The sequence below is a fragment of the Dufourea novaeangliae genome, unplaced genomic scaffold (genome assembly GCF_001272555.1).
Source record: "Dufourea novaeangliae isolate 0120121106 unplaced genomic scaffold, ASM127255v1 scaffold49, whole genome shotgun sequence".
Taxonomy (NCBI): domain Eukaryota; kingdom Metazoa; phylum Arthropoda; class Insecta; order Hymenoptera; family Halictidae; genus Dufourea; species Dufourea novaeangliae.
This window is the reverse complement of record NW_015373928.1, coordinates 1,104,610-1,248,788: the sequence shown is the minus strand read 5'-3', so window position 1 is coordinate 1,248,788 and position 144,179 is coordinate 1,104,610. Positions and strand designations below refer to the sequence as shown.

At 43.4% G+C, this 144,179-nt stretch overlaps 3 protein-coding genes across 3 annotated transcripts; 2 read left to right on the top strand and 1 right to left on the bottom strand.

Moving 5' to 3' along the window:
• Positions 1-31,874: 31,874 nt before the first annotated feature.
• On the top strand, positions 31,875-79,852 carry LOC107195107 (titin homolog). Its single transcript, XM_015584886.1, has 7 exons — positions 31,875-31,998; positions 35,986-35,996; positions 58,919-59,083; positions 63,224-63,434; positions 77,386-77,513; positions 78,616-78,784; positions 79,614-79,852. Exons 1-7 carry the CDS (start codon positions 31,875-31,877, stop codon positions 79,706-79,708), a joined length of 903 nt encoding a protein of 300 aa, XP_015440372.1. The 3' UTR covers positions 79,709-79,852.
• Positions 79,853-119,153: 39,301 nt separating this feature from the next.
• Positions 119,154-129,015, top strand: LOC107195091 (A disintegrin and metalloproteinase with thrombospondin motifs 7-like). The gene is made up of 15 exons (XM_015584867.1): positions 119,154-119,321; positions 119,430-119,519; positions 119,633-119,757; positions 119,812-119,958; positions 120,043-120,201; positions 120,438-120,582; positions 122,519-122,611; positions 124,512-124,721; positions 124,935-125,049; positions 125,147-125,407; positions 126,018-126,135; positions 126,454-126,568; positions 127,590-127,840; positions 128,146-128,360; positions 128,729-129,015. Exons 1-15 carry the CDS (start codon positions 119,154-119,156, stop codon positions 129,013-129,015), a joined length of 2,499 nt encoding a protein of 832 aa, XP_015440353.1.
• A 794-nt stretch (positions 129,016-129,809) lies between these two features.
• LOC107195090 (A disintegrin and metalloproteinase with thrombospondin motifs 7-like) lies at positions 129,810-142,322 on the bottom strand. Its single transcript, XM_015584866.1, is given in 18 exon segments — positions 129,810-130,426; positions 130,636-130,778; positions 130,780-130,898; positions 131,228-131,371; positions 131,792-131,912; positions 131,998-132,124; positions 132,301-132,424; positions 132,532-132,768; positions 133,017-133,226; positions 133,897-133,992; positions 134,073-134,214; positions 134,305-134,454; positions 134,740-134,886; positions 134,958-135,082; positions 135,264-135,565; positions 136,335-136,500; positions 137,978-138,371; positions 142,237-142,322. Coding segments are annotated over 18 exon segments (3,450 nt in total).
• Positions 142,323-144,179: the final 1,857 nt, after the last annotated feature.

The window sequence follows — 144,179 nt, the reverse complement described above, 5'->3', positions numbered from 1 at the left end:
CGGCTTTGGTTAAACTTACGGGGTAACGGTAGGTGTGCTGCACAGATTTCGGATAATCTTGGGTTTAACAACGATGATCGCGCGCACCGAAGCACGCCGGCAACGTTTGCTGCATAATTATTACAATTAAATAAACTTTGATTCCCCGGTATAATTAACGGATCCGCTAGAAATATTTTCGGTGCTGCATAGCTGGTGGAACCATCTTTCGACTGCAAACACCGTCGAAACTCTGGCACGTATTACGAGATACATCTTTACCCAGCGTTTGTTCGCGAGACACGGCGTGATTCTTGGTTGAAAAATTATGTATTTTACATGCTATGCCGTTTAATAACTGGAAAAAGAAGACTCCAACAATTTTTCGTCATTTTCAAAGTTCAGCGTTATTTGGACACGTAGAGTGAACCGTTAACGTTTCCGACACCAGTAACCGAACACCCTATACATGTATAAATAGCTAAGGGAGAGGAGTATCTGTCTTTGGAAGTTACGAAGAATAGTCACGATTCAATTGTAGGCGCAAAGTCGATCGGTTTAATGGCGAAGAACATCCGGGATGGATAATTAAAAACAATGGAACGTGTTCGGTCGATCGTTTTAATTACTCCCTCCGGCGATAGACTAATCGACTTTCAATGAAACGCCCTGCCGATGGTATATACCGCAATTGTCCGACAGCTCCTTCTACTTCGAGCTGTCTGGAACCGTGAGCGTCTCGTTACCGTTTAGCGATCGCAAAACTCCGCGTAACTCGTGCCTGTAAAACAATGATGGGCAGCTCAATGCCCGCGAAACTCACTGGCGGGCAACGGCGTGCAGCGTGCGGGCATATGGCAGTGGTGGGTTAAATGTGCAGGTTTTTCCGCCATCTTTGATTCAGAAAAGTGTCGGAAAAATTTGGGAATTTATGTGACATTTAGAATGAACAGAACTTCTTCTAAAACTTCAAAGTTTTAGAATTAATTATTTTGTCATTATTTATTATTTCTTATTACTTTTTTGGGTAATTGATATTAGGAATAGGAGTGGAGATAGTGCGGGATTAAAGGCAACATTTTCGCGTGGCCGACACACGATCAGGTTGCTTTTATATTTTTTTTTAATAAAAAGAAACATGAATGATTATTAATCTATACGAGTGATACTCTAGTTTAGAATAAAATGTGCGGGAAGGGTCAAGGAATCCCAATGCACAAATATGTCGTGACGTTTCCTGCCTCGCACCGCCTCCGCAGGAGCCCTCGGCTGCCACGCCCACTTGCCCGTGCGGGCAACGGGCTCGGTTGCCGCTTTACTGCTGTAAAACGAGCGGGAATACAATTTTTCCCTATCATTCGCACAATAATCTGAATATTATTGCGCGACCGAGTGGACAAAGACGGAAAACGGGGTGAAATCGTATTTGCACCGAAGCGAAACGTTTGGAATTTTTCACAGAAATTCATTTATTTGCGTCTTCTTAGCGGGATGAGAGAGGGAAACGTCGCGTCGTGCCGAATACAACCGCATTACGTAGCAAGTTTCTGTGCTCGCGGCGTACACTGGGAAACTTCGTACATGCGGCGGACATCGTGGAATCACGAGTTACACTCGGCAATTACGAGCACCGCGAGGCGAATAATTATTATTATTGTCTGCCGCATTATCCTTACGGGTCCTCGAGAAGCGGGATAACGTTGCTACGTATAGCGGTAAGCTGCTTTGGTAAACGAGACGCCGCGCCGTCTTCTGGTTCACGCGAAACGTATTTAAACGCCTCTTCTCTTCTTACAATTAAATATTGCATTCCATTGCTGCTCTGGCCAGAAAAATAACGACTGTAACGCGGCTACATATCCGTTTTCGCGTAAAATGCGCCGATCGGGTTTCTTAATGCGTTTCACTCTGCTTCGACGCTACGTGAACATAAAAATACATGTATGCGGTTCTATAAATTTTCATCCATCGATCGGTTACGAAGGTGTTTTGTCGGGAACATTTCTCTGCGAGTCCGGATGTATCGAACGATTAACGAGCGATAACCGAGCAGCATAGAAAATAACGATGACGAAAAGACGAAGCCACGCGTGTTCGAGCTAACGGTTATATAGGTGGCTGAAAGCATTCGAAAGAAATTTCTTTTTTTTACTCCCAGACAACTTGCTCCGTCGTGTTCTGTGCTCGAGAATCCATAGATGCGCCATGGGCATCGAAGCGGCAACGGAATACGAACGCGCAAAGTTTCAGACGTCAATGCGTCCTTTATACCGACCGCTTTTCATTTCTTTTCCATTTCGCGGTGAAAGGTGTAAAACGTTGCTAGCCGTGTATATGCGGATCTTCACGCGCGCTTCAAAACGAGGGAATACATTTCCGGAATCGAGATGCAACGTGCAACAAACGGTACCCGCGCAACCACAGGACGCGGTTTCCACCCCCTAGGACCGGTTTAGCGCGCCGATACGTTCTTGATAACAATGGAACAAACTATTCGATCGAATTCCGTGTCGATTGAAAAGAAGAACGCGTCGACGCGACGCTCGAACTCGGAAGACGCGTCTATTGATTCAACCGAACGAAGGAAACTAAGACGTGAGCGAAGGCGAGAACGGGCTCCAATTTCTGTATGTGTTTGCTCCAGCGTAACTCCGTCGAGCGTTTCGTTACGTAAAACGACGCTGCTCTTGGGTTCGCGCTTTTCGCGTGCGCTTATGTACACACTTACAGGTTAGTGTTTATGTATCATTTATGCGCCGCTTCGGCCGTAGAAAAGCCGTCTTTTCGCGTAGACCGAGAGCACGGCCTGGGCCGACGCCACGAGCGTGCGTGTCCCCTTCAGATAACGTTTGAATTATCAACTAACCCTTCTCCGTCACAACCGTCTCGGGAGCCATCCCTGATATACCTACTATACACTATATGTATACTATACATACTATCGACTACGACCCTCTGTTCCCGTTCGGATACGGAGTTAGTTTCCTTCCTCCTTCCACCGCCTATATTCCACGAACAGCTGTTTCTCAATGTCCCGTGTATTCGCGATAAAACCGTATCAATTTCAAATCCACTGGTCTGTCGACACGGTCGTTTAAATACTCGTCGCCTACGAGGAGGCAACAACTTTGAAGATCATTTCAACCCGTTGTTACATACACACGTCAAGATACATAGATGATTGGCGCAGCGAATCCTAGTCGTTGGTACTGCGAACCTTTTACGACAAGCACTGCTGTAAGTTAATTACAAGAAAACGAGCTGGAAACAGAAGCATCGACCATCCCATTGCGCACGAAGCTTGTTGAAACGTTCAACGTTAGACATGGGAGAATACAAAGCACATTTGAGGATTAGGTTTCCGGGTTCTACGATAAGCAGTTCACAGCTGGTTACAAGATAATTCACGGCAATCGTATGCTCGTTACGAGGCAAACGTCGTCCGTGGGACAGCGATTTTCCAGCAAATACAACGTTAACCCCTTCTAACGAATTGTTTGCCGTAGTCGACGGGTCTCGGTACTCTCGCGCCCGCACAGCGTCCTTTCTGTTTGCTCCTCGGTCGTCTACATGTCGCCCAACCTTTCATTATTCAAAGTTCTGTTTGCCACGGTCTATCAAACTGTTTTTTCTTGTATTATATCTAACAGCCTAGAAATATCCATGTTCTATGTTTAATTTACTTTATCCATGACTAAGCAATATACCGATTAAATAACCAACAGTAAATGGTAGCGAATACTTGTACTTTGCTGAGGAAGTATTTTACGTTCGAGAACAGTCATATTTGGTTTCCGCGAGATCTTCAAAAATACATTCGTGCATTTATTATTTCGATGTGAATTATTTTCCAGAGGTATCCCGTCCTGTACGCGTCGCACATGAAATGAGATTCGCGCTGAATCTTGCATTATGCAACGAAACTTTCCAGACTCCAGGTGAATAGTTACAGTTGTCGTGTTATCTTTATGATTCATCTTGTGAGATATATTTCCTACAGGATGTCTTTGTACCTTAGGAATTGTTACTTTCTCCTTAAATCGACCGTAAAATTTCGCGTGTTCGCAGTTAGTTCCCTGTTACTATTCTTAATTGTAGCCCTCAGTGGCTAATTCTTGGTCGTATCGTTCTGCTCGTCGTTTCCTTCGCTTATTTATCACTCGTGTCTAACAGTCTCTCCTCCAAGATATTATATTGTTGTACTCGTTTCATATACGTATCCATTCGAGCCACGGCACCTAACGTTGAAAAACATATCATTTATTGGTGGTACCCGCTCTGATTAATCGTTTAATGGAATCAATTTCACTATATATCACTCGGCACATTTGCTTGGAATTTAATCAATTATCGAAAGTCTAGAAAACATGCGTATCGTCCTAGCTTTCAATAATTGCCACTGCTCCAATTTCCCTAGCTAAAAGTGCGATGTTCCGCTTGCTTCACATTGCCATAACAATTCCATCAAGCCTATTCGACGACCATCAAGTACCATATCTGTCGAGAAATACTTTTTATGTGTTTAATCGAACATAGACAACGCTCACCACTCCTGCAATCTACCACCGAAATCGAACATTGCAGTTACTCGTATCATGAGTTTAGCATTCTCTATCGCATTTATGGAAAAATGCTGATGTTTGCAATTTCGCGGGGCTGGTATTACGAACGATAAAAAATTTAATAATAAAGATAAACATCGGAATTTCTGTATTTGTCTCGTGTTTAACGAAGCTTTTATTACTGAACGATTAATGAGTCATCTTGTCGTGTTCCAGCAAACATTCCATTACATTTTCGCAGAATCAATATATTCCACCGTAATTAGATTTTTATTACCTATCATTTACTGATTACAAACATTCAAAGAAATATCGATACACAACGAAATTCCAATACCAATTATGTATTATCGAATTTGTTTAATTAACGTCGACCAGATCGTTGATTTCTTGACGCTTTGAAACCCACGGACACCAAGACTTTACAATTGAGCTCGTTTAAACCGCGAAGTTCTTCTTTAACGCGAAATCAGTTAGGTTCGGGACGTTGCTGGTCTAGATTTATTCCGGAAAGTTATTAGCATTTACGCAGCTGCTTCGTTCGGTTTTCATTAGTCGACTACACTATCCAATTCGGTGTTAACTAGTCTGAGGTGCGACAGTACGACACGGCAAAACAGAGGAAGGTAGATATACGTGACCGTCGACCGATGCCGTTTGGTCGGGAAATGCAAAGCCAAATAGGAGAAGAGTACGACGTCCTTCGTTACCGTTAATCTGTCGCGGAGGAACGTAAAACGGAACGTGGCATTCTCGTTAAAATGCGCTCAATCCGTAGTCCAGGCTGGCAGGTACCGAGATGGGCGAAATTAATTTCCGCTCGGAGATGAAACAGGTGCCGTCGTTTAATTTGTGCCTTAGTATCAATGCTGCTGTTAACGCTTCATCGGGTAGAACATTTTATCCGTGTCCGTTCCTGTCCACCGTGCTACATCAAGAAGCTTGCCGTTTGGCTACTAAATAGTTTAAATCGAATCCCTTTTATTTCGCGATGGGTTCGCAGGCATTACCGCGCGGCAAAATGGTTACGAGAATCCATCGTAATGATTAACCACGAAAAGATACGGTTCGTTCGAAATTTTACTCATTTATGCAGACGATATATTTCATTTGGGTCGATTAACCGGGATATTAACGTTTTACCGATTATGATATTTTCGTTGCTCTCTGATCCCTGACCATTTTTTTTTACCAGCCGTCACGCTATGGTCACACTAGGGAGATCCCTTAATAAATTAGCCAAACTGAGAAAGAACTCTTAGCAGTTCGTCCCATTTCCTGAAATATAAGTCAGTATTTAAAGAGTTAGAAAAGTGACTGCAATTGAGGAAATATTCTACTAATAAGATCATCAAACTTTCGGCATTGTGTCAAGAATAAACTCCAGAGTCTTCCAGCTTCCAATCATTCATTTTTAGCGCAGTAGGCTTCGAATTAAATTACCTATGCATGAACTACACTTACTAACACCAGATTGACTATTTCGGAAGGATTGACCATTTGAACTTCGGTATGTAAATTTTATGGTATTTCATGGTTAGAAATAAGGATGGTACTAGGATATTCCAGGTAAACGAGTCACCCAGTGTAAATGCAACAACAGCCCGTGTGGCTACAACCAACCCCAGCACGCGAAAATAACCATTGCTTCTTTTAAACCTACGTATATTTATTTTCTATGCGCAGAAAAATGTTGCGGCTACGACCAAGTTTCGGTGGAGTTTAACGGAACCGGCGTACCCTGGAATTTATGTCCAGTAAATTAGCGTTAACGAAGGCCGGCGTGTTTCAGTTTGGGTTCCGCGTCAGCGGCGGCCAACCATCCGCTGAGTTAACGATTACCGGCGAAACACATGCTCTTCGGTATTTAAATGAGAACTGCACGTGCGTGACCACGCGTCTCGTCGTCGTTGAAAACGAGACTAATTTCCCGCGGATTTCGCAAAAATACCCAAGCTGCGAGCTACGGTGGTAAACAGAACCGAAAATATCGCCCCGTGTCGCGTCGTTTCGAGTTACGTATTCGATTTAACCCGATCGTTTTTGTTCCTTAATAGTTGAAAATTTGTAAGTCAACGAAAGTAATCTATATTATCGTTACTCGTTACTTTAAAGTATAAAGGATAAAACAGCGAGATAAAAAAAAATGGCCGAATCGTTTGGAAAAGTGTAGCAAAGTTACATCTTCTGCTGTCGCCGACTCGCGAGAAATCTGTTCATCGTTAAAATTAACAGGGGTCTCGTCTTTCACTGTTCGTTTGCTTTTCAAAGTAGCGTTTAGAAGAAGTTACTTCAGCAGCTCCGGAATTCGTTTCCCTCCCTAACCTGACTCCTGAGAAGTTGCTTCATTTATAACTGGCGCAAGTTAAACAGCCTGTGTAATACGGTTCACGCTGTAATCCATTAGCCGTAACATTTTCTTCTCGTATATTCCTGGATATACATGTATATATACCACTTTCCTGACAAATATTTCTATTATCCTTTCATTAATTCTCTTCTCATCGTCCCTACGAGAACATTTTACTCTCATGAAAAGCTGATTGTTTCTCGATAAGTTTAAAAATGGAAGTATGTGTTTCGGTCGGTAGCCATTCTGTTTAAACTGTGAACAGAAATTCAGATATTGCAATGTGATACGTATTATAACGGTAACTACTAAATAATTCCAAACAATAATCAGATGCAAAAGTTCTAAACTCGATGAATTTTAATATAGCAATCAAAACTTCCACTTCCGGTGTAGTTGCTTCCCACGTCCAGAAATTTCTTGTATATAGGAGATATTGAAATTTCGCTATTTCCATCGCGTATAAATATTGTTAATTACGCTCTCTTGAACGTGACACGAATTGCAAATAACAGAGTACAGAGGTTATGAAAAAGCCACGTGTATCATATTGCACCGTATATTGTCACTAATTGAATCTAAAATTATTATAGCTTTAACAATTAGGTTTCATTGTTTGAAGCGAAGCGAGAATTATATCGAAATCGGTAATTGAATGGACCGACTCTTTTGCTGGGAAATATATTGAACTGTTCGAAAGTGATACTGCAATAGCCGCGCGAAAAAGGAAGGAAGGAAGGAAGAAAGGTATCGATCTTCGCTCGGAATAAATCATCCGTCGTGAAGATAAGCAAACATTCTATCTTTCGTGCGTTGTGAATTTTGTGCATCAGAAGCAACAACGTAAGCGCATTATTTCAACGAATGCGGCTTGATTCAAACCGAAGCATCTCCATGGAAGTTCGCATAGAGAGCACGGTGATTCCATGAGTACGGTCTTTGCCTTGCGATATTCTCTAGCTTCGCGTAAACAAGATGGCTCGGTATTTACATAGGAAAGACGAGCTCACAGCGGTGGTCCAGCGAGCGCATAAATCTGTGGCCATCCGGAACCTCCTCTCGCAACGAGAATGTACACCCGCGAAGAACTGTGTCAAGACCCGAGTAAACGTAGACCGTTTCTTTGCTCCACGGACCTTCGAAGCTTCGTCTTTAAAAATTTCATTATAAATAATTCCGAATTCTATTCTAACACAATCGTTACGAGAGTGAAATGTATAGTGGACACGTATTACCTTTGTAAGATTGCAATTTCTACCGAGAGTTAACAAGTGATCGCTTCTCCCCGTGTCTTCGGGATCGTTTCCAATTAATTTTAAAGCGACGAACAGTGTATTCCGTTTGCTACGAAGTTACACAGAGGGAGCGAGAAATTGACTCCGCATCGAGCGATCCGTCGAGTCACCGGGACGAGTTGAAACGATGTGGCTGAGCTGACTCATGCTCGGTGCGACGACGACGGTACTCGCCGTTTTAAGTACGAAACGCTCCAGCAAATCGTGTATCGTTACAGTTAAGTGAAACTGCGAGAGTTCCGGCGTGCAAACTACACACGAAAAGGAGAGTCTTGAACGAGTGGATCTCCGGAGACGGTGGGGATCGTTAAAGATTTACACGTATTTTCGTGTTCGTAAGGACAAACAGAGTATGTACATATACGTGCTTAATTTTACGAGTGAACGCGGATATGCAATCATATAGTGACATCGATCTATTGTGTTTCTTAGCTAGGTTAGGGTCTTCTTGTCCGACATGCTTATTATTAGTATAGTAATACAATTCAGAAATATTTTGTATTGAAAGTATATTTATAAACGTATATTAATTTCTTTGATATTTTGGGGCCAGAAGTCCATCGTTTAAACAACTGATGTTTATTATTATTCGAGAACATAGTAAGTACATACTTGATGGTAATCAGTAGAATAATTTCAATGCAATGGTTTCGATATTGTCATTCGGATACGGTCACCTCGAATTTTTTATGAACATGAGCAGTAAGATTTTGTAAAATAATACTTTGAATAATAGTAGTATTACTTTAATATCACTACTTCTTGCTTTACTATCACTAGCTGTTACTTGCGTATCACTAGTCTTACTTTAGTATCACTAGTTGTTACTTGAGTATCACTGGTTATCACTACGAGTAACTACCACTAATCACCACAAATCACAAACCTCCGCCAACCTCCACCAACGACTCTCGACTCTGTATGTAATATCTAGCCATGGCGTGGGCCTTATAGGTACGGTATGGCCTCGGTTTCACCTGTTTCGATTTCTGTTCTCGCGAACGATGCCGCGTCGCGTCGCTTCCCGTCCCGTCGTGTCGCGTTCAAATATTTACCGTGCCCACCTTGGATACCGAAGCCAAAATTACGGCATTCGGCCGGCTACAAGGTTATTAATGGCCTCCCCGGCAAGTGCCTGTAAATTACTGGGAAATTTCACGGAGCCACCATTATAGGAGCCGTGACTTTGTTTGTTCCAGGTCTGTTGCATGCGCAAGTTAACGTCGGAGCCCGGTGTTACAGCCGCGAAGAACCGATTAATGGCCGAACTGTCGACTGTCGTGACTCTCGAACCCCATGGAAGAAAAACGCTTTAACGCGTCGTTCTCAACGAAAAGGACGTTCCCTAAACTACCGTTTTAAAAGAAGTTTAAATTGTTCCCGTTCACTCTGTCTCGAGACTGCGGTCTAGTTACCACTGAACAAAATTTTATGTAAATTATTTCTTTGAAGCTTGAAAATTTAACGAGCTGCTTTACCAAATGTCCACACACTTTGACGTTCAGACGAATTATACAAGCTATTGCAAATAAAGTTAAATAAATCAAACTTGAAACCGGAGTGTCAACACGAACGTGAATGCTACCTTTGCGAGAACATCCGCGAGGGAAACGTTTACATTTCAAAGTTTCGAAAATAGTTGGCGGCGGAATTTTTACGTAAACAGAGACGACGTTCTTTCTCGAACGACGATATCCAAAAGTTACGCAATCGAAGTTTACCCTCTTAGCCCGGTGGCTGACGCCGAAATCCATTAAGAGTTTACCCTTCTGTGCGCTCGATCCTCGCTGACAAAGAAACTGCTGTTTCCTTGGTTTCATTTGTGCTGCTTTCCTTCGATTAAATTTCCTATTCGACCTTTTCGACGATTCCCGGTGGAAAAAGCTTCCGAATAAAGGAATTTCCTGAAGTACATATTAATACAGATCGGGCTATTCAACGAGCTTCTCGTTATTCAGTTTGTTATGTAGGTCGTTGCGCGGTAATATTTCATAACGTCTCGAACGTAGTTTGTAATCTATCTTGCCAGAGATTAAGTATTTTTCGCAGATTGGTAAAAAGGTTCATGTGTTCTATGTTTGGATTCGTCCTCGTTTCGATAGATGCGCGAAGAAAGCGGGAGGGAAGGGAGAGGTTGAAAAGATAACGAAATGGAGCGAATGGGGCATGAATTTACGGAAGCGTCTATCCGAGTAGAAACGCGAAGAAGATGAAATCGGATGCATCCAGCCGCGCATCCACTAGATGCGCTATATGTATAACATCCACCATACATGCATCCTTTGCAGGTGCACACAATACAGCCGTATCTGCATCGTTGACTGGAAGCTTGGCGTCGTCACCTCCAGATAGACTGTCGGTAATTTAAATGAAAACGTAATTAAGTAGCACAACACCATCCCTTCTTGTTTTACAAAGTACAGTTTTCCCCGCGTCTTCGCGTTACGTGGATTTCAGTGAATAAAGCTTTGAAAGATTCGTGTGCGTTACGTGTTATTGATCCCGTAAAATTTTGTATTATCGAATCAATTTGATGTGGGTTATTCCGATCCACGGATATTCATCTTGCAGATGAAACGATGTTCTGATTTCGCGTTAATTATATATGCCTTTCCAACTCTTCAAGACTAAAACACATACATGGAAAAGTATAGCAGAGGGAATGGCAATTCGTGAAAGCTTTTTCTCCGTATCTCCGAGAAAGAAATAGACTCGACGATTAGAATTTCGACGCACCGTTTTGATAAAAACTGCCAACGCCTCGATTGCATCGTTTCTTCGAGGGAAGCTTCTTTCGGGATAAATCACAAAGCTGGCTGTACTTGTTTCGTGGAAAACCAAACGAATCGTCAAAGCAGAAACGGTTTTTCTCAACGAGATTCGCGGTGATGCACACGCGCGAACATACACATGCGACCACGAAACCTACACCGATCCCACGATCCCATCTAATTCCATGAAACAGTGATGCCGAGAGATCGAACAGACTTGATGTATTATTCTTCCCGTGAAGGAAGCTCGGTCTCGGGGCCAAAATTGTCTGGCCGATATTTTGCTTCGATTTCGTTCACCAAGCCGATACCGCAATATCCCCGTTACTGCGCAAAACTTTGGTGCTATTTATTGCCATTTCCCGACTCGCCTCGTGAAATCTGCGCATTCGAATCCGTTATAAGCGTTTTATAATGTTAAGAGACTTTTCGGTGAAAGTTCGGAAATTCGAAAGAGACGATTAACGTGTTGTAATCAGTGTGTTTGTTTGAAGTTCAAAGTCTATCTTCAGATTTTCCGTTCGATAAAATGTTAGCAACAAGACAGGGACAGTAGACACACGGAACTTTTCTGATGAAATGCAATGGTGCTTCTCCTCCGCTGTCTTTAGCAGCAGTTTAATTAAAAAATTTTCCCTAGCTACCCGACGTTTGTTCGTTTCATTTGGTAGAATATTTATTTCTTTCTCTACCGAAACAACTGTACATTTCACCACATTCGAAACGGATGTTGCATAAATATATTATCCCCGTTCCGTGTCTAATGAAATGGGAATTAAACTACATATTAAGTGTTTAAATTTTCTCTTCTCTTTCGTTTCGCTTTTAAGGAATTAAAATAAGCTACTATTCGAGGTATGATATACATGCAAGAAGTGTTTATTTCGAACAATCGATACCTGAAATGGATGAAACATTAAAACGGAAGGTATGGAAGTAAATACTTTCACTAGAGGTGTCACTAATTCGGCCTCTTAAACGGTTCTTGCCGTCACGAATTCCAAGTTGGTTCTTGCAAAATTTTCCTCCGCAAAATGGGTGAAACTAGTTCCGCGCTTGTTCGTTGGATTGTTCCACTGATTCTGTTTTGAACTTCGCGTTGACTTTCTAACACTCGAAACTCGGGGTATCGCGTATGCTTTCTCCTCGTACATATGTATATTAAACGTTCCCTTTCTTGTAAATCGGTCCACCAGAAATCGACCGGATTCGTGAAATTTAGGAGAGAAATGACGAAATAGTGTTCAATCGCCTGTATAGCGTTTAAAAGTTTAATCGCTTGCGATTTTAGATAATACAAGAGAATAGTTCACAGGCTATCGGATTTTTAGCGGTAAAAATACGACGAAGACGGTTCTTTCTCGGCTACAGACATTAGAGCGGAAGTTTGTAAAGGGGACCGAACAGACCGTCGTGTTCTTTCAGTCGTACCCTCGATTCTCGAGTCGAACGAGTCGAATGTCAGCCATTCTTGGCTGGTACTTCGTGGAAATGGTTAATTTAGCACCCATACGAGCTCGTACGTTCGACCGGAATCGAGATTTCGGTGATAAATCATCAGCTTGCGATTTGTCTCGCGTTCAAAAAGCAGAAGCGTGAACTCAGGCGGAAAGCAGATAAAAAGCTAACGAAGACAAGGATTTCTTCAGATAGTTCGGAAGCAAAGATTTACCTGAATCTTTTCTGCTGGTATTCAGTTCAACGTAGATGCACCATTACGACAAAAAACGTTATTCTGTACAGTATTATTTGGGCAATAGTTCTTATTCCTTTAAAGGTTTCATAGATTATTATACAGATGACAGGTGTTCTTACAATTAGTCATGCGTGTATTCGTGGACCAAAGACTCTCGTGTAAGATGAAAGAACGTTTGTCGACGAGATGAAGAGGTAAGACCCCGTCGCGATAATGTTTGGGTCGTTAAAATTCGCCATCGGGCCATAAAAACGATGGTACTGCAAATAATCTGAAGAAAAACGAGACGAAAGACAAAGGAGAACCCGAGCTTTGATCACCTCACAGACTGTGATTTAAAGTTGGAGCGATCCATGGAATGTTCGAAATGTTAAACTGATTCTTACCAGGAGCTATCTCGCATGGCAACAACGATAATTAAGATACTTGATCATCACTGGTAAGTAATAATTTCATCGATGAACAATGTTCTCGTAGAATATGTCGCTACGTCTGACTTGTTACAGATACAAACTACTCAATCATTTATGTCTTGATTAAATTCTGTCGGTTTCAGGTCACCAGTCTTGTTCCATTTCTAATCTTTTCCTTTTTTTCTCACATTTGACAGATTATTCACGAACATAATTTTTCCGTAAAGAAAAGGCAGGTTTGGTAACTCGAAGTTAGGATCGAGAAAAAAACACGCCTTGCAGGAAAAGATTCAGATCCGATGGGGTTAATAAAAGTCGTTAGAAAATCTCGTTACCGTTACGGTGCTTCGCTGCTATGTAAATACGGCATAACTTCGGACCTTCGAAGCATATAGTATACAAGAAGTTGCAACAATCTGAGTCTCTCCGGGTGTATGCTAATTTATCCTGTTCTCGTTTAAGTACTTCAAAACTTTAAGTGATTTTCAATCAACCTTTGCCCAAGCATGATCGTAATTGTTAATAATGGTAAGCTGGGGTAAACTGTCGTTAGTTGCATACCGTTCGTCGACAAGGTATGTATAATCGAAAAGTTATCTTCGTAAATAACAATGTTATTGCAGAACCTGAAACAGTGGAACGTCAGCTTTAACTTAACAGAATAAGTTTTTGCTTCCTAATTCAGTTAATTGACCAACCGTACAGTCAATCTTCGATTAATTCAACAGTTTTTGAACCATTTTGTGATAACTTTTCATACATCAACACGAAACTCCAAACGAAATAGGGTACGACTTTAAAATCTGTACAGGCCAGGATAATGTTTGTTGCACTAGTAGCAAAAGAATTTTGCTTGCACGCAATGATTGCACGCAATTTACGTTGATTTGGACTGTTCCTCTCGCAATCAGTTCTTTGTTTAAGAAGAACACGACAGGAAGGGAAACGCTGCGTCGCGTCGTTGCCACCGGAAACAGACGCAATTTCCAGCAGCATAGAAAAAAGACGCAGCGACAGAAGTAGTTGCAGCCCATTCTACCGGAGCTTCCGTCCGCTACCGTTACACATAAAGGTAGCAATTGGTAAATTGTTGTTTCGATTGGCCTGCGAACATCTTCCGCTGTACTATTCTTTACGCTCGCATTGCTTGCGGCCTTTCAATAGCTTCATTTTGAATTTCTCTATTCGGGTCGTCTCGACGGTTTCCTTTTACTCTTGCATAAAGAAAGAATCGCCACCTTAGCTTTTCTCCAAGAAAACCGTCGTGGAAAATCAACGTACTTTCGCGTTTCGACCAATTGACGTACTCCGACAAGAAAGACGACGAAAGTTCAAGAAAGTCGGAACGGTGTTATTGTGTAATGGGTAACGATCGAACAGTGAATCCTTTGTTCAATGAAAAATCAACATCGGCGATCATCCGTTAACTTCTTTCCGTGCTAGGCGTGAAGGGGCGAGCCTTCGTATTAGAACGAACATAAAATCGATGCTCGGTCGTTAGCGAGATTTATAAGAATCGTGAAAATTTTTCTCATCCATGGCTCTTTCTTCTTCTCCCCGGGCCACCGCGCGACTCTCAGGAGTCGTATACCGCGTTATTCAGAGCAACCTCGTTCTTTTCCGCGCCGGTGAAAAATTAAAGGTCCTGGCTTCGTTTTTTTCCTCGGAGCATTTATCAAGCCCACGGAACCGGAGAAACTGCGCGGCCTGCAAAACGTAATCTTGAGCAATTCAAAGGCTACCGACGACTCCCACGGCTCGTTTCTACAGTTTTACAGTTTCGTAGACGCCCTTACATCTTCCATCACCTGCCCTAATCTATCCATTATCATTTCTTTGAACGTTCTACTTTTCAACGAACCAAACGAGAACTAATTACCAGGGTTCAATACTATCTCTTAGCGTTTAGTTTTACGTCTTCCATATTACTATCGGAAGTTCGAGTCGTCGTTCCTTCGAACTATTGTCGCATTTAAATTTATTGGAGTGATTCTGTTGTCGTCGACGTTCAAAAAGAAATTTGTTTCTTTCCGCGATGGATTCCGGTGTTAATCGAGGAAGATGATTCTACCGACAGAAATTAATCTACTCAACGCTAAAATCGACGCGGTTTTAATTAAGCAGGTTTATTTGAGACACGGCATAAAATGCGGCAGGCGGAAGCGAGGCAACGCGCGAGAAAATTTAGTAGGTTCTGAAAACATCGCCAGCCTTCCTTAACATAATTCAACGCGTAGAAGTTATAGTATTAAAGCTTTTCGCCCTCCACCCCCTCGCGGCTACACTCTAATAAGCATTGTTTCGAGTTACTTCCCCAAGTATACTTCCGATATTTTTCACGCTTATGAAAACCAGATATTCAGAAATAAAAGTAGGAGAAACACGGGCCGTTCGTTTAAAGGAAAAACGTATCCTGTTCATCAAATGTGCAGAATAAACTGAATTCGTTTCTCGGGCACCGTAATTAAACGGAACTTCTTTGAGCCCTTTGATACTATCTTTATTGCGTCAACCGACAGGAAAGTTTCGAATAATTAAAACGGCAACTGCGCGAGAAACGAAACATTTGTCAAGCGACTTTTTAATACCCCGGATCGGTCCAACGCTGTTCCGACTTTAATTATTTCGCTTATCCTTCTAGGTCGCGAGGAATAGTCTCGTTCAAAAGGGACAAAAAACTTGGATGTTCGTACAGAACGTTCGTTACGAGTGACACTGGCTCGAAGCTCCCTTCATATTGAATATCTTAATTGCACGACAAGTTCTGTAGCTGTCATTTCTGTTTGCTGTTCTCATTTGCGCCCGGTTACTTTCAACGATCATTACTGGTTGACCCAATCTCGCGATATCTTGCGAATACACTGGTTCAAACAATTAAGGGCGAGTGGTTAATAATACGTTATAATCGAGACAAATGAGTAGATTTAAACGAAATACCTATATATTTATCGGTTAGGGTTAGATCGTCATTCTCACATGCACACATCTATTCGAGTTCAGTGGATCAATCATAAATCAAACGATTCTATACAGGGTTCGGCCGAGTTATACGTAAAAGCACGCATCAAGTAAAAATACGAAAAAATATAGATTGGGTTAGTCCGCGAGAAAAATTTAATTTGAAAATTAATTTGAAACGCGTGTACTTATTCTTGATGGTAGTATATAGAAACGAAATGTAATGACCAGACGCACTATTATCCAGCCTATATTCAATTTCGACAAGACTAACGACACGTGCATGGTTCAAGTATAGATCGGAAATTTCGAACGAGAAAATTTTACTCGACGCCTTCAATTTCTCTATTATCAAGAGGATCATTTAGTTCTCGTTTGTTACGTTCGTTGTAAGACACCGTCGTGTGTATTTGTCTGTGAATGTCCGGGTAATTTATCACTGGCCGCAGCAGATGTCGTGCTTCTTCCAGTACCTGAACGTTAGAAGGTTCGCGTCGTAGAACAAGTCTGCGTTACATCCTGCTATTTCGGTGGCGGGTAGTCGTGGCTGATTCGAGTTACGTTGCCCCGTCGCGCCACGTAACGCGCTTTTCTCCGTGACAGCCGTTGATTATGTTTGCGGTGCCGGTGCACATAGAATCCCGAGGGTCTGGGTGGGTCTTCGTGGAGAAGCGCGGTCGATTATCGCGTGCAAAAATTTTCCGCGAACGATCGCGTGTCCGTCCTGAAGGCTTGCCGCTCCTGTCCAACTTTACAGCAACTCGTCTGTCCGCGGACACAGCGAAAACACTAAGCGTAATGACTGTGTAGTACGTGCAACGCGTACGTTGCACCCTGTTCCTCGGGATAGATTGATTTCACCGAACCCGAGGACGCGCCCTCTGCGATGTTCGAGATTTCTGCGAAAAGTAACTCTTTTGTTCGTCATTCTGCTTTCAACGTAGGTATGTAAATCGGATTATAAAATCGAAATGTCAGTTCACTGTTACACCGTCATTCCTACACTTATCTAGGGGAAATTTCGTAAGTGACAAAAAATCAGTCACTCTTCTAGCACAAACGATTGATCGATTGAATAAACTTAATGCAGGTATATACATAATTGTGAACGAGATGAAATTTGTTCGTAACGTGTTTAACGGAACGACTCGGAGGTCCGACGAACGCGACTTATGTCAGAAATTCGTAATACCCTCGGCGGAAATTGGGAAGATCGTTGATTAACGGGCGGGAATAGGAACGTGTACGAGTGGTTGCGGCAGATTCCCGGCATACTGACTGTAGTCGGACGCAGGTGTACGACAAACAGCTCCGGATCGAGCGTCATTAGTGAAATTATTGGTTCATTAGAGGTTCGATGATTCAAACTCGCCGCTCTCTGCTGAGACCGTGGCGGTCTCTAAGTTGAAACGATTTCAAGATAGAACACTCTCCGTGTGTCGAATTTCTCTGCTGGACGGAAGCCATTCGGTCGCTTTCGCCTCCATCTCTCAGATTTACGACGTTATTACGAGCAATAACCATTGACCCGTATTCGGATGTGTTCAATCTCGCATTATGTTTGCCGCTGTATCAATAACTTCGCGCGATATTCGGCCAACACGCTCGTTAGAAAGCAACCTCTGTCGCGCAACGCGACGCCTCCGTTCGATCGAATATGACGCTGCTCGTCTTCCTATCGAAACGGCCCACTAATTAATTATGTACACCCTGCAATTAGTCTCGAAGGACTGCCTGAAGCGTCCCTCTCGGCAATCGAGTTTGCCTTTCGTAATTTCGGCTCACGCGGTTACCGAACAGATTTGTCGCCTGTCTATGCAACGATATATCGCGTTTCATTGACGAATGATTGCAATCGATAATATCGTACCGTACTGGATTGGTATACGCAACGAATACAAGGTTTAGTTGTTTTCGGGAAGACGCGTCAGCATCGAATTTTCTAGGCACGGGAATCCTTCGAACAGACGGAAAGTGAAACTTCAGAAAGTTTCGTCGGAAACGTCGACTCGGGAAAGCTTTGGATACGCTCCGGAGTTCTGGTAAGAATAATGCAACGGTGGGAAGCTTCCGAAGGAGTCGACGTATCGTCGCGCGCGCATCATATATCCATTTGTTGGTACCCATCGACGAAACGTCTGAAATCGCATCTTTTATTAAAGCACGAGGAGCAGCAGCGAGGGCGAAGATACCCCTTCGACCGGCGTCGACAAGCACGAGAAATGGACGCAAACATTTTGCATAACCCGAAGATATGTTTCCCGGTCGTGTTTGGTCCATAATTCATACGACGAAGAATCGAGACGCTCATCGCTCGGCACGAAGTTTCCACGAATTCTTAGGCTCTCCACCGTCGAACGTGCGATTTGTGACCGGCTCCGTTATCTATTCCGGTTTGACAGTTGCCTCTGACGCCTCCGTACGCGTTACTGTTGTAACTGCGATCGTTCGACGGGTTGTTGGCCTGGACGTCAAGCCCGATCGTTCTACGAACACATTTCAATGTTACTAAGCGCATCAGAGTTACGGTCACGTTAAGAACTATGAAATATAAATGATCGTAAGAAAGAAAAGCCTTTAAACCGATAAACAAGCTCAACGTCAACTCGAACTGGAAGCACGCGACTTATCCATTGTGCATAAAACATCGAAGCTCATAATTTCGGAGTTGCTGTTCGATGAAACGTTTCAACGTGTCCATCGGTTTGCTGCGGCAGAAACCGGTGTTCGGAAGGTTTCGGCGAGAATAATTCATCCATCGTGTTGGTCATCGAAAAACAGTTTACGGGAACTATCGGGAGACAAGGAGGAAATAAGCGAGTTTACCGGCGGAAGCTCCGACGAGAAAACCGAGGGGTGTATTTGCGCGAACGTTGCCGGGCGTAATTCAGCGTTTTTACGCGAACCGATAGCGATCGGCCCCTAGTTTCTTTGCGACTTTTTTCAGGGCCGTAATCGCGGCTGCGATAACTGGTTTTATATTAACCGAGGGGAGACCGGACGACAGGTTGCCGGGTTATGAAAATTGAACTGGCCGATTACCGTGTAAACGCGTAACGACCACTCGATAATCTTCACCACGACTCGGCTAATCGTACGTCCACCACCTTACTTTCCCGTTACAGCATCGGTATCGACCATTGTGCCCCTCGATTACATCACTTACGACGACTTATTCAAGTGGCGAAATTGTATACTGTTAGGGGAAAACTGCAGCGACAATTCTCTATTCTAAAAAAATAGTCTTTCTCAGCCGGTGAAAACAGAGTCGTGACGATAATATTTTTTCTCAGGCGTGCGAGCGAACTGCGAGAAAGCAAACGCGAGGTGAACAACTTTCCGCGAAACAATCGAACGGTGGAAAGAAGACAGAAAGAAAGTGTGGACCGAGTAAGTAAAGTGGTAAAGGGAACAAAGTTTGGCGACAACCTTTGCTAGGTTGTTAGACAATTTGCTTTCGGCCGCTTTCGGCCAATAGAGTGTTCACGTTTGTTCGTAAGACGAGTCGAGTCGACTCGAGTCTAGTCGAGTTGCCTGGCGTGGTGAAACGACAGAAAAGCAAGCGGAGTTGTGTTTGGCCGTGCGAGCCTTCAAGATAGAAAGAGCTTTTCCGGCAGCAGGAGGACTGAGACGAGAGAAAACCATCTCTCTTGGTGGCTCCGACCACGGACAATTCGCTTCGTTTAACCGGACTGGCTGCTGGACGATGGCCAAGCGGTATCACCCAGACGTTTGCTGCTCTTTTGAACGTCAGTTATGAGTCTTTCAAATTGCATCAAAGCTCTACAATAGCCCCTTCTCCCCGTTTCTCTATTCTTCTCCCTCTTTCGCTCGAACTTATTTCGTTCCTCCTTGATTTCTACTCTTCGGCTGAGAAACGAAGACCCACGTCACGGAAAGCTTTCCTCTCAACTACTTCTCGTGCCACTTCTGTTCCTTCCTTTTCATCTTCTCCTCTTACTCCTCTTCCTCCTTCTCCTTGCTCCTCTTCGATATCGATACTTTTTTCCGCTACTTTGGTCGCTCGAAGGCTACCATAAGAGATCAGTTATGACTCTGATCCGCCATTTGCCAGGTTTCATCACCCTTCTATGATTTCGGAACGAAAACGATAGCCCTGAGTAAACTCTGGCCTTTGTTCGGTCGAGCGGAAGTAACGTGCGGATAATTGTGCCAAGACGAGATCCGGGAACATGAGATTTCAAAAGAGAAAGGCGTTACGCTTTTCACCGTGTTGGTCGAAAAGTTTTCGGAAAAAGGAATCCAGAACTCACTTGTTTCCGTACTTTGTTCCATTTTCGAAAGGAGCCAACAATATTTTTGCAATCGAAATAGCATTTTCAACTTTATCGTCCCCGTCGACGAATTCGTTTAAAAGGTACGTACGGCGGTGTACGGATTGTTGATTCCCTTTATTTTTAGTTTACCCCTAACAAATATCGGGATTACTTTTAATTCTTACGCGTCGTGTGACGGTAATTTTCATACAAAGCACTTTGCGCGAAGTTTTATACTACGGCTGTAATTACACGCGAATATTTAACCGAAACAGTGAACAAAGGGGTTTAGTCCATTATGCTCGTAGCATCTTTCGCGGATAATTCTCGCTCGTTATACAGTCAGGTCGTTTTTCTTCTTCTCGTTTCACGTCGGAGAATAAAGGACAGCCGGGTTTCCTAGATTCCCTAACACGACGCGATACAGTCGGAGCAGTAGGAAGTAGTTAGGGCGCTGCGTGATGGCGTATCAGAGCTTCCTTCGCGGAAGTAATTTTCTAAGCCCTCTTCGATTACTTCGACCCGATCAACGAAATTTACTTTCATCCGCAACGGGAAATTTGTACTGCGGAATAGGGATCTAATAGATCCGATATTTCATGCTCGCCAGCCTTCGAGCACACGAAACCTTCGGATCATTTATATAAGTTTCCTGTCCGCCACCGGGACCTATCTCTTGCGCAAAACAATCGAGAAAATTGGAATTGAAACTAAAACGTAGACGTAAAGACAATTTATCGATTCAATTACATCCTACGTGAAAAAGTTAAATGATCTTACGTCCACCAGGCGGAAGTTCTCGTTCTCCGATGGAAAGTAACGGAAGCTGTCGTCCCGTCACGAATTCAAGGAACTGGTGACAGGAAATAGGAAAATTTACTTTCTCCTACGGTAGCGTGGAAGGATCGTCGCGTGATGCCTGACCGATCAAAGAAAAATTTGATCGAACGTGACGCATGGAAAGAATGAAATTTTTCTTGACGCGAGAATCATATCAGCATTGCACGAGAGCAGGTTGGTTCGACGAGGGCAGATAACGCGGGTGCCAGGCGGTTTTGCGCTCTTCGATTTCGCGTAGATTTCGTTCGAGCGCAATATCCAGGAAAGAAGAGGAACGGAAATCAATCGAGCGATCTCGCGGCGAATATTTCAATGGAGAAGCAACGGAGAGGCATCGAGGAACATGGAAAACCGCGGTTTTGTCAGTCAAATACTGGCTTAAATTTCGTCTTGCTCTGCCTTTTTTCCCCGATATCGTTGATGTTTTTTTCTTAATGTTTACCGTCCCGGACAATTGTCGAAGGAACCTGGTTTTGCCTGTCCTCGTTCGTCTACACTGCGCAACCCAGCGGCAAGTAGATTTTTTGTTTCATCGGTTGCACGCGCGACGTGCGAGTCTCTATATCGAAGCATGTAAATGGGATTCTGCGGAAAAATATTGAAAAAGGAGAAGAGAACGCGAGACGCTAGCATCCATCCATAGTGCGTGGATGGTAGAGTAATATCACTTCGACACTTCCATCGTGCGATAGACCGTATTTCCATTCATTCCGAACATTTGAAACTTCTGCATATGATCCAATATATCTTACTGTACTCCGGTCGCGACATACAGCGAAAATTTTGATTATAGAGTACACATGTGTAAACTATCTTCCGCTATCCTGTGATTAATTGATTTTAAATCAAGCTTGTCAGAAGCTTTTGATCGGGACCAATTTCTGTTTATCAAATGCAAACATAGAAGACTTTCATCATCGATGCTATCACGAACCGGTGTACGTTACCTACAGTTTATGGAGCACGATAAATTCCGAACGAGGCGTTTTTTAAAAATCTGCGAACTATCGGGGCCCTTCCAATTTTTCTACCGGAGAACTGAAAATATTTGTGTTCTATCCGGGTGCAAAATTTAATTGGATTGATTTTGAAAAATGGATGCTTCCGGTACTTTGCTCGAACAATCGGCTTTTTAAATTTCGGGATAACAAGTTCCACGTTAAATGCGATTCCCAATCAGTGATTACTAAAATTTCGAGGTTTCCGCTAACCGAAGCACTTAAAAAAACAACGATTTAAACTCTTGTAATTCTCAAAACAGGCAGGTTTTCCGAAATTTACGTAGATATCGCTGGACCATTTCATTATCACTCGTTCACCAGTATACCTGATTTCCTGTACAAATGTAGGAATTCATAAATCACTCGAACAGATTGCGCAGCGAACGAATTCGTGATTGTTTATGATGAGCCATTTATTCGGCTAAACCGCTTATCCTGATGGAGGGATTCTATCGATTGGCCAACCATAAATTACGATCACGCAAATTCCCTTGTAAACCGGAAGCATTGGCTCGGCGTCGGTGCGAGACGAGCGATACGAGCGAGTAGAACGACGCGACGGGGACAAAGTTGAAGCCTCGTTAAGTGTTCGATTCCGATGGACCGATGATACCAGCGCGGCACGGCTTAATAAGCTTAACGTTGTTATGCAAATGTTACGCTACACGAGTTCCCAAACAATTTACTATATTACGTAACACGCGAATGACTCCCGTACCGACGTACTTAACCCTTGCGTCGCTACGGATCGTAATAAGGTTAACATACTTCCCGTACCCGACAGGACGCGACGTTCGGACAAATCGGAACTTCCGACCACTTCGGGCGTTGTCTAATTCCCTTTGGAATTCGCTTTCTCGTGACGTATCCCGATCGCATTCTGCTCTGTAGGTATCGATCGAGGTATTTCTGAGACTTAGAAAAAATTTTATTTATTAAATTCGTCGAATACGTTGGATATTCTCAGCTCATCTGACACAATTCAAAGTAGGTGATACTAATACATATGTATAGTGGAATTTACAGTAGCGCGTTTGCGATGTTCGAGGAACATCGACAACGAGAAAGGGATGAATTGTGATCATAATTGATATTTCAAAACGTTTCGCGATAATGGTATCCTTTACGCGTAGAATAATTGAACACATTTTAACCGGGCGTTTCGCTTGCTTCATTAAATAAATAGCGACGGCGTGTGTATGAGAAACAAACTTGTCGAGTTCAATCGAACCGGAAAAACGATTCAGCTTAATTTGATAAGCGTTTCCAGAATTGAAATTGAAAGTCTCACGGATAAATTATATATGCATAATATTTGGGTAATAAAAGCGGAACTCTGTCGTTTTCGGAACTAAATAATTCCGCGAGTTTCGAATAAGTTGCAGCTGGTCTGACTTGCGAAGCAAGAGAAGAAGTCTATGGTTGCCTTCTGGCCGTTTTCCTACCAGTTTCCGGTTTTCTTAACTTCTCGTTAATTTTCTTGTCGCAAGCGAGACCGACTGTCCTGTCACGGGTATCGTTTCAAACTTCACCCGCAAAGTTTCGTGACGGTCGACCAACGACGAAGTGCTGCTGTTCGTTACATTGTCGTAAGAATTCAAAAAGGAATAAAAAACACATATAAATCCGATTGAAGCGAAAGCTCACTATCGAGTACCCTAAATGGTTTCATTGTACTTGAATATGCACAATTTTGTCATCTATTAGAAAAAGAACAATTCATTCGCAAACTCGTAAGAAATTCACAGACACGATGTGAACACTCGGTTTGTCGCTAGTGAAAGTTTCGCCACGGAGATCGAATGCAGATAAATATCGAGCGTGGCGTACCGAGTCGCGAATACAGATACTTAAACAAACGATGAGAACTTACGTAGGAGAAGGAGTTCTCGACGACAATCCATTTTGAGGGAAAGCTGTAACTCCTCGTGCCTCGCGGAGCACGAAGCAAGCTTGGCGACAGATGGCGTTTACCAAGAATGCGCGGATTTCCACGAGCTGTGATATAATCGCTCGCCTCGACGAGGTCAGGCCGCAAATACAAAGCAGCTGCGTTTACACGCTCAACTGGCGACGAGACTCGACTAGATTCGGCTCGACGCATCGCAACCTAACGCGAGGAGGTAATGCGGACCTCCTTGCAGTAACCAATAGCATCGCGAAGTACTTTCGATGTTGCACGCGAACCCTCTAATATTCCTGTCTTTCAAGGTTTCCCGTTGAATCGAGTAACTAGATGGGGAAGATTCTACTTAGTATTAGCTTCTGAAATATCGGCAGCATGGAAACTGGATCGGTGTAACGGTATACTAATTTGTAAGTGTACCAATACAATGCAAAGAGGAACGTACTTATACATATACGACGAAGGATCTTCTTTAGATGGTATTAAATTTTTCACGGGTTACGGAGCTCGTATATTCAATACGGTTTCATGTTCCCTGTTCCTCGCGAAATTGGAGCAACTTCCTTAAAATCATTATCAAATTTCCAAACGTTACCATCGACACGATACGCTACGAATTATCTAATTAATCTGTAAATCCTAGGAACCTACCCGAATCTCTTCTTAAATAAGGGCAAAACCTGGGAATGGTGATTAATTACGAAGAACGCTCATCGTCTGGACCGCGTTCCTTGTGACCCTGCGATCGTTAAGAATAATCCAGGTACACGGTGAATAGGAAGTAAATATCGAGCGTTCGGGGTTTTCACGCGGTAGCGGTGTTGTTCGCATTTCTTATTTTCTCGTTACAGCCTTGCAACATGCCGCATAAAAATGAAAATGAAAATGAAAGATGAAAGGTAAAAGTCGGTTCTGGCGCACCGTGAGAAGAAAAACGGTGGCGTCCAGGCGAGTAGGAGGGAAGGGGGCAGAGGAGACAGGAAAGTACCTCGTTTTCTTTGTAAATGGATTAGGTCACTATTGTCCAGGTGCTCGAAGATAATCCTATGCATACCGTGTCGTGATCCAGCAGTCGCAGCCAGAGAATAAATCCCTCGCCACTCTAAATGCTAATGAGCCTCGCGTGAGCGATACTTTCGCATGATTTTCGGTTAAACCGATGAAACGGACGGTAACCGCAACCCATTACGTTCCTCTTTGCACGACTTCTTTCCGCTTGCTTGCCACAGTACGGCTTTTCAAATAGGTATCCGACGCCACGTAGAGAACAGAACCCGCGAACAATTATATTAGTAGCTACTGCCTCCTCCAAATATAAAGCGGCAAGTTTAAACGCGAAACGATCGGCCGAAAAGTGATTAGCGACGACTCAGGAGAGGGGGGATAAGATTGATTGCACGATAAGAAGGTAAAAAGAGAATCTATCGGAAGCCCGAGAAGCATAAAGGAAAATTGTCGGATGACGAATGGGGATTAGATTTTTCGTACGAATTCGCGTTTCAACGTCCGAACGTCTGCGAGATGCAAGTCCTTCGTGCATGCGCAACGAGTCGAGGGTCGAGGCCCACGTTTCTCAGCACCTCGGAAATTTTACGGCTCGTCGCCGCCGACTAAACTTTCGGATAGTCGAGTCACGGACACGAGCACGCCGTGTCCCTTTCTTAGATAAGAGCGTTAACAGGCTGCCGAGTTGTGATCCTCGATCTTGGCGAGTTGCTCGCCCCACGTAAGCCAACGGTAGTTAGTCCCGCGAAGACTGTCTGCTAATTCCTCGTCAGCGGCCGTGTCGGCTGCGAAACTTTCCACCTGCTTTTCACCACCTCCCGACCTGCTAATGCGCTTAATTGTTGTCGCATCGTGTTTCCAAACGACCTTAACCGAACGTCCGCCAGTTTGAAAATAAGGATAATATCGAGAAGAAGAGTGCTATTAACAAAAGACACATATTTTCGGGAATTTACGACTTGGAGAACGAAATAAAGAGTGCCTGACTACGTACGGTCTTTTTCACTGTGGCACGAAACGTGTTAAGCAGAGTCGATTTAGTGTTTAGATCGATGAATTACGAATCCGTGGAACAACCGTATTTCAAGGTAGCATATCATTTCTAATGCGCATCAATAACACAAACATGGTATCCTTCGCGCGTAGCATGAGTTTGCAATTATCCCGTGAGACGTTTCCAAATGAAAATCTACTCAACTTCTGCTGGCTCGGCGTCGTATATCACCCTTTGGGTGTCGACGTGAAAATTAAAGGAATGAAAAATACTGTTAACAACATTTTTCGAGGAGGTAAAATATTGTATAGAAAAGTTCAGAACGGAAATGCACGGTTGCCGGGTGCTACGTTTCCTGAAAATGTATGCGAACAAGAGGTAGAGGTGGAAGGGACCTATGAAATATCCTTTACGGTTAAACGAGGTCATCGCAAAGTATATGACATTCAACTACCACAGGAGTACGCTGTTATAAATACAAGAACATCGCGAGACACCCTAATAAAGTCATACTTTTCGTCAGCGCGCGATATTAACAGCAAAGAAATAACTTCAGCTTTATAAAGCCCTACGTTAATACAAGAGAAGCTTTTAACCAATTTATTTATACTCGAAGTTGCATGGTACAAAGTTCCGAGCCTATAACACGGCTAACGGCGAAGTCGGTAAATCGCGAGAGAGAAAGAATTTAATAGGGACAGGTAATAAAAGAACGCCGGATAAAACGAAGAACCCTGACCAGCGCGCTTGAGACTTAATATCGAATCTACAAGGTATTTCAATTTAGACGTCGGAACGTTTGCCAAGCCATCCGACACGACATTTCGGTGACTTCGCAACGAGCTTTCCCTCCCCCTGAAAATCGTACCGGATCATCCGTAACACCAAGAGAATTACAGCGTAGGATGTATGGCTGGCTGATCGATATACTCGGACAGCCTCCTGTATTATCGTGCTCTTTGTATTTATGAGTTCGCGACTCGCGCGGCACACTGTAAACGAAAATCAAGGCCAGTCGAGTAATCTCTGATTGCGACAATGATCGATAACCACGAGAAACGTGTGCTCTTTCACCACGATTCACGCCCTTTATCAAATATTCCATCGAATGCTGCCATTACAGAGTTTAACGCTTGCCGTGACCAAACTACTCCATTCCTAAAAAGCCAGCAGAATTATTCGGCCCATAATTCATGCTTTACCTGCTATTTGCAATGTTCATTGTCCTTTTATTTCATGCCCGTGTTATTCGGTGTTGTTCGAATGAAACGCTGGTGAGTATCTATATACGTCGAACCGCTTATAATATGAATTCGCTTCGCTGCTTAACTCGTAAGCAGACGCTATCATTCTTGGTATGCAAATTTCAGATTTTATATTCAATTGAACGAATTTTTTGCTTGGATTTGCACCTCTTACACCTTGCTACATTAGTACGTACACACAGCAATCTCCTTTGAAGGAAAATCTTATAAGGGCGTTGTAATAAGTTGAATATCAGGGATAATTATGTTGTTCTTTCAAAATTTTACACAGCAATCCCTTCTACAATGACGGAAGCTACAACCAATAAAGGCACCTGATTCCGGCGGGAACAATCCACTAATAAACTTTACGAGACCGTACCAGCAGTACGATACTAAAATCAGAATAGCAGTAGTGTGCATCGACGATGTTGTTAACACCACGAAAATGCGGCGAACTATAACAATGGGTGACGACAAGGCAGATCGAGCGACGGCATTACCGCGTGTAATACCGCGTGGCAACGAGCAGTGGGCTGTGCGATCTTCCTCAAAGTGGCTGCGATTGCGACAACGACATCAGGACCGTACGATTGTGAGTCGATAAGCGCCTCTGAAACGGCAGGGTGATACCAGAGGACATGGGCGGGTGCGTATTGAAAACGATAAAACGTGTCCGACTTTATCCCGCGGCACGTATGGTTTCGATAACGTTATTGAAACTTTCGTTTATTGGGCGACAGTTATGAAAATTTTTGGTACTTCAAATGGAAGAATTTGACCGTCTCTATCGTTCCTTTTCAAACATCGACGTTATTACTGTACGTGTTATTTAACGTGGAATATTCGCGGCAAAATTCTAAAACAACTTTTCAGGTTTACAGTGGGAAATACTTGAAGAGAAATAATAATGAAGTAAAATAATTGTGCGAAACGAAACGCGAAAGCTGCACCCTATGATCATACGTATGATCGCAACACGAGTACAGTAGAGACATGGGTGCAGTGTCCATCGCAAACATCGGATCGAAAGGTTATCACAGCAGTTTGCATGCAGAATCTTGAGCAATATAATCGTCGAGTATCGAATCCTGCCACGGGAACGCGTCATAGTAACGAGCAATCGCGCTATCGAATTTAACAGGCGACGGATACAATATCGTGCATAATGGTCGAGGCGTCGATCATGGCAATAATAATATAACCGCTATCGACTACCGTTAGCGGCACTGTTGGCACTGTTGGCACTGTTGGCAGAGCTGCTGGCGAGGGCGGTGGACCCCGGCGCGGCTGGGCGCCGTGGAGCGGCGTGGAGCGGCGTGGAGCGGCATGGAGCGAGTCGGGTGGCGGAGGTGGTAAGAGTTGACGGCGTCGGTGGTTGGGGGCTGATATCTGGCTAAGCGCGGGCGCAGTTGGATCGCGGTCTCCACCACGGTAGCATTTCTCTCACCGGTCTCTTCACGCGACTTTGTCTCTCTCGTTGGTTCTGTTATAAGTATCTTTTCTTTCCCGTTCACTTCGTGTTTTCTTTGGACACCCCCCTCGCCACAACAGTCTCCTTTCAGTCGTCTACTTATCTGCCTATCCATCTTTCCAACCCTCCTTTCCAGTCTTCCAACCCTCTCACCCTCTCTTTCTCTCTCCCTATTGGTCCAACTCCCCTCCAGCTGTCTCTGTCCTCCCTTAGGTCGGCGAGTTCAGTTCGCATCAGTCTCCCCTTCGGCGTGGCTCGTGGTATCGGTCATGCGTAGGTACAGGCGGCAGAGTGTGCGTGCCGAATGACGAATGAGTGGCACTTAAGAAAAACGGAAACAGCGACGTGCAGGTTGATCGCGAGCTGCGCGAGTCGCCGCGAGTCGGATGCATCCGTCGGTGAATTGGTGCGGTGGACGCACCGGCCTGTCACGTGGAAATTCGACACGTTCGGGATACAACTTCGTACCCCGCGTCCCGATCCCCGTTCTTTTCGCCCGCTGGACGAATCGACGAAGAGGTGATCTTGAGCAAACTCCTTGCTAACTGAGAATTCTGTACAAAGTGATTTACGAACGACACTCGTATTGCGAAAGTCCTTCCACATACCTATATACGCCAGTTTGTTCGAAGCATTTCGGCGCGGACTTTACCTTTTGTTCCGTTCGTATTTTTGTGACGGTGTGAGTTAATTGAACTTCAATCCCTTACACGCGACGCACAGTCAGCGATCAGTGATGTATGGCGTGGCCGCGTTGTGATTCGTTAAAAGTTTTTCCGCGAGAACTAATGGATTTGTTAAAAAATCGTTACGCGCATGTACGCGTTACGTAAATACACGTACACGTGCGTTTCCAACCAAATGTTTGCTCCAATTCTAATAGTAATATTTCTGCGAGCTTAGTCGACCGAGAATCGCACGTACAGTTCAAGCGTAGAGATTTATACATAGTTTTAATTTACATAACGTCGCGTTTGGTCCAATTAATCTTTCTGCGAACCGAAACGATTTTTTTTTCTCTGTACTCCATTTGTTTCGACTTCGAACAGCTTTGAAATAATGTCCCCGAATAACTTAACGTAACGTTCGTATCGTATTTACATTTTGTAACTGAGATAGAACAAATTATATTCTCTCGCTTCCGATTGGAGTCTCAGTTCATAAATACTGTTTCACGGTCACGTTTTCGTTGATCTCTTCCACTGAGCGTGTTACCTGCGGGCGCGTCGTTATGTTAAGTTTTGAACGAACATCGTGGCGTGCTCACTGAAAGAGTGAAAGGAGAAACAAGTTGGATAAACACAATGACAGCCGGTGTCTCGAAGTGGAGCACGATTACCCCGAAAGGGTGAACGTTTCGTCGAAGCGACGCGAGAATGCACGGTTTCGCGTGGACTTCCGTCAGTTGCGTGGAAATTCGAGAAAAATCGAGAGAAATGCACCGGAGAGGAAAAGAACACGTGGCCTCGACGCGGACGCAATAGAGGAATTTTATTGGTGACAGTGAGCAAACAACAACGCTCGACACGAGCCGCTCCCACGACAACAGTAGGTACGTTCTTCGCGATAGGAATGCGTACAATTAAAAAATACTGCCGTTAGTCTTCTCTATAGTTCGTCTGTGTTTCCATGACAATGATCTCGTACACTGACTGTATTTGTATTTGCATTTGAATAATTTCCAGTTAATTTTCGACAAGAATCTACCTACTCGTCCTTGTTTGCATGAAATATCGTTCGAGTTCTAATAAAAAGAAGAATTTCGTTCATTTTCGAACATTTCAGACAAATTTTTAACATGCTTTCGATGCATTAATTAATATTTTACCGATGAAACATACTATAGGTTGAAAATTTAATTTATTATTCATTCTTTACAAACTATATATATCTATATATGTATATGCAGATGTAAAGTCTTCAGAAAAAATTAAATATGCGCTTTTAAATTTTGATAAGCGAACGCAAAGAAAATGTAAAGGAAATTAACGACATGTACATATATATATATGCATTTATGGCGTCAATGCTTAATTGTTGAATACACCCTAACAAGAACCCAATATATATGTATAGCACTAATTATCTATTCAATGACCGAAATCATCGAAACCACCAAGCGTAAATTCGTAGTTACTTTCAAACACGCGATTGGGGAAATTTCCGAAAAGGCGTGCTTTTCGCTTTTGTCGATCCATCGCCAGCTTTTCCCTTGGGTCGAATAAATTTTCGATATCGGAGATCGTTGCAAACACGCGACACGCTAAAACGTAACAGAAACGAACCGAAACAGCTTTCGCGCGCGTTTAAAGCAGTCGCCTTTTAAGCGATTACCTGACCAACGATAGAGTTATATGCGGGATTGATTTCAATTTGCGAGCAGCCGAGTTTCACAACAGGCTGATTATTGCCGTGTGTTATAGCAAATAGACAATAAATCCGCCACTAGGTAATCGAAATTATAATCATGGGGCAATTGCAGCCGTGTCGTTCTCGTATCGCGTACTTGTCGTGACAAACTGTTTCGCAAATATTATTATTTTACACATTGCTGTAATCGACATCATTATCCATTAATATCGAACACATTTAATAAACTAACGGTTGTGTAAAATCAACGGGGAAATAACGCGTTGCAATTTGCAACTGGTACGAAGTTCTGAAATAATTGGTTGGAATTCTCACGAACGATATTCCCCGTTTGTTCGTCTCTATAAATGACATATTTCGGTTCCGTTTAAATCCATTTCGATTTAATCGCTTAATTTTAGTCACAACATTAGTATCGCAACGATCAACTGTAAAAATTAGAAGAAAAAATACCCGGATTCGTTTTCCTTTTCCGATCTAAAGGATCTATTCGTTTGTGAATCGAAGAAATTGGAATTGAAAAGAGTAAAAACAGCGAGTAATTAATGTTGCACGCTTTGATAACATCGGGATCTGGGACTGGTGACGTAACAGCGTGGAGTTATCCGAGCGAAACGGCACACGAAAGTGACGAGTGTCGAGATCGATTCAGTGTGCGAGGCGAACTTCTGTTTATTGTCGGCAGAAAAGACACATCGCTCCACTCGGGTTGGCACGACTTGGAAAGTGGTGACGCGAAATGTACCAGAAACGATGGACCGTGAAGGCACTGGGAATGGATTTCCGGTACGATGGCAATGGGAGCGGCTGGTACACGCCGGCCAAGATGATCTGCATTTTCTTCTTCGCGATACTGCTGCACGGTAGGTCGATGCACAATTTATTCCTACTCCGAAACGCTTACACGTGCCGCGATAAGAAAGCGTTTGCTGTTGCTGCTTCCGCGTTGAATTCACTGCTGAACAAATACCGGGTGTGCGAGGGGAAACAAAAAACGGAAATCCGGGGTACGATGGAATATATTATTATTGAAAATTTTGCTTCTTCTTGTTTTTTTACACTTCGAAAGAAACGGCACGTACTTGAACAGAAATATGTATTACGTTATCGATTTTCGACGTAGTCAGGGTCAAAGGAGCACCGTTTGATAAGACAACCGGCTTTCAATCTCTACTCGCAGATGCTGTAAGAACAAAACGATCAAATTTTTTGTGACGTTATCTGCCAAACGATAATTGTACATATGAAATTTCACTCGAACTATTTTGTCGCACATCTAAATTTCGGTACAGGCTTTGTTTCATCGAACAGGGCATGAATTCTTTTTTTAATGGAGAGTAACGCGACGATACTCATTGTACGGTATAAATAACGAGTACCTGCCGAGCGGCTTTGATAATAACGCGACGAAGAAGCAAAAAACACTTTATTCCGACATATCCAACGGATCGTTTAATTTACCACAGAATGCGAAAGATCAAATCTCCCGATCCACTACGTGCGAGCGTGGTTCAATTACTTTTTTGTCATCGATTCCTACCGGTACATAGGCTTGTTTATTGGAGCTGTTGGGGCGTACGATTTATTTGCGAGGGGGTTAGAGGGGCGAGACAGCCGAACGTTCGCTCCTCGTTAATTAGAATCCCTGTTGCGTGCGGTCAACTATCAACGCAACTATTGACTAGCTCCTCTCATTACGGGTAAGTCTTTATTATCGCGTTAATTCTTGCAAAAGTAATTGTTTCGATATCGCTTCGTTAATTGGATATCTCGTCGTCGGTTTCTCTCTGTTTAACAAAAATACAGCTCATAAAGTTTCCGTCGCAGCATAATTAATGGTACTTGTTAATAGGAACAGTACGCTAACTGTGTCGACTTCCGTGGAAATAAATTTGCTTCTTGATCCGACGAGTACACACCGTGGCGGTAATGATTATTTGCGAAAAGCTTTTACGTAACGCCTAGAAGTTCTATTCTTCGTGGTAGTTTGAGATCGTATTGATTCGGGCCGCGTCAATCCAAACTGGAAGAACTTCTCCGTTATCCGGAGCAGCTTCACGGATAACAAGTTCTGACCCTTCTCCGAGATGTTATGGTCGATGACTCTCCGCAAAAATCGTTGTCAGTTCGTTCATAATATTTTCACCGATATCATACCTGGTAAATCAGACAATTGCGATAGAATGATTTCACCAGTTCCTATCGTCTACTCGTCAACATGATTTTCTCACTGTATCGTGAATCCACTAGAATCTATGCACAATACTGTTCCGTTTCTATCTTGTTGTATTCAAAATTTGTATAAAAGGCCTTACTACGTTCCTTCCGAGCTTCCAAAAATGGATAATACAGTAGAGAAGAATGGAAAATTCGCAGAACATGTTTATAATTCGAAAACGAAGCTGTAATTCCAGCGGCGGCGGGAGTTTCTCGGAAAAAATGGTGTGGGCGGACGCAATTAAAAAATCTTGAAGCAGTTCTTTTTTCGAGTAGTCGGAGTGATTCCGTGCACGAAACACTTTGTCCGCGCACGAGTGACTCGCGCGTTGCGGAATTTTTCGCTAATGCCGGTTTGCCCGCTCGCTCCCAGAGGAAGTCGGGCAGCGTTAAAAACGCCCGGGCTCGAGCTAAAAAGTACCACGAGAAATCAGAATGTGGAAAGTAACGTTCCTGCACCACACAGAAAGGGATAAAAATGCATTGGTGGGAACAATGATCACTAGCTGCTTTTCAAATGTTGTTGCGGTCAGCCAACAGTGTGAACTTGTACTTGTACTACACGCGTGCGTTGTGGAAAAGTATCCGTGAGTACATTTTGCTCGACATCGGTATCGAACGATCTTTATTCCGTCTGTTCGGCTCACAATTTTTCTCTGATTCTAACAGGAGTTTCCGTTAACATGTTTTCAGTTTAATCGCTATCTAGTTGCAAGCAATTTCGTGCGATCGTAATCCGAGAATGGAAAACTATAAAATTGTAGATTAAAACAGAATCAGACGCAATGATTAGCTCACGCTGGAATTCGTGGTATAAAGAAAAAAGCAAATTACATTTCGAATATATTTCGAATTATATGGTACCCGATAGCGAGGCACCTTAATACCTATTGGTCACAATTGTTAAGCAACGAATGATACATTTCAAGAAAAACAAGTCAAGCAAAAGCTAGGTAAAGTAGTAACGAATGGTGGATGGAGAAAATAAAGCGTCAAAGGGGTTGGAATTAGCTTAGCAATTGACAGCTTTCAAAGCAAACTCGCCGCTCGGTTGTAAACGCGTTTGCCAAAAAGTTGTCGCATTGAACGCGCGTTCGAATATTGCTTATCGTATATCGCGTATCACGCATCGAGATCACAATATCGAACGGCTACTTATCTGTGGGTGTAGCGTCAGTGTTCGCCGAGTGAACAGATAGGACGTAATGATACGCCGCGCCGTGACGATGCGACGCGACGCGACGCATGTAACTGCGTTAACTCGAACTACGTTCGGTGCAAATGGCAGTGGAGCTTGCAGGCTAGAGGCTGTTTAATTTCGCCGGGTTCCGCAACGGAACTCGGAAAATGGCGAATTTACGCTTCGCGGAATTGCATCACTTATACGAGCCCCGTTAATAATTTACACTGTTTTCCTTTCATAACTTTGTCGCAGGGGAAGGGTGGAGGGGTCACAAGTTCTGGGAAAAGCGTTTTCCGGTTTCCTGCTGCTCGACGAAAAATCTTGTGGCGCGTGCACCATCGTTCGACAACTTTCTGTGTACACGGCCCAGAATGCATGCAAATGCTTATGAATAAACATTAAATGCAATTATAGGGGACCATATTCAAAATATATGTATGCCGAACCGCTCGTCAAACTTAAAACGGGACTGTTGCACGCTCAACCTTTTGTTTACTCGTCCTTTCTCGTCTGGCTTTACGACGAGCCCGACGAGCTTGTGGTAAAAATCTGTCGGAAAACGAACGTTATTTCTGACTCGGTGCCGTCGCAAAATTCATTCGGCGAAAGTTTCCTTTGCGCGGCGGAACTTTGATCCTATTTTCTAGTCCTTTTGCTACGCGTCCGCTGCACTCGCTTTGATCGATTCTAATCCTGTTTTTCACCTTTTACGACCTAACCAGTTCGCGTACGTACTTACAACGTAATTGAACTTCTGTCTCGTTGTACTTATTCGTTCGTATCCTTGGTCCTAATGTTTACATGTAAAGCAACGCGTGCAATGACAATAAGGTCTATCGAATCTCTTCGTTCGAACGCCGAACTACCTCGTACGAGATAGACTGCGTTGGTTAGCCTAAAGTCGAAATGCAAGATTTTATCGTTCGATGTCACCGAGCATCTATTTTCCTTCGCTTTTTCGAACAAATACTTTCGTTGCTATTCTAATGGGTTTACTCGCCTCCGCACTTCGGACTGAAAGGAAGAATCTGAGCACGGTTGAATTTCGACAGTGTTTGTTTGAAAGGAACAAAGCGTCCCGTTTAATGTTTCGCAGCAGTAGAGATACAACGATTTACTTTTCACAGTCGTGTGAAAGAGGGTAATCTACCGTAAGAGGAAAAACCGTTTGTGCGTTTCCTGTACTTTCCGACGTACGCGTACACTCGGCGCAAAAGTTGATTTGTCAGTTCAACCAGTAGGAAAAACAACGACACTGTGCACCTCTAAAAATCACAGTAACCTAGTAAGACGAGTATGCGAAATGTTCAAGAGTTGTAGTTTCCTCCAGATACCTCGGATATACATACGTACAATACTGTGTAATTGTTAGAATCGCGTCCTTTGACTTCGATCGATAAAAGCAAATGAAGCATACTCTTTACTTTTGTAAGTATTATGCCTATTCTAGTGTTCTCGCAAGTTGGATGGTATTTGGGAAACGAGATATTAATGAGAATTACTATACCTCCAGGAAGTGATAAAACTGGAATAGCGTGGAACAGTTGAGGAAAGCTACGAATAAACGGAGAATCGGAAATGTTAAGCAAGATTTTGTAGTGTTTGCTGTAGTCATTATAAAATGATAGCGTGTTTATTTCAGAAACGCGAGCGGTGCGAGCATTCCACCAAGGAATTTAACGTAATTTTCGTGAGCTTCCGCGAACCGAAGCCGATGCAAATATTCGCGAATTTTCGCAAACGTTCCCATAGCCGAGAAGATGGCACGAGTAGCCGGCAAAACGAGGAAATAACACGAATAATGAAAACGCGAGGAAGGAGAGTCAATAGGGGATCTCTCTGTGTTACGATCATTTCAAATTCAAAGGATTTACGTAGCAGCAAGCATCGAATCGTGGAAGCTCGCAGCAGGCACCTTCAATATTTGATGCGTAGAATTAGGTTTATTTAACAACGCGAAGGCAGTATTACAGCTCCGTTGATGAGTCATACAGGACTAATGTGGTTTACGCTCGGCGTTTCAATTTCTCTTTGACGAGTACTGCAACACCGCAAATATCCCTCGATCCCGGCACTGTAAATACCTACATAGACTTGCATCCACGATACACGTGACGTTTAAAAGACGATGGAACGGTAGAAAAATTTGTTTTCGATCGCTGCCGATTCCCATTTAACCGTTACAATCGTTACCAGATCATTCTAGACCTTTATGTCATTGTCCGCTGGATTAGAATATGGGTGATGCTAAACTAATTATAATTTAAAAAAATTCGTTGTCTTCACTTCTATCGGTTTATTGCATTCACTCAGAAAACATTCAATTATCTAATAATCTAATTCATCGTTACGCTGCTACTGACTGTTACGTATTAACACGGAAACCCTGAGTTTAATGTCACCGGTATTTTGACCACGCGAGAGAAAAGCGATTGTTACTTTAACGAATTATAGCTGGCCATTCGCTGCATTTAAAAAAAGACAATATCGCCGATTGGATCGTACATTTCGCTGAATTTTCATCGGGTCAGAAGTTCACTCCAAAATAACACCTTCGCAAGACGCTTAGTGTCAAGTGCTCCGAACGAAGAAGCAAGGCAAAGCTTCGGAACAGATCGATCCGCGAAAAGAAATGAAACTTTCTCGTCTGTACCTATGCGGTGTGGTGGTTGGTTAGTTCGCGTTATTCGAAGTCACGAACTTTTATTTGATCCGGCTAGTACAAAGCGGTCGACCGCCCGAACTTCGGTGATCCTGTCGAAATTTAACCACCTATCGGCTATTGTTCGCACGAACTTCAAATATTTTCCGACGGGCTAGATTCGGTCGCGCGTCGACAAATCGGATGAACCTTTGGTTACGCGTGTAACGTTATATAGGGTTGTTGTCACGTTTCAGTGACGTCGAGGATCTCTCTGTTCGATAACACTACGCGGTTTCGCTAAGTGCCGGGAATATTGATTTTTTTTTCATCGATTTTACAGAACGTGTTACGTGGTCCGTTATATTTTTTTCCTTTATGAAAATGCAGATTTCATAGGGCACTGACGAAAGCTCTGTTCCGAATTACAAGCACATCCGCTTGAATCGTAGTATTGTAGTCGGTGAATAAAATACGCGGCGGTTGATTGGTAAAATCGGAAAACGGATTATTGGGAAATTCAATTTTGTAAAAGGACTTGGACTTCACAGAGGTAACACGGTTGCGTGATGATGCTCGAAAGATTTGGGACCTGTGCCAAAAGTAGGGCTTTTGCGATACGAGTTCAATGGAAACCCGAGTGTTCACTATGAACGGTTACGGGAACTAATCAGAGGTTCTTCATTGGTCCGACGTAAATTTCGGAATTAACACTTTAGTAACGACTGCAAGTGAAGGTTGAAAAACATTGATTCCGATTGAAACGTCTTAGATTTTAAAAACTGTACGATGTTACTTTGTCGCCCAATTTAATATCTTCTAAGAACGAGAACGTGTCAAAGCAATAAATACCTCTTGGAAGAATTTTGACCTCGAGAGGATGATCGAACGAACTTACGTACTTATTCGTAATTTTCGATGCAATAAAATATTGAGAGAGACCGAGCGACAGAATTTCTTCGGCTGGTTCAACCCGTACGAAGACGGATGATCCTTTAAGGCGACTAATTAATTGGAGCCTCGCGCTAATTTAATATACCGAGTTAGTTGTAGGGCGCGCTCGTGCGACTCCCAGCAGGCAAATGACCCACTTGCGGACATTTCCCCGTAGATTCGCGACGAGAACTCTCGTCGTGGCGCGAGATCAATCATCCTAGGAGGTTCCTTTCTTCTCCACCTGCGAAATAATTAGATCGCGCGATTGAAATAGAACGGCGACGTCGGTAAACTCTAAACGATTCGAGCACTTCCGGGACTTTAGCTCGATTAAAGACCTCTCGCCGGCTCGATCCGATTTCAGCCGCTAAAGGACAGCTTTACTCGCGATAATGGAAAGACGAGCGCTCGCCAGCTTCTTCGCGCGTATTTTTCTGTACTCGATAGTTCGTTTCACTGAAACGAGAGACTATCCCTCGTGTCAGTTGTAACACTCGAGGTTATCTATAAATTTCCAGTTGATTGCTTCTCACCAGTCATCCGATAGCGCTTTCAACCTCCTCGTGCTCGAATTGACCGTCCGTGAGCCCAGTAGAATGTACGTTTAGAAATTGATCGGGAAGAGGAAGTTCATCGAACGATGATTAACGAATCGTGATCCTCTGGTACTTTAAGAGCGTCACAACAAAAAAATGTTTTCTGTTCTTTCACTTAAAGCTTGACTGTTGTCTGAAATTCAACCGGAAGTTTATATAACGTAAACGGATAATGGTTATACGACACCTCCCATTACGATATATGGATCACGAAGTAGACTCTACAAAGAACTCGGTGCTACAGATTATAGCGCGGAATACTAATGCATAGGACACAATTCAATTATGCGTAAATCTATGCGTAGATTATCAACCTACTTTTATCAAAGGGAACCAAAAAACGTGAAAGCGATGAAATAAAACTGTGGCGGGTTCAGCTAGTCCATATACCGTTCAAAATGAAAATAAACACGGCCGATTTCAGTAGGTATCGGCTTCGATCGAATATTCGCAAGGGTATAAATATCCGTCGACGGACAGGCTCGTGGCATTTTTTACGATGCCGAGAAAACACGCATAGATCAAGGCGACAAATAACACCGCGCCCCACAATATCCAAGCCTGGCGATATATCAATGCGCAATTTACGATGTTGTAACGTCACCGATGCGAGACAGCCTTTTTTTCCCTCCCTTCCCCGCCGACGCGACGGAGCAAACAGAGCAATCGGGCATCAAATCTGTAATTTATAACAGGATCAACCGCTTTAAGTCGATGACACTCCCCTCGGGATAATGTTGCCCCGGAACACAGGGAAGTGCCCTCGCCTTTGAATTCCGGCAAGAAGAACCGTCCCGGGTGCTTTCACACACGTCCTTTACGTTGTTTATTTCCGGACGTACACGGATTTCCTTTGAAACACAAATTTCTAGACGACAACACCTTTGTGTTTCAGGACAATGTCTTTTCGAGGGTGTCGTTATTGCTGTCCTTTACCGGAGGACTCGGAATCGTAGGAAAATCGTGTTTCTTGAAAAAATTTATTTGCCAAAAACATTCTCACGATGAAATTGGTGATTACAACTTTCGAGTACCGAACACTATTCTTTTCGATGCACGAGAACCTACTGGCGAGCCCGACTAACAAAATTTCAACGAAAGAATCCGAAAACCATGGTACATAGTTTCTTATGCAAAGATGCGTTCCGGTAACCCATTTTCCGAACGATTCGCGATTCCTCGACTTCTCTCGGCGGAAGAAAGAATGCGTATGGAAATGGTAGGAACTATTCCGTTTGAACTGGTCCGTGTGAGCTCGACACGCGACGACATCGCACCGCGTACGAGAACGCTTCATCGACGGGACCGGGAGTAGAATCGATCTGTCTCGGGAACATCGTGACGAGAGCGTGAAATATGACAGCGAGGCAACCGTTTCTGCAAACATTTGTTACAGGCTGGCAAATATTTCGCCTGTCCGTGGATCTCCCGCGCAGATGTTATTAATTTGTACTCCGGTTTGTTCGCGTTGTCGGCATGCTTGAATTTCGTGCAAACCGACAATAAAACGCGTTGTACTTCATGCTCGCCTGCTGATAAACGAATGCAACACCGTTTACACACTTTTAATCGACCGAAAATACTGAAAAATAACTTTGTTGTAATTATTATCGAAAAGCGTTACAAGTGTTCTAAAAACAATTGCATGCTATTTTTTTTTCAAATATCCTCGTTTGAACGCATCTATTAATTTTTATTTTTGATTTTCGAAGCTGACACAAGTAACACAGAGCGCCTAGTAAATGATGTTTTATCTTTAGACAGAAAATAATAGCGAAGATCGTGTAGTATACGTGTATAGATACATATAAATCGAGCGATTTAAACTCGAGTACGAAGAGCCGCGCGAACCCTTTGGGAAGCTGCCAACGTAAAGGATGATATGCAGATAGCCACGGTCGCACCTCGAGCCTTTCTATCCAAGTTCGATGATTTTCAATTTTCCGGTATCGATAGCCCGAGACTTTACGAAGCGACGAAACAGAAGCAAAAGCAAGGGGCCTGTTGGAAGATCGAGAAGCAAGCATCGGGCCGCGGTTTAGGGAACGTTCGGATCTTTAATATTCAGGCCGTATCGTCCGACGCGACGCCTCGCGACGCGTACAAGCGAGATTTTTAAGATATCCCTGAACTGCATATCGAGCGAACGTGAAATGAGAACGAACAAGGTGCAACGGAGACTCGTGAAGGTACATTGCGTAAAACAGACGATCCCAAAAGTTGCAGCACGATTCTAAAATTTCCATATTTATACGAGAGTACAACGAGCGTAGCAAGAGACCGATGCGGTTTACGACTACGTTTGAGGTTTCTTTTCAAAACAGTGAATCGCAAAATTCGCGTTGACGCATGAGAATTCTTGGCTTCGCGTTGTTTATTGAAAACTCATCGTTCAAACGCAACGTGAAACGCGGTTAAGCAGAGTTCTTTCACTGCCCGGCCGTTTTATCGTTCAAAAGTAGCTTTGTCAGAGAAAATCATTAACGAGCGACGACCAGAATCTCTCGAAAAAAGTGCTTTGATACGTAATAGAATATTCCATCTACGGTCCAATGGGAACACAATTCTAATTTGCATCGAAACGAGCCGCTAAATACAAACGCACTAATAAGCAATCGATGACCAGATTAAAAGTATACAACGGACGCAGACGATCCATCGAGCATGGTAATTTCGAAGCGAGTGTCGACCTTTACTCGATTTGGGTGCACCATAGATATCAATGGGGTCTAATCGCTCGTTCGTTGATTAATCTATCGGAAACAAGGGAATTCGGTTTATGATAATATTATGATCGATAACCTTTAAATAGAAACGTCGATTTCATGAAAAATATTACACGTTCTTTTGCTTTTCGTGTCGAACAAGTTATGTAAGTCTACAAAGTCAAAACTTGTGGATCGAATGTCTTACGTCTAGAAGCATTTGAACATTGTACGTACTATGCTAATTATTATTCCATTACACTTGAAATAACTACGCTATTTCCTGTCGCAGAATCCAAAGTCGCGAAGCGTGGAATAATGGCGTTACTGCCTTCTCCTAAGTGAATCGTGCAATTTCATTGTAATTTTATGGTTTGAGACCAGGATAACGGGTGCAAAAGTGAACGGAAATTCAAAGTACGCAACTCTAGAGAAGTCGCTTTAATTATTTACCGGCAGAACCGGGAAATTATAACATTATGAAAAGAGAAGACAGTTGAATGTTTCATCCAGAAGTCTCCAGTGAAATTCCAATAAGCCCACAACACCTACGTTGAGTTTTATTTCGAAAAAGAATACTCTTTCTTTCTGCTTTAGGAGGAGTTTTACCAACTGCAAGAAATAATAATCGCGTCCCGATAACTGGGAGCGTCCTGTACGTAAAACTAACCAGAAAAGAAGTTCTGCGCGTTTCTGTATCTTCATCTTAATTAAACGGCAAAGCTCTTAAGAAGCTTATGTGCTTAGATTGCTGGAGTCTTATCGTTAATACACGTCTGCAGTTGTCAGCAATTTTCTGCAAGAGCGTCTTCGTTCTCGGTGCCATCCTCTTCGTCCCCGATTATAAGAACTTCTTCGACTTTTTTAATGGCTCGTCGAACCGATGATTTATTCGCTCCGCGCGGAAATACCGGCGGACTTTCTTATTAAGGGACTCGAACGGCGAACCGCTGGAGGCCGTTAGACAAAGCTATTTCTTTTCGGATTTGCGGTCGCGCGAACGGGGAAATCTCTTTCCCAGGACGATTCAACGATGACAATACGTCGCTCCACCGGCGCCGGCGGCCGTATCTAAGTTCGGGCACGCGCTCCGTTAATATTCGTCCCGGCCAATTAAAATTCGCCGCTCCCCCCCCCCCCGCACCGCCGAGCGATTATTTGTGAATACCGTGTCATTTTCGCCGCGACTTAATATTAATATCGTTATTGTCTCTGGAGACAATGACGCTGAACAATCCCCGGGGTTTCTGCCTTCTAGGAAAACCACTTCTTTTGTGTTGCAAATATACCAGTCGGAACTGTTTGCCCGGGAAAGCTCTTAAAGAAATAATAGAAGGTCGAGGCAGTACATCGGACAATATGTAACGTGCTCTGACGGTTTCGGATTTTCGATGTCCAATTAAACGTAATTTTATGTTTACGAAACATTAAACGAGTACGTACTTCTGACGCGAAATATCATTAACGAATTCAAAGAATAATTATTAATTAGTAACTTGGAGAGGAAAGGAAGGCTGGAAATGGGTCATAGTGAATTCAAGGCGATTGTTCAGAGGATTTATCGGATTATCGGGAATCGACTTTCGGATAGTTGCGTCTCCATCAAAATTTGTTCGTGTTAAAGGAACAGAAGCGATGTAAATTATATTGCCGTGAAAAATGCGCGCGACGGATGCTCGCGAAGCTTTTAATTAATGCTTTGTAAAATACGTACATAAAGTAAAAACACTGCTGAGATTATATCCCCGCATAATGAAGAATTCGCCAAAGGAGTTATGTCTAACTATTCAGGCTAATAAACGTTTAATTAAAGTACCTTCCAAACATCCCTTTATGTTCTCTTTTGAAATATGCAGCTACACGGCAAGCGTCGATGATGAAAAAGAGGATTCCTCTCTTACGAATACTATTAGCCAACCTCCCCTGCTACTCGTTATTGCTTTTGACTCCACTTTGTTCCACCGTTTAGCACACACGATCGTGATTTTTCCATATTTATTTTGTCTATTCGACACGTATACATATACATACATCAAGTGCAAGGTAGTGTTACAGAGCGCCCAAACAAAAATAAAAACCGTAAGCAAATCATTTTTGTTACTCGCGCGTAATTCAAGAGAATACTGGAGGGTTATAATTATCGAAAGTTTTTCGCCTGAAAAAAGTGGAAAGCGCTGGCAGTTTGGACGGTTTGTTTATGCAGATTAAGGATTAGACTCCGCTGGACAGATAATTGGAAACGCATTACTTTTGCATCCCTTCTGCCGTACCGGTAATTAAGCTGTCGTTTGCACTCTCGCGCTTTTTTATCGGTCGTTTCTATATCCTGGAATACGTCAAAGAGTTCCAGACACCTTCGATTCACGAGCATCAGATGGTGCTACTTTTGCGGGAAATAAAGTGTTGCTTACATCCTTAAGGATTTCCGTCCTTTCGTCGGCGAACAAATGCAAAATGCCTCGATAACTTCCTTTCGACATTTGAACATTAACCGAACTGCTCTTTAGCTCTTTACGAAGCTACGGTCTATTCCACCAATGAAAATCTCGTCGACGCGAACGTGTTTGTCGTCGGTATATAAATAGAATGACCATCATACACTAACAGATGATTAACGGTGAATAATGAAACGCGAAAGATACGAACAATTGGCTCGTCGTATGAGACCATAATGATTCCAAGGAAACGCGTCCTCATGAATTCTAGGACTTGGCTTGTAAAAAATTTGTTGACCATTTCAGACCGTGCTCTCCCCGTTTAACCGCAACATGTATTTTTAATTTGCCCAGAATCGAGCACACGAATCGTGAGCAATTTCATTCCACGATCCACTCCGTCATGAGTACTCGACTTCTTTCGTAAGGAGAATATGAGATAAGGGGGTAACATTTTCGCATCGTTCCTAGCTAGAGACGAATCTCTCGCGGTTCTTGAAAAGCGCGGTTCTTTCATCTCGGAGAGGAAAATTTATCTTCCCCTCGCGCGTGACGCTCGCGCAAGACTATTTTGTCATAAGCAGTTTTTCAAAAATCGAAAGAGAGATCTATCGCGCGATTAAACGACAGCTGCGTCACTTGATAGGTCTTTCCCTGCCTTTCCCCCATCACGAGTCCTTTTACGTTCCGCTATCGGCACGCTGTGTTCTATGTTGTATAAAAAATATAAGCATGCGAGATTCTGTAAGAACGGTGGGTTTAGATCGGAAAGCAAAGTCGATAAGGAAAATAACAGAGTATGGGGAATAGTATAGCAGTATCGATTGAAGTTAAATCACGCAATATGTACAACACAAGGTATCAGAAGTAACCGATAGGACGAGTTAGACGATCCAACCGGTATATTTCGTTTTTCCTATTCGAATGCCGAATATCGAAATCAAAAGAGACGAAAAATTCCGTGGCGACCGTATTAACAAACACAATGGATCAAAAATGGACCGACCCGTGGAAACGTTATCCCCGTAGCAAAGTTACTGGGATTGCGATAAATCGCGAATCAAATTTATCCAGTGGAAAGTTGGTCGATAAAATGGATTTCGGTGTATGCAGGATTTTCGTTGTTTAGCCGTGTCTTTCATCAACGACGGTAACAACGAGTAGGATGCTTTTGGCACACGTGGTACCAGCGTATTGGTTCAATGAATTCAGTTAATGGAAGCATTTGAGCATACCTTTCGAGGCACGTTTACCAGAGGAACGCCGCTACTGTCGGTTTTACGCTGCCCGCAACAATGCGCAGCCACGCACCCACATATGTATACACGCACACACGCACGCACGACGAACAACTCATCGACGCCAGCCCTCTTTATACACGTAAGACCGGAATTACCGTTCGAGCGAACTCGTCTTCTCCTGCTGTCGTCGCGCGGAATTGTTTCTGTTTTCATTTCGGTGAATTCGCATTGTCCTCTGAGCGAAACCAAATCCACGGTAATTACGAAGAAAATACGATGTTACGTCACAAGTCTTCAGCGCGATTGTTTTAGAACTTCGTAAACTTACACGCCTACTTAATCTTGTGTCAGTAATATGACAATAGAACAAATACTTGGTGAACAACAATAACTACTAAGTAACAAAATAGATTTAACAACCGGGATTCACGGAAATAACGCGATCTATATGTATACAGAGACGTTCACTATGCGATGGTTGACTTTCGACTAACGATTCCGGCTGAGTGTCACGGTGAGAATAATTGGTCGATGAGGTTAAAGCTAATTGGTCGATGCGGCGTCGTAGGTGTGTCATAACCAAGGAACTGTTCTTCGTTGTCCTTGGGCATTGTATTTGACCTCCTGGAATCAGCCTTTGTCAGATATTAGTAAAAGGCTCCTATAATGACGTGTGCGCATACGGTTTACAGCTGTCCAGGGTTCAGGTTCATAGGATTTGACGACAAATAACAATTTACACAGTCGAGGTATTGTAGTCGTAACATCGCGATGCGACAAACGAACCATTTATCGCAGAAACTTACTTCCCTAATGTGAGGTGCATTATTCAATTAACGTTGTTTAATATTTAAGCTGAATGCAAGAGGTTCAGCATAACAGGGACATCGGGACCGACCAAAATGACGGACGTCGATGAAATTTGCAGAGAATCTAATGTACAACGTTTCCTATTATAACTTAATCGAAACTGGAAGAATAGCTGGATTACTTAATCGTTATTTTGCAAATTAAACGCGTTTTTGTTCGGGCGCTTCAAGTGACAACTGCACGACAGTAGGTAGAAAAGTGTATATTCGTATACGTCTCGAGTGATAAAAAAAGAGCACCTTTCCCAAAGGAGAGACACGTTTCGGCCGAGGAATATTTCCTTGTCGGCGAGACAGTCACTGCGCGCTATATTAACTTACCTTGCAGACAGTTTATGCAGATTTACCTGTATTCACACGTATGAAGGAAATGAAAAATATTTGCACTCCTTCTATACGGAGGAATTTCCGCGAAGCATGTTGCATCTTCGTTTCCGTGTCGATCGCTTTTTTTCCGAGACAACGGCTGTTTAGCGCGTAACGGAACAGAAACTCGTGGCGTGATCATTCCGTTTTCTCATTGCCGTCGAAACGAACTCGCTGGGAAACGTTGTAGGAGGAGAAGAGAAACGAGAAAAACATCTTTCCATTTCGTTCGAGACGTCGAGATTCTATTTTAATAAGGAACAAGGGAATAAAAGGTTTCCTTCCGCGGTCGGTATCTCTGGCGAAGCGCGAAACGAAGACACGAAGGCTTTTTCATGAGAACGGCTACTTTAACTAACCCGGCTCCTATTATGGCTACGATTTCACTATGGAGTCGCACAACTGTTGGAGTCTGACTGCTCCGCGCAAATATTTGTCCTCTTCGGTTAAGAACCGCTCGGAGGAATGTTTGTCGAACCTAAAAACGCCAGTAAGTTTGGGGTCAGTGTTTCTTCCCCTCGCGGTAATATACTTTTAACTCGATCGATAAACTGGATCGGAGCATCCCCGCATTTAACTATGTTTTGCTTGTCCACGAGTTCGTGAAAGTTCAGTTTCGAGTAGATAGTTCGCTCTCTGCTCGATGTCGTGTATTGTTTTACTCTTCGAGCAGATTGAGAATTGAAAATACGTCGGACAGTAACAACGTATCGACGGAAAACCTTCAACATTTTCGATTTCTAACGTACACCGACTTATTTGAAACTCTTACCTACCGGAGAAAGCATTTCCTATCGTTTATGAATTTTCATAACCAATTTAACCTGGAAGCCCTTAAATCGAGACGCGTCGTGTTCCGTTCGGAATACAGAATGTAAGTAACACCCGTGGGATACTCACTAAGCAAGATGAATCTCTTTCAATCACGTTCGTAGTTGCTTCCAACGCGTGCACATTCAACTCGAAGGTGTATTCCGTGGAAAAAAAAGAAAAAGCGCGAACCGCGTTCTCGCGACGTATATACCTACGTCGCAAAGTAATCTCGCGTTTCTAACACGGCGGTCGTCTAAAAAGAACGCGACCAAGGGGAAGAAAAATACCAGCGTCGGTGAACGCGTAGCCAGTGCGCTTATTCAAAGAAATGTTAAGGCACGTTACATAACGGAGCGGCAAATGACTCGAGATAGGACTGGAAACGCCATGCTTAAGACCCTCAAAGGGGCTCCGATTTAATTAGACGAAATAGCGTCAGCGGACGTTCCAAAGAGCCACTGTTCTCGAAACTGGGCGAACCGAGGGGCTCTTTTTCCTTCGCGCAAAAACCTATATATATATATATATACATATATATATTCGCGTTTCTCTTTCAGCCCACCCAATTACCTTAACCTCGCAAAGTGCTGACTGCGATTGGTCTACGTCCAGATCGTTGTCACGGTGGACTCTTCGCGAGGAAGCTATTTCCGCTGCGTCGAGCTCAACGGTATACGGAAGAAGGGACCGTTTTTACGAGTCTCCGTTCTCCTCCAAAACCGTGGCCCCGTCTTACAGCTAACTGACATTTCGTAATATATTTTTCCGCTGCAGGAACCCACCAAACTCACTTAAGATCGCTGGCGAGTCAAAAGCAACGACGAGTAGCAGGGGAGGTTGGCTAATAGTATTCGTAAGAGAGGAATCCTCTTTTTCATCATCGACGCTTGCCGAGCAGCTGCATATTTCAAGAGAGAACATAAAAGGATGTTCGGAAGGTGCTTTAATTAAACGTTTATTAGCCTGAATAGCTATACATAACTCCTTTGGCGAATCCTTCATTATGGGGGGTATATAATCTCAGCATTGTTTTTACTTTATGTACGTATTTCATCTATAGGACTTGATATATACAAATTCGACGCTGCCTAAAATGAAGTAAGCGTGATGAATACAGCTGTTGCATACGGTTTGCGCTATAACTGGTATTCGCATCGGTTTATCTTTGCGCGAAGAACGTAATTATCGTGGTAAATTACGCGGCCCCTGGTTAAGCGAATCGTATTACGCGTATGCGTGGCTGGGTAAAATTCTCGTTAAACTCCACACAGTCGCGAAATAAGTCAATTGCGTTCCCACAAATGAGATTGGTGTAACCGTATCGCGTGAAAATTGAATTTCGAGATTTCCATTGTACGCGCAAGGTTCTAACTGCATTCGCCTTTTACGCGTGTACGTGTACCCTGTTCCAACAATTTCTGTTAAAAAAAAAACACTTTTAATTTTCAGTTTACGTAGGTGACATTATTATGGCAGTCGCGAAACGGTTGAAATTGTACCTAAAGGCCGAGAGAAATCCAACGCCGGGGACCAATCAAAAGAGAGACCTGTAATCTTCGTAGATTTATAACCATTGTAGAACGAACTCGTTACAGAGTTTTTATCGATTCCTCGTTGTTGCTTGTTGTTTCAATTGTAATAGACGCTAATCCTTTTATCGCGGACAAAGTGAATTTTCCGTGTTCGATTAAGATCAAAGAAGGTCCGTTACGGCAGTTGAAAAGTTTTAATTTCTATCGGGCAAGGATTCACGATGGTTCATTAAAATCTCAAAGCCTTGCTTAATAAGGTTTCTCGGCGGGACGGCAAAGAGACTGTACTACCCGTTGCTCGATAAGGGATGCTGGATTAACGGTGGAAATTCGCGGTGTGGAACCATTTAGGTTTAAGGAGGGTTAAGTAAGTGGTTATTTATGGCAAATCCGTGAAACTCGTCTCCTCAAGAAAGAGTGAAGGTGGGGATGGGTCTGCTTCTAGGAAATTTCGTTTCCTTTCTGGCGGATCAGCAGCTAGAAGGGCGGCTGGAAATGCCTGATTGCCACTATGACTTGAGGCAATTTTGCGCCCAAGGTTGAGTCCCGGGGCGACAGAAGGGCCAACAGCAATTTCATATTAATATCAACCCCCGGTGTTCTAGCTCTTCTCGTCGATTTCATTCCATCGAGATACCTTTTCCATCTACACTCGAAGTTTCACGCCGGGGCTTTATACCGCTCAAAAATGTACTCCTAGTAATTTAACGGTAATTCGATATCAGCTCGAGACGAGTTTCGATGCACACGTAGAATATCGAATATGTCTAAAATCTGTTAGCACGAGAACGCGTCATCAAAACGTCACAGTTAGACGGATTGAAAAATGTAAATCTTTATCGCATAAAATCGAAGAAAATAGACGACAAGTAGGAATCAGTACCTGGGCGCTTGAATTCGATAACTACTCCGCTGTCCAGTGTAATTAAAAAAAATGTCGCATTTATAGGGTGGGTATTAGCGGTTAATTTGTTGGATGCAGCCGTTTGTTCCGGCATTTAAGCATTCGCGAGTGTCCCAGCCGCGTGTCAGACCGGGCTAGAAGAAGCCGAGGAAATAATTCATCCGATGTTCTCCAGCTCGTGAAGTGTAATGTGGAATGATGTTTTACACCGCGGTGAGTCTCGGTTGGGAGTGGGCTGGGGCACGGTGTTGCCTGCAGCCGCAGCGATGAAATGAATTTTGCAGTATCAGGGGAAGCGTGCACTTCATCCGTCATATACTTTTTGCCGGGCGCAATGGCATTGCGCCAATAGAGACCGACTCGGCGCGTTATTATTCGTAGAGAGATAGTACGTTAACAATGACACATTAAGAAGCGAACGTCGGGAAAGTCGCTCGAAATTTCAAACCAGGAATTAATTACAGAGCTTTTCGGGTGACCTAACATTTTACGAGAAACAAAAATCAGCTTCGGGTTGATTAAAGCACATCACTCGCAAATCGAATTCCAATTATATTAGGATTAAGAATTTAACGAACAGTTCTGTGAAATGTAATGCTTTTGGACGCGATAAATTTTCGAAAAATCTACCGTTGTCGCGACATGTTGAGCGCTCGATTTCACCGAGAGGACGGCTAACCCATTGGTATTCGTTTCGCATCAATTTGTCATTACCAGTTATCCGCGTTTAAAAGATGAATCCGTTGTAATGGGTTTTGCGTGTTCATGAACGGCATAATTGTTCAGAGCGGACAGTACGGCAGTGGAAACTTTGAGTATAGGTCAGGTAAAAAAAAACGTTCATACCGAATGCAAAGAATATAATTATTTCGTTGGTGCTCTTTCTAACCTTCAGGAAAGTTGTTTGTTCGCTTAACAACATATTCCCCTGTGATCTCTGGCATGGCGTCAGTCTCGGCGAAACTGGGTTAAATCCAAATGAGTTCGGCGTGTTTCCATAAAATGGGAAAAGTAGTCGGTAACTGCATCGTCACATGTATCATACCGAGTAGTCGTTTCGCGTTAAAATTATTTCTCTGAAAAAAAAAAAAAAGATATTCTACATCGTAAAGTAAAATCGTAGATATATTCTAACCTGCGAACAATTCGTCTGTACATTTTTCAATTTAAGAAAATAACTCGATCGGAGAGTTTTCTGTATCATCCTGCCGTATACCTGGTCTTGTAATATCCGTCAGAAAGTAACTAACTTTCAGCTATAAACGATCTCGGAGTTTTGAGCGGCACCGTATCTAGTTCATCGTAAAAAGTTATACAGGTGAGCAATACGCGTTAGTAGGACGCAATCATTGTCGTTTTTCACGGTAACGTCGTACAGCGTCCTGCGAAGAGTACGCCGGTCACAACTTTTCCAGAACACCCGTGTCGTTTCCACTAAGCCCGTTTAATAAAATGGAAATACTTAGATGTAAAGGTAGAAAATACGTGGCGTCGCTTGCTGGGGAGTGTTTATAGATCTCTGTGAACCATGATGTTTCTTCGAGTCCGTTCTTATACCTATGTATGCGTCATCGTGGGGGAGGTGTAAATAGAGAGGCTGTGAAACATGGAAGAAAGTATAATATGTTTGTACAGGAAGCGTTGAGCTCGATACTTTAGTTGTCGTTGCGAAGTAATTCTTGGACGAATCCATACACTTCTTGTTGTTTCTTCGTAAATCACGGCCGACATTAAATAATTTTTCCCAGTTTACGAGTTTAGGTACCTACCAAAGTTTCGACAAAGAAAAATAGACAGTGTACCTTCGTATCGGGAAAATCGGTGAAGCGTAGTTCGATAACAATAACATTCCCGTTTCAATGAAAGTTTTTTCAAATCGAAATCGGATGCCAGAATCTGTTGAAACACCATTGCCATGGTTATTGATAAAGAAACCAAAATAGAGATAAAAGAACAAACATCGTATATTAAAATACACGAATAGAGACGAGCATTATAAATTCTATTGGAAAGTTTGATTTTAAACTACAAAGTTTGGTACGGGCCGTCGAAGGCGTCAGCGTTTCACGAACGCTTTTTGCAACGATATTTCTCTGCTCCGATGCCGATCGACCATTGTAAAAAAAAAACGTATCCGCTTTGAAAGGACTCGCGTAACGACTCAGTGCTCAGCGGAGAATAATATTCTCTCGAATGTGCAAATATTAAAAGCAATAGATCGAAGGAACGGTAAAAAAAAAAGTTAAATCGCTGTGTAACCGAGATACGCTTGGAAAACCTTACGATCAAAAGTGCCATCGAAACTTTATGCTGTCCCATGGAAAATCGTAATGGAAGTGTTTGCATCTGTTATAGTATTTCTTTACAACGGTTCTATGCGTTGAATAGCATCCAATAAATGACACGCAGAACTGCTTATTTCAAGGGATAAATAGGTATCTTTCTTTTTACGGCCGAATACATGGGAATTACAGTACAAGACTTCGATGGAAACTCGGTTAAAAAGAAATACGAGGATCGTTACCATTCGTTCACGAGTAAGAACAAAATGGAAGTATCAAGGATATCGATGCGTTCTTACGAGATATCTCGGAAAATCCAATGACCACGGTCGAATTGGCCTTTGAAAAGGGAACAGCTCAAAAAAAAAACAGAAAGGTGGAACGACAGATGTCGGAAGTGTGACTCGGAATACGAAAGTTCGAATGAACGCAATCGACGGCATACGTCGAAAATCCTAGAAGCGGAAATACGGATGAAATTCCACGGAAAATGACGCCTACACATGGTACGACGGGTGACGTTGACGATCACAGTCGACACATGCAACCACGTCCGTTCTCTTCGATCCTTTCGCGGCGCAGGAATCGATGCACAAAAACTGCATCGAAAGGAAAATGCCACTTACCGCCTCTGTGACTGCCGATGACGCTTCCCCGTCGACGATGTAGAATTTTCGTGGAATAGTTTCAGGGAATCCGCGAGAGTCGTCGCGTCGTTTCAATCTATCTAATTATATATTTATTATACCTATCTAATTATATCTACTATATGTTTCGAAATCTGCGCAGCTATTTCGATTAAATTTCAAACGGGTCGACTAAACATTTTCCTTCTAATCTCTGTGGAATTTCAAAAGTTTGTGTCTTTGGAACAGTAAAAAACACTTGCAGGGGCAATTCTTCTTGGTTTATTGGAAGCACTCGTTCTCTCGGGTAACAATTTCCACGTCGTTTCGGAAGTTCCCCTCTCCCGCGACATTCTTCGACGGGAACAGAAGGAAACCCGAAGAAAACGATGTGGTTCGTATAACGGAGTTCTTATAGTTTTTCCTTGGACATCGTAAACTCTGTCATTGCTCTATTTTTTGTATTTCCTCTTTTCACTTAGCTTTCATTTTAGAGACTAAAACCATTTCGTGTGAGCCGACATTTTTTCGGAACCATAATGATAAAACTGGAATAGCATTATTCCTCGATCGTGGAATACAAGATAAGCGCAAACAATAAGAAACTTTAAACAATTTACAAAGTCTACAAGTGAGATGTCATTCGTCGCGCGAGTAATTAGTAACGTCGCAGGATCTTGCAACCTATTATTCAGCACACCTTGATATTTATTATTGACACGAGAAACTGGAGACTGCTGGGTCAAGCGCATATAATTTAATGGAAGATCGTAAAATTCAAAGGGATAAAAGGTAGAAATTCCTTCGGAACTTTCATCGAGGTCAGTCTCTTCCACCCAATATAAGCGCGAAAGATGCACAATAGAATTTGAGACACGAGTGGTAAAGACTCGGCAATATTTAATTATTTCGCGAAGCAAAATATCAATTTTATCTCAATATTTCCTGGAATATTAAACAAATTGCCCGATAATATATATATATATATAATGCATTCGTTAGCGGGGCTGCGTAACTTTATAGCAAGACAATAAGCGAAGTTGCAGAGAACGGTCGTATCAACCGTACCGTCGCGAAGCTAATAAACGATCCAACAAGCTTCTAACACTGGGCGAGACAGTCTAGCGTTGAAAAGTTTTACGAAATAAAGAAAAATGATAAAACTTCGGAACAGAAGCGGATGAGTTCCCAGTTACACCGCGGTGCGATATTGTACACACGCTAAGAGCCGAGACATTTTCCTAGCTGCGCATTTTCCCATATTTCCTGCTCGCAACGACGATATACGTTGCAGCTTCATAGTGGAAAGCTCGTGCTTCTTACCCTAAATGAACACACTCCCTATCCAATGTCGTCGACCGACTGTGATCATCCTCAAAACTCGAACATTCTCAATTTTCTCACAGTATTTGCCTTCCTCGGTTCAAATCATATTATCGAATCGTTGTTACTTTTGTTTGTTGCTACGTCGTTGTTGGTCGTATTAGAATACACCAGATTGTTGATTATACTTCAAGCCGAAACTTGTGTGTCGCATAATATTGAAGATTCACGTTGCATTTAAAATCTGAATTCGTATACACAAGAATTCCTGAAATTTTAATAATTCCGTCTTTTAATAAGGACATTTAGTTGAAGTTCGGAAGTACTTTGACGTAGCAGTTTGCCGTCTCCTTCTTTTAAAGCTTGTAGTAAACCGTCTATAAAACGCAATATCCACCGAGTTATTTTTACATCGAATTCCGTCGGTCGTCGAGGCTTCTTATACGATCGTACATCATGAGCTGGGTCAGTCGTGGACGTACGATAAGGAGGTTCGTTCATCCTTTCGTTTCTAGGTCAGTCGTTTCGAAAGGGCCAGTCCTCGTAAAACGTATCCAGAGTATCGGAATCCTTGAAATCGTTGGATGCCAGAGCATTGCCGCGAAACCCGAATAATATATCTTGCTTCGATCGAATTTCTTGCTCCGGAAAAATCTGAAAGACCAGAAATCTCGCCAACACTCGAACCGAGCGAGGAGTACCAATTCAAGCATCTGCTACACTACACACACGTGTAGGTACTATAAAACGCGGGTACAGAATTTTTATTGCATTTTCAAATAATTATCTTTTATTCCTACATCGCTAAAACTATTGTACATTGTTCATACTTTAAGCTTGTGCGGTAGATTTTCCCTTTTTACTAGCTTTCTCGATGCAAATCCAGAGGGAGAACGGGTGACCGCCTAAAAACCCATATTATTTTCGCTCGAACAAGACAGGGATGTCAAAATTTTAACCACTCTACACAAAAGCTAACAATACGAAAGGGATGAACAGGCAAAAATAGCAAAGTTGACCCAGTTGGCAGCAAATTACGCAAATTTGAATTTTCCAAACAGGTACATTAACAAAATAAGTGGATTTTTAAATGCGATAGGATATTAATATCGAGTGTTACGCAGAATAACGTAATTCACGAAATGAAAGTTTTATATCGAGATAAAGTAGTTAAATCAAAAAAATCTAAGAAACTTCTTATCTAAAGAAAAAATGCTTGTTTTACATTTTCCAACAATATACAATATTGTGTAACAATATACAAATTCTTCGTATCGAGTTCTCTGCGATTAAAAAAAAAACTCGTGAGGAATTTCTCTAGCGTATAAATTCTTCGGACTATACGAGCAACCCTTGGAAGTCCCGACAGCACCTCCAGTAACGCTTCCAACTTCCCCGGACCATCCTAGTTACACCTCCAAGTGCCGTGCACCATCTTAACAAACCTTCAAAGTTCCACGGACCATCTCATTTACGTGGGATTACTTGCGGTTGAAACTGTTAAATGAGATATGTCACTAATAACGAGGTTCGCCAGCTATTCCACCGTACTTAATTTCAAGGAAACGACGATACCTCGGAACCCCGAAATTTTAACACCGAAAATTTCTCTCATAGCGTTCTGAATTATACCCAACTACTTAATACTTTTCGAGATTATCTGCGTTGACATTATTTAGCGAAATTCGACAATACATATCAACGAAAATATAACAAATTGCACATACCTACATAGAGCTGGTTACTTTGATGAGAACTTTTATAATGTCTTATAAATGTGTTTCTAGAATCGACTAACATTCACTTTTTAAAATACCATACGACAATCGAATGGAGTGAACGGTACAGCGACATATTTGATCGCCCAGCTACGCAGAATCACGACATAAAGTGTGAGATATTATTCCTACGAATTATGTTTGCCATTCGTTCTTTAGAAAAATCTACGACCTTATTTCGTCTCGTTCCAACGAGGCATAGGAATTCGAGGAGTCCTTGTTTTCGCGCCGAGGGTGGTTTCTTCTGGAATAAACGAACACAGCCGAAAACAATTTGGCGGTAGCTCAACGAAGTTGAAACAACGCAAATAATTCAAGTGGTCGTAAAACCTTGAATTAGCTGGAAAATAAAAAGACAAAGAAAACGGCAAAGGAAGAGTAGAGGGGGTTAATTTGCGAGTCTTTGTTCGATCCACCGAAACCCTCGGTGGGCTTATTAGTGTAAATATCTTGGAGGAGCGTGCGTAATATCAGTCTCTTTTCCGCTCCCTAACCCTTTTACGGTGATAAATTGAACACCGAGGGGTTCAACGGGGGATTCCGACGTCTCGATGCAATTTCCAAGATAAATATTCCTAACCCGAATTCTGTGGCCCGGTAATTTACTTTTTCAGACGATTTCGTATTAAACGGAATAACTGGGGAGACAAACCTACGTGGTATAATATTTTTTGTCGGGGTCTATTAAATCTGTTAAGGTGCCACATTGATCATCCCACCCCATCGTGAAATATTCAATTGCATGGCGCGACTGAAACACATATTTCAAGTACCGCGGGAAGATTGTTTGCTCTAATAAGTTCGTCCTGCCGGACGAACTAAACTGCCGGAAACAGTGAAAAGCTTTCTCGCCGCGAAAATTTGGATTACCGAGAGATTCAGAGATGCTTGCGCGACTTTCAGAATGTTTGTTGGAGAAGAGGAAAGCATGCTTGGAGGTGGGGTGCGAATTAAATATTTCTACCTTAGATTTTGTAAAGTACTTTTGATCGTTTAAATAAGAATGCGATAATCCAGATTAAGGCGTAGGCAGTGGGGGACGGAATAAATATTGCGAAATAAGTTAGCGCAAACGCAATTCCAGTTGATGCACACTGGCCGGAAAACATGAACATCGCGAAAGGACGTTGATGTCTTCATGGGGACAGGCAGTTAATTAACTCTGTAATGGCGACGGGGCGCGCGCAGTGTGTTAAACGAACCGCGTGTTCTCCTAGCGATTAAAGCGTTACCATTAACACGTTTAACTTTTGCTATCTTTATGGATGGGAGAATATCTCCCGCGACGACGAAGCTGATTCACCAAACTGGAGCTTAGCGACTCTATGAAATACTCTGTGGTAAATTGTTCCATTAATTATTAATGCTAACGCACAGTAAAGCGATGTTTCCTATGGGACGATAGGCTAAGAAAGCATCAAAACTCTAAAAAATTGTTCACTGCACAGAACACATTACACTTACAAAGTCTATCGTTGTTTTCTCGTTAAAACGTTGAAACTGATACGAAGAGGGAAACATAGAAAACCGTGCGAACAAAAGTTGTGGATACCTCAAATTGGCCTCGTCCTTTGTAGCGGCGAGAGTACGGAAATATCGATATCACCAGTGCAAACCAACGAACGAATAGTAACGTTCGAATCATCGTCGATGCGAGGCAGTAAAACGTCCGAAAAGGACTGGGTGGACGACTGAAAGAACTTTTTTTCTCGAATAAAACTACGGCGTCGCATGGTTCGCAGTACATTTAGCAGCGAGTCGTAATTTTTATCGATTCATGATTGATTAATTCGTTCCACGGGCGATATTTTCTCGGTTAAATGGTGTCGTGTATCGCGTACCACGACGGTCGAGCTTGGAATTTACAACTCCAGGCGGATTCGAAAGAGAATCCACGCGGACGGACGCGACAAGGTCTCAAGTATTATATCCATCACCTTACCAATGTAACGACGCGCCAGTTATCGTGGGCAAGAAACCACGATCTTTCTATCGGGCCATAACAATTACGAGCTTCCTACTCGCAAGCAGGATCTTATACAAACACTTCTAGTCACAGAACAGACAGGATTTCTGGAACAAATAGAGCAGCATTTTGTGGGGCGCGATAGACCTTGGCCTTTTATTCATGTGAAGCGACTCGGGTATCCTCCGCGCGACTCGTCAAGGTAGAATGAATGGCGAACCGGTTGGCGTGCGTAGCGTGCGTACCGTTGCAGCGGCGTACACATATCCCGAGTTACAGGCACTCGTGCGAACGAGATCGTATTTGCCGCAGTGCAGGACTACAGGCAACAGGGATAGTTATGCGCCAGCCGTTCTACCGTGTACTTTCGGCCCACTCCGATCCGCTCCGCCAGAGAACCATTCGGATATTCATGCGTTCTGAAGTGATCGCCGCCGCCCGCCGCCCGTCGCGTTGTCCGATGCGGAATTACTCGAATAAATTGCGTCCTCTCGGATCCCGCGCGAACGAATACACGATTACACTTGTAATTGACTTTTTCCATCGACAGCAGGGGTGGCGACCTTGCTTGTTCTCCGATCGGTTTGATACTACGGGCTTAACGCTGCAACGAAATTAGAAGCCACGATACTGTACGCCGAGTTACTCGCTCAGAGTGTCCCGAAATCCACATCGGAGCTCGAACAGAGAGAATCGTTATAGAAGATAAGAAATCGATCCTATATGTATAGAATGAAATTTATTGACGAGGTTAAGTGCCAGTAACGCGCTTGACAAAATCACGGGCACCCTTTTCGAAACTTTGAATTCTACGAGAGTACTTCATAATCTCGGCCTTAATTTTGGAAATACAAAATTATCGATTCCGACTTGACAAATGTTTTTCCTGCACGATGGAACAGCTCGCCGACAACGTTGTACAAGCATCCACGTCCCCGCGTGTACGCGGCTCAAAAGTACATTATCGCTCTATGTTCTCCGTCCGTGCGGTATAATTTTAATAAACGCGTTTAGCAGGAGAATGGGATAATTATTTTTTGCCGGTCCAGAGGTTGCGCGGTACCGATTACCGCGCCGTGTGTAATTACAGGCCGCGATGAAAAAGTGCGAACGAAAAAGAAAATAGAAATTTCGCGTGAAATTGAAAAAAAAAGGGGGGGCGGGAAAGCCTTTTAACGCCAAGATATATCCGTGGTAGATGAAGACACCGAATATCTCATTGGATCGGTTGCGGAACGCTCAAGTTCTCATAAAAATTCCCAAAAAGAATGTAACGGAACAGAGGTGCCAGGAGTTCGTCGTTTATAAATCGGGTTCCCGAGGACTTGTCGCGGGTGGAAGCAAGTTGATTGTTTTTTTCTTTTTCAGAGGAAGTTGCGCACAGTGCTCGCCTATTCGAGTCAGATACCATACAGGACTGGCAGACGTCGGAAAAGGAATCGTACTTCGACACAACAATTCCATCGAACGTGACGAGTCTGGCTGGAAAACACGTTGTACTCGTCTGCAGGGTGAAGAACATCGGGAACAGAACCGTAAGTATTTCTCGATTCTCCGTTGTGCTCGGATCATCTCTCGGTTTATTCCGAGCAATGGATTCCGAGATCTTGAAAAATGTAGCAACAGTCGATGCTCAAAGTAAAAATTTGCAACGAATTTGGGATCAACGGAATAAATGCTCGCGATGCGATGGATCGGTCAACCGGACGATGCGTGGTAGGCGGTTGATAGCGTCGGTTCGATCATTTCGTTTGCGTGACACGCATACTACCTATCCGGGGCTAACGAGCGAGAACTGCCGGGTCAAACAACATACACACACGGCCAACGTAGAAACTACATAGAATGTAGAACGCCAATGTTTTCCTAATAATCGAGGAACGAAACGTTTCACGGCGTAGAATTAATTTGTAAATTCCACGGGAACGCGCGTGGAGCGAAATGTTTTGACAGCGGCGTGTTTACCATTCCGGCTGCCGATGGAGAAGAAGAAGCACGGGAAAGGGTGGGATAGATCCCCTGTGGATTAAGCGCGTTGAAAAGCAACTTGCGATTATTCCAGTTATGCAATTATCAGCCGGGCTTCGAGTTTCGAACACCCCGTTGATTAACTTCGAGCATCGTTTCAGAGTATTACGGCGAGCTTCAGCCCGTGAAACCGTGAAGTTGTTTGCATTACCCTTCAGCTATGCGTGTAGAATTTTAACAAATCAAAAGGATTCAAGACATTTATTCCATTATGTAATTTAATATTTGTGCACGATATACTATTTTTACGCAGCAGACAGTTCGTTCGATTTGGAACAGCGAGTATAAAATACGTAGGCGACCACGAATTTTCATGAGTCTTGTTTTTCATATGAAATAAATACATTCCGAAGTATAGGCAGGAGATATTAAACGTCAGATTCAGAAGTTCCTTACGAGCGGTCACGTAGATTAAGTAGAAAAAGAAGAGCACTGATCGGGCGGGCTCCCTCCCGGTTCGAGTGCAGGCAGGCAGGCAGGCAGCGGCAGCGCGTTACATTTTTAATCCCAAAACTCATCTCTATGCAAAGCATGTGCCCGGCACGCACGCGTCCGCCAGGTACGTGTGTGCCGGCTAATACGTTTCGTTGATACCGTAGGTTAGCGTTTGCGCGTGTAACGTCACGATGGCGATGGCGCGAACAACATTGAGATTTCCACAGCCGCGTGGAATTATGCAAAGTCTCGGGGCCGAATGAAAGTACCACCGAAAAGTTTATTCAAAGGTACTCGAACCTCCTTCCGCCGTTCTTCGAATGGTATTTGCTTTAAGAATTGGTCCCCTTTAGCGACTGTGAAGCAGTCGACTACTGTGTCGATTATGTTTTTAAAGAACTTTTATCTATCCAGTCGTGAACATTTTCTTTCGACAAACACAATTCTCTCATCGATTCGATAGATATTGAATTACTTTAAGAGCATCGATCGAAATTTGAAGAAATCGAACAGTTTCGGATGAGCATCGCGCCAAATACGAATGGCTCGATCGAAGTGAATGGACGGTGGTTCCAATTTTCGAGAATCGAATTCAGATCTCGCTTAGTCGGGCTCGCGATGATTGCTTAGCCGCAGCCCAAACGGCCGAGAATAATCTGTTAAATTACGCTGGCAGCAAAAACGATCGAAATTGCCTTTTAAGCTACGCGACGGTCGTTACGGCACGATTCAGCCCGTTGAGAGCGAGAGGAAATGGCTCGGGTTACGGCTGTTATGACGGCTCGGTATCATCGATTAGATTCCGTTCTAATTAACGGCCTCGCGAAGTTCGCGGTTATCAGCCGAACCTGCCTTATGCCGTTTTGCACGCTTCTCGTTGGAAGTTTGCCAATTCGCTTATCCGCTACTTGAATAGATATCATCTCGAGATCCTACTCCATCGTCCTGATCAACTACTTGTCAATGTTACGCACACCAAACACAAATATCCGACTAACCCAACAGTCGTTGTTTCGATTTACAACGCAAGGGTCGACACGCGAACAAACGTTTTCACGGCGTGAGAAAAAAAAACTCGTATAATGGATCGGTCAACGCGAGAACGTCGGTGACGTATCCGACATTCACGTTCAGTATGAATCGCGACGCGATAATGCCGGGGGATTAAATTTTCAAAGGTAAAAATCATAAAAACGACGTTCTCGAGATTCGGTTAAAAACAATCTCCAAGTTGGAAACCGGACAATGTTTGTCCAGGACCGGTAACCGTGAGCAAGAAACGAGGAATTAACTGGACGGTAGCGATGTCATCCAGGCGGAGAAATCCATTTGAAAATTTCCACGAAAACGCCCAGAATTACTTAACGCGTACACGAAATAATCTGGCCCCCACGGTGAATGTACTTTCTCCGTAAATTAACTGGCAAACACAGGTATACCACACGTGGGTGAATGTGTGCACACGTCCCACCCTTTACGCCCGCTCCACCGACACGACGATACTAAGTCACGCGACACACCGACGAATGCACCGCGTTCACACGTACACCCACTCGCGTCGCTGATAGAAAATAAAACGATTTGGTAAACAGTGGACTGTATCCGTAAAGGGCGGACTACGTATCCGCGTGACGGTGTCGTGAGGGAAAATAACGGTGTAACTGGGCGAAGCGAACAGCCAATGAGGAGAACAAAAACGGCTGTTAAAGTTGTACGACCCAATATTGTAAAGGTACGGAGTGCACGGGGTAATAAGCCGACGGCGAAGGCGTCGAACGAAACATAATGCAACGCCGTGCTTCGCGCCGTGCATAGTCTTTTGATACGATTTAATGACGCCGACGCCGACGTTGTGACTTGCTCGTAAAAAATCCCGAAGAGCAGATCTCTGAAGAAAATTTTAAACAGCCTATATGTATTTCCAAGAACATTGAGTTTTGTTCTTAAGATAAGAAATGAACTAAGTATAGTAATTTCCTCCTAATAGGTTATTTACCTATCAATCTTTCTGATTGTATGCTTCTCAAAAGCCACGTGGAATGGTAAAACGACCAACAAGTACAGGTCTATTTAGAGGAATGGATTCTTGTGCAATTGCAAAATGTATCCTACATACAGGACCTCGGTGAAGTAAATTGCTTTATTACCGTGAAACTCTGCGAACCTAGATTTCTGGACAGCTGCAACATATTACAGTAAATGCCTTTTACCAATCTTCAACAAAGGCTGATTCCAGGAATCCGAGAACAATGCGCAAGGACAAGAACAAGGAAGCTTTCCTTTCTATCATTCCATCTCGCTTGAATGTGACACACCTACAAAAACTATGTTACCAATTAGCCAGAGGGGAGACACCTATATTTTCGTTAGAATTCAGTCATCCTTCTTCATAGTTTTTCTCGTCGCTGTATCCACCTAGAATCATTAGTCGAAATTTAGCCATCGAATAGTCATCGTAACTACTTGCACAAAGTTTGATGCTGAGGCCGCGTAGTATTCGCGTTAAGACCTCCGCGATTTAACAAATTAAATGTATGTATAACGGTAGATAAATGTTTCTGTCGAGTAAAGTGGTGCGAAACAAAAAAAAAGAGATACCTACACGGGAGAATTTATTTGTCGGTGTGAAAAAAAAGTGATTACGCGTTTACCAGTGTGTTCCTGCCGATACCTACGTAGGACGCGATTTTTATGACACCTACAGCGGTTAGCGGAAAGCGTGTAAACATGGGAACGGCCGATGTGTGGGTCGCGAATCGTCTAGCGCCTAATCATTTTTGTGTTTTAGGGGGTCGATTAATCCCCAGAGTGCGGTCTGACCTACCTTTTCCGCGCACGGTAGCCAGCTGGGTCGGGGTTAGGTTAGTCAGGGCAACCCTTAAAAATGGAAACAATGGATAGGAATACGGTTGCGCCCGTAGTTTATCCGTTTATGTTTGAAACTGCACCCGACCGTTATCTTCCCTTTTAAAAATAGTCGAGCACGGTATCGACCAATTTAAAAATACCTCGGACTACTATTAGACCACTCGGTCGTTCGAATTCGTTGCAATAAAGCTTTATTATACGGATCGTTTCCTTTGCGCGGCATTAAATTGTAGCCCTTTGCGTCGTATCGAATTTTAAATCTTACCGCTAAAATCGATATCGTCGTTATTAAAGGCGGTTGAATTTGAAATAGTTATAAGTGTTTTTAATTTGTCTGATTGTAGGTGTCGTGGGTAAGGCACAGAGATATTCACTTACTGACCGTTGGACGTTTCACTTACACAAGCGATCAACGTTTCATGGCATTGCATATGCCGCTAACTGAGGAATGGATGTTGAAGATACAATATCCCCAAAAGAAAGATTCCGGTATATACGAGTGCCAAATATCCACTACTCCACCCATCGGCTATCCCATTAGCCTTACTGTGATTGGTAAGTTATCATACGCATCGCTTCGTATTGTTGTATTATTAGATGTAGTTAAGTTATTTGTTGTTAATGGAACTCGTAAGCCGCAAATGCTCCATGTCGAACCAGCGAGAAATAAACTTGCCCTCGTCAACGCCACAATAATAACAGGCTTTACGTGGAAAGAGCGGATCAGCGAACGCGGTTGCAGCTCGTTTAGGAGAAAAGATACCGCTTTCAATTTGAACGATTCTCTTCACCTGTAATTTATTGCTCGAGATTTTCGCGAGTTCCGTGCAGAATGTATCTGGTGATACGGAGGAAGCCCAGGAAATCCTGTTCTAACGTATACGCTCGGAAATTGGCCTGGAAGTCTCGCTTCCTTTATTCGGTCGTACGTGTACGTTACGAGCAACGCGATGAAACTGCAGAATCTAGCAGCCATGACTATCGAAGCGATAATACAATAATAATTATTAGGAACGTCATTCTCGAGATTCTATAACGATAGAAACCAGTCGGAAAACGATTATCCACATTTTGGATCGTTTCGACGGCCATCGAGTCGAATTATTGAAATCCACGAATTTAGGATATATCGGGAAGATAAACGTTTGTCCACGTAGTTTACGACCTTCCATCCGAGCGCGTTAGCTCGCGCAACCGTTAATATAACGCGCTCGTTCCGTTTTACCTTTAACGAACGTTAATTTTTCGTTTCATCGAGCTTGTATTATCATGGTACGCGTTATGGTAGCTAATCTGGTCGTAAAAACAGGACACCGTCTCGTAAAATTCTTCGGTATGAAAGAACGATTACGACGAAGTGCTCTGTACCGCGAGCGATATTCCGTATGAAATTTCCTCAAAATAAATAGACCGTATTGTTGGATAGCTTCGGAGCGTACGTTCGACAACGCTTCCGCTCATTGTCGTCGTCGTGTTTACGTTTCCGGAAGATGCACAGAGGTTTCGCTCGCATTGTCTTTCTCCGACATACCCTTGGCCGTTCTACGTCGCTCGATACGCGTCCTCTCTTGTGTTCGTCTAATTACGTCACCGGCATAATAGCGCGCGGTTTCCTTTCATGTTCTCGTCGTCGCGTGTACGATTAAACCGCCGATATGTTGGCAGTTGCCGCGATATCTGTTCGGTTGTATAGTCTGTCGCGATAACAACTCGCCTAGAAACTGCGATATCCGGGCAATAATTTCGCTCTCGACACCTCTCGACACCTCTCGACAACTCTCGACAACTCTCGACAACTCTCAACACCTCTCGCCACTCTGAGAAATGGGAAAGGCTCTGCGTTCTCGCGAGCCTCCGTTTGTTGGTCCTGCCCGTGCGATACGTTATCAGCCACTTTTCTTCTATACAAATTCAATCACCCCGTTCAGTGTATATTTCCGTAGACGTAATCTTTATAGAATCGGATGTAGGGACATTGTAACTGTGAAACACAATACGGATACTAGGTTGGACATTTGCGTTTACGGCAGTCATGCTGTCGCGTTCGAGAAAAATTCAACAAGTGTAAATCAGCGAAAAACGATCGTTCGGGGAAAGATTGCAAGCATCTCGACGTGGATGAGACCGTTTCGGGTGGGTTGCTTCCTCCGGAATTGAGAGCTCGTTTGAATTCGTATGCACCGCGCGCGCATGAATGGGCAGACGAATTTAAACGACTCCGAGAAGTAGTGCCAACTCGGTGCGTGCTTCTTTTTCGCGCAGTGAATTAAACGCGAAAGAGTTAAAGACTAATCAAAAGAAGTCGACTGTGGGACGAGAAAAAGAAGAGAACTAGATCGGCTCCGCTGGATAACGTTGGGAGGAAAGGAATCAGAGATATCGAGGGACGGGCTGGCAGATTCCGACGATTTCTCTTCTTCCATTTCTTTTCAGGCGCAATAGCTTCATTAGCTTCGGCGATAATTGGCTCCGTTCGTGACTAGCTTTCGCAAAACACTGTCCGATCCATGACGTCGTTATATCCTGCAAAAGCCAATCCTAGGCGACCCTTCGCTTCCTTCCTTCTTTCCTTCCTTTCCTCCCGCTCGTATGCCCGAATGAACTCCAAGTCCTGGATATTTGGCTTTGCGTATAAATCCACAGAATTGCTTTCTCTCTTATTCTCACCATTCCACCGATTTAATACTGATTCGTTCCGGATGTAATAATATCCGCGGACGTTCATCGGTAATCAGTACAGCCGATCGAACCAGACACGGCAATTATTCGGTAACGCGGATACATCATTTTCGTGTACACGTTGACGCAACAGTGTTCGAGTAATAGTTGCTTTCATGTTTGACGTTAATTCGTAACGGAACACTGACAAGTTGTAAGAGGAAAGATTCTGCTCATTTTTCACCTGAAATCACTTTAAGTTGAGCACATCGAAGAAAGACCGATTCGATCTCCGGTGATTTATCGTCCGTCGAAGAAATTAGTTCACCAAGCGGAATCATCCGATTCTGCTGCTGGGATCATGCGAAATCTCTAGCGTATACTGTCAAATCAATCGGTGGGGATGAGCTGTTGCATCGAGTAACAAATTGCATTACGCCAATAAAAATTAGTTAAGCATACATATATGGGACAGAACAGAAAGTTAGTTGTGAAGAGTTAACTCCATGAGTCCCTCCCATTTCCATGTTATTCTTTCATTTTGCTTTAATTTTTTCGGAATATAAGATATTCTTCGAAGCTTCTTTTTCGCATAAACAAGAAGTGTGATGTTCATTTGTAATAATTAGATATAAATCTGCGATTACGGAAACACTATAAGAATCACGAGACAGACATAAGAGGAGTAAGACAAAGTAAAGTATCTAAAGTATTTTTTCCAGAGTTTTTACGTCGATTTCTAGCCACGACCGGTTGGTTCTACGTCCCCTGCGAAATTGAATTTGCGGAATGGAGCCAAGGCGACATTTGCCTCGATTTTTTCCGCGTTCCTCCGTCCCGCTTTTAATTTCATAAAACGAACTTCGTTTCCATTAATGCGAGCAAAAAAAGGGTATTTAAACATTTTAACCTCGGAGCTCCATTACAGGAATAAAGTTAATTCCACGACTGTCAAACCGAGACGCATTCGTTGCCGCTTTTCCCTTCTATTCGGGACCGAAAACCCGTAAAACTTTAATTGTCTTTCTCTTTAGACCGCAAACGTTTCTGATACTTTCCGCGAATACATTTAAGGGACCCTCGGCGAAACATTTGATTCGATACGTTCTCTTTTATTGGGTGTATTTTTCTACGTTTTCGTGAATTTACCGAGGCAGAGGATCTACGATCGCCGTTCACTTTTACAACCTCTTCGCAAACGTCCTTCGTGTGTTCCAACGCAATTGGTCCGCCTAAACCGTTCTGATGCGAAGGGAACCACAGGAAATTATTTGCCGTAAACGCTACCGGCGCTTGTTGACTTGGACTATTAAACCGTGTCCTGAAACGAATTACTTCTTAGACATAATTACACAAATGGCCATATAAGCGAATCAACTTTGTATCGTAAAAGATACTACAATACCCTTGATGAAATTTTCTTCCTGTTCATTGAAAATCGATTTGAAATAACGTTGCGTCAAGGACATCAGATTTTATAGATTTCATCGAATTTATCTATTTTCGTGGTTTGAAATCGAATGAAATCATTTTCATTGGCTCTATCGCACTCCAAGTTATCAATGGTATCGACGACCACCAGTTGACGTTCAACTCTGCGGTAAATTCAGATTTGATGTCTCTGCGGGCACCTTTGCTTTTCTGTGTTCCAATGGAAAACCAATTTCACGTATCACTATGAATCAATTGTCAAACCATCGCGTACAGCGATCGAATCATCTTTCATCCAGCAGAAAAAACGATACATACGTGTCCGTCGATTCGTGAGACGGAATTCGGGAAAATATGTGTATGTATAACCAAAATTAAAATTCTTCATTAATAAACCTCGTCTGTAAATTAACAGCGATGCAAATTGATTTTTCCTCACTGCCATTCTGCGATACATTTAATACAGACGTCAGGGTAGCGGAATAATCTGAAGGAAACATTCCGTTATCGTTAAAACACAGATGAACGTGCGCATAGTTCTCGTGCTAATAATCACACCACTCAACCTACGATTGTACCGCAGTAGATTGTCAACGGAACGATAATTGTAGAGATAACTTTGCTTTAAACTGTTAACGCGAAACTGTTTTACCGCAAATACGCTGGAATCTGTGCTTCCTCTTGCATAATTTATATCACTGCGTGACACGGAATAAGACAAACGAAATAATTATTCGAAACAATGCGGCGTATTCGAATCGTTAATATTCCAAAGCGTTCAGTTTGTGGTTGCATAGCCACTCGTCCGGGAAATTCTGCGATGCCGAGATCACAAGCGAATACAGCGCGAAAAGTCGTATGAAAATAATGAGAACAGGTCCATCACGGGCTCCGAGCAAATTTAGATCCCAATTTATATCAAAAATGGACAAATTATTTGATATATTCTAGGAAGTATCCACTCAATTGGTTACGCGCATCAAATAAATTAATGGATGAATATGATCGTGATTACTTGGCAGAATCGCTCTTCGTTTAAATAAATAATTCAATGGACAACGCAAGATTAGGCCGTAGTCGGTTTTAAAATAGTCCGCAAATAATTGAATAAAACTCTCAAATGTGTCGAAACGTTGTTTCAGTAGTTTTACACATTTCAGGGAAAGTTTGAGAACAAGTTAATTCAAACACGACTACATTGGTTTATAAACTCTTTGGAAGTGAGTTCTAGAATTGCAGAGAATTCGTGGTTTCTTAGATACTTTAAGAAGGCGATGAATTCCTCTGGAATCTGAGCGCAATTTTACCGCAACATTGCGTAACTCTAGAAGCAAGTAAAACGAATGTAACGATTACGAAGATCTCGATACTTAGCTCTCAGTCGTTAAAAGCTCGTACCATTACCAAAGAACGTTTTGTTCTTTAAGGGGCTTACAGGTGAATGTAACGAGAATGGGTCGAGACTGAACCGATAGTCGTTCCCGCCTGATTTAATACCATTACGTTTAATCCTGGTGACCATACCGCCTGCACGCTGCGTTACTTCACCTGTTCTCGATGCGAGCAAGAACAATGAAATCTAAAAAGGATTCTCGAAATTTATGGAAGTACCGAACAGATGATAATATCATGTAACATAACGTACATTGAATGGAATCTTTAGAAAGAATTCAGTAGAATTATTGGACTACTGGGACTCGCGTTCGAAGTATCCTTAATTGAGAGCTGTTAACGATATTGATCGTAAACTAATATCTTAGATGTTATCGGAGTGGTTTGTGCGTTTAATTTGCGCAGCAACACGAAGTAGACATAGTAATTAATGCGAGGGGAATTGTTTCGCGTCGGATTGTAGAGGGTGGCTCACCTCCGGGAATCTTGTTTCTCGATAAAATCGCGAGCCAGCATGCCGCGCAATTTATTGCTAATACGCGCCACGAAGCCGTCATCGTGACGGATTAACGAGGCGCCGTTGAAAATGCAAAAAGCTTTAATTTCAATGACTATAGGCCGCGTGTACCAGCCCGGCTGAATAATTACAAGGTAGAAAGGGAGGCCGGATCATCGTGATAACAATACTTGAACCTTGCCGTTACAACGTGCTATTGTAATTAGCCCTCGTGCTTCAGGTACAACATGCTATTTTCGTGAAAATACGGGGACTCACGCTCGCCGTACGAAACACCAGGGTTCTCCTTCCCTTCCTTCATCGGCGACCAACTACACCTCGCCAAGAAAGTTCCATTAGTTGAATAATTACCAAGGAAAATGCGCTAAGCTTTATATTTTTCAGTCCTTTCCAGGGACATCAGCACTAAGTCACAGTTAGTAGCTCATAATTCATTGTTTACGGATGTGAAAAGTATGCGAGGAAGAACGAAGCCTAAGATCCGTTGCTTACAGGCAGAATATGATTTGTTCGAATCATTGTACAAAGTATTCGACAATACTGAGAACAGAGTTAATGTTTGAACTCAAAGTGCTCGACTCGGATTTGAGAATGCCCGGAGCGAACATAGAGGCTCCCAAAGGTGTTTAGGGGTGTAGCCGAAAGTAACCAAGGGAGCTCTTCTTCCTTCTGTTCTACTTATCATCGTCCACTCGTTTGAAACGAATAATTTATGATAGTTACGTTATGCTGTCCAGGAATCCCTGTTTATGACGGTTTGGTGACCGTGTTGACGGCCCAAGACGCGACGAGCGTTACGACCATTGCCTACCTGCGTTGGGTCGCAACAACATTTGCAATCTTATGAAGGCAAAAAGCAACAATGAACTGCACACTCAACTTTGGAGATTTCAACTTCGAGGATTAAAGTGTTCCCTGGCTATAGAGTTTGTAAATTTTCGCGGTGTTCGTTTACGGGCTTCGGAGTAGCGTGGCGGTAGCAACGGGAAAAGCTTTTAACGACTGAGGAGCAGTCGGGCGTATCTGTTACCGTACAGATAAAGCGACAGCGAGAGCAGAAGTGATTTCTACGGAACCATTGCTTAATCCTGTTTCGATAATCCTTCCATTGCCATGGGGACATTCGACCGAGCAACTCCTCGGGTAAACTACATAGAAGGGATCCCGACGATTTCAAAAGAATTAAAGAGGAGATCCAAACAAATTAGTTTAGATTCCTAATTGTTACGTACCATCCCCTCCTTCTTTACTTCAATAATCCCGAGTCGAAATCCTGCAGCTTTTGCATTTTTCTACTATAATCCTTAAACTGTAGGTATGCTTTAATGTATTTACAGAAACACCGTTTTCAAAGTAAACAAAATACAGTAACATCTCGATGCATTCATGGCAAGGCGGTCAGCTGAACAATTAAAACGGTCTTTTGATTGGCAGGCAATGAACCGGAACATAAACAAGTTCCAGTATATTAGTCGAGCACCATAAGGCACAAACCAGTATCAATGCGTCGTCCGAAACGGTGGGAAAATCATTCCACCAGGACACGACTTACACTCGAAAGCCACAACAGTAACAACAGTATGATACCTGTCCGTGGAAGCTTGAAGTTCCTAAAATAGATTCTCATGAAACTCGAATCATCATTTCGTTTCGATCTACCTTATTCGGGCTTATACTTAATTAAAAAGAAGATTAGGCGATCACCCAGCTGAAAGAAAGGTGTTGATTCGAATCCCATTCGAGCTATCAGTTTCCCGTTTCTCCTAAAATTCATAATCCCGATCGTTCCGGCGAGTTGAATCAACAGCAGCAGTAGGCTACACGCGTTGGTAAAGCATCGGTCCAGATCGAGCGACGTGGCGCGAAAATTGATTTCGGTATATAGACCTTCAGCCGGTGTCCATTTGAAGGTTCGATTGATCAAATTGAGCGTGTGTGCGGAAAGGGCGAATAACATTGGACGGCGGTACTGGAAGCGGGTGCAGCCTGAGAGGAATAGTAGGAGCGACGATTATCGTTACACGTCTAGCGAGCAAGCAATTCCTCGGGCAGCATCGGTTAATCCGGTTTCGATAATCCTCTCATCCTCGTCCGTAGATTCGACCAGGTGAAGATAGAAAAGGGAGATATACGAAAGGAGGGTAGAAGGATAGGTCAGAATAGGCGTTTCTCTATAAAACAGAGAACGGGATTAACGGTGCGGCACGGAGAGGATACGGGTGATATAAAGTTTCGCTAGTTCAATACGGCGGCGAATGATTTCCAATCCTGGCTAGATTCCAACCTCTGTCCAGATGGTTAAACTGAAATAAAGGATGTCATATTGAGAATTTGCGGAAAGTAATGCCTTTGGCGGTGGCCCGGTGTTGTAAGCACACCAAGCCGCCCCTTGAAGACTAACCGACCCCGAGTTTGTCCGTGCCCGTCCATCCGATACACGCCCTGTGCCTGAGAAACGTTATTTTCCGGGATTATCGCGGACGATAAAACTGCTACATACGTCATCGCGGTTGCGAATAACGATCGGATGGGTTGTTAGTCGATCGTGGTCGAAAATAACCGCGAGCTTTTACCGGGCCTTCCATTAGGATTGTACTCGCGGTCGAACGACCCGATGTCTCGTGGAAATTTATCGTTCGGCTGTGATTAATCCGTCGCGAAAACATATTACGGCTTGCTCCGGCAAATCGCCGACAAACGCTTGTCCGACTGCATTCCAGGTAAACGGATATTTGCAATTAATCGATCGCCACTTTCAAAGTACCGTGAATAATCGCGTACTTGTCAAGCTTCGGTCCCAATGGTTTGCGTGCCATTCGCTAGCCGATATCTGTACAAGTTGTAGCGATGAATACAGTAAATCCTCCAAGAGCGTTCGAAAGCTCCTCGGCACTGAACATTACATATTTCAAAAACTAATGGCCATATGCGGCTGAAATAAATATCACCGACTTCACAATTTCAAGCTCTAAAAGTCAGCGTTACACCTCATCGAGAATTTATTGTAGTAGGTAGGTACATGTCGATCTAATTCGAGTGAGATCGCGCGTCAAAAGACTATTCCAACTTGCAAAAGCGTAATGTTCCAGCTGATGTGTCCATTGAATCGTGTTCGCCAATTTGCGTGATAACTTGTAGCGATCTTCATATTAAAGTATGGATATTTTAGTAGTCTTTGTCGGGGGACTAAAACTTAGCAGAGTATTTGGTCCAGGCATCTTAACCATTATCGTTGTCGTAACGTGGAACACGGACGGTCCACGTTCATCCGTGTTCATGCTTGAGAACACGTTTTGATCGCGTATATCCATTCAGCCGGGGAAGCATCGTTTTATCTCGTCGTTAATAAGATATTAATCCATGAAATATTCACACCTTTCCGATAAATCTTCAGTATTACGGAGAAAAATAAAGGGTGCCGCTCGCACGAAACGGTTTCGTCATCGAGGAAACTCTGCTCGCTCGATTATTTAATGACACTTTCAAACTGTTACTCGATTCTGAAGCGATCAAAGAAGTTTCCGCGCCGTCGAGTATAGAACATTACAAGTTTTCTTAGACCGGGTTCCGGAAGCAGGACGAGTATACTTACGCTCGGGTGAATAATTTTCAAACACCTCGGAAAAGACTCTATGATTTGGAATATTCATATTTAGACTCGTATAATGAGATATTTAAATACATAAGTTCATGGATAGCTTATGCTTGAGGATAACGGATTAAAGACAAAGGATAAAGCTGTCGCATACATTTTGAAATACGAACACGATAGAAGAACAGTTAAGAACATTTTTACATCGGTACATTAAAAGGATGAAAATGGTTTTGTCAGATAGTTAATACGAGTCGGTCGTTTTCCGTTGTAATTCAGAGAGTAATTTAGTAAAGAATTTAATTGCGCCGGAAAATATCCCTATCAAATTGAATAAAGATATGGATAAGTAAAATTACCTTCAACGGAGCACGGTTGCTAATAAAATTTTTAACGGTCGGTTATTAAAATCATTTCGTTCAATAACGTCGACGGTATTAGGTCAAAAAAGACCTTGCGAAATTCTTCAAGGATAAGAGCCCATGAAAAATCGCTTCATCGAGTTTCTGGCGAGATTTCTCAGTCTGTTTAGTCAGCACTCTTGCGGATGTGCAAATGACATCTCGCCGATTCTCAAAGCGTTACTCCTGCAAATAACAAGTTTAATAATACTTCGTTCTTTTTCGCGTATCCATTCATTATTTTTAATCAAACTTTGCCCACACCGACATCAAGTTTTGTATCCCGCGCAAATACGAAATCGTATTGCGGAAGCAGTGACACGGCTAGCAAATCAATGCACGAAATGTTTTCCGCTTTGACTTGCAAATTTGCTATGTGGAAATGTTGGAGGAAACGTAGACCCAAGGGTTGTAACTGGGTTATTGCTATTGACGGGACGTGTAATATCGTAGATTACAAGACTTGAACCACTACGAGGAAAGAAACAGGATTTCACAATTTTACGGTAAAAACCAAAAAAGAGTCTTCTTAAGAATATGAATCTAATATACGTAAAGTCTAAGAAAATAAGATAAGTCGCTGACAGCCATGAACCGTTGAATCGACTATAAATACATTTACATAGAGAGAGGATTCTTTTTATGGTCGAAAATTATAGGACAACTTTTTCCAGAAAATATTTCTCCGGAACGTTTTGCACTTCGAGATGTTCCATTCTTACAATTGTTCCTGAGAAACTGAGAAAGAAAACGATTTGTCGATGGGTTTAGATGGGCAGGTTTCATGTAGCGATCCATAGTTAGGTCCGATTTCCGTGCTTCTAAGCAAGCTCTCAGCCCTCGGCCCTCAGTCACGCAAAAGCGTGGCTGTCGATGAGCACATCCGGACGCAATCAATTTCTATCGGTAATGGCGTGGACGGACGATTATTATCGCTCAGAGAAATGTCCGTCCTGGTGATAGGAAGATGGGAACAGGAGACTGGTCGAGGATATGGCGCGTAACACATGGGTCCTAGGCCCTGAAATGGCTGAAACCGAAGAGATCGAACGGATTCAGGGTACGGTAATAATGCATGCGCTCGGTTGCACGCTTGTCCCTCGCTCGTCCTACGTTAAGCCACACTCAATACCGTCAGCTGTGTGTATATCTGTCGGGTGAACGTCCTCGATCACTGCGAAAGGATACCACCGAGTCCAGCATTATTGTCCTTACGAACGCCGGTCACGATTTTCAGCCGCAATGGAAATCGCTTTGCGACGCTGAACCTTCCCTCTTTCGTGGGACTGGGCGAAGCTTCATTATCGATCCCGGCCTCTTTTCACGTTCCGGAATAATTTATCTGTCTATCTCTCCCTCTCCTTCTCTCTCTCTCTCTCTCTCTCTCTCTCTCTCTCTCTCTCTCTCTTTCTCTGCCCAGCAAGGTGTTGTTCCGATCGGTCACGTTGAAATTCATGGTCTGACCGTTTCCAGACAGAACGCTATACCGAATTGCACGATTCCGTTCATCGCGCTATGGGAAATTTCCGGTTCGTATTCCATGGAAAAGTTCTCCGACAAATTACGGGTTATCGGTTTACTGTGCAGAGACAAACTCAAACACAAAAATGCAAATATCAAATCTTTTCGTTGCAGAGGTAATGTACTTATGTTTAGAAATTATAAGCGTTACACTGCTGACTGAAATTAATCATGTTTTCCTTCTATAAACGAACAAGTTGTTATTATAATTTCAAATTGTTTAACAGCAAATGATTATCCAGATTGACAATAAGTCACTCGAAGTCTAAATAAAAAGCAGGAGTCGTCCTTTGGAAAGCCGCAGAATCAATTTGATTAGATCTCAGGATTTCGGTGTATCAACGTCGAAGGGAATTCTATTCTTGGTGAAGCGTCGATTTACTATCCCCCCACTTGTTGGCCTTTTTTGCGTCGACTGGAGAGCCGTGGTGATTCAATTGCGGCCGAAGTCGCGGTCGAGTTACGTATCCGGTGCCTCCTCGATTTATTTCCTGGAGTTGCCAGGAGGTCGAGCAAAGATCGATTAAGGACAGAGATCAATGGTTTGGTTAGATATTAATTTACCGAATTAGTCGAACGTTACGGATTTCGGTAGGATAAACCCAAGTTGATAGAACTTGGCGTACCAGTTCGTAAAAGAATTTCGGCACACGCGCTTTTTTATTCGCAAATGTTAAAATTAAAATTTCTGGTTTTTATATAATTACAGCCGTCGTATATTTTACGCAATCGACTTGTAATATTCGACGTATATTATAGATTTCATAGCATCGCTGATTGTCTTCCGCTCGAAGCATCATTTTATCCTTTATCGGTAAGTTCGAAACTTCGATTCGCGAAGGTAAACATTTGAAATACGTGGTTCCGACGGAACCCCAGGAAATTGAACCGTGATACGCAGAATCCGTGATCGATGGATCGAATCAGCCGTAGTTCACTGGGTCAATTTGTCCTCTGTTAAACTTCGGGGCGCAATCGATCGGTTAGCCCTGCAGGTGCTGTCGAATCTCCTTCGAGGCAGCCACTAAGGAGCGGATGGATTATTCCTCGAGGAGTGAATTCTCGAGGTGCCGCTAGTACCTCGTAAAACGTCTGCTATACCGATATTCAGCCCTCTTCTTCCTCCTGTCCGTTGGAAGTTCTCGGAGGAGAAGCAATATGCCGTTGAAGGGGTACGATGCCGCTTAGGGACGCGCTCCTCCAGAGGAAATGAAGATCTCTTGGTGCTGTCGGGTTCCACTCGAACGGACACCGGACGACGTTATCCAGGAAAATGCAGAAACTCGTCAGCTGATCTCGAAGAATCTTAAAGAATACAGTAGAATCGTGGAAGCAGCGGTTCCAATGTTTCTCGATGAAAAACATTCTCCATTCCTATTGCTCGATCATCGAGTTGCACTTTAAACGACAAAATATTTTTACCCATTCGAGGGTGAGACACGTTATATTTAGAAGGAATACCAGAGCAAGAACAAAACGCGTATCAATTTCGTGAAGAGCAGTGTTTCTAGGAACGTATTCTGCGCAAGATAAGCAGGACAATTAAGTACATACTACGTATTACGACCAGAATAGCGCGAAACAACTATGGCGACTAATTGTATGTTCACTCCACCTTTGCCCGGCAAATGTCTCTATTTTCGCCCCAGACGTATTTGCCTGGGAATGTTGAAGCCCCTAAGCCAACGACACCGAAGATAGAACAGGAGGAAGACAGGATTGGCCAGCAAATCATGACTGACCAAAGAGAATTCGAGAAACTCGAGGAATCCCTGAGGAAACGGTCCTGTTTCTCCTTTCCCACCACAGTAAATAGTCCTGCAGATAAACCTGTTATTCCTTGCTACAAAATATCAGGGGAATAACAAGACTGAACTACCTACCTACGTACATGATTACCAGTGTCAATGTTTGCTTTGGACGCAACGATCTACGGTAAACGTATATACGCTGTGGTTAATGGAATCATCCGCGGAGAAAATTCAACTTTTCGAGGAAGGTGACTGATTTTGTATCGAGCAAATTTTAGCACTATTTTTAGCAACGTTTAACGAGGTTACAATTACTCAGAAATGTTCGCTCAATTATACTTACTTTTGTCGTATATAGTCAACGTTTTTTCCGACGATGGTACATAGAATTATACTTCGCGACACGTTATATTAAACAGCAAATTGTTCGATGAAAGGGAATCGCGCAGTCGTTGTCGACGTTGGCTCGCCAACGCTGGGCTGCTTTCAACTATCCGAAGACGTATTCCTAGAGAGGAAATGAAGATCTCTGAGTTGTCGAGCACACCGCACAAGTTGGTCAGCAAACCAAGGAAATGCTGAAACAGACCGGCAGATAATCCACACTCGACACCGAACATTCGAGCATTTCACTATTCGTATTGCAACCACGAACTTGTACCACGACTTCCCAGAAATTACAAGATATTTGAAAAAGTTCCATCGAATCAACGATGCGAAGCTCTGAACGTAATACTAAACGGCGCGGCGTATCTACGCCGATACTTTAATCGCGACGATGTACCGGAGGATTTTTCTAGAAGGAAAAATGTTCATCGTTCGCTCTTCCAGATAAGTAAACGCGTTTCGTAGTAGCCCGGCTTTTCGTTGATTGTACGCGACGCGAATTCTTTCAGAGGCAATTCCGAACCATGTAGAATCGACCCGATCGGTATTCTCCCGGTCAAGTCTTACCTTCAAAGAAAGGTATCAGATACCTATATCGTATCAACAGATCTCAGTTTGCCATTATTGGATTTTATTCGGCGAGTCGACCGTTCCTCCCGTGTCTAACAATAAGATTGAATTTGAGCACTGTCGAGCAAAAACAACGAAGTCCTTCCGTCCAGCCGATCGGACCGTTCCTTTTCTCCGCTCAGGTTGGTAAAACGCTGGCACGTGTTTCCCTCCGTTGAATACACGAGGTTTCGGTGAACCGTTGCTATTAATCGAACGTAAACGAAAGGGCTCTTTCTAATTGCAGAGCCAGTCACGGAGATCGCCGGTGGGCCGGATCTCTTCATCAACAAGGACAGCACGATAAATCTGACGTGCTTGGTCAGAAATGCTCCCGAGCCACCGACCGCGATCGTTTGGAGCCATAATCACGAGGTAAACCGTCTGTTGGACACGCATTTCCGTCGATGAACGTTCACGGATCAAAGCGACGCTAGTCGTTTAAATCTTGTCGTGGACCACGAACGTGGCAACTCGGCGCTGGCAGTAAACCGACACGTTCTTCGCAACTCCTCGATACGTCAAAAAGAAACGCACGAATACCCGACCGACACCCCATTGTTATTTCGCGGTATCGACTGTCGTTGCAGTCGCAGTCGTTATTTATGACACCTAACAAACTCGCGATTGTTCTCGGAACAACGACCCAGGTGAATCGCATGAAAATACAGACAGGTGGAACGTAAATTATTCACGGCAGAGATGAAACTTGGGCCGATCGAGGAATGGGAATACTCTAGAGATTTATTACGAAAAGAAATTTCAGGCCTTTCTTCTTTTCAGTTCTATCGCGAATGATGAAGATAGAACAAAGGATAAACGCGGACACATCGGACGAGTTAAAGATGCATTGAAAACCGTTCTATTTTCTTTACATTCACCCCTTTATTTTCTTTAAACTGCTCTTCATCTTGAATGATTTTCCGTTCTGTTTGCTAGAGAACTCTTTGAGGTAGTTTACATTGCGAGTCTCGTTATGGATCATCCGATCGAGTGTAACTACGTGAAACTTGTTAGCCGTATCGATCTGTGGATCATCGTCGGACCGATAATTTATAACAATTTGTAATTCCATTCAACTAGCGTGGGGGTCTAATTCGCGGAAATGGAAACACGGTATCTGATTTTTTTACTTTGAAAGTAGCAAAATGATATTGTTTCGGCACCAGAATACCTAGGTACATATCATGTACCTACCACGAGGGGGAGTAGAATATACAGTAAAAACGCGTTCGTGAATTTGCTTTCAAAAGAGTTCCGAAGATTCGATCAAACGTTTCGCGATGTGAGAACGTGTTTTAGAGGGATTTGTCTCACGATGCATTCCACCACTTACTACTCGAGAAAGTCACTTGCTGTCACCGGTAGTTCGTTCTCGCTTTGTCCCGGCGCCGAGTACCTTTATTCGTGAGTGGTCACGTCACAGTCAGATAACGCGATACGCTCTCTCTCTCTCTTTGTCTTGTTTCTTTGGCAGGCGATTAACTTCGATTCGCCGAGGGGCGGCATCAGCCTGGTCACGGAAAGGGGGCCGGTGACATCCAGCCGTTTGCTCATTCAGAAAGCGATCAAGAAAGACTCCGGACTTTACACGTGCTCGCCGAGCAACACTTATCCGAACAGCGTGCGGGTTCACATTGTTAACGGTAAAGGAAAACATAGGAACGCCGCGCCGGCTCGTCAACTTATTTCGTCGCGACACCGTTTCCCCGGGAAACCGACACCCCCCTCCACACACGAGTGCACTCAATTACCACTCTTCAACGCCACACCCCACTTTTCTTCTTTCTACCCTTCGTTTGAGGCGGAAAGCTGAAAGGAGAAGAACGCAAAAGAAACCCCGGTTGAATGTCGCGATAGAGTTCCAACGCGACGGGACAACGCGATGATTCAAATAACTAACAAGCAGACGGACTACGACTGCTTTCGAGATAAACATAAAAGACACGTCGTGAAAGTGTTGTCAGCATTCAAGAATCACAATTGGGAAACCATGGTGATTCTCGCTTGGAACACAATTTTATGTTGTATGTAGCAGACGATTTCGTTATGATACAGAAAATGTTCTTTCGCTACGTAAGAACGCTCACGTAGAAATTCAATACACGCGTAATCACGTCGTGGAAATCGCGTAATCAAAATGAAACGATTGGTCGCACGCAAGTTGGCCCCTTTCGCGCGACGGGATCCCGAAGGAGCCGAGAAACTTCACGGAAGAGTTCGCTGCGAACGAGCGAACGCCGCGTTTCCGAGCAGTTTCTGGAGTTTCCAAAATTTCATTTACGTACTACTCCAACGTATTAGAACACGCTGTTCGCACGTAATTTTCCATAATTACACAAACTAAGTGGAAGCGTTGACGCGTTCCCCTTTCGTGGATCGAGCGGGGAAACGTTTTCACGATCGCGAACGTCGTTTTAAATTCCGTCTCATATTATAGACGTACACATTCTGGTAACTTTGTTTCTGTTGCAGAGCATCCTGCGGCGATGCATCACAGCATCAGTGACAGAATATGCGCTACGCTACGCATTGTCAGTCTGATTCTCCTTCTCTCGATAGCGATTTAGCCAACCGGATCCTCATATTTCTAGGTGCGACCGTTAATTCCGATGTGTGCGCGATGAACTGAAATCGGCCGACCGAAATACTTGTAAATACTCTTACCTCGTAACGTCCACTTTTTTATAAGAACCATGATCACTGTTTTTACACTTGACCCAGTACATTCGAAAAACCTTGAATATGAGAAAGCACAGAGTACGGTACGTAATCCGAACCATTTCGATTATGTACTCCGTAAAACGATCATCTTCAATTTTTCGATATCGTTTGAAACTAATTTTTGTCCAAATAAATATTTAGTCGTCGAAATAGTTCCGGTTATTTGCGTAACTGGTAGACCCTTCGGATCACCGCTCGCCAAGGTTAAGCATCGACGGTAAGTATAAAACTGTACGATCGTTCGTCTCATTTCCGCCTTTGCAAGATTAGGTCAACGAACAGTTTCCGACCATTTTCTCCCGCAAGGAGTGAACGTAAACTGGCGGCGGTAATTGATTCGAAGCAACGAAATCGCGTTCATTACCGTTTCATGCCCAATCGTTGAAATCATTCGATCGAACAAATGCCGGGTTTTTAACGACTGTTTCACAGTGATTGGCCACAAGCACGCCGCCCGTCGTAATTCCACGATAGAATCGAAGAGCGAGTTACAGCGGTATGCAGCTGCTATCGAAGCAGGATTTAATTAAATAAAAACACGGTCGGAACATTGTTGTGGAAACGTCGTCGAGGCGGTTCAATAATAAACTCGCTTCTGCTCGTTCTCGAAACTTTCGCATCGTTCCGACGTTTCGATACTTTCACCTCGAGAAGAATAAGCGACTTCGAAGCGACTTGGTATCACGGCAAACTTGTTACATTCTCTTCCTATCGTTGGAAAATAGAATCAACGCGTTCCAGAGAAACGTGTTGTCTCGTGTGTCCCTCGCGAGCAATCAATTTACGAGAAAAGGAACGGAACCTACACCGCACAGGAAGACAACTAATTTATTGATCTATTTCCAGTGTTCGGAATGAGATTTCGGTGAAAATATTATACAGTTGTAAAACCTTGAATAAATTAAATGGTGCAAATGTATGGTTCTCTCGAACATCTACAATTCTACATAGTTAGTCGAAATCGGTTGCCAGCTAAGATCAATATTTATGAAGCAACCGAGGAGGTTCCAATCATCACATATCAAAGGGAGCAATTTGCGAAAGTTTCGAGGGTCGAATCAACGATGAAAAGAGGGGAATGTGAGGTTAAAGTTTAAGGGAGACGAACAAGGTAAATTCGCGGTAGAGAGCTAATATGAAAGAACGTTGCGAATGTAAAAATACGTAAAAATGGTTTTTCGCCGAAGTTAAGATGGTTCGTCTGTGTCAGCGTAAAAGTCTTCATCGTTGTTAATGCATGGAAAAAGCATTACGCGAAAGTAATTTTTTTTTTTGTCAAGTACAACGACAGAGACTCCGTCGTCCACGATTCATTCCGGAGAATTTTCAGGATGTGGTGTAGAGGTACGTGGATCCTTTCTAAGGCCCTTTAAAAAAAAAGTAAGGAGAATCGTGATAACGGGGCAGAGCTTGCAGAGCAAGTACGCCGAGAATCCGAGAACGAGTTTCTTTCTCTAAATAAAATTATGTGTCGGCTACTGTACACCGAGTATAACACTGGGCCGCTCGGAGTTAAGTAAAAACACTGTTACTAAGGATTAAGGAAAGAAACGAGAAAACGGTTTACTGTTAACCTGTGTACGGCTATTCGTACTGATTACTACTCAGCTTTGCTTTCTTTACCGAACCGTTTGAACCATCGTGATTACGGCGGTGTACGATTACTTTTTCCTTGCAATTTACCTGTAGAAAAACTTTTTAATGAAACTTCATTCCATTTCGTTACGTCCCATTCCATTTCATTTTCATGAGTTATATTAGGGTCGTTTGAAAGGGTCTAAGGAAAAATTTCTCGTACCTATAAATCACACCTCTCGCACGTAGTTACTGTTGTGTTTATTATTATTATTATTATTTTCATATGGTAAGCGGTAGTTGCGTTTTTGTTGTACCCGAGGGACCACAAGAAGTAGAAGTGAGACGGTCCAAATATCCCGATTAGCGAATATCGTTCGGAAAGTGAAAAGCGATTGCTGAAACCGAGCGGGACACCTTCCTTGTAGCACATGGATAAGACGACGCGTTCGCTGTCAAGAAATTTTATACAAGTTTGCCCTTATAAATTAAACATTTGAATCACTGGGGCTGCGTACATAAATATCACACATATTACAGATACTAGTTCTTTCAGAGAGAAATATAACAGTGTTACATTTGCATAGAGAATATTTATTTCATTAATAACGCAAACAACGACCAAAATGTCGCAGATAAAAACATTCGAATGTCGAAAGAAGAAAAATTATATATTGTTTCGCCGGATGTGTTGGCAGCATGCGCGCAAAACACAACATAAACTTCCGTGTAACACGAGTCTTTCATCCAGAATCGTAAGAGTTTGCAAAATTCCATTGTATTTTCCGTTACTCGTTTGTAACGTTGTACCATTACTCGTAAGCGTTTTTTATAGAATGAAACGAATCAAACAACGTCTTGTAGTTAACAAAAACAAACGATAAGTAATGTCGTTAGTCGAGGTCTTCGCCGTGTAAAGAATTTTTTACGAATGTAAATACGTAACGGACTCTGATTTCCTCGTTGTAACAGTGCATTAGATTAAACGGGTAGTGTAGTCTGTTCGGCTTCGAAAGTAATTAAGAAGGATAACAATTTATCGTAAGCAAACTACCAATTACGATGGTAGAAAAATGGCGAAACGTTATTCCTTTTTAATCATTTTCAGGAAATAATGTATTTCGCGATGGGATTTCTTATTCCTTATCTGTGAAAATGTTACCACAAAATACAGACAACGAAAATATCCCGAAGAATATGTTAATTATTTTCCTCGTCCTTTCGTTAAGTTATCGGTGTTCACAGAATTTCGAATTGAAGAGAAATCCGTGCGAAACGAATGTGAATGAGGCGAATTAGACAGGTCCAAACGATCGAGAGTAATCCAATTTTAGCCTGAAACCGTTCAATTATATTTGGCAAGTTTCCCCGTGAAACGGCTGCGAAATAGCCCTCTCGCTTCGAGCCCTTTCTCTCCTCGTTTTAAGTTACCATAGACGTCGCATTTTCAAGGAACCGTTTTAATTAATCCGAGAGTCGTCTGACGCTAATTACCTCTCTTTGCAGCAAGACTTTCTCGCGCGTTCTCCGCTTTGTAACATGAACCGGTCACCCTCTTCAATCTTCCGTTAGATTTCACCTGCCGTAGGCGTGCACTTGGATGCTCCCTCTTTCCGTACGTCCCGTCGCGTCACACCATTTTTCTGTTTTCATTCCATCCCCGAGTATACACTTTTTGTTCGCGGTTTAATGACGCGGGACAATACCGTCGACGAGTCCGCGTCGCCAACATTCCACGGTTCCTTAATTATTCCTATTGGGAAGCTGAAGAAGAATGCAAATAAAGTGATAATGTACCTCTTAATTAAGTCTTTATGAATGACAATACAATTATAAGTTAACAGTCTAGTATTTGGTGACATGGTTGGGACAATATAAAGTCAGTATCAAAGATCCCATCTTGCCTCAAACCATCGTTTTCCAAAAATTAATTATTACATATTTGTACAACGCATAAAAAAATATTCTAATTTTGAATATTTCGCATTAAAATAGATGAAATAAAGATTATAATATAAGAATAACAATGGACTTACCGTTCTTCAATATATATGTATTATAAATTTTGATGTCACACAAAATAAGATCGACGTAGCACGCGAACAGTTTGACCGACTTTCACAGCTACAAACAAAAGACGTGTGCTCGCCCACTGATTGTTAACGGCGACCCAAATATAATAGTTTCCTATCGTTGTATTTGTCACGTGTCTAGCATCTTTCAGTTAGCGTTAAGTTGCGATATCCCATCTTACCTTGCTCCCCGTCATGACCCCCTTCCAACCCCTATCTACTAATTTCGTTTGAAACCGCGAAGCGATAGAAACTAAATGAGAAACGAATCTACGTTTTTGTGCTTTTCGTTGGATGAAAACATTTTCAAAGTGCCATTGTTCCCTGACAAGCTACGAGCTTGCAGATATTCTTAGGTGATTGTTCACCAAACAGCACAGAAACTTTTAATTGGCTAAATTAAAACGAAAAAAATACAGAATCAAATGGCAGCTCGAAAATTCTTCACATTTTTGAAACGAAGAAACGAGACCGGGGAACTCGGAAGTCAGACACAATGCATACAGTCTCGTTACGTTTTCAACATTTCGGAACCGTTATTATGCTCTTCCGCGCAAAATTTTTGCTAGACTCTAGTACAAGATATTCCGTGGGATTAAAGTTTTACATGTTAAAATTAAAATTACCAAATGAAATTTAGAATATTTTCTACTTAAGGCGAGATAAAATTGTACGCGTAGAAGCTTATTCTGCGGGATTAAACTTTTACATGTTAAAATTAAAATTACCCAATGAAATCTGGAACGAGCTTTCGGTCTGGGCGGAATCTGACAAGGTTCGGGGATTACGGAAAAAAGTGTGAATTAAATGTAATTGTCTTGTTACGAGTGAAATTTTAATGACTTTTTCGAGATTATTTCAAACGAAGATTTCGTTATACGTATCGTTTGGTTCCTCTTCTTCCTTCCCGTCGCGTTATCACGTTCGTCGGGACCAGTGGTACCGGGGCGAAAACTTAATTATTATTATCTGCCCGCAAATGTGGCGAGCTTTTTAAAAATTAATCCGCGACCTCGTTCAATTTCCGACGTGCAGTCACGTTTTAATAAACCTTCGCATTTTCGGCGGGACATCTTACGTTTTATCAAGCGACCGGCTCAAGGTTTCCATTCCCGTTATACATTCGCGTTAATGAATAAAATTTAATTAAAAAGTTAGGGGAACTTCAGCGCAACAAATAAAGCCGCGACGAAAGAAGTTCTAATTGGAAGCCGGACAGATTGTGTTCTACGCAATTATTTTCCGGAATTCTTTTATTTTCGCAGTAGAGAAACTTGGTGCTCCCCTGGTTCTGCAGGGCATTAATTATCTCACCAGCACGGAATTCAAATTAACGCCGATCAGTCAATTTCCCTTCAACCGATTTTCCCTCGATAAGTCTATCGAACACGGTTCCCGCAATCGCATTAGCCAATCAAATTAAACAATGCGCGAGATGAATGAAACCAGTACTATTTAAATCTCTTTAAATTTCTCAATTTAAACCAGCAACGTGTTTCACTGTTTTCGCAAGAAGCATTCGTTCGTAACGAGAGTAATTTATTTTATTATGTGGGGAATACCTTTGATTTTTCAAGATTCAGCTTTTATGGAGACTGGTCTTTACTCATCCTACGTTTAAGGCGGTGGCGCTAAGAAAGCCGAACAAATTACTCCGTTCGGTCGTACAGTTTCAGATTTCAGTTTCTAGCTTTTTCTCCCACCTTCACCGCCGGTCGTCGGCGTCATCGACCACGAATCTCATTACCAAATCTCCTAATCCAAGTCCCAGGTACCGTGACTCTAACCAACCTTAATTCGAGAGTGTAGAATCGGTTATCCTCGAATTTCCTGGCATCCGTCGCTCTCCCTTAATTCAATATCCCGCAGAACTTTTTCATGCAGTAATACATATAACTCAGACCGTCTGCTATTGATCTAATGGCAAAGTTTTCACAGACGTTTCGGGATTTCTATCGAGCGCAACGTCTACACTTATTTTCGCTCGTTTTAACACTATCGAAAACCGGCGCGCATCGACGCGGGCATCGGCGTCACAATGGACACAGCAGATCGAACATCGTCGCCGATTCAGGCAGTTAGCACAGGGTTAATACAAAGGGTCAATCAGTAGACACATGCAGACGTCTGCGGGTATTTGTATGTCCGCATAGGGACTGGCGTTCTCGTTGAATAGACACGACGCGGCGCATCCCGCGTTCCACCGGAAACCATTGTCACAGAAGTATCCCTAGCCAGTGGACGCGTCCGATCATTACTTACCAACGCGCGGTGACGCTCGTTGAAATTCTATCGCCTCGATTAGCTGCTCGAGCTCCGAATCTTCCTGCGGTACCTACTGGACGATCGAACAGGAATTTCGATCTCGAATCTGACGATCATTTTCTCAAATAGCTCCTGATTCGACGAGAAGCGCATAATAGCCTTTAGATTTTCATCGCAATTGCTGCATCATGCCTTGCATCGATCGTGTGCACCTAGACGTCCAGAGTCTTGTTTTGTTTTATCTTTAATTTGTTATAGTTAGTTGAAACGATTGGAAAGAATCATTTGCTTTTGCGGAATAGTAGGTATTACGAATGCCTGCAAATCGTCGAACCCGTCGCGAGTAACAACTTCAAAAGATTCGCGTGGTTGTGTATTGAAGAAGGAACGTAACAGGACACAGAAAGCCCAATAATTCCGTTGACAGATTCGCGTGTTAATGGATCAGAGGCCGCAGGGTTCTGGGTTCAGCGTCAGCCAATAAGCTTTCGGCTTTTCCGATCGCCAACGAACCATACGGCAAACTTCGAGCTCCTCTCTCGCGAAATTTCAACAGAGAATCAACGTTAACGATCTTTCGCGTTACTCGTGCACGAGCAAAGAAGAACCGTCGCTTTGTCTCTCGCCGCAAGGACAAAGCACCCGGACAAAATTTCATTTAACTCTGGAATTAAGCGGCACAGCTTGGCCGATTAAATTATCTTTCGGACGGCAAACGCGACTAGGTACTTTGACGAAGCGAAAGCAAATATCTCCGCCCTTATCCCCACCCAGTCTACACAACAGCGACTGCTAAAACGCTAGATTAAATCAGAGATCGTGGATCCAACTGTTAAGTTAGAACACGCGCGAAACGTTCTCCCCGGAAACTGGACGTAAAGTTTCTACCTACATACAGAACATACTTAAATACAAAGGCTATGGATAATTAATGCCAGCAAAATGAGCAACGCTGTCGACGTTTTAGAAGCGCAGGCGTAAAATAATTAAACGGGTGTTTGTGGCAAAGCTACGAAACGCAGAATGAATTTCATCGCAGTAAGAGATCTGCCATTAGCAGAGCTTTCGACAGGGACGACGGGAATGATATCCGGCGGTAAACTTTCCGGAGCTCTCTTCGTGGCTGGTTACGATAGATTTGTAAAGTTCAATTTAATTCGGGCAGCAGATTTATGCGACTCGTAGCGGGCCACCGTTACGCTGCAACACAACTGCACACTTCTTAATTACGTCTCCGGATCCACTCGTGCAGTTTTACGCTTCGCATTTATCACTGGCCCCGTAAGATTTCCAGCGAAAATATACTGCCGAGAAACAAGAGAATGGTCCCGCCGTTCGTTAAGACGTTTAATTTTATACGCCTCTCAGGTTCGTTCCCTCGGTGAAATCGCTTAGCCCTTATTTATTTTCTCACGCAAAAGCACAACAACGAAGTAGAACGGCAAAAACGGTCAGATGTATTTCTACAATTGCAACGTGATTGCTTCGCCATCGTTTGCTGTTCGCTTACTCGCGTACACACAGCCCATGTTTTTCCGAGCTTTCCAACGAAACAGATTTCATTGAACCAACAAAATGGTTGCGATAGTTTAGTGAGTATTCATCGAATGTCATTTATTGTGCGTTCTTTAAGAATCTCACGATCAGTCCTGTACGTTTCGTTTTCAAACTGGAAAGGTGTATTTTCAGCTTTGTACCAGTATTTCCATCAAGTCAACTCACCGTCGTTGAATTATTTTCTTTCGAAACTTCTCCTGGCACCTCTATTGGCCATTGTTTTTTCGCTGTCTGACTGTCTCTCGAGGATTGTTTAAGGAGCTTGCGATTCATAGAAAAGGAAAGACTGTAACGAAGCGGTGCTTAATTACCACACTGTCAGCAAACCTCGCAAGTAAAACATCACGATAATCACCGATTCCGGAGAATAAAGGTATCAACTGAACCTTCTCGAGAACCAAACGATACTCAGGAGGGTGATTCCGGGCCGTTTTTTGTCTTTCGGAAAGACGTCGTTACGTTCCTGCCGGTTTCGGTGCCGGCAACGCGACTCCTTCTCCTCAGAAGAATAGCTATGGGGAAATGAAAACACCAAACTAATTTTCCCCCGGAGAGCTGCAGATGTAGCTCGTTTTGATAATTATCTGAAATGGTACGCTAAAGGCGAGCTACTAATGCTCCTTGAGTAGGTATATACGATGGATGTGTAAGTATACGTTACATTCACAGTTTTCATTCGGTTTTTGTATGACAGCGCAATAAGGAAGGAATGTGGCGACCCAACGTAGGTAGGCAACGGTACAAAATTGTATCAAATCATACAAAACTAGATATTACCGTACACCAATTACCATCACACCATCTTTTCAACGAGCTCCGCGATATTAACTGACCAACAAGCAGTGGCAAATCGCGAGCTTGTCGCAAGTAAAGCCAGTAGAAACAAAAACATTCGAACGGAAACGAAAGTTACCTACTATATCAAGACCTGGAGGAGTAATAAAAACAACATAATCCTCGTAAGTTTTTACTTTAATCTACAAAGGATCCCTGGTTGTTGCGTGACACAGTTGCGGGGCAACTTTCAGGGCAAAGTACTTAAAGAGAGTCGGATCGTTGGAGAGTTTCTTAGTCGTAGTCGATGCGTTTCACGGACCACGTGTTTTAACCTCGCCCGTAAACGTTTCATTAACCCGCTTGTTACGTCCAACGAAGAACAGAGAGTCGCGTTTTCTCGAAACCCGGAAACGTCACGAAGCAGAGGAACTTTAATCGAGTGACGCACGCGGCGAGCCGCCGAATAAACATTCAGCGGTTAATTAAAAATGTAAAAAGGTGAGGCTCGCTTTAATATTGTCTATAATGAAACCCGAACGCGAGTTTGCGCGAGCTAACCGGAGGATTAATAATAAAACCACACTCGCGCACCGCCGCGCAGCTGCGTAGGCTTCGCGAAAAAAACGAATTAAGAAAAAAATTTCATTCGAATATTTGCCAGCGTTACGGGCGTACCCGGCGGGGACGTTATTTCAAACGGGTTATCAACTGTGCGCGTCGCTTTGCATAAAAATACACCGACCGCTGCTCTCCATTCACTGGTATTTTCGCGGTTATCCTTCATTGGTCAACGCGCGACGTTGAATCGACAGACTGACGCGTCGAATGGAAGGGGCATTGAACAATAACAGATCCGATGTTTGCCACATACATAGGTACCTATATTAAACGTCCGCGTAATCTTCTTCCAATTCTGTCGAATCTTTCCATACTACGATCGTAATTTCTCGTTCACAAATTTTTAGAACATACATGCCAGGTACAGGACAGACGTAACCGTGATTCATTGTAACTGAAACGTGTCATCGGGAAAGAAAACAGTGTCGCCAAGAATGGCCTGCTATCGTACTATCGAGAATCTTGAAGAACTGTAAGGGGAGTTGATTTATAATATTCGGCAAGGATGTTGCCCTCCTATCTAGCTTATCTTCTCGGAGCTCTACGACCCACCCTCGGACCTTTCGACCCCTTGACGTTGGTACACACATCGGACAAACGTCCCCTTCGACCTAACGGAATCCTATCCAATTCGATATATCATGCCGGTCCAGCTCCGTTTAACCATATCGATATCCCCTCGCCGGTTACTCGTTCGACATCTTCTCCGTAGATTAAATTGCTGTAAGTATCAAACCAATGGGATCCATCGGGGCTAACTTTCATTAAAGCTCCTTTCCAGCCCGGTTAATCGTATTTGTGGAGGAAAGTGAGTTTCCTCGTTCCTTGAATACCACAGAAACTACGAAATTTTAACTCCGCGCGATTACAATAGTTTCACGAATACTTTCGTACCGCCAGCTTCCGGTGTCACATTGATTTAAATCGTCGAGCTCGAACTTTTTTGCGGCACGAACTTTCGTCAAGCATTCGCAAACGAATTTACTGTTCTCCTCGTTTTAGCTCGTTAGACTTTTTTTTGATTTCGGGAATGTTTCCTGAAATGCGTTAAGAATTTCAAGGAAGTTGTATCTGAAATGCCACAAGAAGCCTGACTTCTTGCTTCTTTTGAAATTTAAACTCAGTAGGTATCCATTAATTCGAAGTTTGTTTCCGTAATTATTTTATTTTGTTCACGATTTTAAATTCAATCGACGTGATTTCCACTATGTGACTACAAGACCTGTGAAATCTGTCGTGCTTTATTGAATTTCAATTAACTGGTGCTGTTTATCCGTAAATAGCAGGAGCCGGATATTTTACATGTAAAACAAAATTTGTATGACAAGTAGAGTGAAGTTCGTGTAACACGATTAATCAAATTTTTCAATTTATCTATTATATTTGCGATACCATGTATTCAATATTTGAAATTTCATTTCCTGTATTTCATTACGACCAGGATTTTTCATTCGTGTTATATCCGATATAAAATGTTCCAATGCCATCGGAAAAATTAAAAATTAAATAACAGGCAACGTTTCTGTGGACATAACGCGGATTCCATGTAAACTGTACGATTTTCCTTTTTATTCTTTCTCTCGTCGTTAAATCGAACGGAAATATTCTCCATTGTGTCGTTTATCGTGTACTTTTCTGAATCGTAACGGGTTAAAAATATAATTATTCTTTTGCTACGCATACTCGGAGACGAATCGCTATTAGTATCCATCTCTTGACGTATGAATGGGTACGTGTCGTTCAATGAAAATGTTCATCTCCGTGAATTGGCTTCCAAGCGTTTGCTCAGCCAAACAAGCAATTCTTTCGACTACTTATCAACGCCAGCAGCTGGTTCTGGCAACATTTATGGTCCTCTTAATCCGTGGTTCCATTAACGGCCGGCAAACACCGCGACAAAGTGTAGCGCATTAGCGCGAAGTCAACCATAAAACTTCGCGTGGGACACTTAACAGCCATCGTTTCAGGGTCCTACGCGCGCCACCGGCTATACCCGATCCACCCTGTTCGCAGTTACTCTTTCCTCTACCGATTAAAATCGTCATTAGAAGCTATTATACGTTACCTCGGAATTTTCTGTCTTCACGCCGCGTTACGCTGGAACAGAGCACAAAATATCATTAACAAGCCCGGTAAGTTGAGTGCCACGAGACCTCTCGCGCAGGAATCTTGTTACTTTTGCAGTGCTTCTCCGTTAGGAGCATTATTTCGACGCTATTTCCATATTATGCCCTCGAATGTTTATTTAATATTCTTGAATACAGAATATAATACAAGATGGATGTACTACAATTGTTGTCAGTAGATTTATATTTGCCTGTTTTCGTAAAAAATTATAGAAGCGTGCTCTCGAGTAAAAAGAGGAAAATCTATACGAAGAGGAAGAAGAAGGAGAGGAAGAAGAAGATGGCGTGGAATTCGAAATTGAGGTTCCCCAAGTCGGTTGTCAACGGAGCGTATTTGCACGTTTCACGCGTCGCCCGTTGGAGCAATTATTTCAGCCGGTCGTTCAGGTCGCTCTTTACGAGCGTAAGTTTCGAAACTGCTCGACTGACGAGAAACGTGCAAACATTTTAGTGTTGGCTTTTCCAGAGAGACGGACTTTGCTTGTTTTCAAGGAGGCCACGAGCTCCTGGCCGCGCGTGCAATATCCTCCGGTTATTTAACATTTATTACGAGGCGGATTGATATCGCGTCGCGATGCTGGCGAAATTTATGTCGGAAATTAGACAACTACGGATTTCCGGTCGGGACAGAGGATAGAGAAGGTATAGGGCGAACGCAGGCCCGTGTAATTTTGGATTTACAGAACGCGAGTCGCGGAGCGGCACAAAGTGCGGCAAGCTTGACACGAGGATACGCGTGTAATTAGAAAAGTCCTTGAATTCCTGTAAGCAGAGACCGGTGATTGATCGTGCGGGCGGCTTAAATGAAGCGAGTGACTGGCCGGTGGCTCGTAATTATCGAGAGACTCGGTTAATTGGCTTGACCGCCGCAGTCGCGCCATTCTCAACGTGTTCCGCTGCAATGTAAAGTAATGCAATCCGGTTTCTAATTAGCGTGCTCTCTATTAAAACGTCCAGAAAACTGTCGAGCCCGCAGTTCCGTGCATTATGCACGCGCCCATCCGACGATTTTTCACCTGCCCCCTTAATTAGCTTCGCGCTGATCGATCGTAACCGAACGTTTCACTCCGCTTAGCCTTCGCTTCGTTCTGTTTGTCGCGCAATTTTACCGCTTTTTCCGTCGTTGATCCACACCCTCGCGGATTTCCCTTCGACTGGTCGACTAATTAAAATAATGAAATTATTTTTCCTGGTTCATTGAAAATCTTTCGAAATCCGATTCAAGTGAAAATTACTACAGCCCACGGTGACTTTGAATGAATCGCGTCACTCGTTTTTTCCTCAACGGCTGGTTGCGATTTCATTCAACTTTCGTGGTCGCGTAGTTTACGAGCATGTGGTCGACCGCTCTGACAGTTCCGATAGTAGAAGCCTGGATCACAGATTCAGATTAAAGGCTAGATTCGAATAATTTTTAGAATGCAGATATTCCGTTCTAGTCTCCGTAAGCTTTCGAGTTAAGAGAAGGTATTTCATTCTTGGAACTCTTACCACTTGTCAAATTACGCCCATCAAGCTTTAAAATTTATACCATTAACTCCCGGAAAATGGATTTGGAAATGCCAATCGGGTTATCGATTCCACATTTCTGCAATCATGGAGTGCTCGTGCCCTCTCCCATTAATGTCAAAGTGTACAACGGTATTCCTGCCTATCCTAAAATAACAATTTTAATGGCATTTCTACCGTTTCTCGAGCGCATAACGTTCAACGTTTACCCGAGGATGACCCGAATTTGAATTTATTTCCGTTCTTAAAATATCGAATAAAAACCGAAAGATATCATCATTAAAATATAATATTTCTTTTGGTAACATCTCTGAATTTGCTTTCCGCCGTTGTACCCAAAAAGATGGAAAAGATTATTCGCATAGAACGAAAATATGCCTCCCAGATATTTCACTCTATTGAAAAGGCGGACGTGCACTGCCTTTTGGCTGCCTTTGATCCACGGGAGTTCAAAGACTGCTGCCTCTGTACAATTTACATTAACTTTTATCAGACGATGCCCGTGCTTCTTGCATATTTGAACTAAATGCGATAGGAGAGTATTTTAGTTAATTGATTTCTCGAAACATTTATCTATTATCAATCTCTTATTAGTATATATTATTTTTCTATCTACACTCGATAGAATTTCGTGAGCATTTGCACCTCTTTTTATATACATAAATGTACATACATATATACAGTCGTTATTTAAGCAGATCAAGACGCCTACGCAATCTTAAGAATCCCTTTTCCAAAAATGTCTCTTTCTCTATTCCTTCAATTTATATTTCGAAGGCGAAAATAAAGGTACGATTACAAAAGAAACCTTTTAACCAATTATAATCCATCTCTTATTCCGGGACGAAGAATTATAATGAAACGCAACTCGTTTCGCTTGGCATCCGTCGGGGTAGGATGTCTAAAGTCTCGAGGGTTGGGATCGTAATCGCACCGAGCGAAATTTTTCACGTAAAATGCGGAAAGACGTAATGCAATGAGAATTTTTAACATTGGCCCCAATCTTATCCGTTCGCTCGGTCTGTATTATAATTTCATTTTGACGGCGATTCTTCTTGCCGGCCTATCTATCAACCGTGAACCACAAGTACAGGCGCGCGTGCATACGCCGCAGATAAGAACGATTATAGGCCCGCTCATTACCATTTTCCCTCGCGTCGGGCTGACCGTTTACGAGGCTAGAATAATAGTGCAATCAAAGTCAACGACACCCGCCTCTTATCGGTCCGGTAGAGGGAGTATTTAAACGTACACCGTGCCGCTTCTGCGTAATATTGCGAGCTTGGTCTTCCAATCTTCCCAAATATGTATACGGATTCGTTGCAAAGATATACGAGAAACATAAACGTACCTAGTATGTACGTAAATTCTTGGCAACATGAATCACTTCATCAATTCAAACTACTTTTAGAAGAATAATACACGCGTTGAAATTTTCATGAAGCGATGAATACATTTTGCAATAAAAAGCGCGGATTCCATACAAAATTTAGAGTGTACTGTACAAACAGCACGCAAAAATCCAGGATTTCGCCACGAATAGTTTACTCACGGAAGAAGGTACCCGCGAAGCAAGGCAATTTTCCTCTCTATTCGCGAGGGGTTACTTCTATTCTCTCGAGGTGAGAACTGTGCGACCTAAACATTCGTCCGAAGAATAGAAATGTGTTTCGAAATTATTGCGTCATCGGGTGCTGAAAGATATACAGAAAGATTTGTGGAAAGGATTTATGGGAGAAGATTGATAGAATAGTTTGCTGCGCGACAAAAGACAAATACAACAAAATTTCCTTCATTTTAACGCGAATATTTCTAACAGCAGCAATCGACAGAAATGCAGGAAAATGTTGCACGCGAACATTTCCGTTTCCCGTGCTCGAAACAGAATGAGAAAAACAAAAACAAGACACGACGGAAGCGGTCAGTTTGATCGAGCGTGATTCGTTTCCTGCTCGCAAAACGAATATTCGTTCCCAAAAGGGACAATTGCTCCAGTCCATCTATCGTGATAAATTTTTCATTTCTGTGTTACTGAAGCTGTACATGTATAGAGTCTGTGACGCAACACCACACTTTAAAACTCTAAACGCTCAAAAGAAAAGGTTCGACTTTTCGCGTGAGAAATAATACCATTTATAGGTCCCGAAACGGGCATGAGTCAACGATTGAGAGTTGAAACAGTCTACGATTAGGTTGATGGGCAAAGTACGAGTTACGGCGAGCAACGAAACGAAACGTGTGGAAGCTCGAGAGATATCGCTGCGTTTACGAAGTACAAACGGTCTGGAAAATAAAATACAAGAACAGAAACTTGTGGAACGAACAACGGAAGAAATACACAAGAGAAACACAAGATAAAGATCCTTTAATTTTAATGCTCAGACTTTTAGGCGGTGTTGGAAATACAGACTTATGTTGTCCATTATAATCGAAAGAGATCTAGGTGTACGCGGGCGAGTCATAAAAAAAAATCCAAAACGGAGTAGCCGCAATTATTTAACTCGATAAGAGATAGCTTTCGCGCGCACTCAATGCGGATAAACATTCAGGCTGAACAAAAACAGTGGTGAACCGTCGAAAAAACGGAAAAAAAAACGTGCCAACCTGTGAGGAGTAGAGAAGAGAGTAAATAGGACAACCAAGAGAGTAGGTTAGAAGAGGATTAATTAGAGGGAATAGAGATGACAGGAATTGAGACAGGCAAGGGGAGGATTGCGTCGGAGAAGTGGATAGCAGAATCAAGGAAAATAGAATAAATCGAGAGGAGGTAAAGTAAACAGAGGTGGGACCCGAGCGATTGAAGAAAAAGAAGCGAAAAATTACGGTGAATGAAGGAGATTAAGAAATAATTGTCTTCTTATCGTGCATTAAAAATGAGCATAACCCCTAAAACTTTAATAGAAAATCCGGTTGATTCAGGATAGACGTGCAGTTGGCCAATACACTGGCGCAAATACCAAGAAAGGAGCAAATAGGAGAATAAGAGACAGAACTGTGGAAACAGGAAATGAAAGAGGGTATATACGAAGAACGAAGGAAGGGGTTAGCGGAGAAATAGACGCAGCAGATAACGGACGACCGATCAAAGGGAGAACGTGTTTCGAATCGAATCATAGTAGGGCAGGTGCATCAAGATAAGTGCTATTCGTTAAAGGGAGTTACCTGGCTGCGGGTTAATTACTGAAGTGTTGAAACCGTTTCATCGGGCTGACTGGGAAGCTCTACGTCTGCCGCACGACGCATCCGAAAGACGAACGCATAAATTGCGTGAGAATACTGGATAACGATCCACCAACATCAGGAAACTCCGAGTATGCTCCGAGATTTCTCGAATACGGTTCATCCGCCAACGATTCGCGAGGACTGCGGTTGTTCGAATGGATCTCAAACACCAGGCAGTATACGTTTTATTATTTATTTTATCGACACGGAGGATCCTGAGGGTGGAATTTAATTTCCTACCACGATATAAAGCCACAAACTCGTACCAACAGCGATAATCTCGGTCATAATTTAATTCGCCAGGGCGATAAAGTTTACGCCACCGTTCGAACTACTTGTTTGTACACGAGACGTATCGGTTTTTCGATCTTCTGTCCTCGCATCGATTCGTTGTTTCAAGCGTGAATCGAATTAACGTGTTTCGTCGTCCACGGTTTTACGGTCGTTTCGGGCGTCTTGGTAAAACCCTAAAATTTATGATGGCAAAATGGCGGGAATGTTCGCGTTAGAAAGTTGCAATTTCAGTTTCATCAAGCTGATCGCGGTGCCGCTGCGTTTAATGTCCCTCTTTATCGTCGCAACGTCGGTCAATTAATTCTACTTCCCGGAGAATTAATAGTTCACCGCGCTAATTGAGTTTACAAATGGAACTCGATTCGCATTCACGGCGACAATGACCCGCGTCCGAAAAAATTCATTTTCGGGTCCTCAAATTTTTGCTGTAACGATGAAATATCAGCTTGCCGCGGCGCCGTGAAATTGATGAATCGCGGGCCTGGGAACGGGGATCGTTTGTAACGTTTAAATTAAAAATAAGATAACTACCGGCCATTTGCGGCTCCATCGCCGTTGCGATATTTCGTCGCTCCGACAGAGGACGCTTTAACATTTTCGAATTTACAAAACGTGAAGCGTTTAGCTAAATTCCGAACAAATGCAATCGAGCTTTATTGCTTTTTCTGTTTCCTCTTGTTTCAAATATTGGGGGTTATACGAGTATATGTATGTATATGTACACAGGGCGTCAAGTAACTGGTGGTACAACCGGGCAGGGGATGATTCTACGTGAAAAAAATAAGTCGAAAATATAGAATAAAATATTTTTGATTTAATAATTCGTACTCCAAAAAATCGACTTTAGGAATCAATCTGAAACGCGTGTATTCGTCACGAGCGTAAGTAGAAACAGAACGCAATGAACGGACACACTAGCCAAGTCCTATCCAGTTGCGCGCATATCCTGCAGATTCTCAAAGTTGATTTTCTTGGAAATAAAAACTACATCTGCAATTTACTTTTCCACGTAGAATTGTCCCCTAACCGGTTGTACCGAAAGTTGTATGACACCCTGCATATTTTATTAAGGACATGGTAATCAATGGTCTCATTCGATCTGTGATTATAATACTTCTGAGAAGACATAATGTTTATAGAATTCTAAATTCTAAAATCTAGAATTACTAAGACTAATTTATCCCACGTCTCATTGCCAATGTTTTCCGCGTTCCCTCGGATCTCTGGGATTGTTAGTGCGTTGCGACGAGTGGCGGTGCCGTGAGTCGTGACATCCTCGAGGTGCTCGACTGTACCATCGGAGGCGTTCGAGCTCGGTGACCCCCCCTCTTGAGAAAAAATACATACATGCCCTGTTTATAGGGTTGCTCCGTAGGGCGCGAGATTGGCTGCCGTTCCTGTGTTCGTTCGTTCCTTCGCCACGATGAAACAACAACGCAGTGGCGTAGGAATCGGTGTAGTTGCGTGGCAGTCGGCCGTACCTCAAAGTTCCGTATCGCGAAGAGAAGTGATTGATGTTGAAGGCGTTTCGCAGCACGAGCCGAGTACCAGGTATTGCGGATAATTACCCTGCCCGGTAAACGTTGTGTAAACACCGCCCACGGTACTGTTCTCCACCACTTTACCCTCTCCCTCTCTCTTTCTTTCTACATTCGCCCCTCTGTCCTTTCTATCTGTTGCGTTTGACCAGGTTTGGTTTTTTTGTTTGTTTGTTTGTTTATGGCCACCTTAACGTCCTAGAATCTGCATTTCGTTTACCTTATCCGTACGTCCGATGTTGTGATCATTGGGTGACAAGACCGCGTGAAACACAACCGGCGAACGTGTCGAAGAAAATCTTTCGTGGAGAATATTTTCCACTCCGTCCCCACAGTTCGCTCACTCGCCCTCTTCTTTCCCCCTGTTTCCCTTTCATCATCGGGTGCAGAAACACCGCGCTCTTCAACCGGCGCGACGCGACGCCTAATCCACGCCAGTGTATCTCCTCACGTAGACCCTGCCCAGGCGTCGCGACGCTCCGACGAGTCCTTTTGGAGGACTCGAGACGCTCCACTGATTCTCCCGACATCACGTACAACCGACCGCTTTTTCTGATTATACGTGAACGTTCCCTTACGTCGAATTAACGCATCTAGCGTGAATCAATCGTCCTACGTAAACTTTCCAAAACCTTCGGAAACAGTTATTCAAAGAAAGCTCGAGAGAGAGAGACGAGACTATGATTCTTTCGTTGCTTATATAATTACTCAGTTCTTGAATCTCGTGCGATCCGTTCGGTACAAGCTTCGCGTCGGTGCATTCATCTAAAAGATTCTTTTAAAAGAGATTTATAGCGACTGAAATTAGAGCGACTGTTTAAAATTGAAATCGGTTCAGATTTATCCAGGATCGTGCCGATTGAAACACGCTCCAAATGTTAATAATACTCGGAGCCAGACAAGGTGCTGATCGATCGGAGGAAATAAATAAAACGGCGTAATACCGAAACTAGCAGGCCGCGGGAGAGTCGCGCGGCAACCGGCAACGAACGCGCGTGTTGCGCCTCGAACAACCCGTTTCCAGATGCGATCGCTTATAAACACATCCCGCGGCCCTATTAATCACGTATTTCAACGGTCGGCCGGCCGCGTTAATTGAATGAATCCATACGTCCATTTGCACGGATTAATCCGGCCGATACTTTACTAATATGGAATAACGAAGGCATTTGGAAATGCATCGCGACGAACCTTTGTATGCACAAGGATTATCTACGCTGTCGAGACCGGTTTGGTGCTTTTCTACCGAATCTTCGGGGCTAAATGCTCGATTGACATGCCTCGTACAATCGACCGAAGCGGTTTACCTTTTATTTAACGATAATAGTTACAAGCACTTTTGCCGCTTTCGATCGTTAATTCGAAATTTATTCCAGAGGAATCTAGATCAATCGTCCAATTTAAATCACTCGTGATAATTTCAATCGCGTTAAACACATACATACGTATATTCTATATATACCTTACCGTTGCGAATGTAGCAGACTTAGCACGCAACAACAACCATCGAAAGCCACGAATCACGGACGTTAAACAGAGCTCGTACGGTTATCTAGCTGCAGTGGAGTAGGTACACGTAACGGTGAAAAGCTTTTCAGTAGAAGGCTGTTCCGCCCGCCCGCAAGGAACGTTCCGAGATTTAAGAATTAATGGGTGCTCGCGAGAGTTCCAGGGCACGCAAGGATGCGTGCGCGAAAGCATTTCACACCTGCTTGCGTAAATACAAGAAGCCGGCGAATCCGATTTAATTTGCGGCAGCCCAGCGAACGTAAACACGAGATACGTCGGTTCGGCGTCGTTGTAATAAAATCTCAACCCATTAATAACCCCGAGAAACGAGCTTCGCCTCGGTAAAGCTCTCACCGCGATCCGGTTTTTTCTTCTGCCTTTTCCTGTTTTCTAGTTCGCAGCCCGCGACGAATGTAACTCGAAGATTTTGCTAACGCGCTAACAACCCGAACGACCGTGGTTTTCCGCTTAAATAGGCTTTTTTATTCTTCCGCGCGTGCTTCGAAACGCTTCCCGTAAAGATCTCGATTAACGGAGACCGCATACATGCGCTCTTCCATTTTTTCCACACACACAACGAGTGGTTTTTTTTTCTAGCGATTGTTTTACCGTTCCCCATCCGCTTTGTTGACACTATAACATCCTCAGAGAATTTTTCTGCTTCCGAAAGCTCGTCCTTCTTTCCGACAAAGTTGGAACTAGATTTCTCGCGTAACTGTAAAAACGTGATGTAAAAGCAGTGTAACGTAAATAACGGCAAGAAAATTTCACGTACATTGATTTACACCGTTACCAAGTTTGATACACAGAAACTGCCGCGTAATGTGTTCTCCGTGACTTCCATCCCGAGGGTCCGTCGTCGTAAAAAAGAAATCATGACGGACATAAAGCGACGGGAATAAAACACCGAACCGATCGTGATCGAAGGTACTTCGAAACAAAAGTATCGCAATCCGCGGTTTTCATCGAACCTCCAAATGGGAGTCGCTGCGCCACGGTGGAAGCTCTACTACATAGTACACCAAGCACTTTCATTTCCGTGAAATGCCTGCATCTTTCTGTCGCGTCATCCTTTTCTTACGCATTCTCACGACTACACCTTCTTCCGACCCAAGGAGTTTCACCCCGCGCGTTTTCACGTCCGTTGACCGTCGCATTTTAATTCCGCCTTGAACTACGAAGCATCTCGCAGAAAAGATTTATGGGGCGGAAATTATTTTAGCTTGTGTGCCCAGCGTAGATATAGTAGCGTCCAAGCCGTGTATGAAATATTTTGAAAAGCACGAAAGGCATTAGCTAATTCGCAGTAATGAGGAAACTAGGTCGCGAAACGAAAACTCTTGGATGTTGACGTTTTCTGAAATACTACAACTTTTTGAAATTGCATATCCCCCTGTTTCTGGAATCGCAATATTTTTAATCCTAGACTGAGAATATTTGCAGAAAAAGCCTGTACTTCTACATATAAGGTCCACGGATGCCTGTCGTCCAATCTAAAACACTCCAGGAATTTTCAAACAGCCTCGAGACTTGTATCGTGATTCGAGTAGCTGCCTCTGAATATTATATCCGATATAGAATTTTATCGATTTACAACTCAAACGCGAGATGCATTCTGTCGGTGCATCTGGTTCCAGTTTTGTTAATTAAAAGTTCGGTGATTGAAAATCTTGAAACATATAGAGAAAAGGAAAGTAGGTACGCGGTAGCGACTGGCCATTGTCGTGTACTGATATTCTGCGTCGCGTTGCCTCGATCGGCAATTTCCTTGGCCATCTAAAATGCAAGTAACAGTATGTTTGCCAAAATTACCATCTATCTACATAAGGCTCGTTGTTCCAACGAGAAGCGAAGGCAATCGTAGGTGGTACTCCGTCTCCGGCTCCGGCATCAACGAGCTGCTCGATCCGAGTTTCGTGTTCCATTACGGCCACCAGGCCAAACCAAAGCGTCTATCGGACCAAAGCTCCGAGGATTTAGATGCGCCTTTGTATATCGACCGGGAATACGTCGTTATGTCGGACGGAGTTTACAGTAGGGCCGGGTACGTGAGCTGGGTAAAATCAGTGGCTGGCGCGAGTAGATGTCGGCGGAATTTCAGATTCACCGGCGGTCGTCTTCCAGCCGAGTCGAATCGCGTTCTCCCTCTGCCACGATACCCTCTGGATAACAACCTCCCAAGAAGGATACCCTTAAACGTATTATAAATACCTGTCTCCTTTCGCGAACTCGTATGATCGATGTCGATGACCTTAGGCGTGTAACAAACTTCGCGAAGAGTTCCGTGAGAATGGTTGGAAGTTCTGTAACGATAGTGACGGTGATAAATTCTTACCACGAAAGGAAAGAAACGACTCATCGTTGTCGTCGATTAATAGCATGGAGCGTTGGCCTATAAAATTGCCTCTTAAAATACAAAATCGAGTGAGTCTCGTGTAACTCGTCTGAATGGAAATTCGATTGTAAACCGGAAACTCGGACATTGAGGACGTCAGGTTCACTCTGTAACAATTCGAAACAAACGATTCTGACCTTTGACTTTTCCGTCCGAATCTATATGCAGTGGGATCGGTGAAATATTGCGTTTCTCCGGATCAATTTGAAACTGGAACTCGAAGGACGTTTGACGTCGGATCACGAACTGCCCATCGAACGCGGAAGCCGTTCATTTTTCGACCGGTGAAAACACGTCCATTCTTGGATGAGACGGTCAGGTCAAAGAACACGGCGTGGAAGAGAAATCATTGACGTGACGTTGCTACACAGAGTTGATAGCGCAATCGACGTGGAGAGAATTGCGGCGGTCTCGCGGGACGAGCCTGAAATTCTGTTCCCTCTTTCGAATCGACACCAACGTTGTTTCTTTGACCAACGATTCGTGCACCTTAAAAGAATTGTTCCGTTCTTTTGAAGGTCGCCTAATTATCGTATATATTTGTCGTTTTTCGAAAAAAAACCGCTTATACACAATATGTACATCGAACTATTAAGTGAGTAACTTACAATATAATATCGTACAATAGAGGATATGCTTATAATAATTTAACAATGCAAGAATCGTTGAATGTTTCTTGGAAAAAATAATGCTGCTTCTTTGTTTGTACGAACGACACGTACGATGCGAACGTCATATCTGAGATATTACATTGCAGGCTCCCGGTACCGTGTCTATCATACACGTTCAGCTATGTGGATACATATACCCTAGATTCGTTGCGGTTTAAGAGTCCTGACACTTCGGGGACTTCCTGTCCTGAAATTTACGGAGTGAAGCGTGCGACCGACGTGTTCCCGCAGATGGTAAGATATCGTGACTGAAAATCGATAGCTACGTATCGGTGGAAACGTCAGTTCGCGTAACGCAACGTTAAACGCCGATAGGCTATCTCTTCGTTTCGTAAAAAATTGCAAATTCGCCAAAGAAACCTGATCAGCTACAGTGCATATAGCCTGCGCAGCTCGGAATGTTTTGTGTCGGATAAACGGAAAACGAACAATTAGTTTATCGTACAAAAGATATTTTAAAATACGCGACCGAATGTAAACTTGGAACAAACACTTTGAAAACATTGGAACACGTTGTCACAGAATAAATTCTCGTCTCGAAGAATGGCCAATATTTAAAGGAGCAATCGTCCTTAACTGCACTTAAACTCAGAGTCGTTCGGTTCATCGAGCAACCGCCGAATTGCACGTTTCCCCTCGATCGTGATAAATGACAGACCGGTTGAAAGTTCCCATCAGTCTAGGCATCTCTGAATTTATTGAAAAAGAGAGGTTAGGAGAAACCCGCCGGAAAATAAACTTCAGTCGGTGACTCATGAATCGGATAGAGAATTTTATCGTTTGCTGAATTGTCGATTAAACGAACTATTTGTTCTTCCGATAAGGACCCCATTATCGTTTCATAGTTTAGAAACGATGCCGTGACAAAGAAATTACAGGTGCAGCGATCCACCTTACAAGTCACTCTCAATTCTACTATTTATTGCAACGTTATTTGTAATCAACGCTTCTCGTAACTGGGAAAGTTAAGGAACGTCTAGAAAACTTTACGCGTAGCTTGGTCGTCGTAACGTCTTAAATCGTCACGAGGAGAACGAGGAAATGGATTTTCTTCCTTGATCCTTAATTGCCAACATTCTTTCGACGTGATGGCAATAACAGACCGTCACGATGTACCTGGCGGTGAACATGAATAAAGGATGATGGTTTCCACCAGCTAAGGAACAGTTTTGGAAATCAAATAAATGTTACCTCTCAATTTCTGATTATTAATTTGGTTTCGATGCTTCTGAAAAGTTACCTTTTACATTTCTCTACGGCTGTAATTAACTTCGAAGAGTGTTTTTCCTCGCTGGGGGAAAATTCGTCGGCGAAATATAAAAGCGGTCGTTTCAAGTCGATACACTTGACGCGCATCGATTGACACGCGTACAGGCGAACGTACATAGGTATAGAAACCCCGTTACCCGGAGTATTTGTCAGTCGTGTCATGAATTATTCAGGATACAAAGAGCTCACCGAATCCGATCACGGTCGCATCAGTTAATAAAAAAGTTTCTAAACTCTAATGCATTTAAATTGACTCACCCTCAGACTTAAGCATTCAATTACGCGTATTTTGCGCGTTGAAATTCGCATTCGCCGTCGCGTCGTCCAACTAGCTTCCTGCAGCTCGGTTGGAAATGTTGTTGCGTCTATCTTGTCAAAGAGCTTCCGCTTCGATAACAGGCAGAACTTACAGAAACTTGCACAGTCAAATTTGGAAACGGTAACCCAATTAACTGTTCTGAAATTAAACCGGGATCTCGACACGAGTTCCTGATCAAGCAGAAGAGCCGCGCACGCGTCAGAATCGCGTTCAAGATCTTTGATGTTTCATTTATATGACCGTTGCGCGCGGTATACATCGTTCTTCCGTTAATCACTATTCCCTTTCAGTCCATACTTAATGAAGACACGGCAAAGACAGGAAGAAAGAACCGTCTTTAATCCATAAATGATTGCCCCCCTACACAGACGGACGTAGAAGGCTGGGATTACTATCGACCTTTCATTTCGACGATCGCTTATTACTAGAAATGTCCATTTCTTTTTACAGACCACATAAAGTGGCGGGCCTAACGCAAAAGGGAGGTAAACGCGAGTCCGCTTTCAAGAGGGGTTACTACTCTGTTGGAATGACAGAGCCTGAATACGAGCGTATCATAAACCCGAAAATTTTCATTAGAATAGACTCGGATTATTGTTACACGGGGATATATTTTCGTATGTAAAAATTGAGGGCAGAAACAGAGGGGGTGGAAGAGAGAGAGAGAGAAATTCTGCGTCACAATTATGTTCTATCAACAGTATACCTGATGGAGTTTCGGGTCAGTCGGCGTAAAATTGAAATAGCGGTTGCTAACATTTGGCCAGGACTAGGCGTGCCCGGGTGCGCGCGCGTGCGCACGCGTGTTTAATAGGTTTAGAGACGGAGAAGCTCTTATCTATTTAGACGGCGAGATAACGGTCTTCCGACTCACAGTCCGATGTGCACCTATGGCTAGAAACAGCCCTTAAATATATACGGCACTTCGGAAGATTTAGATGGCAAACGATGTTAACTGATTCCACAGAGTGGAATGAAACAAATAAAGGTACTTCGACACGACTCGAATACTGCGAATAACAATACCGAATAGTCGTTGACAGTAATTGGTCATAACATTATAGTTTCAACTCATCTTTCTCGAAGACAATTTTGTTCGATTCGATGAATTTTTCGCATAGAATCGAAACTAGTTGGCCGATGGAATCGATCGATCGTCGATCAATAACAAGCGAATGGAAAAAAATAACGAAATTACGATTGGAAGTTCTTACGAGAAGGCTAGGGAAGTTTAATGGAGGTACAAATCTTGGTGGAATGAAGCTGTTTCCCACGGATCGTGATGTCTCTTGGCTTCCTCGCTCGTTCGTCCGTGTTCCGTGCCCCTGCATCGACGCTTTTCTCGCGGTGTTTCGTGACCTACATACAATTGTGGAAAAAAGAAGATAAAACGTAAATCAAGGCCGGCTCGTTTAACGAACGATGTCGTCCGTTAAAAGTAGACGCTTTAATTTGGACTTCCTTCGTGGACTGCCTCCAATAAACCAGAATTAACAGCTTTCGAGTACATACAGCTTCTTCTATGTACAAGCCGAATTTGCGATGCTTTGGCTTGCATCGCTCCCTCCCCCTATCAAATTTTAATGTATTTTCGTAAATTAAATCCGCTACGATGAAGGGGATCCTATTTTTCATTGCATTATACGAACGATAATGGAAAGTGTTAACGGAACTCATTAATGTTCCGAAAAATGTTTAATAAAACGATAGAGGTTTCGAAACGCTTAAAGTGCATCAAATGTATTGAACGCCGCTTGTACATACAAGGATCGAGTGTCAAAATCGAGAGATAATTATAGTTCGCGTGACAATTGTATTATCGTTAATAAAGTTTCGTAGTCGCGAAAGAGCATTTCGTTCGTGTCTCTTCTCTGTCGCGATATCGTTATCGATATCGAATTCGACATCTGATTGGAAATTGTTTAAAATTATTTAACTGTGTTTCACGAAAGAGCATTTCAATTATCGGAACTCGTTAGTATTTCACTGAATGGAAGAAAATATATGTATAGAGAGGTCTATAACGATTTCCACAGGGGAAAAAAAGGTCACGTTTAATCAAAGCTGCGACCTCAGGAACGATACGGTTAATTTAGTTGGAAGTCACGTGAAATGCATTAATTGAAGGACAAATTGCTTGATTAACCGGTTGCCAGTCCTGTGGTTTAAGGGCGGAAACGATATTTCCCTGGAAACTATCGATGAACTGTACCTAATCGAATCTACAAATTAATTTCAAATTAAGACACCGGCGTGATTATAGTAATCAAGAAATTAATCGCACTATTCAATAGAAAACAATTATTTTTTACTAGCGATTATATGGAAGCATATTTCTCTTCAAAATTATGATGGAGATGGATGGAGACTATATGCATCTCGTACATATCACATCAGTCATACTTAGACTTCTTATCCTCTAAGTACGCGCTTGAGGAATCGATAAAATTGGATTTTTTAACCTTCGCTGATATTTTGATACGTTACGTAATTGGAAATCTATAAAGGAATTTTTGTTAGTTTTGATAATTTCAACTTTTACAAAGCACATACACTAATAATTCTCCGCCGGTTTATTACTAAGAACGTAGATCTCCTGATACTCGCAAACACCGAGTTTTGGCTTACTTTAATTAAATGCGAAACGCGAAATGCTCGCAGTTTCGTCGAGCAAAACCTAGCCCAGACTTGACATCGGACGGTTGAAATCGAACCGAACTGAACCGAACCGCGCCGTATAGAAGTGACGCGACGCGACGCGTAAAGCAATTTCATCGAGCGGCGCGTTTCACGCGAAGCGTAATTTATTGAATCGCGGTAGACGGATACGTTAGCGCGAATTCAAATTGCTTGCGGGGCAGGATTCGACGGCATATTTTATTCGGATCGCAGGGCCGTACGTTGAAAGCACGCCAAGCGAGGAACAACAGCAATTAACGAAGATACGAGGCTCATTAAAAATTCGGTCCTTGTTACCTCGACCACGCGCTGGTTCGAAACCGCAGTTTGTGGTTCGCGCTGGCAAAAAACCGGATGGCCTGCATTTGTATCGTGCTACGGGAAAATAAACTTTCGAAAACGCAGTGAGCCGGGAAACGGTTTTGGTTACATCGCGCGAAACTCGATAGTCCGTTGCTTCGCGAGAAGGAAGCTGTCGCTCGTGATGAATTTTTATTATAGTTATCGTTGGTTATTAATGGAGACCGAGATCTAGAGTTTTAAAAGGGAACCAGACACGACGAATAACCTGGCTGCAAAAAAATATTCGCCAACCGTTGCTTTTTGCACAAGCGCTACCCGTAAAACGTTCGTTAAAAAGTGAGAAATTTGAACGAGTTATAAACCGTAACGTGTAGCTTTGAAAATTTGTAAAGTTTCGTGCAACATCGAATATCGCTCTAAAAAAAAACAGAGCTCCATATCGAATATTGACGCGATTAGCATTATTTGTTTAAAGTTTCGACCCGCTTTTCAAGCTTATATTAATAGCGTGACACGGGTTTTAGCTGTTAGAATTTTAAAAGTATAACAAACTCAAAGAACAAAGTGTGACAAGTATATAGAATGTACATAGGTACATACTATATTCGAGGGGTCAATGGATTCTATCCCAAGTGTAGATTCATCGATATTAATTTATCGCAGTGATACACAACGATAAACGATCGAGCAGCATCGAATCGCGGTTCGATACCGCAACAATCGGGACATCCGTCACTGTGCGCTGGTACCGGCGGCAACTTTTTAACGGATTAATGGATTGTTGATTCTCTTAAATACGTATTTACCGTCGAAACGATTGCACGGATCATTAATCTTCGGCGACGATGGGTCCCGCCGATCAATCCTCTTCCTCCAGTCGAGGCGTGAAATTAATTTTCCACGTTGGACACGAACGGCGACGGCGGGTAAAAAGTTTCGGGCGTTTAAACGCAAAACGTGGGACGCCGCGCGTACGATTCGATTTTGCGTAATATCCGATATTAAATGTTATCGTTCGAGCATGTCGACGAACTTCGTCGCGATTACGTCGGGCACGGAACCGATCCGTGCATCGATTGTAGCTGCAGCTGACGCTGAAATTTACATTCGTCGACCATGCCGAATGTTTAAACGTGCAATCGATTTTTACGTATTTCTGTAGCGACCGTCGAAGAACGGTGGTTTCAGATCCACCCTGTTTTCGAACGTTAATCGGCTTCGTCTCGATACCGACCCTTCGAAATGTCGCTATCTCGCGCGACAGGTGCACTCGCAATTAAATTGCACTTTTGCGTGGACAGCAATGGGCACGATTTGCATTTATAGATGTACCTCTAACGATCTCTTTGTTCTCTAATCGATAGCGAAGAAGATAACGTTTTCGGATATACACCATCTATTAAATATCCAAAAGTAATTCGATACTATATGTACCAACTTCGTCTTTATTTAAAATTAAAATAGAAGCTTCCTGGCGAAGCTCTTTACCTCCGTTACATCATTGACCAGTTACGTAAAGCCTCCAACAACTGTGTAATAATTTAGTGGTTGAAAAGCTTGAACCTCCTGAATATTATTTCGTTTCGAGACGACGACACGACGGTACAAAAAGGAAAGGTGCTGCGCTTAATTAATAACACTCCGAGAGGAAAATACATATATCGGTGGATTAAAGCGAAAAAAATGAAAGACGTTAGAAGCATAACTAATGGTATTGATTCGTAAATACTCGAGACGTTTGTCACATTTTTAATGTTTGCATTTTTAAAATCCTTATCAGTTGCTCTCTAACTCCCGATGCGTCGCGTCGTAAAAAATATCGGGGACCATCTTCAGTCGAGAGAATCATTCGAGGACATTGACTAGCAATCGATTCGGCGTCGCGGCTCGCGGTAACGTCTCCGTTGCTAAATCCTTGCCAACTTATCGAACGGTTTCGTTCAACCTAACGCCACGAAACGACCGAGATAATGGTTGGGAGGGTGCGCGGAATCGTCGAATCGCGGCGGAGACTAACGCCGATTTACGAGGCCGCAATTTCGAATGCGTTCTCTCGAACGAAACGAACCTTTTCGTGAAACGATGTTGCCACCTTCCCTAACTCCGTTAGCGATGGGGTCGATTCAATTACAGCCTCCGGTTCGTCTTGGCATCTCCCGATCCGTCTCTAATTTAGGCGAATCTCGACCACGTAGACAGCGTACGGGAAATTACAGAACACAGCACTGTTCGAAATAACGAAATTCAATGAGTGGAAAACTTACTGAAAATTACACATTTTTAAAGAACATAAACGTTACGACGTCGCTTGGATACCTTGACAAACCATTTCTCGAAATTCTGAAAATGGAGGTATCGGTAGCCCTTGCGCGTGCATCGTTCCCATCGCTACCCTCCCTTTCCAATTCCCTTCCATTCCGTTTCTGTTCATCTCTCTGCTTTTCTTCGCGCGTCTTTCCATCTATCTCTCTCTCCTCCCACCTCCCTCCCGCCCTTCATCTGGTACTTTCTCGAAGGAACCGCAATTTAATTCAATCTTCATAAGCTCGCTCGGTCGAATCCGCGGTTTATGATAATGGCCGGAACATCGACATACCGCCATCGGGGGTTCGACTGACACTGCAGATTCCTCATTTTTTCCAGCCCCGTGAGAAACGGATCCGTTTGTCGAGCAGATAAGCCGCCGGGGTCTGAGACATCGGAATTCCGAAACAGAGTTGGGTGTTTCACGGGTCGAGGAAAAAGGACGAATGACGTCGCGTAGCGGATGCTGAATATGCGTCACCCATTGTAGCGCGTTGTCTTAAGAAAGATAAATTCTCATTTGCCTGTTACCTGTCGCTGTAGCTCCCGGACTAGCTGCGGGGATTTTTATGATGTTACTGAGCAACGCCGTTGGGAATGTGGCGTAAATCCAATAAGATCTCACGTTTACCGGTAAATTAAACATCGCGCGGCATTAAGCGCGCGGAATTCTGTTCGATGACAAATGCCCTGCAAGTTGAAAACGAATGTAATTCGATTAGCTTCGTGGGAATTTATGAAGCACGATTGTGACGCTTTTCGAATAAGTAAATTGGATACTTCGAGAATTGCTAGCGCAATTACCATATAGACGCGCTTGGATGAACTTGTTGAAAAAATAAAAAAACCCGACAATTTCGCCGGAGAAGTTCCGTCTGCGGAGCTGTCCGATAGAGTCCGACTTCCAAATGCGCGAACGTCTCTAGTGGCACGAGCACGAGAGGCGAGCATTCGCAGAATCGATAGAAGGAGAAACGCCGCGTCGGTACACCCCTCGACACGGAAACGAATTCGAATTTCAGCCGTAGATTTTCTGAAAGTACAATTACGACTGGAGTTCCAGTCGGTTGGACTCATCAGAGAAACGGCAGTCGGGCACGGAAGGAGGGAATAAAGGAAGAAGATGGAGTGGCCGCTGCGGAGCTTTTCGAAACGCGCCTGTTTTCCAACGGCCGGCGTGGCACGGCGCGTCTCCCGTCTCTGCCGTCTCTCGTTGCTCCTTTCGACGACATCCTGCACTCGCCTCTACCGGAAGAGCTTGTCTGGAATATCTTTTAAATATAAAACCTTCCCGGAACGCCGAGATGGATGCTAGATTTGCCAGAGTCTCGACCTAATTTGCTGCCTTTTCTTTATTCTCGATGGATGGGGGAATACTTTGGCCACGTAAACCGACGGAGACGGCCGCGCACCCGCTATTCTTACGGACCTTATTCGATTTCAGAAGACAGAATTACTCTAACTGCTCGTTTATTGTAGAAAGCGTTGGAAAAGAATAGGTACATCAAGTATGATCGTTTAAAGTTACGATACTGAAATAAACGGAACATGTGATTTCTTCGCTGAACACATTATCGTATCCATGAGAGCACACGCGATACTTTAAGATGGTCAAGATAAGTAAACAGGCGGTCCTTTATACGAAAGAAACTGGCTGTTGGTTTAAGGGCTCCGTAACAAGTCGCTCCTAACTGCGGTTCTATACCGGTTCCAAGAGTCTTCTCGTGTACAGGAGACACGGCGTTTATCAAACATCCTGCCTCGCAAGCTCGGTTGGCAGGAATCCGGCTTTTCTTTCGCGACGCGAGAAGTCCACGACGTCGGCTTTCCATCGTTTCCGGACGAGGAAAACAAAAAGTCCAAACGATAGTTTGAATTGCTAAAATCTCCGACACGGCGAGACCGAATGCAACCGCGCGCCGCACTGTCTCATTATTATTCCGAATATAATAAGTCGACAGTTGATACGGTTGCTGATTCTGCCTGTCGGCGTTCAGTTCCGTTCCGTTCCCGTTTCCGTTCCCGTTTCCATTCCGTTCCGCTTTCCACAGATTTGCATACGATCCGGACTACCCCTGGCATTCGACATACCACTTCTGCTCAGAAGATTCCATTCGAAAAAATGAACACTACCCCGCGCCTCCGCGCAGATTCATATTACGAATGCTTTTCGTCTTGAGAGACTTGTCGTAAGCTTAACCCCCCGGAAGCGCTGCTTCAAAGGGCGTGGAAGGGAAGCACTTTAGTGGGAACGCGATTCCACAGATTTCTATTGCGCTCGCGTGACATGCGTTTAGAAGGTTTGATACGAAGGCCAAGATCTCGGCTGAAACGACTCGCTAACAAATTGCGTTTGACTTCGTTCTTTGTGGGAGATAGCCATTTGCGAAGGGTAGACCATAGGACGCTAAAGTAACGTTAAACGATGCGAAGCAGCGCGATTCTTTACGATCACGAGGGTTGTTTGCATACGATTAGAATATTCCTCTCTCCGCGTTTATCGATCAGAATTTCCCTAACTTTATGCGTGGCGTTATCGAATCATAGCGTTCACACACAGAACTCTTTCGAAATAAACCAACACTGTCGTTTGATTTCTCGAAACTATGAAAATTCACCGAAAGATTAAATATTGTTTGTGTAAGTGAAAGTATCGTCGATGTCTGGTGAACCGGGCACATTTGTTCGGCACATTTTCCACCGTTTAATTAAAGGTCCATCGTCGGACTAAGCGTGTCAGTTTATTTGCGCATGTACGAAGCCGTAAGGTCGTGGAAAAATACAGATATCGATTAATTAAATTTCCCCTTTGTCCCGAACGGTCCTGTTGATTGATCGAAAAATCAAGGGTCCGCGTTTTTACCCGAAAAGCACAAACGATGATTAATCGAGCTTCGTTTCCGTGGGAAACAGTGATAATGATTAACGTATTTGTAACTAGCCTTTCTAGAAAATTTGCACAATGATTAATTTAAAGAAAAAGAAAACTCTATACTCGATCGGCAAGAAATATTTGACTACGTGCTCGCAAACAAAAGTTTGAATGCTTAATAAATTCGCTGCTCGCACGATTACACCGAAAGGAAATTTTTAGATAACGATTTCTATCGAAATTAACGACAGAAAAGTTTCTCGTCGGTACCTACATATTTCCTCGGTTTTCTTATTCACAATCCGTTTCGTCAGACACATCCGCCCGAAGATCGAATCTCTCGGTGTTGGTCGTACAAACTACCCCATTGTTATTGCAGAATAATACCGGCGGTTACAAATACTACGCGCACCTATATTTCTCACTGACAATAAACAGTATGATCTTAAATCAAGGAGTTGTGCGAAGCGTAGATGAAACTAAAAAATATAAAAAGAAATCGAAAGGTAGCAATCTAGAGAAGGAAACATTATTTTCGCGTCGCAACGATTTTTACGGTCGCTTCGTCGATTTCCAGGGAGAAAGGAATCAGTGGTGGAACGCGGAGCAAACGCAACGTGGAAAGTTAAAGAATTGTTCGAGGCCGCAGCGTAGACGACGTTACTTTCGTCGACGCATCGCGGGGTATGCAACATACGAGGCATACCCCGCATCGTGACGCTCGAGTACTACACGCCACGTTGCGAACAAACGTATGACCCAACTCGGGGAAACAAAGAGTTGGTACGTGCATCAGATACAATGCCGTTCCAGCGACGCGCATTAACTTCCCCTCCGCGTCGTTTGACAATTTTATCTTGCCGACGGAGTTCCCCTTTCGATCCCGGGAACGTCTGCTATGCCTGGCGAAGACATATTTTTAGAAACCAAGCCCCTGTTTTTAATTAAAACACACCCCGGCCGTTCCGACAAGGTTTCCCTCTGGGTTTGGCTAGAATTTTCGGTCGTCTCCTCGCCAAACTATCGGACACATCGACCGTTCTATCGAACCGATGGAAACGATGACGCGGAGCCCTTACCAACAAAAAGATCAATGTTTCCCTTTCGCGACCTCAGTTTTTCCATTTCTCCTGAAACATTGAAAACCTGTCCGCTCCGTGCAATAGCGTTATTTTCACAGAATACCCTCGGGTATCCGAGACGTCCTCAGCCGTACAAACCGGTCGAAACTTTCCTATCATTGCTCCATTGTTGGTATTGCGGGATACGGGGTCTGTTTAGTCAGGTTCAGCTTGTCTTCACAAATAGTGCCTACTATATGTATCTACTGATATTACGTACATCGTATTCGCTGTCATCGCGCACACTAATAACCACGAATTAAACTAAGCTTATGTTTCACGTAGGTACGGACGCGGGAGCAGTCGAAAAGCCAATCAGTAGGCGGTACGTGCGTACTCCGGGATAACCCCTTTAAAGGGAAAACAGGAAGAAATAAGAAATACTCGTAAGAGGCCCGGGCGTGGTGCACGCGTGCTCGAAACGAAACCGGCAACGCCACGTGTACCGTATCTAGGTTAATAAGGCGAAATAACAGAGAGAACATACGAAATAGTCCTTAATTCTGTCGGCGCGAGGTGCTCGCGAACCAAAGCATTATCGTGCGTTCACCCCGCGAAATTCCCGTTAATTAACGACGGGACGCTTGGTTTGAGAACACCGTGGTAGAAATAAAAGAATGCTCGTCGAGAGTATCGCTGTCGTAAATCTGGAAGGCTGAAATTCGTGGTGCTAGGCGACTCGGACCCGGACGCGGCGGGCGTAAAAGAGGAGTAGTACGACACTGGACCGCGCCGATACAGCCGCCCCGTCCGCTTCGTTCCGTTCTCGCTATTAATCGTCCGTATCGCGCGCAATTATACCTCCTCGAGGAGATTCCGAACAGATTGTTGAAAATATACGACCGCGGTGAGTTTGGAAAGAAAGAACGCCAGCCGAAAAAAATGGAAAAGAACTAAGAACGGAGCCTGGGCGAGCGGGAAGAGACGAAGAAGCGAGAGGAATTGCTGCGAGCAACTGAAGTTTCTGGCCAGGAGTATAAAACTTTTTACCGCTTTAATCTGAACTTTACGATAAGGAGATTGCATCAAACGGGCATTGTAAGTCACCTCAGAGGCCGAGAGAGTGCCTTTTACTGTAACTGTTCCAAGTAGCAACTTTTTTTCTCCCGTGTGTACCGTCATACCATGAAAATGGAATTAAATATCGACGGGCTAATGAAAAAGAACGTTCGTCGCGACCATTGTATCCGGGCCCGTTGTTCCCTCCGCTTTTCATCTCAGCTCGCCGATTTTCCTTGAAGAACCGTCATTGCCTTTTCATGAATTCCGGAAAAGGAGCTAAGATTTATTGCCTACTTACATTTAGATAATTGCGAGTAGTAATAATCGAGTGGAGAACGTTGAACCGTGACGCTTGTAAAAATCGAAAATAGGAAACAGATACATACACGTATGTACATAAATAGAAAAATGATCCCAGCGTTACACCTTGTCGTTGCAACGTTGATCTCGGAAACGATACGCCGAATTGTCTTGTTTCGAGATCGATACGCCGCTTGCTTCCTACCAAAGGATTCTCCGTCTCTTTCTAATTTTATCCGGCGAATTATCCGTTTTCCCGAAAGGACGTCACGGCGAAATTTGTCCCCCGAACGGAAACGATGGTTAAACGTCCATCGATTTTTCTCTCCATTTGTTTCCCTTTGTTCGTCCTGTTCCATTGCGGCGGCGGAATCAGGAGCGCGTTCACAGGTAACAGTCTTTTCCCGTCAAGCTTGAAAAGCCAAATTTTATAAGTACGATCGACGCGTGATTTTGGGTTATGTCGTCGTCGATCGTGCCGTTCGCCCGGCGTCGAATCGCGTCGACGCACCACGGGCTCTCTCGATCGTTTTAATTGCGATTCATCAAAGCGAAAATGTCCGCCGTACGCACATACATGCATGCATAACGGAAACTTTTTCAAGAATCGTTGAAACATTGCGCGTACGTGGACAGCGTTGCGTACGCGACTAACGCGACTAACACGACCGATCGACACACGGAAAAATAATTTAACGATTCGACTGCTGATTAACGTTTCAACAGGCCGTGCAACCGAATTCCGATCGCCTGTTACGCGATGCGATTTTTAAACGGTTGTACGTTTTTAATATTCGTTTCGCCTCGGTGCACAAATCTGCATTTTTACGATAGCATTTTTTACTCCACTCCGTCGTCGGTACTTGAACCTCGTTCCCGTACAATAGGACGCGGTTCTCTACCTGATATCATCGGCATTACAATCGCATCTTTGAGAAGAATCAACAAATTTGTTCCAAGGCGCGTATCCTCGAAAATTACAAGGGTCTTATTCGTCGTTCCCGTCTTTATTGTTAACAGGACCGTTTTTCGTCTTGGGATCAGGAAAGCTTTTCATTCCACGACGCTACTTCGAGAGAAGAGCCGTCGTTATTACGAACGCCTTTGCACCCAGAACTGGATCCTTTCTTTTCGAATCGTATCTCTGGGTTCCTCGTAAAACCAGAGAAGAAAGTTTCGCGTGGATGGAGGAGTCAACGTTGAATCGCGTGTTACTTCTTCGCTGTCAGCGATCCTTTTCTCTGTTCCGTTTAGACAAAGTAACCGGTATTTATCAAAGGAAAGCTTTTTGAGCTCTTGACGAAGCATGGCGGCCATTTTTCGTGGATTTCCAGGAAAAAAGCGAACCGAACAAGCCGTGGCTGCGTTACCTCGAGCTATTGTGCTACGGGTTTCTCTATTTTCTGGCTGTTATCTTTTCAAGTCCTTATAATTCTCTTCCTCTAACCCCAAAGTAATTAGATCACGGTATATTTAAATTATTCTAATAACCTTCGAGTTTTCTTTCTCAAATATTTCGGCAAGCGCTCACATTCCATAGTTCCATTCAGTTTATTTATTTGTTTCCAAATATTTGTCCGCTCTCTGCGCTCCATTTGCTGCAGCCAGCGTTCCACTGAAATCGTAGTCGATATTTACGTTTCTTCGTTCGTTTCGCGTATGCACCGGCAATTAAAAGATATCTCGTGTTCTCTCGTATTTCCTTTTTATTTTCATAGCGTCGCGCTGGCCAGTTTTTCTACAGCGGGAAAGGAATGCCCGGGCGGCGCAGTTACGTGCTCGGAAAATCGTTGGCGCGATATTCCGTCGTCGCTGGCTGTTGTTCCAAACGGCAACGGAATTGAGATTTTGTATCGATGTTACGTTCAGCGACGCGTTGACGCCGATTTCCAGGAGCCGGTATAAACTTCCGAGAGGATACAGGATAGAGCTGAAATTTCCGCATGTACGAGACGTTACGAGGCTGCTCGTTCCGCAATAATGTCATCGTTCGCCGGGTTCATTCGATGCTCGTGCTCGATCGATTCTGTCCTCAAACCTCCTCGAAACTTCTTGAAAGAAGGCGACCCGATGCTACTCGAACTCTCTGAGTTGATTCACGAAGGAACCGCTTCTTGGCCACGATCCGAATATGTACATACCTCGATGCTTGCCGCTTGAACAGTGCTGCACTGGCACTGTCAGTGCTGAGTGCAGACTGCTCCCTTCGATCCTTAACGTTCCACGTTTAACGCATATCTTTCGCTGCCTTCCTTTGAGGAAGTACTTCGTCAAAGGTACGTACATGTACATACGTACATACGTACATACATACATACATATATGCGTTACAGGTCTCCATTTACCGAGGTTTTCCTTACGTTTAACTTTCATTATTGCCTTAAACGTTTCCTTCTATGACCGGGATATATACTTTAACTTCAAATATGTTCTTTTTTATACTATTTGTATGATTTACGTAGAAAATTTTGGTCCCGGGTAAAACATTTTAGAAATCTTGCGAAAGTAAGGGCAATTGAATGTGAACAAATAACGGGCCGAGCAAGTGTTTCGAAAACCGCGAGAAAATTAAAGGTTTGCTTCGAACTACACTTAACTATGAGCAGCATTAAATACATATTCAGTAGTACATTTATAAATATTAATAAAAGCTTCGTGACTCTTTTTGACCTTTGAATATCCGGCAAGTAATGAAAAATTATTAATACACAGTGCATCAGTATGTGACAGTAAAGGGTAACCACCCCGAATCAGGTTATGCAAAACGCACCGGCCACTTTGCGCGCGGAATAATGTTTCGCTAATTGATTTTTCCCGGCACGGCGCGGCGTGTATCAACGAACGAGCGCGACACGGTTAAAGTAACGCGTTACTTATTTAAATATCGCGTAGCCCCCGTGTTTGAGGGATCAAAGACATTGAAATATATGTATGTCGGAGACGGAGGCGATGAAATTTTTTCCCCGTCATCGGGCAGCCAGGAAATTATGCCGCGGAGAGCACTCTCCGCGATAAACCAGATTCATTAGCGCGAACGCGGCCTCGCGCACACAAGATTTTTCGTTACACAGGCCGGAAGTAGGTCGGGAATTGTGGAGAGACGGGATGTATCGAACGAAAACGGAACAAACGACGCGTAAATTATAGTCTGAGCGTGGTATGCGCAAACAGAGTTACACCGAGGGGGAAAATATCATTGGGCTCCCTGTAGTGGCGTCGTTTTCCGATGCGGTACGTCAATCGAACAAATAGAATCGATTTTTCTTTAACAAATTACTGAATTACAAAAAGTATTAATCGCAGACCTCGAAAAATGTCTGCATAACGTTGGATAATTCTGTATCGAAGATATCGCGGATTCGCCTCGTTACCCAGCGTTTAAATTCGTACAGTACGTTTTGCCGATGAAGCCACACGTAACAGCTACAGCTGATAGTTTGTTAAGTTTCGATAACCTCTGACATGGTTAGATACACTTGAAATTCTTTTCATCTAAAGTCTTAAAATATTTGTCGTCCCTTCTAGAATTCACTAAGGTTTATTGAATTTAGAAACCTTCGTTGATCGTTTCCGAATGTATATAGAAAATAGAACGATTTTATAGACATGAAAAACGAAACAATTTTCGCGTGGAATCTTTGACGGTTCTCAAAGCGTCGGAAGAATGAATTAAACTTGAACGAACGGCGTGAAAGGCGGAGGAATCGAGATATGAAGGTCTATTTTCTAAAAAAAAAAAAAAATCGGTGAGATCTCTTAATGCCAACTCCAGTGAAAATTCCCTCGAGAAAATTGGTATTCTCCCTCGGATAATTGATCGAATCCGTGTTCGATTGGAGATGCTTCTGGCAAGACGAGACGAAACGAGATTCATTTTTCAAGGGCGTTACACACGCAACGCTGAATTCGCGGCCGGACACGAAATCGTGATTCCGAGGAAAGTCAGCTCGGATGGAAAATTCGTGTCGCATCAAATACCTCATCACTTCAAGCGTTCCTTCTACGCGGCTCGATCGAACACTGATAAGATTCTGGACGATGCTGTTCACTACCGTCTACAAATCGGGGACGAAGAACACCATCTCGAGCTTCGGCCAAATCATCGTCTTGTTGCTCCAGGCAAGTAGACAATCTTCTTCAAATTTTTTGCTTACGCAAATTTGAGAAATTTAACGTAACAGGAATTTCGTTAAAACTTGAACTTCATTTTAATAACGACTAATTAATAGAAACTCGAGAACACTCCTACAGGTGCAGTCATCGAAGACTACAGAGAACCGAGGTCTATCGCTCGAGGAAGCGACGAATTCCTGGACAATTTGAAATTACAACGAATGCGTGACTCGCAGTGCCACTATCAGGGCCGTGTTCACGGGCAAACAAAGACCAGCGCATTATCGACTTGCTACGGACTCGTTAGTACGACAACAGCACCTTTATCCTCTATCGATCGGTCGTTTGAAACCCGAAAGAAAGTCAGCGTACTTACATTTCTATCGTCTTTTGAACTTACTTTTTGAAACCTTAATAATCGATACCCCCGAAAGAATTGAGAATCTCGCGTAATTTCTTAGCTCGGCTGTCTCATAGAATGCAACAGTCGCGAATCTGAAGATTTTCCGCGTCAGAAAAAGAGAATATCGAATGTCTCCAGTGTTGAGAATGTATTGGCAGAGAGTAAACTGGAAATGGAAAGAAGAGAGCAACATTTTAAATCGATTACGGAAAGCAGTCTGTCGGATAAGGCTTTCAAACGACACGAACAAATATCGCGAATCTTCTCCGAAGCGTAAGATAAATCTGACTAGAAGGAATCTCGGTGTTCTCATCTCCAGGCCGGATATATTAGAACGAAACGATCGTGGTACACGATCGAGCCAGTGGCGGGTCACGACTTCACCAAAGAAGCAGAGCACCCGCATGTCGTCTACAAAAAGATACCGGACGAATGCGGAACAACGAACGCCGAGATTCTCTGTAACGTCACCGGCAATATGGCCAAAACCATTGCCAAACGTGCTTTCAGTTCGCAGAAAGCCCACCCGACTAAGAACCAGGACAAATCGTACACATTGGAGCTGCTGCTGGTACTCGACAAGACCGTTCTCGATTACCACAAGGCTCTCGACATCGAGAATTACGTGCTCACGCTGCTCAATATGGTGGGAATTTTCTCGAGGATTATACTTTTCGTTTCTCCGCTATAGTACAGTCCCTCCTGTCCATCGTTTAGCCAGACGCGTCGATTAAATTTAACGCATTTCCCTCAGGTTGCAGGTCTTTTACACGACACTAGCTTGGGAGTACCGATGGAATTGAGCGTCGTTCGAATCATACGAATGCAGGTCCAAGATGACGAGGTGCTTTCATAACTTGTCCAAAGCTATTTTATCGACAGTACAAGTCGATTCTTGAAAGAATACGTAACTTGTAGTACGATATCGTTTTGTGATATTCATATTGAACCGAATAGATGAATCTGTCGTGGACGAAAGACGCGAACAGAACCCTACAGTACTTTCAAGAATGGCAACGAATCATTAATCCGGGCGACGATTCGCATCCTAATCACCACGATCTTGCTATTCTCCTCGAAAAGTACGTTCTCACGGGTCTGGTTTACCCAAAATTCTGACTTGGAACGATCTACAGAACTAGTATCTGCGTAACACCAAATCTCTGCGGTTTCACCGGTGCTTCGACAACTGCCGGAACTTGCGATCCTCTGAAATCCGCCGCTGTTGTGATGGATGCTGGTTTGCAGACAGGATATCAAATAGCTCATCAGATTGGGCACACGTACGACCGCAACGTTATCGTCGTACAAATTCTATAATGTTTTCGATTAAGTATTTATAGAACGTTCCGGATTTGGTCCCACAGGCTCGGCATGTCTCACGACGTCGAGGAGGAAAACGGTTGCTCCGGGGTGATTCACCACCTTAAAGGATTCATCGAGACGACCGTCATGCACCCTGGAAACGCCTACGTCACAAAAAGATGGTCCAAGTGCTCGAAGAAGTCTTTGATATCGTACATCCAGTAAGATACCCCGGCCTGCGGCTGTAGAACTTTATCGGATCGATTTTATATTGCTTCTACTTCCATTCACTTTAAAAGAATTAAGATTCCTCTTTATCTAGACACTCGTTTTAAAATTCTCCGATGAAGTGTTGAACAACGTCGAATCTTTCGAAACATTCCTTTAATGGTCGGCCCCTAAGGGTTCTCGCATTGACTAAAAGAAATTTAAAAAGCTGAAACTATTGCGTGTGCAGGAAAGGTTTGGGATTTTGCCTAGAAGATAAGCCGCAAGATCATGACTTGACTACGGCGGAACTACTCCCGGGAGTGATGTACAGCGGAGATGACCAATGTCGAATGCTTTACCGCCCGGATGCACGGCAATGCAATTTAGGAATCGTAAGGAAAATAATACACCGATCCTTCACCATTCTTTAAATGACACCTCGGTTCATAGTCTGCTACAATTTTCAACGTGATATTGCGTTACGCGACTCTTCCTTGGCCTTATTTTCCGCATAATATTATGCACCGACGTGGAGCTCCCTATCCTTTATATTCCCCCCGTCATATTCCGTCGCGTCGGAGAAAATATGTATGTAGCCTCGTGGAGCTGCCAAAAGTAAAAATTAAAATATTCTGGATGGAAACTACGTCATTCCGATTAACATCGTCATGGGAACAGATCAATTCTCGCCGTTTCGTTATTAAACAAATTACCGTTTTCACGTCCACTAAGAGATGGAAAGGTAAAATGGTCATTTTATGTTTATCCAAAACAGTAACGTCTATGTATACGATGTCTGTGCGATTCGGTCAAAATTTGTATTGACATTAACGCTATTTTTACTTTTACCGTTCAAGTGAAGAACACCGAAACGCTTTATCACTCATTCATCGGTTGATTTAACAAGAACGCGGCTTCAGAACGGCAAATCTAGTGGCAGTTTGGCAGCTATCCGCTTTAACTTCCTCGTTATTTTGTCATCCGGAATCATTGATGACGGACAAACAGGCTTTCGTAATTTTACAATTAAGTCTGAAAACATAGGTTCGCGGCGCAGAGATGGGCTTGAAACGCGCGACATTAATCAACTTAACGAAAATTTGAGGGACGCGTTGTTTATTTATCGAGCTGGCATTGTTTCCCGGAAACGCGGAATAAACGCGTCGGGCAGCGGCCATTGTTGTTCGCGGCCATATTTGCGCCACGGCGAACAAAACAAAGATTCATTTTTTTCTCTTCTCCGTAAAAGAATGTTTCGCTCGTAATCGCGTGGACCGGCGCGGTTTCATTAAATGCATTCCATTTGTTCATTAAGTTATTCATATTTGTAAGAGCGGCGGCCGCTATAAAGCGGCAGCTGCAAACACTTTCAGCTTTGTTCAACGACTTCAGCGCGTTAATTAAGCCAGCCGCGCATACGAAATTAGTTAAATTTATCCTGTTGTTTACCTCGACGTACAAAAAGTTGCCCCCCCGCTAACACGTGCCGACATTTTTACTGTACATCCCTGTAAAATTGCCTGAGACCCGGAACAGAAAATGTGCCCGGCCCACTTTTTCGAGTTATTAAAACGAGCAAACTGAAAGTTACTTTTGCATCTTTTCAATTGTTAAATATTTATACGACACACAGACAAAGCAACACAGGGTGAATTTGGCAACGCCTGAATGTCTTTCCTGTGCCGCTTTCAATTCGCTTGAGTTTCAGTTTACAGCCCCGTTTACATTTGAAAAATATGGAAAGCAATAACTGTCCACCTCTAAACGACTGAATTATTCTCGAGTCAGAAGCCTCGAGTTACTTCTTTTGCGGAATCACTTAATAAGTTACTTCGTTCAGGAACATTATTTATTTATGTATGACAATTCGTATACATAATATGTATTACTGGACTGAAGACAAAAGTTTGCCTATCGGAATTAAATATTTACTACTATAATAGGTACTGCTGCTGATTTATACATTTATATTTAACGATTACCAAATTTGAAAAGAATCAAAACGTTACAACCGTGTTATAAGCTACGAGAACTTTGAAAGTTGTACAACCCTAGCAATCAAGAAATCTGTAATCGTTGATTGCATCAAAACGATAAGCGATAGTAGTACAGGCCGGCCGTAAAGAGGCACCATCTGCCGCTCGTCAGACCAACCTCTTGCCTTCTGCCGGTGCGGCGGCCTACCTTATCCTTTTAGGAAAATACGTTGCATCGTGCGTCGTTTAGATAAGCAACACCCCGAGCCGGGATATCGTTTCACGATATCACAATCGGCACGAAACTGCCCCCCTACTATCACCCGCCAATGCGATCGCGTTTCATTTTCAGACTTGCAAGGCCCTGAGGTGCGCCATTCCCGGAAAGGGTTGCGTGTCTACCAAGAAACCACCCGCGGAGGGCACGCTCTGCGGAGAGAAGCGGGTAAATTATCGCCTGGAAAAATACAAAGGCTAATTAGCGAGTATCCCCGAGGAGATCTACGACGCTGGCGCGGAATTTTACTCGGCTAATGAAATTCCTAAGGGACCGAGCGGCGCGAACGCGCGCACCACATTACCTACCCTCCACCTTCGTTTCAGATCATCTAAACACCGCGAATGGTTAACCCTTGTACGTTAAAATTTTAACGTAGTTACTCTCCCATAAAGTGCCCCGCGATCATGAACAAATTATTTCGTCCGATAAACCGAAGTTAATAAAAAATATGCTTATTCTTGATCGCGTAAACGACTACTTTCCATTGTTTTCGTCCTTAACGAAGTCAAGGGATAAGGCGAATATTTTACGGAGATACAGGTCATAAACATTATCCTCAAATATACAACTGCCTACATAGTTAGACTCGAGAAACACTGCCTGCATACGCGGAATCTATGTATAGTTAATCGAATAGTCTGTATTTCTCGCCGTTAACGAGGATATTTACATAACTAAAGTGCGCGAAGCTTTCTCGTGGAACGGCGAACATAAAAGGGTTAACGGTCTGAAACGTCGGAGGGTTGAGGGTAAGCTTTATTCCCGTTGGCGTGGCCGATTGCGAAAGAATTATACGTTCTCCTCCGGCTGAATGATACATATTGTTTAGATATGCGATAATCCTCTATAAACACGTCACGAAACATTTTACGGGGCGACTTTTGCAAGAAACTGGTCTAGTAGGATCCGGGCGGTTTCACCGCCGGATAAAAATCTCTCGACCGTTTGAATTTCAATGCGACTGCGATTAAGACATTGTGCTCGTGACATGCGACCGGCTGTTTTTCGCGCGGTTCTTGCCTCGCACACGCTTTACATCAATCGTTCGCCAAGCCACAAAGGTTGTGCTCGATCGAGCACGCCTTTTCTCTAATTGGGACACCCCCTATCGAACTAATTTACGATTCGAGCCTTCTAACATCGATTTGGAAAATGACAATTTGGAAGAAGACAAAGAGACTCGTGACTCGTAACTCGCGAACAACGGGTCGTGAATTTGTTCTCGTACCAACAAAGCAACGAATCTCTGAGTCACTGTTCGAAACGAAAAGAAATTTAACGACTGTGAGGAATGCACGCTCATAAAGCTGCTCTAAAATATAGCACAATTGAATCAAGGAATCAAGTGAAACAAACACGATCGTACGTTTTTGTTCCCGACAGTAGACTGGAAATAGACGGCGAGTAGCGTTGGGTTCGATTCCGTTTGCATACTTAGCAATATTCAAACATCTTACAAACAAAATTATCATTAAATGAAAAGTTTAGCCGATAACTTACGATACTTCAAGGGTGCATTAGTCTTAATGCTGTCGGAGTTTAATCTTCTACGAGGAATTCGCACATTTCCGGCATTCGGCGAACGCGTTTTCATTCGCGAGCGCTTTATCACGTTTCTGCGGCTTTTCCTCTGTCCCTCGTTCGTCGATTATCGAAAAATATTTTTGGCCTCGACCCGTCAGGTAGCAGGGCGTGATCAAACGACCGCAACCAGTACTTCTCGCGATAAATTGATTTTTCGACTCGAGTAAAAATGATTCGGCGACGTGACGCTTGCCTTGAGATCATAGAAACACGTTCCTTCGTACTGATATTAGGAATGGAGAAAGAAAAAGCTGGTACTTCTTTATTTTTAAAATAAAACGTGACCGCGCGAACAAGGTACACTCGGGGTCCGGCTACTCTGTCGTAAATTGTAGAGACTGGAAAACGTCTATAATGCGTCGGCGACGCAAAGGAGAATCGAAAAGGGCCCGTCAGAAATTCAATGGTTCACGGTTAATTGGACCATCGAGGAACGGTGGTCTCGACGGGTCGATCGATAATTAACTAATTAACTTTGCAGTGGTGTTACGGATCAAAGTGTCTGATGGTCGGTGAACGTCCAGGAGTCGTGGACGGTGGCTGGTCAAGCTGGTCTCCTTGGAGTCGATGCTCCCGCAGCTGTGGTTCCGGTGTGGCTTTCTCGTTTCGACGATGTACCAATCCTCTGCCGTCGAACGGCGGTTCATACTGTCGTGGTGACAGAAAACGTCATAAAATCTGCGCTTCGAACGTTAGTAGTACAAGTGGGGAACAGGTACAATCTCGAAACGATCTCTGATATTCTCACCTTTAACGTTACCTTGACGCTTGTACTTCCGAGAAATACTTATTTTCTTTCCTAAAGCCTAAGGCCTGTACTACTACTACTACTACTACTATTATGGCTATGGTGAGGAACTTGTGTAATCGGGCTTGTGGATAAAAAATTGAACACGGCTTTCAGCCCTGTGACGTAGACGCTCCATCGTTCCTCGACGTCCAGTGCGGCGAATTCAACCGCTGGATCTACCCGGAAGATGGAAACGTTCACCGATGGACAGCATACAATCTGCCAGAAAGTAACTACCAGACCGCAAACGATTCGACGATATTTCGAATCGTCTGACACAGCATCCCTCGTTGACCCCCTAAACGACTCCGATTGACCGCAAACAGATCTGAGGGCTTCCGAAAATCCCTGCGCCCTTTATTGCCTGAGCGAGACCAACATAGTGGCTTCTCTGAGACCGAAAGTCGTCGACGGCACCACCTGCTACACGAGCATCCGGAGCATTTGCATAGGAGGGGTCTGCACAGAAATACCCTGCGATCTGAATATGGAGTCAAGCGCCGTCGAAGACGTATGCGGCGTCTGCAGAGGTAATGGCACCTCGTGCAGTTTGAAGGAAGACACGGTAACCATCGAATCAGCGTCTCGTGAGTAGAACCGAATGGGTCGTTCATATTTTTTACTTTCTTTCGAACATTTATTCGCTTTACGTTTGCTCAAAGGTGTGCCATTGATATTGCTGTTTTCTTTGATAACATTTACCTTTGATATTGTCTTGGTCTGTAACGGTACATACATATACATATACATGTGTACCTTGCATTTCTCTCTGACCTGTTTAAGAGAATTCGATTCATTATAATTTCATTTCAAGTTTACGACCGAAAGACATAAACAGAGGAATGAAGGAAAAAAGAATACTTTATTGTCGAAGTAAAGAATATCGAGAATTTTATTTAATGAAAAAATAGAAAGGAAAATCGAAGGAAGCTTGAGGACGCAAAAGAATCTCCGTTCGAGAGAAATAAAGACGGGGAACTTGAAATTCCACGCGGATAAAGGCATTAGATCTTTGAAAAGTGTGAGAAGTTTTCGAGGTATTTTCCGAAGAATCTCCAGCGTCCTCTTAGCCTTCAGACCCCGACGATATTTCTTATCTACGAATAAATCTCTTATTCGGGATCCTTCGAATCGATACTGTGCGTTCCGGTCAGTAGGAAAGTTCTAATAAGCGAGGGGAAAAACTTTCTATGGTAGGACCGAAGAAAATAGTGGATGTCCCGACTGGATCCACGAACATCCGAGTGGAAGAAACCGAACCCACGAAATCCAGGATAATGGTCCGAACTAGGGATGGAAAGCCGTTAATTGACGGGTAAATGGACTCCCCCGAGAAACGTTAAGCATTTTATTTGTACTCCGAACGCGTAACCTGATATACCGATTAAATAAATATGACTAGTAATTCAATCACGATCAACAGTACGGTTGGGTTAACATTAAGATTTTTGATCGCGAATAGCATGCAAACAAACGTCTCGTTAACTGAAACTGAATTAGCTACTTTTCGATCTAGAATCATGTAGCCAATTTACCAGAAGACCACTGCCCAAGCTAATCCCCAACTTCCTGTTTCTGGAACAAAGGAGTGTCTGAATAAGACATCCACGAGCATTATCTATGATTATTTCAGGGATCGTTTAGGAATGTTCGACGTGGCGGGCTCAAAGGCGTGGCTAGGAACGATAAGACCGAGCCAGGAGGCTCTCAACATACCTGGACCCGTCATGGCGGACCTGCTTATATTGGTAAACATAACGAATGCAGCCCACTAATTAGCCGGCGAGACAAATCGATAAGGTATCTCGAACAAGGTGTCCAGGTGTGGACAGTTCTTATCTGGCTGTGCCAACACCTTGGTCGCAATGGCGGAATGAAGAAGGCTTTCTTGAGTGAACCCGCGTGACGCGTCGACTTGCATCACGTCGTCTAATTGCTATTACGCGACAACGCGATACGCGTATGGCGGCTGTTATTACGGCCGGTCGCACCTACGCGGCACACCGTCGTAAAACTTTTGCATTCGTTGATTAGAACGAACCGCGCATTCTCATCTCACAGTCTCGGTCTCGGTCTCAGTCTCCGTCTCTGTCTACGTTCCCGTATCGTGTGTCGCGGGGGAACGCGTGACCGACTCGGAGAATGTTACTTAAATCTAATTAGGTTTCTCTCGGAGCGTGTTTCACACGGCTGTATAGCGCCGATATGCCTCCTATCGTCCTGGAAAATTATACTCTTACCGTTCCGCGCGTTTAACCAGCCGTCCCTGTCATAGAAACGGATTGAGATTATGCAACTGTGTGTTTCGAACGAAAATTCCAAAAAGCTTCACTGAGCTTCAAAATAAAATTATTTTTTTTCCTTGTCACGGATTCTTTCAATAGTTCTCCTCTTTCATACGATAAAATGTTTAACGTTCGGGATTTAGTTTCACGAAACTCGTACAACTTCAAACAAACGAATGAAACACGAAACTGGTATGTGATTTCTGGGTAAACAAGGGTGAGGAATAATAGAGCACAAGTCGGGTCATTTCTATTGTGGCCGTAGTCGATTCTAATCCTGTAAAGTGTTTCTACAAGATAAACTTTTTCGATGTATTACGTTTTCCTGAGTACACGCTAGATCCTTCAGCGAAACAAATCCTTCTTTCACCGAATAAATAATTGTCGTTGGTTGAGTGTACGAGGTCGACTTTAGAAAAAGTAATTCTATTCGAGGTATGTACGTATAATTCTGTTGACCCAGCCGAGTTGTTTCATCGAATAGATTCTGCCGAAAGAGAACGTGACGGTGAAGTATTCGTTGGGTCTGAAAGAAAAGAGCACTCGTAAGCCTGAATTCTCGTGGGGATTCGTTGACTGGGAAAAGTGTAGCGCGAACTGCGGACCCGGTGAACAGATTTCGAAGCCTCGTTGCCTGGAAAAAGTCGCCGGCCTGGTGGATGAGACGTTTTGCAAGAGCATCGCGAGACCCCAGGCAAAAGTTAGACCGTGTCATCAAGCACCGTGCCTGCCTAGGTTAGCTAGAGGCTTCTGTGTTCAGAATATTTTAATTAAGAAGGGAATCAGCTGAATGAAGAAGATGTGAATGATATAAATTTGAATTACGATGATACTATGTATACATATAGCTTGGTTCGATCGACAGAATGTTCTGCTCTGATCTCTTTATCGTGAGTTTTACTTGTCCGATAAGACAGAACTTTATACAAAAAAATAGCTGTTTTTTTTTAACAATTGCTGGATCATTATTGTGTCCTCATCGAGCAAATCAATCGCGATATCACTCTAATTTACTAAAACATGATTCACGATGAGCATAGATGGATGATTGGTGAGTGGCAAGACTGCACACCCTGCGTTCCCGGCTGCGAGAAAAGACGAGCCGTCAAGTGCGTACGTCCCGTTGGCTACGCCGAGCAGGATGTAGATGTTATCGCTGACAGCTACTGTCAAGGACCGAAGCCGAAGGAACAGGAGTCCTGTACCGGTCGCCGGAGACGGGACGACGTGCTGGCACGCGAAGAGGCGAACAAAAGTAAGAACTGTGATTTTTCCTTATAGAATCTATTAGATATAATGTGCACTATCAGACATGAACGCGTGAACGTAAATTCCCGTGGCTTAAACAATTTTCGCCGAAAACAATCGATGACAGGTGACGACAATAAACTCTAGAAATCATCCTAATCGCGAAAAGTGACTTCACAAGAGAAACGCGTTTACTAGAACGTTAGGGGAGAAAGCAAGCAGTGGTCAGACAATTTTTTCACGTCATCGAGCATGAATTGCTGTGAACGTTGTGCTATGGTTTCTCTATCCTTCGGAATGTTAACAAACCAATTACCGTCTCATATTCTTCGACACAGCGAAAAACTTGTTGCAATATTATTAATCTTGTAATAGATAATATACGCGAACTAAAGAAGAAACCATGGAATCGAAACAATCGCAATGAAAAGACGACCAAATCAACCATAGCAAGCAAAGGAGAAACTGTGGTGGACAAAGAGGATATTAGAAATTTAACGCTGACCATTTTCTTGGAACGTAACGAAATGACCGGCGCGTTGAACTTCCCCATGGATTTCGAGCCCCAACCACCCCTGAATAGTACAGAATTTACTTTAGTTGGAATGGACGCACTTAGGTACATACGAAAAATACAAGAAGATACAGTTGAGAAGCGTTGACTCTTTTGTGGTATAAAGTATTCGCATGTATTTCAATATCCAGGCACGTTAGAAATGTAATGCGGTATCTATAAATCGGAATACCTGCCCAAATGATATCGGTTGCTTTGTGAATTACTTACAACGTTAAGCATTATCAAGAAGTATAATATAAGAATTATCAAGCCTATTAAATTCTTTAGGCTAATCGAATACTTGATCGCGGGCTGACAGCGATCGAGTTATTCGTTCTAACGCGGGCTGCAATTTTTAGATCGACCAAGACAAATCCGGATCTTATGTCGCAGGACTCGCAATGGATTTCATGACACTGGTGAAATGATCGATCGTGGTATTAAATCTACAACATTGTTGAACGGGCGTAAAAATAATTTCGTAATAAATCGCTGTTGGCAAACAAATATCTCAATTAAAAACGTGTAATAATCTGCTACGGAATTTTGCCCACGTGCACAAAATAATGGAAACGATTGTTATTTGATTGGATTTCTTAATTTGAAAATGAATAGTCGTTACGACAACGTAGGTTTTACGAGAACAGAACTTCGCAATAAACAAAATACGTTCATTTAAGGAAACAAAACAATAAACAACATTACTTCTGAAATATCAGAGGTTCGAAGTATACATATATGTACGCTTAGTATGTACATGTATACATATATGTATACATAGGTAATTATAAGAATACTCCAATACTCGTTATTATTGCGTCGAAAAATAAATCTGACCCAGCAGATATTTAAATGTACGCCTCTCCCATCTGCTTAATCATCGTTTCTAGTTGATGATCGCTATGGTTGATCTGCAGGATCCACGAGCTTGGCCAACCGATCGTAAGTTAACTTATCGTTGTTGCCAGACGACGATGATGGTACAGACCGTGTTTCATTCCGATTGATCAGAGTTTCGATTTTTTCAATAGCCTGCATACCCTGGTAAACCTTCTCGCGGGAGGTGTCGATGCTTCCACCGACGAGGTCGCCAGATTCCTGGTACGCCTTGTCCGACAGATTCTGCTGAAGGTTACTGTCCATGTAAGGAGCTTGGAGCAGAATGACATCCTTTGTCGGTATCTTGTCGTGTATTATCGATCCTTCCTTCGGCTTGGTCAAATTTATTCCGGGAGGACAGGTACTTCGTTTCTTCTTTGCCTCTTCTGCACTAGACCAGTCGCGAAGTAGTAGACGTAAGTCCGCCGAATCGCTCACCTTGCTCAAGTCGTCGGCCTCGCTCTCCGAGGAAATCCCATGCGCTTTCTCCAGGTATCGTGCTAAACTCAGATCCACAAATGAGTCGATCATCTTGCCCTGATTTTCCACCGGCACCGACTTTTTCTCCTTTAGATTCTCGACGTCTTTGTCAACGTTTCGCGTCTTTTTCGCGCAACTCTTCCGACAGGGCCGCTTACCTACGCGGAAACGAAGACAATTTCCCGCGTGTTTAACGTTTGCGTTCACCCCATAGATTACCTTAAAAACTTACGTTCCTATGATTCACAAAATCTACTCGCTAGACTTTTCACTGTATTTTTTTTACGGTACATAATCGTACAGTTACAGAAGCAACGAGGAGGGGTCATTAATGTTGGAAAAGGTAACAATAGAATGACACTCTCACCGATGCATTCGTCCTTTTGTTTGGGCAGGCGTCCTTTGCACGCGTCAAAGTTTGCCTGCACGTCATCCTCACCCGCACGAGCAGCCGGCTTCACGCACTGCACTTTACGATGCTTCCAACCCTTCTTGTTATCGCATTACTTACTTGGCGGGGCAAGCTTGCATATTGCAAACACGACTCTTCGGTTCCGGTTTGGGTATGCCAGAGCAAAAAGACAAAGTGACCTTTCCGCCGTGTTCTTCGATACACGTTGCCTCGGAGATCTACGATTTGGAAAGTAAATTTCAGATACAATTGCACTTTTTACCGGTATCCCGACAATCGTCACTTATAAACCGGATCACGTTGAGGAAAATTCCTCGTCGAAGTCTGCTATCACCAATGTTCACGTATCCGTAAGATGTATCGACGTCACTTGTTCTCTGATTTAGTAATACAAACGTTCGCGAGCAAACAAATCGGAGAACCCAAAAAATATAAAATCGATTCTCGAGTAAATGTAAATTCGCGACGAGGAAGTTACTTTCTAGAGGTAATTCCAAGGTAATACTTTCACTGCCGTTCAACGAATCAACTTAGATGCTCGAATTACCATTGTACCACCACCGCAACTGGCGTCGCAGTTCGTCCACTCCATGAAGTCCCATATATACTTCGGTGTGTACGATGGATTGGAAGACGGCACGTAGTATGTGTAACTCACTCCGTACTTGACATCCCATTCATAGAATACGTACTAGAATTGTAGCAATAATGAATATCGGTATGGTATGTTCACGGGAGATTAATTGCGCCGAGTGTTTCATGAATATGAATATAATGGTCTCTGTCGAAATTCACACTGCTTTTCAATTTTCAAGCACGACAATACGTAGTCAGGTGTCGCAGTCCCAGTTTCGTTAGCTATAACAAAATTGGCCCCATTACTCTCTATGGCTCGAGATCGGCAGCGAACGAAAACGTTAGAACATTAAAAGCAGACAACTATCTACCACGATAATTGCTGCGATGCAGTCTTAGGTAAGCAAAATGTAACGAGATACATATTACTTTCAGTTTCTGTAACCAGTCGGTATAATAGATTTTCAATGCATTTAGAAAACGATCCCAGCCAAGTGAATAACAGTTCGCGAAAGTATGCGTAGTAGCGACGTACTTCGATCAGAAGATTTTCTCCTATTGGCCCCTTTATGTCGATTTCCTCCCTTTGCGGCTCAGGATGCGTGTATAGAAGCATTGAATTCACGCACTCGTAATCGCCGTCTCTAAATTCCACGCTATAGTTCAAAAATTAGATTAGTCAAAAGTTCGAATCGTAGTTGAAAACGCCTTAATGTATAGCGTATTAAAGAAAGTAATTACTTTCCTCCGTTAATACAGTATTTGTTGCCATTCTCAGGTTTCGCTGACAGGATGTTCTTTCTCTTTATCGTTTCTTTCACCGAAATACTGCGTGCGCCCTTAGGAATTGTCACTACCTTGACGCGTTCTGACATACGCGTTGTGAAGTTGTTAATGCGTGTTTGTTTAATTTTGATTAAATGCATCGCATATATTCTCTTGTATTAAAACACCATTGCAATTGGAATATTATACGGTAGACGGACGATAGAATTTTCGCATTAGGCAAATTTAATAGTATGATGCATAAGGGATATAACATACGTTGTTTATCATTCGTGGAATCGAAAAGTCCTTGTACTTTCTTGCACTTGGTACCATCGCCTTTGCAAATGCCACACTTATCCTCGACGGCGTTGCCGTCCAGAACCCAATCGCAGCCAACTTTCTAAGAATACAAAGCTTATGATTTTAGCAAACATTCTCAAAACTCTAATTAACAAGAAGACTACGGGATGATTGAAAAGAGAGCTATAATGAAGAAGAATCTCTTACCCTACAAACACCAGAGATACACATGTCGTTTGTTCCAGGCTTGCAGGGTGTCGTGTCGTTTACCGGACGTGGTAGATTGATTAACTTGTCGTTCTCGTTCATGCAAACTAAATCGCAGGGTGCTTTCGCGTAGAAATACGGTCTCCACTTATACAGTTTACCATCTCCTAACATCGATTTAGTATTGTATTCTGTACACTGAACTGCTCTGAACGGTGGTTTCGTGGGATCGCAGGGCTAAGCGAAAAAATGTTGCAGAGTTTGAAAAAAGAACAGCAAAGGAAACGAAATCGATAAAGCGTTAAGTATTCAAAATAAAAAGCAATATTTTTGGGGCCGCTTAAGAAATAACAAACGACATGGAGGACGACAAGCCAAAGGATTTACGAGAGAGGGGAATCGAAAGCAAAATCGTGAATAGTCATAGTAGGGTGGGTAAGAGTCCAACGAAATATGCATTATTAGCGGTACATCGCGTTATTCACCTGGGTATTACAAGTCATGAACTTCTTCCTTTCGCCAAGACAATATCTGCCTCTGTTTGATGGCACCGGCTTGTTGCATTCCCTCTCGCTAAATTTGAGACCACCGCCACAGGTTCTACTGCAACTACCTACGGCACTCCATGAACCCCATCCGCCATGCACCGCTTGTGGTCGAGTCCCCATATCCACGCACTCCTTGCGGAAGCACCACTGAGTACATGCGTATTCTTTACTTCCTGGTTGACGTTTCGCGATGCAATATATGGAGCAATTTTCTACATAGATTCTCTGACCCTCACTAATCCTCCAGTCTATGTGTATGTGTATTTGCGCGCGCGTACGCGTGTTTGTGTATATTAGCATGAAATGTTTCAAATCGATTTTAACTCGATCTTTCGCTTGATAGGTATATCAAGAGTTTCCAGACCCGTTTTCCTACTATGTACCGTTCGGTTAAACAAATTACTATTGAAATCCCGAAGTTCTCGAAGCGGTTCCAGTTACCCGTGCAACTACCCTGCGACAATACGTCATACTTCTCGCGACAGACTGAGATTTCACAGCGGTTGCTGCTTGTACGAATGTTTCCTGTTTACGCCCGTTTTGTGTTATGGGCCGCTTTATGCGCGTTTCCCGGTGAGTTACAGTTCACGTCTCGGAAATTTGAAATTATTCCATTCCGCTTGGTCCTTACTTCCGTCTAACCGTTTAAAAGCAACCGTACGAATATTCCTGAACAATCTCTCGACAGCCGTGTATAGAGCGAATAAATGGATTTTAATTTGCGAGGGAAAGAAGAAAATGAAGGAGAGATTTAAAGCGTCGCGGAAGTTAGAAGATACTATTAACTTTACAGCTGATGGGTCTCAGTTCACCGAACCTTGTTCTCACCGCATTTTGTTCCATCCGCAATAGGTGCATTGCGAGAGTAACAGGTATTGTTCATGTGGCACCATAGCTGCTCGCATTTGAATGTCTGAAACATACAATTCGATTCGTCGAGTGTCTTAGATTCGCGTGAATGGCTGTACCGTAGAAGAAGGAGTATAACCGTACACCAGTACAAAATTTCGAGCCAGGGAAGACAAGGTTGCACTGAGCATCTGTATCGTACATCGCGCCGGGCAGCATGTTCGGAAGCTTTAATTTCTCCGGCGGGTTTCGTGGATTGTTGGTCAGACATTCGCCCAGTCCTTTCCTAGCGAATCGACACAAAATTGTTGACTTATACACCCGACAGCATAAAAATGGAGCAATGAAATCGTCGTAATCTCGACGAAGCATTTACTCGAAAAGCTGTGTCATAAACGTTCTGCTGCATGGCGACCATCTGAGTGTAAACATATTGACAAAAGGAGACATGACATAGGTACTTCCGTCACTCTTGTCCTGGGCCTCGCATGCGTTGGGACCTCCCTCGTCGTGACTGCAACCCAGCCTAGAAAACGCATCTTACGAAATTACTGTCCTTTACCAGTTTCAGCTTGGATGACAAGCTGGATAGAACATTCGAGAAGAGGCGTGCTCTCGCCTATCTCGATTCCCGCGTTTTTATTAACCCTTTCGCTGATAAAAAGTCGGCTGCGGGGTACAGGAAAAAAGCTGCTTCAGAATTGAACTCTAAATAGTTGATACGATGGCAGCACGAAAGAAGTGGCAAAGGTATAATATTGACGACAGCGAAAGGATTAAATTTGTACGAAGCAACGTGCGTTGACAGTACGTGTGACCAATTTCGTGGGCAATGGTGATTCCAGTCATCAGACCGGTGTCTTCGTTGATAGTTCCTGCTCTCTTGGGGTCGCAGATCTTCGACACGTACGCTAGACCCAACAGCTGACAGCCGGTTCCCTCTGAGCAGATATCGTATCTGAAACAAAAATTTTGCCGAATGAGATTTACTCCGGTATTCGTTACGATGACAACTTCATAAAGCTACACCTAGTTATAAGAACTGCCACATCGAAGTGATTGGGATGTTCCATGTCTGCTGGATTGAGCTTCACGGACCATGCGATAAAACTGTCCAGTGCCTCTTCGGCCTTAGGACTAATGCGCAAATCTATCTACGGAAACAACGTGTTGGTAAAAGTTTGTCGACAAAATTTCATATTCGACTAGATGTAGGAAGCTTAAAGATCGAGCATTATTTTATTCTTTACGAACAAACTTCTCGCTGAGAGAACGTACGAAAAGGAGAAAGATTAATAGAATGCGGTAAATTACGTTTCCCTGCTTTTGCATTACCTCTTCTTTCTCTTTCTCCAAATATATTATGCGAACAATAACCACGTCTATTTGATTGCCAGACGAGCTGTCGTGATAATAATCCGCCACCATGTTCATAAGTGTCAACACATACTGCTCGTAGTTGGTGCCATTGTGATAATCGAGGAACATCCTGTCGGTTACCACTGCAACTTCTACATAGCGATGTATACTGTGAGTTGTGCTAGCTGGCGCTGCTCTTTTCGCATCGCCAGAGTTCTCCTCCATCAACTGCTTCTCACGTTGGGCTAACGATTCCGCCCACGAGGCCTCCCAGTTATCTGTTCAACAGCAAAAGCATCATTGTTGGTTGTCGTTGTTCAAGGATTCCAGGTGTAAACGTGCTCTTACGAATGAGCCGCCCCAAACTTGGCTACCATCTCGTGATGTTCATTCGCAGTAAGTCTGCGTACAGTAGTACAATTAATAATATATTACTGTATACAAAGATAGCCGTGTTCATTTTTTAATCGATGCAAATGCCTTTTGTGTGTACGCATATCGGAGAGCCACTGCCGTGGCGATAGGATTACATCTTACGAAAAATTGGAGCACTCGTTCGAAAAAACGATTTCATTGGAAAACCCTGGAAGTTCAGTCCGCTTTTGCTTTGTATAGGGTGTACATATGAGGACAAAACGAATATCAACAATAACGATATTGTGTTGGAGGCTTCGTTTTCAAGTTATCAACGGTCAAAAATTGGGATCAGAAACGCCTAAAACCAGGTAATCTGCGTACTAGCGGTTAAATTTTTAACGAAACACGTTATATGTACATTTCCCTTTATATGTGCAGTCTCCATATCTGCATATATGCACCATACTTGAGGAACAGACAGTACTCTACATGTACATACTACCGGGTTCGAATTCACAACTACTTTAGTTCCTCCTGAATACGAAGCTTCCAACACAATTTCATCATTCTTGACCTTCGTTCCATTTTGGCACGTAGGATCACACCTTAGAGTATCTGAAACCAGTAGCCGAGCACGCTGCATATTACTAGAAGATAAAGGATTCGAATGAAAAAGGGTTGTGTACTAACCGCTAGTACCGCAAGTTTTCTTCGGAGTCTGGCCATCCTTTCCATGCATTTCGTGCGGTATGCTGCGTTCGTAGGCGATGTGGACGTGCTGACCATCCGACTCTGGCTCGACATCTTTCAGTGGCTCGATGAAATACCGTCCGTGATTAGTGTGCACGTAGCCAGCCTGCACGCGATCCGTACGCATTTACCCGCTTCTCATTAATCAACCTCATTGTAAATAAGATATCGGAAACGGCTCGCGATAGAACACTCCTCCGTCAAGTACAATCGCGGAGCTGGCGTTCATCGTATGTAGTCGTAACGAACGTCGAAGAACGTCGATTAACGTTCAAGTTATAATTGGAGTTTCGCTTTCTGCCGAGCATTAATTTGCGAAACGGTGCCCGCGCTGCCGTGGCAATTGCCCTTTGATGGAGTCCGTCGCTCCGTTGCTCGTTTAAACGTCGAATCCATGCCGAAATTCCCCGCGAATCGCGAAATTACGTATAGACCCGCGGAAATTACAATCGGACGATCCCAATTACTGAGATCGGTTGCGCGTGCAATATTTACCCCGGGCACAACGGTATAATTCAAAACGGTCCGCATTTTCCCCCGAGTCCAAACAAGCTGGAGCTCGATAATTTGTTGTAAATTGCGGTCTATTCGACGAGGAGCACTGTGTGCGTTGAGTTACGCGAAAATTTATTGAATCGATAACGCACTCCGCGGCATTCGGATCCCTTCGTAGTTGCTGAGTCGGCCACCTTTCTGAACGGTCTATTATACTGTCGATGGATAAGTTAAAATTGAATTGCTCGAGAACGAGCACTAGACTCGGGAAGGCTGATGGAAGATCCGAACACTTCGTATGGAAAGTTATCCCTCACCCTTTCCGAATGCCACTCGTTTGAACGGATTACTTTAAACATTGTCGTAGTAAGACGATTTAAAATTCATATTTATCCATTACCATGGGTGGAACGCGTGTCTTTGCCGTTACTTTCGGCGAACCCCTATGGCAAACAGAATCGGCCGTCGCGTCAACGAGAGGTGGAGATTATGTAGATCGCGTCTCGCGACGCGTCGCGGCAATTGCGTCAAGCTGAAAGTTGCAATGGCAGCTACTTGCCACGCCATTTCCCAGTTCGATTCTCGAAAGAGAGTTAGAGAACTACCCGGGATTCCGGTATTTCGAATCGCAGCCTAGCGGACTCAAGCGTGGGCGCGACGTCGTGTCGGTTCGTTTCAATCCGAAATTTACGACCGATCTGCTCGTTGAATAAACGGTATCGGTGAGCCGCGCGTCGATCTATATGTAAATACATTATATTAATTTGCATCCGCTTAAGCGCGTAATAAGAGGCTCAATTAGCCTCGAAGAAGTGAGCACAAGCTTGTCGCGGCCTCGTTACCGTTTCATCGTCTCAGCTCCGCTAAGGTTCAATTGTCTTTATTATGTACATTTAACCTCCACGAAACAAACGTACCACCGGTCCGGATACTTTGCTCATCTATTAGTCATGTATTATAAAAAGAACCGAATGGACGAACAACGTTATTAGCGGGATCAGTTTTGTCTAGATCGAATTGAATTAACGTTGGATGTTCGACCGACAGTAAAAATAGTAAGTAAAATAAGATGGAAGAAATGTACCAACCACACCGTCGCACAGAGAAAGAGCAGCCTTGGAGCCTTGATGGCCTCTGACGAAACCCCGATAATGGCACTGCTGATCCGGGACCCTCTTGAATCGTATCGCCTCGTTCATGTTGGTCCTCAAACCTGCGCCCCGCGTTTCGATCACCATGTCTGGCGAGATGAATTCGTGGTACGGATTCAGCTCCACGTGGTGCTCGATCCCGTTGAAAGGCAGCACCAGGTGTAATTTATCGGTCCCGGGCTCCGTCTCCTCTGCCTCGATCGACCTCTTTCCGCGCTCGCTGATCTCCTCCCGGTCGTAGTAATTCGGCAAGGAGTACGTGTTGAAGCTGCCATCCTCGAATACTCTTCTCGGTATAAGGAATTCCGGTTCGTGAACGTCTCTGGAGTACCTACAGCGGCGGCAACCGCCGTGAAACGCGGAAAGTTACATCAACGGACGTTCCACGAACGCCGTAATACCATTGGAAGCGAGAGAAGGACTTCCGTTTCGCCCCCTTTCGTACGCTACAGTTTCTACTCGCGGTTCCATATTTTCCTGTTCAGGATTCACATTGAAAGACGTCTGATACCCTTTCCTCGTCGTTTATTGTTTCTCTGCGTCAATGACAAAATCTCAAGGTTTCTCATTATTATGTCCGTTACGAAAGTACGATGATGTGTGTCTGAAGCGTTTGTGGACCGTTTGTTTAGGACATGAATTATGCGTTCACAAGCATTAGTAAAGTTTACGTACTTATTACAAGTACGTTAATCAAGATACATTTACCGAACTCTTGCTTGTAAAATAACTTAACGATTCTTTACCAAAGCATCGAACCATTTTTTCCTGCTGGATCGTAACATTCTGTGTGGTAAAATACTGTCTTGTTAGAGCGATCGAATGCCGACAGGAAATTATATTACTATTACAGTTTAATTGAATTTATAGTATTCTTATGATCGCTATCAATGTCTTTACTACCGTTACACTCTTAAATCGTTACGAGGTATTGTTCCCCGGGAATAAATCTATCAATCTATCTATTATCGTGAGGAGGAGAGCCCCTCGCGAAGACAAAGAGCCGTAAATTCCAACTGCAGCCGGAGCAGTCGTTCGTTTGTCGAAGGAAAATCCTCGTTGACGGGTGGTTGCGCGACCCAGAGGACGAACGAAAAGAACGCGTGGGGAAAGATACGGGGCATTTGTCATCGAGATGGCAAACTCGCGTAGCCGGTCAGGAAAACCGGAAGGCACGAGGGAGGAAATTCCAATGATATCGAATCGAAACGGATCGAAACGGATCGGACTGGATCGAATCGCGTGAGGCGGACACGGATGAAATTGTCGTCGAGCCGAACGGTTCAGTTCGGTTCGCGTGCCGGAGTGCATCAACCGGGGGATTTTCCGGCGAGGGATTGATAACCGTTGCAACCTTATCCGTTCATGACAGACTAGTTTTTCGTGCGTCGCCTCCTGAAGTCGGTCGCCGCTCGTGAACAACGAAATTCTCGCGCAATTGTTTCCGATCGACCACAGAAATATATTCTCCGTGACGGCAGTCCTTTTCAATGTTACGTCGTGCTGCGAAACTCGATTCCAATCTGTCGATAATTCGAGTTTTTTTTATCGCAAATCGAGTTCTCTATCAACACGTGCGTAACTATATTATTGTCTGTTATATCATTACAATTACCTACACAAAGAAACGGTCGTCCATGTATCTAAGACACAGAAACTTTTCAATCTTTTCTGCATTGAACACCTTCGATTTAGCTCAAGTGGAATGTGCCCCTCGCCGGTAAAAAGAAACTGTCCCTCCTCTTAACTTCGATGTTGGAAACAATTATGAAATTCTTTAAAGGAAATCAGCTTTGCCGAATCGATGGAAACCATTCGATTCCCTCAATCCGTTATCGGATATCGCGCGACGCTACGACCTGTCGTTTCGCTCTTTTCAAATGGAACCGATACTCTGTGGGAAAGCCTTTTAATTTTTGTTGGTCGTTTCACGGCTCGGCGAACGTGGAACAAAGCTAAGAGTGACACCGCGATATTACCATTCGCATTATCGACGTCGATGCTCGTTCAATTTTACGCTCAGCTTCGGTTAACGGCAATCATTTCGAGTACACTTGTTGCACTTTATTCGGATTCGAACGACAAGTGGCGGAGCTCGTTGCCAAAGACATCCCATTGCTGTATTACAGAGCGGCCGATTAACGGAATAACGTATCGTACCGTTTTTTTTTTTTTTTCGAGATTATCGTAACGACCAAATCATATATTTCGGATGAACTGACAGCATCATGAAGGTATAATTGTTAGCAATTACTAGTCGTCTGAAACAATCTCCAAAATGAAGACCGTAACGCTCACGTCAAATTACGAATTAATTTTCCATCGGTAATTTCGTCTTTCGATCCAATCTTTTGGCACAAGCGTTCGATCACAGCCGCTGAATCATTAATAGCGACAAAATGGAACACTGACGTCGGCATTACAAAAGAATTCTTAATCCTTTTAAGGAGTCGCGATCTCAAAATGACAAGTAAATTCGGAACGACGGACGACCCATCGTGCAGTGTCTTGTTGCAACCACGTATCCGGCAATTTGAAATAACTGTAATCGCACTTTCGAAGTCGCAAGAAAATTAATGAAATTTAATTCAAAAGAAGTAATAATATAGACGAACTCGTCTATCCTAGCAAAAAATCTAACGAATGAAACTGATAAATGAAAGTGAGTTTACGGATGGATCACTCGGTATATCGGATTCGCGTACAGCTCTCCTATGGTTATGCCCGAATCGATCCAAATATGGGCTCAATCGGCTTCTGTCCCGAGCCTGATAGGTCAATTTCGGTCGTTTTGTTGGGCCCGTCGAGCCGACTGGAACCGGCAGTCTTTTCTCTTAGCTATTTTTGGCACGATTACGTTACATCGCGTGTAAAAATGATTGTTCAACGTTCGCAAACTTTCGCTTCGGCAACGCGGTCCGTTTGATGTTCCGTTTCAACCGGACTCGACGAAGCACGAGAAAATTGCTTTGATATGTTCATTGACACGATAATTAATTGAAAACACGGGAACGATTCGCGTATCGAAAACTGAGTGTTTGTGTTGAAAAACTTGCAGTTCTCTAAATAAATATATCAAAGTATCGCTCCGACACGAAAATTCTTTCAATGGTTGCGCTTGGACGTCTGAAAAATAAATCGGGCAGCGTCCCCGTTTACCGTACCATGGGCTGGTCATAACAGGAGAACACCGGTATTACCGGCGACACGCAAAAATGTCATCGGTACATCAAATTACCTCCGCTTCTCGCTTTCACGTCCTCGCCATTCAAAGCCCGCGGTGGTCGCGGTGATTTATTACAAACAAAAAGACCGACCGCTCGGCGCATCCCATTTACGTAATCCGGCAACAGAGCAGCGTAAAACCCGCTCCAGTTTTACTTGCTCGTCTCTGTCGAACGGCTGCATTCACACTGTGCCGAAGGAAGAGACGTAGAGAGCGAGAAAGAGAGATGGAAAGAGAGAGCACGAGCAAAAGAGGGAGCGAGAACGTAGTTGGATATCTCCAAGTGGACGGTAAAAGCTTCGGGGTGGTCCGTTCACGTTCGTCACTGCGGCTGTCGATGACAACCGGTCATTGGCAGGGAAATAATTAAGGCTGTAGCCGAACGGTAGGAAAAATCGGTCGAGGACGAGTCGCCGCGGAAAAATGAGCGATGCTCCGAGCTATACACCTACCCTTGTTCATTCACTCGTGTCGCGCACCACCATTTCATCGTCTTACAAATGAAGTTTAGACACCATTAGGAAACACATCGGAAACACGCGTAATTCTACGTTAATCGGGGTGAAACAACTACATCGAGATCACAGTTAAACGATGATTTTAAAGTATAATTGCGTTGGAATTTAATTAGCGGCCACGAGTGCCGAACACGTCTATTCAATTTCGCAAACAAACGCGATAGAAACTGGGGTAGTTTGTGTCCTTTTCTGATGCAAATGCGAAGCAAAGAACAAATATCCTGTCCATTACATAATACCGTGTTTCAAATAATTTATTCGGGTGGTTGAATAGGCCATTACGAGGATTCGGATAATTATACGCGTAAATGCTAAAGAGGTTTACAAAATTCAGTTTTGAACGCTGCACGCTGTTTAGTCTACACTTTGCAAAAATTAAAAATAATTTCACCAATCGTCCGCGGGGCGTGCATGATAATTTTGTCGGTACTAATTATGTACCGCGGCATAACCTGTCGCCTAACGTTATTAACACGTCCAATTCGTCGCATAATTCTGAGCAAGTTAGCTGCTTGTAGCCACGTTTCTCTAACGACATAATGACTCCTTTGCATTCGAGACTGGCTTCTGTACTGCAAGCTCCGTACGATAGGCTTACAGTGTTTCAAAATAATTACTACTTTTCATCTGGTCAAAGTATCTAGAGGTATGCCGAAACGTTAGAAATTATATGAATTCTATACGTAAAATGGCAGTTAAATAATGTAACGATCAATAATTAAGAAACACAGCAAACCTATGAAACAACTGTACCAAACCAACTGTCAGATTTTTCAAATATATTATAATGTTATACATTTGTATAAACTACCTTCTAAATTATAGATATCTTGACGACAGATTTAAATTTCAATTTAAACCCTTCCGTAACGATTTCAAAATTGGACTGTCCGTCGAAAGTCTCGTACATAAAACCTTTTAAGACTAACAAGATATCAAATACGGACAATGCATCCAAAATGTTGAATGATCTGTTAGTCGTTTAGACAGTGTAGGCGCGAATCAATGATGCTGAACGAGCGACGACATCTCCGGTTTGTGTCGCGTGACACACGCGTCCTCGGGCGTCTCTCGATGACGCAGCTTGTCGGCTGTTATTTGAAATTACAACGTGGCTGACTTTAAACGCGGACAGTTGTAACGAGAAATGAAGTTTGAGGGCTTTGCGAAAAATTCAAGAGAGATACGTCTCTATTTACGAGCCACTTTACGTCGATCCCCATTAGATTCAAGGGCCGTCTGCTTTTTTCGTTACGGTGGTGCTGCATCGAGGATCCTTTCAATTGCCGCATGGATTTGATCCCTGCTTGCTGTTTCGGAGACTTTAACCGCCGCGCCGGTTGTAAACGTCCACGTGACAAACGGTGGCTTTTACTCTTCTGGAGACAAGTGCACGGAACACAGAACTAAACTAAACAGCTGAGAAACTGTCCTTGCACTACCGTTTCCATCCTTAATGACTGTCATTCGTGCAATTGTCTCCGTTCGATGGGGAAGCTGTACCTTTGGTGTGTCTATACTTTGTATGCCGAGAGTCATGCATGTTCCAACAGCCTTCAACGAGAAAAGTCTTCTGAGAGAGTCCGATCGACTGGGCCAATGCAACGACGCGACGTCTGCAAATGAATCCGACACATGGCGTTCCGCAAAAAAAAAAAAAAAACGTTCGATAACCGACTGGGTCGAGTTACCCTACTTGCAAGTATTTTACAGTCGATTGATTACCATCGAGCATTGGAACGAGGGCTCAATGCATCCTGGCGGATACGGTCCGGTAGACTCAATCAAACGTACACCGACCGGTTAGAAGTTAATTCGACGTTATGGCCGATCGTTTGTCATCCGCGAGAGAACGAATCTTACCAGTAAAATCGTTGCGATACGTTTCGTCGAGTACGAGCGAAAGCGACGTGGATCTGGAATATGGAGTGGGTGGTCCCAGGACGCCATTTTACTTGTCTACGACTTGTCCGTCTTGTCTAGAACTTCAGAAACTCGCAAGTCATACGATTAAGGAGACAAATTGATTCATTCGTAATTTGGAAATTATTATTTTCATCCGACTAGGTTGGACGTAATGCGTACTAAATTCGAATTAATCTCGATATATTCTAGGATCAGTGTCGGAGATATTATCGTGCAACGTGTTTAATGCAATTTGAAGTGTCGTTAGAGCGCATAATAAACGCGCCGGTGCTCTAGTTGATCTTACACAGCTGCTGTAGCCGAAGGTCGTGTCGGTTCTAAAATCCATGGATGGTCGGCCCACGCGAACGAGTTCGTAGGCCGTTTGAATAGCTACCAGGTGCTTATTATCACGAAAGTCGTTTCCAAGACCGTACATCTTCCGCCGCGTATAATCAATACTCTATTAGCTGCGGGATTTGTGACATTC

Bases quoted from the DNA above. Each gene is read 5' to 3' on its own strand.
- LOC107195091 (XM_015584867.1), top strand. From the start codon at position 119,154: ATGGCCAAAACCATTGCCAAACGTGCTTTCAGTTCGCAGAAAGCCCAC. The intron at 119,959-120,042 runs GTACGACCGCAA...TTGGTCCCACAG, and splicing joins GCTCATCAGATTGGGCACAC to GCTCGGCATGTCTCACGACG. The intron at 120,583-122,518 runs GTAAGGAAAATA...TTTCATTTTCAG, and splicing joins GGCAATGCAATTTAGGAATC to ACTTGCAAGGCCCTGAGGTG.
- LOC107195107 (XM_015584886.1), top strand. From the start codon at position 31,875: ATGTACCAGAAACGATGGACCGTGAAGGCACTGGGAATGGATTTCCGG. The intron at 77,514-78,615 runs GTAAACCGTCTG...TTTCTTTGGCAG, and splicing joins TTTGGAGCCATAATCACGAG to GCGATTAACTTCGATTCGCC. The intron at 78,785-79,613 runs GTAAAGGAAAAC...TTTCTGTTGCAG, and splicing joins GCGGGTTCACATTGTTAACG to AGCATCCTGCGGCGATGCAT.